At 46.2% G+C, this 123,429-nt stretch overlaps 1 protein-coding gene across 2 annotated transcripts; it reads right to left on the bottom strand.

Moving 5' to 3' along the window:
- Positions 1-7,226: 7,226 nt before the first annotated feature.
- CALN1 (calneuron 1) lies at positions 7,227-117,223 on the bottom strand. Of its 2 annotated transcripts, XM_035559178.1 has the most exons (6): positions 117,103-117,220; positions 77,941-78,084; positions 60,335-60,447; positions 12,931-13,084; positions 8,419-8,421; positions 7,227-7,354 (listed from the first exon to the last, which is right to left on the bottom strand). In XM_035559178.1, exons 1-6 carry the CDS (start codon positions 117,218-117,220, stop codon positions 7,227-7,229), a joined length of 660 nt encoding a protein of 219 aa, XP_035415071.1. The 2 variants fall into 2 exon arrangements, with proteins under 2 accessions (XP_035415071.1, XP_035415070.1); XM_035559177.1 differs by lacking the exon at positions 8,419-8,421 and having other exon boundaries at positions 117,103-117,223.
- Positions 117,224-123,429: the final 6,206 nt, after the last annotated feature.

Genomic DNA, 123,429 nt, shown 5'->3' with positions numbered 1-123,429 from the left:
AAAATATGTAAATCTATTTTCAAAGCAAAATATAAACCTCAAATGTTCATGTATCCCTCAGAAGGAAGAAGGGGTCTCTGTCCTAATATTTTATGCAAATCTAGCTTTTGCTCTTGTACTTGGGCATGAATAAATAGCAATGACTGCTTCAAAATGAGGAAAAAAAAACAAAAAACTTCATCCTTCATCAAAAGAAAAAAAACTTTATTTCTATTGCATAAATAATGGTAAAATTAAAATCTTTTTATACAGATTATATATTTACAGTAGTGTTTGGTTAGAGGAAACAGCCGATACATATGGCATTTGGTTTTCCTTTTATACACGTCTTTATACACTTGGGTAACTTGCAATAACATAGGATTTATTTAAGTTGCATGCCAAGTTAATTTATATTACTATTTACAGTGTTTTGTACAAAGTGATTATTTTTTTTTTACTATTATGCTGCTGACTTGGTGAGTTGTTGTCTTTAATTAAAATGCCATGTCTTCTGTTAACAAGCAAAAATGGTCAATTTTTAACAATGAATGGTAAATGGCTTGAAAACAGTTGGAGATGAAATGATGACAAAAATGAGATGGATGCATTAGTGAAGAATTTAATTCCTAGAGATGAATCAGGACGCATTGGTTACTCAGATCCTAGCACGGATTAAATGGCAACAGGCTGGATTCTGAGATTATTCCAGTTTAAGCCAATTAACTCCAATGAGTTACTTCTTATTTACTCTGGAGTCCAAGAGGAACTTCAGCTTTCTTCCTCCCACCACCCCAATTAAAATCTGAGAGAACACGAGCTGCTGCATGAAACTGAAATAACTTTGGCTCCTCTGACAGAGATGGTGGGAAATGTCATGCCATTCTTGAATAGCTGCAATATGAAAATATGTGCACTTCTTTGAAGATTGCTGTCAAATGGCAACCCCAGGGGCCTGATGCTGCAAACACACTGGCAGCATGCTTTGAGTTTGGTGGGACTGCTCACAGGAGAGACGACATGCCTGAGTGTTGGCAAGACTGGAGGGGTAGCTACTAGAGCAAGCTCGACAGCTTTATATGGGATGGTCAAATGTCTACTTGTTGGCCAATGCAAGCTGATAAAGGAAAGTTGCATTACGGAACTCACCTAAAGCACTGTAATATGAGTGGGTTTGAAGATGCTTATTCATGATGCTGGCAAATATTGGCCATGAACAGCTGTAGAAAAATAATTGGATGGAAAATGGAAATTTCATTTAGTAATACTCTTCAAGGCTACAAAGTATTTTGTTCTGTCTTGACAGAAAATAATAATAAATAATTAAAAAAAAGTATTTTCATGGTCAAATTGTCAAGTACTGGTCACTAGATTCAGAGGAATTCCTTTTTCTCACTTTTCCCCTCTTCTCATCCATTTTGGGGCTGAAATTCTTTACTAGTGAAGATGCCAAATTGAGGCAATTTTTCAGACTTTTGCCACTGGAACAAAAGTCTGAAAAGCTTCAGCTCTATGAAGCTCCACTTCATAGAGCTGCCTAAAACATGCTACTTGAACTGGAGAAAAACAAGATTTGTTTCTGATAATAACCAACAACATAGAGAGATTAAAATGTTTTGAGCCTTTTCTTTTTCTGTATTAAATTCCTTAGTTCCTGGGAAAGTAATAGGTTTTAAGTGATGCCAGGGAAATATAATTGCACTGTCAGAACTCAGTACAGTAAAATAATAGATTGAAAACCAGCAAATTCTGTACATCTTCATCTGTGGAATGTAAGCATGATTCAGAGCCAAGAAAAAAAAAAAAAAAAAGATGCTTTATCAGATTCTCATTTTAGAAGAGTTGGTTTTTCTTCTTTCAAATAGTCATCCATAAAGCAGAAACTAAATAATTTATTACACGGGTGGATAAAATAGGGAATTTCATTCTTAGTGATCTTAATGTATTCCTCCTACTGCTTCTCTCTTCGCAGATCCAAGTCTGACTTGGGACTGTGAACCTCTTGCTTTTGTGCGATGACAGCCCTTGGCAGCGCGACTTGCTCTGGGCACGTGCACGCTACGTGCAGGGAAAGAGAGTCTTTCATGGAAAAAAGCTGCAAAGTACCGAGCACCTCGCAAAGCAATGTGTCATCTCGAGCAGAGCCAGCACTGGACCTTGGATGGCCTTGCATGGTCCTCTGGGTGTCCCAGGAGATGCTTTGGTCTTTTGGAGCAGGCAGAAAGATGCAGTGCGTTCTTTCCATGGAATAGTGTTTGCCAGTAGGTACTTTGCTCATCCAAGTCTGTCAAAAAGATTTCATCCATCTCAAGTAGCATCCTTAGGAATGCTTCCTACCTGTTCTTGATTTACTTCCTCACTATTCTATTACTTATGGGAGAAAGACTGGCCTCAGCTTAAAACAGTGCATATATATATATATATATATCTTTTTTTTTTTTTCTCCCAGAGTTCATGGAAATCTTTTATGTAAAGCAAGTAACATCCAGCTCTAACAGTTCATCATATCCAAAGTGAGCGCCCAATAACCACCGAATAGCGTGTATGAAGTCTCTCAGCAGGTGATACCCCAATATCCAGCTCTAGTTCACCTGGGAGCGGGGGCATGTAGCCAGGTCTCCTATACCTGCTCACAGGTGACCCCTGTCCTGGGGAGGTCCGTGAGCACCTCCACCAGGACAGGGTGTCCTCTAACAGTTACCAGCACATTTGTAGGTAACCATCAAACTCAAAAATTAATTACTTCTTTCTTTTCAAGACTTTTTGTCCTTTGTCATCTCTATATGACCTCTACCAGCATGAGGACCAAATGCCCCCTTAAAGAGGGTTTCCAGTTGCCCACACTGCTTGTGGTTTTTAGTTCTCTATACTACTGCCAATACTGCATCTGATTATTAAAGCCTTCTCAGCGGTGGAGCCAGCGAGAGGGTCAGGCCCCAGTGAGGCCCTGAGGTGGTGCAGCCTGTTGTGGGCAAGTGCCTGCCCCTGAGGCCCAGCGCCGCGCTGTGCTTGGCCTGCACAGTAACGCCTCAGCTGAGGCCTTCGTGGTTGACCTGATGGTATGGCTTCGGATCTGACAGGTAATCCATGCTCCCATAGCAGCTTTTTGCTGGAATTCATTTCTCTGTGGCCTCTGAAGTGCCACATGCCTGCTGCTCCCTCGTTGGCTTCTCCAGGAGCAGATGCCTTGTGCTGCTTGAAAATCAGGCTGTGCCTTCAAAGTTAAAGACACAAATGGTTCTCAGCAAAGCAGCCCTGCACCGTGCAGGAGCAATAAGCCAAATCCTTCCCATCAGGACTGGTCCCTCCGTGACGGACGTGCCCAACAAGCCCAGGCAGCCTGTGTTGAGCAGCACGTACACTGCCTTAATTTTATTTGCTCCCAAGCCAAACCAAACCAAAGCCTCTCTCAAGCTAAAACAATCACGGCCACCTCAAATCTTTCCCTCTGTGCCAATCTGTTTAATTGCACACCTTATTTTTATATTTTGTGACTAAGCCAACAGAGTTGTCTTCAGGGTGCTCAGAATTTGCTGATAATTTGCTAATCCATGAGTTGAATGGCTGTCCCGGGCTGCTGGGAGTCATTTGTCCAGCCTCGGTGTGGCTGGGAGTGTGTTTGCAATTGCTGTGTGTCGCTCCAACTTGTGGCACACATGTCACGAACAGCGAGGGTTGCCATAGCAATATCCTTTTCATACAGAATTGCAGTGCTGAAAAGACACTTAAATGCTCATGTAACTGGCAAGAGCATAAGTTTAGTGCTTTTTCTGACAGCTCTACCTAGCCCTGCTGTAGTCTGGGTATTTTTTAAAGTATGTTAATTAGCACTTAAATAGTTTTTTCTTTTTTCTTTTTTTTTTTCTTTTTCTCTTTTTTTTTTTTAAGTATGGGATGTGTTTTTTTTTTATTTTTATTTCTTTGATTCTTCTACTTTCTTCCCCCTAAACCTTTGCCATCAGGTTCCAATCAAAATTTTACTGCTCTATTTTTACCTACTGTCTGTAAAAGCAATAAAAAGCCCCTTTTTCCACCTCTTATGTAGAAGAAGAAGAAAAAAAAAAAAAAGGAAAGAAGATTAATGGACGTTACATAAATGGAGCCAGGGAGGGAGGGAGGGAGGAGACAGAGGTCCAATGCTGCTGGCCAGGAAGGATGTGAAGGTGTAACTAGAAAGGTTGCTGGGGGTTGCTGGGAGTGGAAGGGTTGAAACGGCTTGGCCTGATCCATCCTGCATTGCCACTCACTACCAGAAGAGCCTGACAGATTAAAGAAGGGATATCTTCAACATGCCTTTAGATGAAGAAAGGCTGCTCTAGGAAGGAAGAGGAGACCTCTGGCAAGACATGGCACTGATTCATAATGGATAAATTGGGTTCCCCACAGAAAAAGCAAAACCAAAAAATCCCCAAATCCCGTACCCAGTAAAATCAGCGGGGAGTTTTGCAATGAACTCTACTGACCCCAGGCTATGGCTTTTACCAATATATTAATTATAGGTTTGGTTTTACAAATGGACCTTCAAGACAAAGAATTGTGCTGAACAATGACTGTATTTACAAAGGTTTTTTTTTTTTTTTTTTTTTATGGAACATGCATGTAGAAATTATGGAGCCTCTAGAAAGCTTGGAGGAATGGAAAAGAGTATCTTGTCTGTAAGGTAGCTGTTATAATTGGAGTCTGCCTGGTGTTAGCTGTTGGATGAGTGAGAAGAACGTGGAGAAAAGCCTGGTGTATGTTTTACTTGTCTTTCTGTGCTAAGCGAAGAGGCAATGCTCTGCCCCATGGAGCCGCTGTGCTGAGCGGGGCTGGTGGGTCAGTGCCCACCTCTGCTCCATCTCCATCTGCTCTGCTTCTCACATCCACTCCAGCACTATCCCAGGAAAAAAAAAAATCTTAGTAAGTACCACTCGGTGGCAAGTAACATTTAGACTTTTTTCTGCTGCCCCCACCAATTCATGTGCCCCTGAGACCTAAAAATGGGGATGACAGTTCCCTCAAAAAGATCTCCAAGCTCATTATCTGCAATATCCAGCACAGTGAGTGTTGGGAGCACCCCTGGTTTTCCCCAGCAGAGTGAATCCTTTGCTTGAGCTTGCCTATGATTTTCTGCTGTTGGTTTGAAGTCTGCTCCTGCCCTATAGGAAACACAAATCCCTCCATCTTCTGGGAGATGTAAAAATTTTACTGGAATGTTTTGTGGTTGACCTCTATTAGTCACAGCGGAACAGAAATACAGAAATGTGTGTTTGTGGAAGGCAGAAAAACAACTCAGCTGCTTTGGAAATGACAGCTGTCGTCTTCAGATATGTAGGGGGGCACCAGGAAAATGGCAACGTGGAAGTGGGTGACTACAACACACACCTAAAGACAAAATCCTAAGCAGTGACATGAGTTTAAAAGGGTAGTGGGAGACAGAACAATGAGAAACACGTTTTCAAATCAGGCTATGAAAAAGAAATACAGGTTAAATATTATCAATTGAACTTATAAAAAAAAAAAAAAAAAAAAAAAAGACCTGAAACAAGTCTTTGGGATGGATCCAGGCTTAAGCCAATGACTGCTGTGTAGGACGAGGGAAGCTCATGGTCCACAATCTCTCTGGGAGCCATCCTGCCCCCTCTCATGACACAGGAAACAGTCATCTATGTTCCAGGAGTAGGATCTCACTGTTCCTTGGTGTTTCTGGAGCTTGCCCAGCTGGCAGCATGAAGCCACCGCAGCTCTGATGCCTGCGTGAATGCTTCCCGCGCTGGCTCCGCACGTGCCGGCCGCAAATATCTCCCATGAGGTCAAGGAAACCAGATCTCTCCCAGGGGTGACATGCAGATGCACAGTTCATCTGAAGGTAACTGCAAGGATTTGTATCATGTTTAAAAGGAGAAACACTTTCAGATGTAATCCTGGCTCCAGGAGTGTGCAGTCCCTGCACTTTCCAAGGGATGTGTTGTGTCTCTTGTTTGCATCACTCCATCTTCTCCTTGCTGCGCATTAAAATCTCTTCCAGGAAAAATAACTAACACTTGCGGGATCTGAAAGTCTGACACACGGCATAACATATGGTGGTATGCTCAAGTTTGATTCCTTCTTCTCTTGCTGCAGCCTGCTTTCCAGCTCATCCTCTCTTGAGCCCGTCCAAGGGATGGGTGGAGTGGTGGCGGCGGTGGTGGGACGGCTCCAATGAGGGTCTGGAGCAGCTGGCTGGTCAAAACCCACATCACCACACAGGTGAATATGCAATGTCTCTCATGAGAAGGTGTTTGACATGGAGGATTCACTGCAGATTACAACCAGGGCAAATGAAATGAAATAAAAATCGGGCAGGTGAGGAGCAGGGAGAAAAGCTGAGAAAGAGCTTTCCTTTTGGTTTTGGTCTCAGATAAGGTTGTTGAAGACCAATATAGTGAGAGGGCAAGACTTCTGGAAAGAAAATGTTGTTGAATACGCAGGTGGGACCAAAGAGAAGGCTGGCGCTGGTGGTTGCAGTCAGCTGGAAGACTGTGCACAAATCTCAGGAATGCCCATGTGTGAAAGCAGGTGGTGGTTCTTAAACCCTGATTCGCGGTGGGAAAAAATGGCAAACAGACTCATGCTACCCCACAGTCTGGTGTCAAAGGCAGCATTTATGACGCAAAAATAGACATTTTGTATGATGCTGGCAAATTCTCCTCTTTTTACTTTGAAAATACTGTACAAGGATGCTCTAGCTCCCCTCTAATGCCGTAAACTCAAAGGCATGGTCATAAGGGAAAAACAAAGTGAAGCTGAAGTACATGAAATAAAATGAAAAAGACTTGCTTGTGGCAATGCTACGATCAACTTCTTGGGAATGTGGGCCCGGCGGAGAGCTATGCAAAATAGTCAATTGGCCCCTAGGTTAAAAGACAGCCCCGCTGTAATGAGTCACGAGGCTGTGCCTCCTTGAAACTGCAAAACAGACCGCTGGATGAAAGTGTCTTCCAAGTTACCATTGCTGTTTTGAAGCAATAATTCAGAACTCCTGTATATTTTTTTATTGCATTAGGAAACAAAACCTTTAAAGCATTAAGACAGCCCTTTTATGTCCCTGCCAAAAGGATGTAGTTGATTCACAAGACACGTTACGCTGCTGGCCCCAGGCTCCTTGTCGAATGGTGCGTTATCTGCCTGCCTCTGTCTCTTTGCCGTGTGAGAGTCGGTTCGGGGGAAGCTCACCCGGTGGCATGCGCATGCATGGTCAGTTTGGTTCACAGTGTCATGGCAAGAGGCTACTCCATGCCGCTCCGCAGGATCTGGTTGGCCGCAATCAACATCACACTTATAATAAAGGCCATGGCAAATGCGCAGATAAGGCTCTTCCGTACACAGGTCTGTCTGTTCTGCTTCTGGGCATGCACTGCAGGAAAGACAAGAGAAAGATCATAGCATCATAGAATCACAGGAAGGCTTGGGTTGGAAGGGAACTTAAAGACCTTCTAGTTCCAACCTCCTGCCATCGGGGGTTACTCGATAAGTTCCTCAGCCAAAGAAACATTTTTACTTTCCACTGGGATCGACTGAGCTCGGAAATCTTCCTTCTCCTCAATGTATACCCACCTTTGGCTGAACCCTCTAGCTCATACTTTGAAGATCCCCTGTGCTGGCCAAGTGTTACCTCTCCTTGGAGACCATTGGTGTGAATACTGCTGGGACATTTCCAAATAATCAACCTTACCATTCATTATTTCCATACCAATTTTCCTATTAGTCTGCCCTCTTGTACTGCAGGAATCCTTTCCTCACTCACATCGGCTTTGAAAACCTTCAAATGCCTGAAGATTTAAGTGTTTCAGTTGATCTGGGTAGGGTAGGATTTTTTTTTTAAGTTCTTTATGAAGTTCTCTATGCATTTCTTTTATTAGAAATATCGGTCTTCTGTGAATCCCCTTAGACACGTCCAGGTTTTTCCAGTTATAGGTCAAATGGGAGCAAGCAGAGATTCAAGATGTGCTCCCTGACAATGCTTAAAAAACCACTGTGATCATTCCCATGAGTATGCATAGTACATTAGTGATTTTTTGAACTGTCTTTAGGTTTTCTGTGCCTAAGCAAAATCAGACTTACTAAGAACCTTTTCAAATGAATGCTTGCAGAACAATTGTCAAAAGAGGTGAGAGCAATTTGCAGCAGTTAAAATGCAGACAAATGGGATTTTTAACATTTGACATATTTTACGTAATTATATTTTTAAGTTTAGCAACAAGTATACATGTTGTGGTCTGCTAAAGCCAGTTCATGTCTCTGCCTCAGTCTCCCTACCTAACAATACCAGAACAATATATGGTACTGGGGTTCCATGAAGATTGTTTGAAAAGGCTCTGAAGGTCCTGCAAGATGGACACAGAAAGTCACAAGATCCTCACACACATATATGGGTAGTAACGCACGGTCTTTTTTAGGTACGAGAAGGGATTTACCCACCTCCTTTTTCCCATGGATGCTTGTACTGGTGATGATGGGAGACTTTCAGATGGTTTGACAACAAGCTCAGAATTACAATAAAACCAAAATGTGACCAGAAAAAGGCTCTGAGTGCCCAAGCTGTGAAAAGTCCAGGAGGATGTTTCGAGCATACACAGAAATAAAACCTTATTTTGATCCAGGCTTGAACCTCATCACACGGAGAGAGGGGAGCACTGTATGCTGCATTTCAAACACTTATTTCATCCCTCCTTGCCTCCTCTGGCCAGGATTGAGCAGTGTCTGTGTCCTAATCCCAGCTCCCATGCGGTCCCCTGAGCATCAGCTCAGTGCTGGAGGCACAAGAAGCCCTCGTTAGGCAGCACTTTGAGTCAAAATGCCGAGGGCAGGGAAATGTTGCACAACCATTGCTCCAAGGGACTCACTATATTCTGCTCAGATAATGAAATCCCCCTTACGGCAGCCTCCTAAATTACTTGCTTTCTGCTTGCGTGGCTCTACTCCTTGATTCCTTCGTTTGCTTTTATAATGCACACAGAATCAATACTGTAGTTCCTTGGTTTTGTGCATGATGCCCCAGCACTTTGAAAAGCTTGTTAAATAACAGCTTTGGTTATTCTGGTTTTATTTTTCTGTTATTTATGCACTTTGAAAACTCTCCCAGCCAGCAAACAAAACAGTGGCATAAGCCATCACGGTCAGTGTTGCCGTTCAACACAGGGCTCTGAGGTCAGTCACTATGACTGGGGAGAGCAGTTGAAGACTGGCCATGACTTTCTGCAATGGCATTTTCCTATTCAATGGAAAAGAGTAAAGCATATTCAGTATTTCTTGCAGAATTGCTCCTGAAGCAATTTCTTCAGTCTTCTGTTATACTATCAAGTCAAAAGAGAGCTTAAAGATAGCAGGATCCAGGTAAGCCATTGGTATTGTTCTTTACCTACTGAGAAGCTGAAGTTGCAGATTTTTTTAATTGTTAACACAATTTCGTGCTGCCCTGGGAGCAGTCTATGAATTGTCCTCTTAAATATGAACACCCTCTTGCCCTCCCTGTAAATGATGAGGTTTTGCTCTCAATTCCCTCATTTCTTCAAATTCACAGATCCTTTGAGCATGGCATCTGTTCTTTTTCCTGCTGGTTTCCATAGTGGGCATCGTCACAGGTCTGGAATATTGATGTGTTTTGCATTTTGTTGCCAATAGGAGTTTTTAATACCCAAGGGACATGCAGGTGTTTGGACGTGAGTTGTTTCCTTGAACATGGTCAGAGCCAGAAGTTTCTGCTGAGATGCCCCACTTTGTTCCCAACACAACCGTTCAATGTAAAGGAAATCTCAAGAATCAAAAGCACATCAAGGCTCATCCTTCATCTTCTCAGCATGCAGAGGATACGCTGGTAGGGAGGACTTGGACAAGGGGTGACAGAGAGAGCTACCATCTGTAACTTCTCCACCTGGACGTAGGCTCAACGGGTACATCAGTCCACTTGGCTGTGACTGCCAGGCTGGTTGTGATGCCCACAGTGGGGCTGAGAAGCTCAGAGTAAGCATTGAGAACCCTCTCCCCTGCAGATTTAAGCTTGCTAATGTGATCAACTACAGTGTATTTATAGTGACTTTTGTCATTACTCTGCCAAAGGTGAGTTAGCTGAGGAGCGGATGCTCCTAACGCTTATCCGGGGAGAGCGGGGAGGGGACCTGTGGCAGCTCTTGCACATCCTGTTAATTTGAATGTCAGGGCTGAGGATGAAATACCCATGGCTGGCAGCACAGGTCACCGTAACTATTCAGCACTCTTGTTTGCCAAGAGCTTAATGTCATGAGCATTTGGATAAAGGGACCTGCCACATGAATGATTTTTGTACTACAAATTTTTGTTAGTACGATGTCATTGTAAAAGGTTGTCCTTTCCTTGTGTCTTTTCCCATAAAAACATGCACTCTTCTTGGCTCTGAGCTTTGTTGTCCTGCCCTAAGCATTAATAAAAATAGTGAGAAGGGCTGAAGATATAACTCTGCCTCCCTTCCGGTTGTGTTCTTTATTGTCAAGGCTGGTGTGGGCTGCTTGTACTGAGGAGCTGGGCATTTTCATTGCTTTGCTCTTCATCAAGTAGAAGGCTAACAAAACTCCCTAGAAATGTGTAGGAGGGAAAGTTGTAATGTGAGCCTAGATCTGACGTCTTGCAAATGACTCTCATGTTCAGAGTGAGCTGAACAAAATCCTGGACTTGTCTCTGACCATAATACAAATTTTGTACTTGGTTTTAAAATGTGCGTGTGGTTGTGTGTGTGTGTACAAGTATGAGAGAGAGAAATAACTTACATCATCCGTGTTGATATACGATAAATATTATAAAGTTTAGTTGCGAAGGTCTTACTAGGACAAGAAGCCAATATAGCAAAATTTTGAGAATTACAGAAATTTGTATTTGTACTTTTCCTGATAGTAATGTTTCTTGTCCATGGAGGAAGGTCTTGGTGATCCTTTTTGATGGCAAGAACATGCCTGGGGGTGACAGTGGGTGGAGATGCCCCATTGCAGCAACGTACTGAAAATATCTGCTGTCTCTCCTCCCTTAGGAGTCATTCCTAAATCTCAGTGAAAACCACCAGGGCTCAGCTTGGCTTCATTCCTACCCATAATTAAAGGCACTTTAGAGGGGTGGATGAAATGTACATTAAATATAGATGTGAACCTCTAAGCTAGTCCCTTTAGGCTACCTTTACAGTTGAAAGAAATAGGTGTTTTTTACAGTGCAGTTCACCTCATCCCAATGTAGTGCTTCATATAAATTAGAGGAATTGTATCCATAAAGTATCTTTTTCTCTCCACTAATTAAGTGAGCGAAGGGTGACGAACTTACATAGAGACACTTCTTAATACTAGGCTGAGATGCTGCCCAGCCTTCATGACAGCTCTCCCTTGGTGCCATCAGTCTATGCCATGAGGCCCTATCATTCCTGCTTCTGAGTCCTGTGGGGAATTTTGTGTTTGGGAAATGGGAATGCTTATGGCAGCTGTGTCTCCTCTGGCACAAGTAGGTGCTTCAAGTAATGGCATGTCCAGCCTTGAGAGCTGCGGGGACATAACCTGCTCTCAGTCTGCCTTTCCTGGGAGAAATGCTCATGTCAGAGCTGCTGTGGACCAGAACCATCCCCTTCTTCTGGGACCTGGAGCAAAACTTAGCATCTTGGTTGACAGTGTTTCGTTGATCTTTAGTCTCTGGTGGATTTGTATGTGTGTGTATGTATTTCTAACAACATCTAAAAAAAGGTCTGTTTTGCTTCTAGGTTCTGCCTAGCACCAGCAATGCCAACATCCACGAGGAAAGCTGTTCTTGCTGTACTTTTGGAAGCTGGGACTTCCAAAATGAGATGCTGAGCATTTCGGTTTTCGGACCCATTTTTTTTTGCGACTGGGATAGTTCACCCAAGTACCGACGCTGAAAGAAGCCTGCATGCCTCTCGCAGCAGTGACAGCTGGCGCATGTCTCCACTGAATCAGCAGGTCAGTGGGGACTAACAACTCCATTCATGTAAGTAAGCATCCCTTCCTCCCTGCCGCTCTCTGTGAGGAAAAAAAAATGTTGCTTGGCTTGGTTTGAAGAGTGTCGCTGCTTGCCTCCCTCCTGCAGGCTTTTTAAAATTCAGCCGTGCTCTTCTCTACATCTTTTCTGCAGTATTTAGCACAGGATGACTGTGCTGGATACAGCGTCTGAATCCCATTAATTAGCCAGGCTAAGAATTGCACTAATATGCTTATCCTTTGCTTTGTTTTGATGCTTCATTATCTCCACCTGGTGCCCTTTCAGAGGCTACTTGACCCCTCAGAGTATCAGGATTTCCCACAAATTGACGATGTAAAGTGGCATTTCAGTGGGTGGGAAAGCACCAGGGTGATGTGCAGAACCCCTGAGTTTCTCTATATATATCTCCCTGGACTTTTTGCACTTGAGATGATTTTTATGTTTGGTTGTTACAACCAGCAACAATTTGGAGCACCATGAGTTCCTCTGGCCTAGAAGCTGATTTATTTGCCAGGAGTCCATGGGTATCTGTACTGTGAATAAATGCACGGTTTGGGCTTTGTAGGTAATATTGTCTGCTGTGCTGCTACACTGAGGGGAAAAAATAGACCAGATTGGCTATGTTTGACACAAATATTCCTTTTCATTTCCTAAGAGGCACTGAAGCTGGCCTGTGAATTTCATTTTATTGTTGGCTCCAAAGTGAAACAGCCCAAGTACCACCCAGTGGCTCTGCAAACCATCAGATATAAAAGTTGCTTTGGGCATACTCCAAGGTTAGGAGACAACTGAGAAAGAAAGGGTTTTGGTATTGGCTCAAAAGCTGCGTGGTCTAGTAGTAGACTGAGCATTGATCTCAAACCTGAGAAGTCCTGAAGTAGCTCCACGTGAACTCTGTGCAACCTTGCCCATTGCATGTTGTGGCCCAGGCTGAGTTTTACAAAGGAAGCAGAAAGAAAATAATAGTACAGAAACTTTCTCTCTCACCTTCGAACTCTGTCTGACAGTTGCCAGAGTTTTCATTTAAACTCTCCTCTTCATTGATAATGATGTTCTCAATGTCCTTCATCGTTAAGTGGTCCCGGAAGGCGTGGTAGAGGATGTGTTTCAGCTCTTCTAGTGTTATCCTCTGCATGTCGAACTGTGGGAAGAGAACCGAGTTAGACGCGGCCAGCAGGAACAAGCGTGGTACTGGGAGGAAGAGAGGCATGTGGGCACATCGCAGTTCCCTACTTGTGGTTTTTTCAACCTCATTTCAACACCTCAATATAACTTTGCAAATTTTGCTCTTTTGGGTTCATTTAACACTAACAGTGTGAATAATTCAACTGGATGTAGCTAGAGCTCTTGCAGCTTACTTATTGCTGGTAGAGCTGTAGAAAAGCAAGGGGTTGTTTTCCAGGCTGGAAGTACAGCAATCCAGTATCATCCCTGGCAATCCTGGAAGAGGTAAATCCCTCAGAAATTCCCCTGGCACCTCTAACGCCTTGCCATGAGCCGCAACCTTCTCTCTGCCCTGTTTTTCCTCCTAACTGCAGTGTGGAGAGCACAAGCAGAGAACATTTCCCTTGCAGAAATGTAGATCCAGTAGGTAAATGCTGTTTCTGCATATACCAGATAAACGCTTTAAAACCAGATTATTCCTGCAGAATATGTAGAAATGAACATTTTGCAGCATAGGAACTTTGCACAGGTGTAAGGTTCATGGTATTAACATCTGCTAATGGTACACAAGAGAGTGGGTTCCCACTGTCTGACTGGCAGCCCAAGGGAGGAGACCAGCCTCTCCGAGCCATCGGTGCAGGCACTGAAGAAGGATGGAAGTGCTCTGAGCCCCCCTGTGTCTCCTCCTGTGCTGCTGCTGATAGGCAGGTGGTGAGCCTGCATCTCAGCACGTGAGCAGCACCTTGACATCTCAGCCCTTACAGCCTCAAACACAGGCTTGCCATCACCAAACAGCGAGCACTGGGGCTTGTACACCCTTATCCAAACTGCCTACCTTCAAGAAACCTCAGAAAAACCGAACAACCCTGGCTTAACACTGTGGTGGAGGAAAGGCGATGCAAACTTGTGCCCACTTCTGCAATTGAGAGTGCGGCGATAATGCATGATCAGATCACATAGCTGGCATTTCAGAAACAGTACAGCATAAACCCCCATCCTTTCCCCCAAGGTTGATAAGGACAGTACAAACCTTATCAGCTCTGAGCCGCCCGGTGTGTTATCTAAGGTTGTCTTCCCTGACCACTGCTCCACACCTCATTGCACAGATACAAAATCATTAATTCTCAAAGTGATTAACTGAGGGAAATAAGTGCACTGTGATTAAACCTGGACCTCAAAGTATTTATGTGTTTCTGTGTGCATATAAGCAGATTTGCATGCATCCATATGTATTAATCTATCTGTCCTTAGAAACACTGATTTTTACAGTTCTATTTATTTATTTCATGCAATGATTTAAAACTTGGTGCAGAAAATCTGCAGAAAAGTGAACAGCAGGGGGTACAGTGGACAGACAGTTCCTGTTTTTTTGCCCCAGATGAGTTTTCTGAAACTCTGATTTGGCTGGTATGCTTGTTTTTGTTGCTTTCCTTGTTCCTCAGGGATTTGATATTCATGCTGCCCAGCTAAAAATAGCGAGCACACAATTATCACCAGTGGTCCCCTGCCGCACAGTTCAAAGTTGGATTGCAACCCCCCCGGTATTTAGTCACATATTTCCAGCTTCCTTTATTGTGCATGAGGAAATTTCACCACCCATAATCTGTCTTCTTATATGCTAAAAGAGCAAGTAAAATCAAGCAGCTGTGTATTTCACAACTATGATTACGAAAAGCATTTCTCCTGGCAAATGAAGGTGTGGAAACTGGGGCTAATGTGTATGCTTGTCTTACAGCAGTGTCAGGAACTGTCATTAGCGGAGGTTTGCGGAGTGCCTTGAGGCTGCCCAGGGTGTGCATCCCTCCCGGCTGGCTTCCTGCAGCGCCACGGAGGTGTACTCGCGGGCAGCAGCAATGCTTTATCACCTGCCACCCAGTCCTGCTCTCCTCTGAAGTTTTTCTCTTGGCAGAGCTCAAACCTGAACTTTGGCCCTGGTGTCTTCCTAAGTCCACCCTGTGCTGAAACCCGTAATTTCACCCAGTGGTCAATTTGTATCAGCAGGAGCAGCCTGACAGCATGGGGTTAACCCACCACATCTCATCAGGGTGTAATGTTCAACCTGTGCTGGAGTTTTCTTACTGTTCTTGGCTCAGAAAAAGTTATCTGAGGCAATACAAACATTTTGTCCCCCCTGTTTTTTACGGGTTTATTTCCACTCCCCCTCCCACCCACTACCCCTTCAGGGAATGATCTTAGAAGTTGTTCAAAATTTGTGTTCACCAACATGGTCGGACGCTCAACCCCTATGAGTACTTCAAAGCCCAGAGCACTGTCTGTGTGATCTGATCTTTACTTGTGGCCTCTGAGGATTTCTGCAGTGTTGTGTTAGCCTCCTTTAGACTTAATGGAAGTGCTCAAAGACTTCATCTGGGCAGGGTAGTTGAGGACAAGGGACCTCCTGTGTATGGTGCATGCATGCTGGCCTTGTGGAGGGTAAAAGACACACGGTCCCCTGTGCTGGCATATGGTGCTCCTTTCTTTTTGCTCTTAGGAATCATTGCAGGTCTCTCTTTATACCAGCACTGCCACTAACAAGCTTTGCAGAGTCTATCTATTGCCTTGCTTCAGGCTACCTGGATTACAAACACAGACACAGGTATCTGCTGGTCTTAATATGAAAACAGTAATGACTTGTGGGTTTGGGGGTATTCCTGTACCAGTTAGGGTGTGTAACGGGACATAATTCTCTTGCCAAATACGCATCTGTTGCTGTGTCTCCAGCTCCTACTTTTAAGCTTGATGCTAATATAGGGAGAAAATATTTTATATTGTTCCATTACCATTTTGTCTTCTAGGAGGAAGAACCATCTCAGATGGGTGTCAAAATCACCATTGCTGGCTCATGCCCTGAGTGTTTGGCCTGTTTGCATGCATATGTTCATTGCTCTTGCTTTGCTCTCTGCTCCAGTACTTGCATGCAGGAGGTGTTTCCTCCATCATCAGCACAGGAGTTTGTCCAGACTGGGCTTGAGCTCAGTGCAGCCAGAGACAATAGTTTGCATCGGGTTTGGACTCCCAGGTAATTTCTTCTATCATCATTGCTCTCCAATCTGGCAGCTTCCCTGATTCACTTTTCAATTACTCTGGCTTTTTATTGTCGTAATGACAGTAACCAGGGAGCAACTCTTAACTTCTATTGGCTCCGCTGAGAGGAAAACTGTGACTGTTGCGAGCTAAAAACTTTCTATAGGATTTATAATTAGGAGAAATCAATGATGTCGTTTCTGAGTTGGTGCTTTTGGAATACACTGTAAGCAGTGCTATAGAAACAAACAGTGCCTAGTGCTGATGCTCAAATGCCCCATGTGATGCAGTGAGAACCCTGAATGAAAACCTCCACTAGTTACAGGTGTGTTTGGCTTCTTATGGAGAGCACCAGGAATTGTCCACTGCAGTTTAGTGGACTTGAGTAACTGTAACCAGCAGACACATCTCATGTTGCCCCAAGAGACACTCTGGGACATTTTGGAAAATGGACCTCATCCAACACAGTCCCTTGCTTTGAATTCCCTGCTGAGAATGAAAGCACAGTCCTGACCAGTTCCTTCAGTCTTCCTACATGCGGTTTCCAAAGTTTGCAGCTAACTGACAGCTGTCATGGCTGCAGAGCACTGCTTTCACTGCTGGTACCTTTTGCAGACACTGCTACATCATATCTGGCACATTCTCCTTCTGCTCTATGCAGGGAAGTGACCCTATGAGAAGCGCTTGGTTCTTCAAAGAGTTAAATGCTGAAATAATACTTAAGATAATTTCCTCTAATATCACCTCAGCTTTTGAAAAAGAGTGGTAGAGCTCCTTTCTTGAATCCCAAGTTGGCCTCGCTGCTGTGCAGAGTGGGCGATGTCAGGATAGCACCCTGCATGGCACAGTGAGTGGGGCTGTTCAGGTGACCCGCAACTTCTCTCAAAGCTGCATCAACAAAAATCCTCACCAAGGGGCAGGACTGGCTCCTCTGGCAGCTATGGCTTTAGCTAGGACAGTGCTTGGATACCAACTTGTCCTGAGCCTATTGGGCACAAGTTTGGCCCATGTAAGCCATCTGAGAAGGTCTTCTACCGTTGAGGACTCCATATGAGCCTTGTGCCTATTGATGTGCCAGACTGGGGTGGGAGAATGAATCAGCAGAGGGGAGAGCAGGCTCTTTCCTGGTGCTTTTGAAAACCAGGTCTGCAGTTCCAAAAGCTTCAGGTTTCATAGATTTCTCGTTTGTGGTAGCCAAACAAAAAATAATTTGTTAATAATTTCTGAACAACAAGCATAATTTAGTCTTAGTCTTTGCTCTCAGACCTACTGCATTTCAGACTATATCTGTCTTGAATACCTGCAAGGCAAATGCAAACTGGCTCTGCCCACACTCACAGCTGACTGCGACACCTGGGGATGTGACTCCCAAAATATTCTGACTCTGCACAGCAAGCAGGGCTTTGTGCTGCATTGGCCACTGCCTCTTTGTTTTTGAACACAAGCAGCGTGTTGGTGCTCACTGCAGACCGTGCAGCTGTTCCTTTAGCCAGACAGGCTTTGAGCTCATAAACTACTGGTCTGGGGCTTTTCTATAGGACCAATGTTTCATGTTGGCCATATATTAAAGTGCACGGTCCCAGAGTGCTCAACACAGAACGCAATGTATTCCCAGCTCTGCTTTGGGGCTGGATAAATGGCCATTTTGTACTGACTGTACCTCCCAGATAAGCTCAGCCACTGATATTTTATAATGCAAGGGACACAGACTCCTGGAGAAATCAGGAGTCTGGAGGGGCAGGGGGACCACACAAGAAGGGAGCGAGCTCATGCATGTGAAGCGGTGTTTGCTTGGGGTGTGTTGAGCTGTACAGGCTGGAGGTCTTGCTGCTCACACCTAAGAGGCAGCGAGTGCTGTTTCAATCCACAGCCTGTGGCAGCCCCGTGCTGTAAAAGCTTCTGGATGAAGACAATACATTTTCATATATCTATATATAGATATATCTATACGTATATATATATATAAATAAAACATATGTGGGAACCTATGAAATATTTTCTAAATGTCCAGACATACACCCCCTTCAAATCTGGAAGTTTGTCATTATATATTTTATTTATTTTTCTATAAAAGAAAATGTGCTACAGGGGTGAACATTTGGCACCCTGAAGCTTGGAGTGACTCTTGTGTTCCCCCTGGACAGAGGACAGAGCCACTTCTGAGCCTGCAACCTGCAACTGGAGTTAAAGGAGGTGACTTTTTCTGTGTTCCCCCAAATCATTGCTACCTTTAAAACAAGTCTAATTTCCTCTACCCGTCCCCTTGCTGGCCCACACATCCACAGAAGGAGGGCTGGAAGTCCTGCAGCTCCAGCAGTGAAAACACAGAAGATGCATTTTGCTCTGCTTCACACACACCCCCGTGGAGGGTGGCTGACTCCATGATGTGAGTTGAAGATGGAGGGGTCCATTTGTCTTTTCCCCCTCACTACTACTTTTTGTCCTTCCACTGCCTGCTCCATGCCAGTGCTCTTGCCACCTACAAAGGCCTGACCCAGAGCATTTATGGACTGGAACAAAGCATGCAGAGGTCCTGCAGGAATGTTCTGTGGGCTGTGGCGGGACCTGAGGCTGCCCTCACATGTGCTCAAGCCCTTTCTCTTTCTGGGGCCCATGCCTGACCATCTGTGGAGGTCTCACATTGCCCTGCTGAGAGCAGCCTTATCCCAGCTTGCTGCCCTTCTGTAGGGGGAGGAGGAGGGAGAAATGGGGCAGGGCAAAAGAGACCATGCATCTCATTGCACCCAGTGCAGTACTCACCCCCACCTCCACCCACTTTACCTGTGTGCCTCTGAAGGACAGCAGACACAAATTCATCTTTGCCAGCACCCAGCTGCCTCCACCAAATCCCCTGCAAGAGGGAGCAGAGCTCCATCCAGCTACAGGATCACCTCCTCCTCCCAGGAGATGACACTGCACAGCTCTGCTTCAGTGGAAAGACGTGGTCCCACCCTGCCAGGGCTGGAGCCCAGGACTGAACACCTCGCCTGCATCCTCAGGGTGTTTCTCCATCCCTGCTTGCCCATCACTCACAGCATGAGGCTGCACATACACACTCCCAGTGCCAGGAGCGCCCTGGCTCAAGAAGCCCAGCAGCAACCAGTGTCCCTGTAGGAACAACCTTACACACAAGGCAGCTGGGGCTGTGGGACCCCACGAGTATACATCTGCCTGCTCGAGCTGGCTCTGTGGTGCATGATGTGCCCTGGGCTACCTTGTCCTGCATCCATGCCAGCACCCAGGTGCTAGTAACAGCTTCTCCAGCCCTGCCTTGGGGTTGGGGTTGCTGTCAGCTGGGGTACCGCTCGCCTTTGGGAACAGACAGCTTCCCTGATGCTGCACCTGAGCGTCCCGCTTGCTAGGAGCAGGAGAGGGTAACAGGCTCATTTCCATAGTAACGGGCTCGTTACTGCACTGGCTGCTGCTAACGGGAGATTGCTCCATTCTTCCCGGCAGCTTTGTCAGCAGGGAATTGCTCATACATTGATAAATTATAATCAGATTTAAGTGTGTATTCTCAGCACCCTTAACCCCAAGCGCCTGGCTTAAGTTTGCACTGTGAAATGATGCAGCGTGCAAAACTAACCTGGCCTCTCGGTACCCCCTGCGTGTCCCTCCAGTCACCCCCAGAGCCCACGCGGGGCCTCTGAAGAGTACTGCTGGGATGTCCGCAGCCCTGCGAGAGGCACCAAGTCCCGCGGGTTACAAAATGTTTGGTGTGTGGGTCTGCACATGCTTCTTTATCAGCATGGCCCTTGCTCTGTCTGGGTGGACCAAGACCATGCCGAAGAGTGAGCTCTGCCGTGTACCAGAGGCATGAAGCCACCCACCTCGAGGAGGCCACCAAGGCTCACTGCAGGTGATGTGCCTGGTGAGTACGAGAAACACTGGGGTGCCCTCCCCAGGACCCTCCTGGTGAACCCACAAGGCTGCCCCCATCCCCATCCCCATCCCCATCCCCATCCCCATCCCCATCCTCATCCCTATCCCCATCCCCACCATCTCCATCCACACCACTGCACCTGGAACCGATGCACAACCAGGGACCAGTTCATGTGTTGACAACTTGGCATTTTTCCATGCGGAAAATTACATTTCATCTTAAAAACAACAACAATCAGTTCAATGCTGAATATATGAAAAAAAGGCACCTTTGGCCTTCATGGTGGAGATGGAGATGGGCTTCTCACGCCGTCCTGCTGCTTGCTGACTGCACTGATAGCTCTGAGCTGCTGGCTCAGTGCCAGCTGGTGCACCAGCTCTTTTTCTGGACACTTGCACCTGAACCACTGGAACAAGGCAACAATGCTGAAAATGATTTGCAAGGAGAAGTCCTGCAGAGCTGCACAGCACAGGGCGCCTATATGCAGCCAGGGCCTCCTGCACTCTCTCCTGCTCTCCCAGGGGAGGTCCCACTTCTCCTTTTGTCCCAATGGTCAGAATGCTTCAAATACCATTTTCTAAGTACTAGTGCTGCTACTTCTTCTTTTTTATTACCTCGCCCTTAGCGCTCTGTGTTTATTCAGACAGCATTAAGCAAAGCCCTTTTACTTGCTGCTTTCCCCCTGTGCTGTCCTGCTTTCTGCACAGCCCAAACTCTGACTGTAGCTGTTGCCAATGGCTTGGATGTCCACCCAGATGCCACTTCGGGTATCAGAGTTACTCAGCCATCTGGCACATCTGACAAGCTAATTTGACTCATTGTGCCCAAAATATAGGGTTGTCCCACCTCATATCCAAGTGTTTACTAGGGCATGCTACAGAGCAGGGGCAGGGGACACGGTATCCCTGAAGAGCCGTACGTGATCGGTGCTCACCACGTTTCCGCCTTGGTCCCCTCCAGTCCCTGGCAGAGGTGGTGTTAGCTTTGCTTGCCATGCCCCCGCAGAACCTGGTGTGGGTCTGGAGCATCCCTTAAACCTTCTGGTTACACAAAACATGATTCCTGGGACAAGGCTTAGTGCGCTGATGGTGTAGTTAAAATGACCCCATGAAGATACTGTCGTTTGGGTCGGGTGATGGAAGATGCTGCTGACAGACAGTCTGCAAAGAAATCCTCTTGTATTGTACTGGCTGTTTACGAATGAGCCATCATTGCCTCTGCTACATCCCACCGCCTGGCTAGCTTGGTGCCCTCCATCACTAGACACAGATTTTAACTCTCTGGGGTCTCTGGGGTGATGTTTTAAGCAGAGGAGTGGGTCAGTGACTTTGCTTCTGCACCGGTCTCCTCACTTCACAGCTGGGATATAATGGTTATTAAACTGGGCTAAGAGAAATTGGCTCCCTGAGAGGTTAAATTGCAGCAACACCTCCACAGAAAACACAGTAGGAATATTAATCCTGGGCCCATTCAATTAACTTTAAATAGTTTAACTAAAACACGGAGAAGTGTTTTTTTTTTTTTGTTTTGGTTTGGTTTTAAATTAGAAAGTGCTATCAGGCTGAAGTACAAATTAACGGGTTCTAATGATTTCTTTCGCCCAGTTTTACAGCTCTCTGGCCTCAATAACCAGCTCCCAGTCTGATCCCAATCAAAGTCCATACGTAAATGGGTCTGCAGCATCTTGACCTTAGATGTGAGGCCTGCAGGAGCCTCTCAGAGGAACAAACTCACAGGTTTTAATTAGGGCTAATGCTGAGAATCCCCATTTGGGAGCGAGCGCCTTCAGCCTACCCCACAAATATGGAGTTTCTACTGGATTGATGCCTCCAGTGTAAATCCATCATCTGGATGGGGCTGGAGCTTGTTCTGGGTGGGTGCCCTGTGTGTCCTGCTGTGGGCAGTCCTGTGTCCCTTCCGTTCAATCAAAAGGAGAGCAGGATGAGGGGTTTTGTGGCAGGTCACTGTGTGGGGTGTGCCAAAGAATCACTTTTTGCAAAAAAATCTTTGTCCCACAAGATGCTCCTTCACCAGTGGAAGGGCAGAGGCTCTGCCCCCTGGGGGGATGCAGTGAGTCCCTGGGGTGACAGAAACCCCTGCATCTGTCTGTGCCAGGCGCATCATATTTACATCTTCATCCTGACACAAGCTGAACAAGGACGTGAGGTGACCTTGATCAGAATTAACTCCTCCAGCGCCACTACCAGTGCCATGCCTTGTGCCAGCAGAGCAGCATCACAGTGGCAAAGCCTGGGCTGTAACTTTCTGGCAATAATGACAAACCTGACACCCAGCAAGCGTAGGATTATGGAATGAGGGAAAGGCACCATCTAGCAAAAGTAACCTGTTCTGTCTGCTTCACCAGACTGATTGAATTCGACCCACTGCTCTTCTCCCCACTTCTCACGCACTGCTGCTGACAGCATCACTGCCTGGAGGAGTGATCTGTAAGCTGCTTCTGAATTAGAGAAGAAAGCAGAAACCCGAGCAAAGCAAATGAACCAGCCAGGCAGCCCTGCTGCCGAAAGTCTCCTTTAGCCAAAGGGAACCAATTTTTCACTTAACGGTTACAAATGTTTCAAGAATGCCAGGAGAAGTGGATTAGAAGGTGAGACGTTCCTGAAATGTGTGAAGGACACTGATAATTAATAAGAGCTTTGCCAAGCAGACTGAGAGCTACTATGGGAAACTCGAGGCATCCTTAACACTGCAGATGATGGGTATCAAACAGTAACAATAACAAGGCAGCAAACAGGTCTTCCAATACTGCTATCTAGCACCAGACAAAACTAAGATAGGCTGCAGGCAGCTTCTCAGGCTGCTCTGTTGAATCAAAGTACATTTGCTTTTTATGTTGGTCCGCTTGTTCCATAGTCATCTGGGCCGTCTGGTCCCAAATGAAAGTCCAGGTCTATAAAAAAATGCTGAATTTCCAGAAATGAACAGACAATGCTGTATATGTGCAAATGCTTGATATTATTATTACTGAAGTTGTGCCATGTAGGGAAAGAAGAGAGTAAGAGCAGATCTTCGACTGGCTACACTGTGCAGGCTTGTGTACAGCAGGGGTGCTGTGGGAGGGCTGCAATGCTCGGTGTTAAGGCAGGCTCAGAATAAATGGTGCTCAATAGGTTGGGTTTGCTCTGAGGTGACAGTTGCTGCATACAAAGAGGAGACAACTGGAAAAAAAATGTCTGAGAGATACACCAGCAGCACTTCCCGCAAAGAGTTCCCCTAAAGAAAATGAAGAGCTTGGACCGTGCATAAAAGAGAAAAAACAGCTTAGTCCAACACTGAACCAACAGTAACTGCTGGGATGAAGCAGTGTGTGTTGTGTGGCAGCACACAACAAAACAGCTCAGAAAAGGACAAATTTATGCTAAGCAATCACAGAACAAATGCACAATTAGGAGGGTGGACAGGGCAGAAGGGCCAGTGCCAGCGCTGCGTTCGTGCACGGATCATGCCCCTGGGATGGGCTTTGCCCTGCAGTACTCAGCTCACCGCAGGTGTTTTGGAGGTGCTGACTTCTGCACCACTGTCAAAACTGACATGATGCTCAGAGGCACAAAGGATTTTTGTCGGGACTTGGCTGGTTTTAATTGCTTCAGTACAATTTGGGAAGTCCCACCTTTATGCCTCTCTTACCTTTATCCCGGAGTTACATCATGGATTTACATTAAGCAGAGTTGTTGTAGAGTATAAATAGCAGAACACAGGACTCTGTTTAGAAGTGTAATAGTGGTTTTGGGGACTGCACGTCCCTTGGTGTTAAATAAAGCCAGAAGAGCAGAGCAAGCAGGATCTTTCCCATCCTGCAACGTGCTTGTCTGCGAGATTCGAACCAAAATGACATTGCCTGCAAAGGCTATGTGATCAGAGAACACAAAGGAGTGAAAGAAAAAGCCAAATAAAGTCAGCAAAACCATTTCATTTTGATAATCCTGGTATAATCTTTGGGTTTTCATTTTGACTTAACTCAGGTTAAGTTTGTTCCTATCTTTTAGCTCATATTTAGAAACTGGAAGTTGCTGTGACCTCAGGACTGGGACATTCTCATTTGGAAGACATTTAACATTAAAAAAGCCATTTTTTTTCCCCAGTAAGAAATTCACATAAGGCAGGAGAAATTCATCTGTGCAGATAAAAGTTTGATTTGTGAAACTGGCACTTTCTAAGGAGAAGTAAAAGTTACAAATGAAACTGCCAGAAATCATTGACATTAACAGGGTCCTGGGGCTGACACACAGGCTGGCCACATCCAAAGATGCAGCCATCGACACCAGTCTGCCCAGCGGCACTGCCCAGTGACTTGCAGGCCCCAGGCAGCTGCACACCTGAAGAATCTGGTTTTCAGGATTTTTACAACCTCCCCACAGCTTGTAGGAACTGGAGTCCTTCTGAAGTCCATCCCCTCTGCCCTCCAAAGCCCATGGCTCACATTATCTCACATTAGCTGAGAGCATCGGTGACTGTGAGGCTCCTTTTGGTTGTCATGGATCTTTACTGACAAGTCTAAAGCCCTGAAGAAAGTTGGTGAATATTTAATTCAACCAGAGACAGAAACACATTAGCAAGCCCCCCTCCACTGTTGCACTTCAGTTTAGTAACTCAAGAGCAGAGCATATGAAAAATCAACATTTGTGAACCCAAGGCTGAAAAGATGTGAAGAAAGAATGTAAGTGATTTTAATATTTTCTGATTTGTTTCTCTCTGTCATACTGTGCTAGGATGTGGATTTGTCTTTTATTTTATTTGCATTTTAAAATAATTTTATATAACAGTTCACTTTCCACAGAATGTCCATTGTTTGAAAACAAGATTAATTCAGCTGAGAACTGTGAGGTAGAAAGTTCAATTAAAGCCTAGAGTAACTGTTGAGTTACTCTGTTGCAAGGAGTACATGATTTTTTCCTTGCCCTGGTAAAAACAAGGTGATCAATTCTGAAGTCCCCTCCAGTGATTTGCTTGGCATTTGCTAGCTCTTGCCAGCTACCAATATGCTAGAGCAGAGAAGTAAGAAAATACAAATCAGCTGTCACCACAAACAAATAAAATTCAGGAAAGTAATTTTAATGCATGACTCAGAGCAGCAGGTCTGCAGCAAGGAGGGAGGCATGGAGTGCTCACGCCTCAAAACTGGGAAAAATGAGAATCTTTGGTGGTGCTTGCTCCCAGGCTGCAGAAAAGCTCGGGAGGCCATGGGGTCTCTGGGCGTTAATGCTCATGAAACACAGTCCAGCACAGGAGGAGGCATACCCGTGTGCAGGTGAAATGGAGGAAGAGCATTGGTGATAAACTCAGGTTTGCGATGAGAAGGGACAATGCATTTTCATGGCAGCTGTATGAGCTCCACATCGGATGCCCAATGTGCTGGAAACCCTTCCAGGAACCATCTCTTCATCTGACAAGTGCCCCACCAGGGCTCTGGTCTTTACTTGGGTGGTGTAGAGGATGTGTTACTCAAAGCAGAGGGCATTCGGCATGTAACTAATTTGGCGTACATTCTTTCATTAGCTTGTCTGAACTGCTTAATTGCTAGATTTATCCATGTCATATCACAACACAGAAATGCCTTTGGATGTTTCAGGGTGTCTTTCATTGCAGCTCAGACCATGAGTCTCTTGGCAGATGGTGAAGAGCTGGGCAAGTGTGCTGGAGGCCTAATGCAGATTCTGCAAACCCTAGGCTTGCTGCAGTCTCCATGACCCGTATTTGCATGAACTGGAACCGTGGTGTACGGTGATGTAAATGGGAAACAGTCCTCAGCGATGTCTCCCCTGCACCAGCAGTGGGCGCTGATGGGGTTTTGTGTACTGCTGTTAATGGCCCTGGAAATTCAGCCAAATCCCAGCCCTGAGCTCCTGATCTTGTAAGGCGCAGTCCCAGCACAGTAACGTCACATCTGACCTAGGTCTCTGAGATCGGGCTGCTAATTGTACTTAAGTTATGCATGAATTAGAGAAATATTTAGCTCAGTGATGCTTGAGGACTCTTCTCCTGCTAAAATAAACTGTCACATGGTAGCTCAGCTCCCAGATCCAGCAAACAGCGCTTTCTGGTGTGGCTGCTGGAACTGTGCTCAATGCACTCTAGGACGTAGCAAACCCTGGGACAGGGCCTAGGCAGCAAACCATGTCCATGTCTCGGATTGAAAACCAACATTCTGAAGAAGGCTCCAGGGAGTCTTTCAGTGCAGTTTTTTAATGAATGAATGTTTTTATGTACTCTTTCAATGCACTAAGGAGGCTTGTAAGGAAGACAGAAAGACGTTTTACCAGGGTCTGTAGTGACACTACAGACTAAATGATCTTCAAGTGTCCCTTCCAACCCCAACCATTCTAGGATTCTTTGATTAACGGGGTTTGTCAGTCACCAGAATCCAAGTCCTGTCCCCAGAAATCCTTGCTAGCCGCTGGAAAGCCAGTGCCATGATAAGCTACTCTTCCGACACTTCCCCGGGCATGGGGGAATAGGTCTGCTTAAGAAGACTGTGCTTTGCTGCTGCATTTAAGTTCATCTTCATGGCTAACCCAGGAATATGGCATACAACCAGACTGTACATGTGTCAGTCTGCAAGGTGAAATGAGACCACACACTCCCAACAATGTGTGTCTCTAGGTCTGACCTCTCATGCTAAACCTTTTGATTCCATGCACTGAAACCAGGCAGTTTTCCAAAATGCTCACTCTCTTCCTCAAACCACAACGTGAAGCCTTTTGTCAGTGTTGAGAAATGCACTGAAATCAAAAGGCAGCTGATCATTCTAGCGATACAGAGCAAGGAAAACACAATCCTGTTCCACCATGGTGACAGTTACGCAGAAATATTTGGATAATTTGTTTTGGTTCAAAGCTATCTCTGACAGGATTAGGTGATTCACTAAGAAAGGGCCATTTCCTACCTAAAAAAGGTGACATCAATTTTTTTTAGGTGTACCATAAACCACCTAAAACATGGCAATCCACAAAGAAGACTCAGGGAAAAACACAGCCAGAAAAGCAGCAGCCCTGTGTACCATGCACAAGGCTGTGACGCACAGTCCTGTCCCATGACACTTTCTGTAGAGGCAATGCACATCTCACCCATGAGCAGATCATCCATCTGCACACCGTAAGGACTTTCCTCTTGGGAAAAAACTGTGCCTTTGAACAAGCCAAATAAGAAGATGCGCAAACTTACTGTGTACAAAAAAATAATGCCAAGTCTGTTGCCTGAATATCCCTGATTGTCACACATTATTTTACATGAGAAACTATAGGGAAAATCATTGAAAAACTAGCACTGGTTTCCTAACTTGGAAAAAAAAGATATATTCCCTGGGCTTTTTTGCCATCTAACTTTCAACCACTCCTCGATCTCACCAAGTCTTTGACCAAAGCAAAGTTCCCTCTGGCCAATGCACCTCACCCAAAGCCAGACCAGGAACCACAAAACAATGAAAACTCACCCAAGTCCCCATCCACCACCACCAACTCCCTGGGGGCAGAGCCACGACTGCTCCCCATGCACCCCCCATCCATGCGATACTTCATTTCCAAAGCTCAGGAACTAAAATTCATAACACTTCTGGATATGGAAAACAATGGACCCAGTAGAAGCATTCATTTTATGACACCATACAATTTTCCCCACTCACTGCTTTCTGCTGACACCAGACCATTCCCCTGTCAGTATTTCCCATCTTTCCCTTTCCCATAGGACCAAGGATGTTCTCTCTGGCCTCAGTGAAGCCTTCTTTGCTCTACAGGTACCAAACTCCATTTCCTCATCAAATTATGAAATGGATTAATATAATGAAACTGTTTCCAACCTGTGTTTCACTTGGAGTCATCAGCTCCTGTTTCATCTCTGAAGAAGGGCATATATCTTAAAAACCTTGATCATTTTTTCCCCAGCATTTGGTCTAATAGAAAATGTTACTGAGCCATGAAAACTCTGTCTCCTTTCTAAACCCTGATTTCATTAAAACTTCATCAATTGGAGGCCTACCAGTGAGAGGGAGAGATGCAGCTGGGCTTTGCTTCCAACATAGACCTGGCAGGCTGACTCATGAACTGACTGCAGCCACCCCAGGAAGAGAGTGTGAAAAATAGCATCTATTTATCTGACTGATTTAGTCCCTGGAAAAAGGGTCTGCTGTGATGGATACCAGCAACACCACAAGCTTTGGGCTCATCATTTGCTCAGAAGGGACCTTGGTTTCATTAGTCCTTGAATCTAGTTTCTTCACAAATGTTAATGTTTAATTATTTGTCCAAGAGCCTTGGCTCAATATCAGCATAATTGTCCCATTCCATCTGCTACAGAAGTGCCTTCTTTTAACAGATAACAGACTTTACAGAGAGACTAAAATCAATACTGCAGCTCTTGGTCATAGGTGCGACCAGGCTGGGACTTGTAAAGCAAAGATACCCATTTGCCTTTCTTTCAGTCCTGAATGTTTTTGCAGCTCTGTTTGCTTAGGACAACATGGCACTCAAATTCATAAGTCAAATGGGACTGCTGATGTCTCCTGGGGTATTCAGGATCCTAACATATGCTCCAAATGTGCATCTGTTTGCATGGAGGCATAGTTGCACTTGTCCTGGGATTTATCTTCAACTTTGCCCATTAGTCTTAATGAATGCTGCAAACATTGCTGCATTATGTGCTCCAGCACAATACCTCTTCAGGATTATTTGGTCAGCCCTAATGAAAACCTCAGCTTTTAGGGATGAGCCACCTCTCCGCTTGGCTGCAGAAGCACCTTTTTGAACCTCCAGCTCCCTTCCTTGCCTGGCCTCATGCTTCACCACAGGCTCCAGAAGGTCCTTTCCTCCTCTTCCCTGCTGCCATGAGCTCCACCACTGTGCTGCAGCAGTTTCCCCAACACAGCCCATGAACAGGAGCTGCCCAAAGACTGGCAGCTGTGAGAAATGATGTCTGGCGGACAGCCCTGACTGTAGAAAGGGGCTTTTGGGTGGGCAGGGAGCTGCTGCCTGCTCAGGGAGGCGCATGGAGCCCCTTTGCAGGAGCGCTTCCTGCACTGAGGGGGTGAAATGCACATTTGGTGAGAGATGAAAAAAGGAGAGAACGTTTTCACTTAGTAATGTGCCATGCTCACCTGCAATGTGGAAGATGTAGCTACATGAGCACTTCCATTCAGGCACTGGCTGAGTTAGGGGTGCGTTTATTTTCACCAAACACATTTCCAGGTTCAAAACTGTCTGTTGGATTAAAGATCTTCCTCTCTAGGCATAGTGTTTGCACTCAGTTAATTGCATCCCTTTCAAAGTCCAAATAATCAGGTTAAAGACACACCCTCTCTGAAATGCAGTTACATTGCTCTGAAAGCGCAGCATCACCTATTGCCAAAATTAGCTACATGGAAGTCAGGTTTGTTATACCACTGTAGTAGAGCTGCTCAGTGGCTTGCATCAAGCCGACTACATCAGGCTCTTAACAGCTAGAGACCAATCGATACCAAAAATATTTGCTGGTAGCTTCCAGGCATGTGTATTTCTGCACATTCAGGCTGCAGAGTTACCCTTGCTGATCTATTAGTTATTAGTCATTTGGCTGCTATGAACACCAACTAACACCACACAGAGTCCAGCAAAGAACTTTCCCACTGATTAACCTTCAGGAGCAAGCATTTATCTCACCACTGTCACAGGACCACAAACACATGTGGTTTTCTGTTGACTTGTGCCCTGCCCACCAAAGCCGGTTGCTGTCCATGTGGCCATGCTCACCTCAGGAAGCAGGACGGTGCCATCAGTCCTTCAGTAACAGACGTGCAGCCCTGCAAGGCCTGAGCTAAGAAGGAGCTAAAAAAGGGAAACGGCAACTCATTTCACAGCAGTGCCTGAATGACACTTTAGGCCTGAATGAAACCCAAGCAGCAGGGGCTTCTTTACTATAGCTGCAACCGAATTTTTTTTCCTTACTCGAGACAAGGCCAAGAACAGGCAGCTAAGGCGGGAGGATTTCACGCACATCCCTCACCTGGGTGTCTCCCAGCAGTTTTCTTTAAGCTTTCAGACTCACCGAGGGTGATATTGCTGGTCTTTTTCCTGATCAATTTTCCCTTTCTCCCCCCGTGATCTCTCCCCACTTTCCAAGAGTAAGGGCAGGAAGGGGCGTTTATAATACCAGTGTGTGAGGACCTGCTGGCTGGCTGCCGCGAGTTCATCTTGCTGCAAATCAATGCCAGGCATGTCCCTGTCATTGCTGGTGTTTATTTGCACTGCAGTAGCCCCCAGAGACAGCAATCAGGAACAGCAGCGCACGGGAGAGAAGCCTCCCCCGGCACAGCAATTCACAGACTTTACAGAGCTCCAAAACAGTCCCTGCATGCTGCCGGTTAATGGCAAGTCACAGGGACAAGGACACTAATGACCCAAGCAGGTCAAGACAGCAATGCGTGTACAGCCATCAGCACACATGGGCACTGCCACCCCTATCAGTAAAGTTCAAGCTCTCTGTACCCTTTGCTGAAGATGCTTTGATGAATTTGAAGCTTCTTCCTGCACCGGGGGCTCTTTTGCAGAGGTTGAACCCTGCTCACAACACCTAAGTGCATTGCAAATTTTTTTTGTAAAAACAGAAAATCTCCTTCATTCCAAATGCCCCGTGTTTTCCTGGTGGGAAAGTGATGCACAAGGTTCTGCATCCAAGTACCCACTGGAGAGACAGAATAAATACCGTGGAGCTGGATCCATGTGGCAGCTGTCACCAGGGGTCGTGCTGCAGGGCACCACCACCATCACCTGCAGACTGCGTCACGGCACTGTGGGCAGGACACAACTGGTGGCAGTGCCAGTGCAGGCTGCCCAGGCCTGGGCAGAGTTTGCAGAAAAACCTCTCCGTGTCACATTTCAAGTTTTTGTTTTCTCTTCTCATGAAGACACTTCAAAAAACCGGATTTTCCTGCAGGAATGCTGTCGTCCCTGGCCAGCTGTTCCAGCTGATTGACTCCTGTCAGCCTGTCAACTCTGATGCCTTTTGGAGTGCTTCATCCATGTGATATTGCTCTGAAATACCTCAGCAGAGAAAAAACCTTATCTAGCCAGATTTTGACTAGCTAATTTTTCTGACTTTATTCCTTCCTGTTTTGCAGAGCCAAAGTGAGGGGCAGGCAAAGCCATGGGTTGCTGCCTGTGGGGCATCCCCACACTACGTGCTTTGTGGTCCTGCACTAATTTCTTGGGATGACCCATTCTTTGCTGCCCTGAAACATTCATTTCGCAACAGCTGATTTCACAAAGTGTGTATAATGAAAAACAAAAGGAAATGAACAATTGAAAACATACTGAATGCAGCTGCCCTTTGGTAACTTGGGCCGTGACAGCTGTGCAGACCACTGCTGGTGGTTGTTGACCATCAGCTGGTCTTGCTGTCACTTGAGTTATGAGGCTGAAACATTTGTTCCCTATTTGAGTATGTCAAATGCACCTGGATGTTATCAGATAGGTGAGATGAAAAGACTCTGCCACGTGTCTGTAGCTTGAGCATTAAAATTGCTCAGTTTTCACTGATGTATTTTTTTTCCAGTAAAGGAAATGTGACTTCTTCAGAAAAGGTGCCCAAATTTTGCATCCCATTAATGCCACTCTGTATTTCTTCCAGGTTTTATGAACAAGCTCCTCGTGCATTAGACTAAGGCCAAAATGAACAAAAGGTCAGTCCTTCCTGGACCAAGGACCATGATTTGGGTATAGACACACTTTTTGGTAGAGATACTCTTTGTAATGCTTTTATGCAAAGGGGGACAGCAGCAGAGAGGCTGGGACCCCCTCAACCCACTTGCATCAGCCAGGGCAAACAGAATCAACTTCCTATTTGAAACAAAAGAATTGAGTTTTGTCTTCCTGACCACACAGCTGCTTCCAAAGGCCATGCTGGAGATGTAGTTATTGGAGATAATTTCAACAGTAAGGTTACATTTGGGGCTGAATATTTGTCAACACCATTCGTCCTCTTTGTGTGTGTGGGTGTGGTTGTTTACTTTTTGTTTGTTTGTTTGTTTTTTCCTTTTTTCTTTTCCTATGTGGTTGATAAAATAAAATTTACATATAAGTAATAGAAGTTCATAGCAGACTCCGCCACCTTCCTTATTAAATATTTTCTTTCCCCCTGCATGCTCTGTTTGGAGAAGTTTGATGTTTTTGTTGATTCTCCAGGGGAAAAGCTGGTAAAAGCTGCAGGGAAGTGAGCTTGGCTGAAGCTGTCTCCCCATGAGCTTGCCGGTGCAGAGGCACAGAGCTCAGTGACAAGCTGAGCCCATTGGCAACTGCATGGCCTATTGCTCTCTGTGTGCATACGGATGTACACATATACATCATAACTGAATATAATTAAAATAATTTTAAGTAGTTTGCAGTATTCATGCATAATTCTCAAATTAAGTTGGGAGGAGAAAAGCTATTAGAGTTGACACATCAACATACTACGCAGTGAGCAGGAATAAAATCCAATTTTGAATTTATACATGATGTCAGTTAGTGAAATAATGGGTATAACTGAGATGCACAGGATCTGGGAGAGCAAAGAGCCAAGAAAAAGTGCAAAGTGCCCTGGAAAAAGACAGGACAGAGCAACTCAGGAAGCGGCATTACCATTAGCTGGCCTTTATTATTGCTAACACAGACTTCCTAAAATTAACGGGGGCATGGGGAGTCCTGGTGAGTTTATGAAAATTCAGGGACTGGATCCTGTCAAGCTATATAAATTTGAGAGGCCTCCATCAACAAAATGTTATCATTCCTTAGATTGGCCCTGCAAACAGCTTAGATAAATTTCCTTGAGCTAATTGCTTTTTAATAGCTTGTTGTGTGAGTGCTAGCTCATTAGAAGTCATACCGCTTTGTGAAAACACATCTGAGAGAATCCTACAGGTGATAAATGGTTTTAGGAACAAAGGAGTTTTTAGCAGACTGTGGCTTTCCAAATCTTCTGGTAATCTAAAATGCCATGACAAGCAACATCATTGAGGCAGACCATTATGTTGCCTTAAGACGCACAGAAATAATACGTTGTGTCAGCTGTCAAGGTAGCTTTGGGCATTTTGTTGGTGGCCATGCTCTGATTTGAAAGTAATCCAACTGTTTATGTTGTTGGATGCTTTCCTTTTTTTCTTATTTCTTGCAAATTTCTCTCAAACTCCATCATTTTGGCCCAATACTAGAGTTGGTGGCAGTGATCACAATCCCAGCCTGGATTACTCCCGCAGAGATGGACAGCAAGACACACTGCAAAACGGGACCTAAGTGGTGTAGCAGAGATGCACAAAGCTGCTTTCCAAGAACACAGTGGCGGGTCCAGCTTCAGGTCATGTGTGTCTCCAGGACAGGGACATACAAGCAGCAAATGCAAGTGAATGGAAGTTCTGTTCAAACCTTCCATGCAGCCTATCAGTCCGTGTGGGTTGTGCCAAAACCACACTAACCGGCCATTTTCTTTGCTTCCCTTTCCATACTGAATTTCGGCCCACCAGAAGCTCTGCAGAAGCTGAAGCCTTTGCTGCCAGAAGACCCCAGGCAGCTTTTGGCCTGAAGGCATGCTTGCCCCTGGGTCTGGCTCCATTGTGTGCTCCCCCATGCTTTTCCCAAATCTCAGCATTTGCTGCATTGAGCATGAACTGCTTTCTCCTTGGACCCAACATGAGTCAAACAGGCGACATCTGGTGAATGTTTTCACTAGAACTTTAAGCAACTCCCACTTTTATGTTTTTTAAATCATATTCATGCTGCTAAGCTGCTGGTGACTCAGATCATAGTAAGGCCATTGAAAGCTTTTCATAGGAACCAGGTAGTGGTCTTTCTTGTTCCACGCTACACACGTACATGCTTATGTGGTGTAAAATGTACCACAGCTTCACTCCTGAAGAGCTGCTGGAAGGAGGGCGACCTTCCCATTGGCACACGACCAGTCTGTAATACATTTTTCATTCCCTCTTTTGAGTTGCCAGAGAAGAGAGAAAGAGAGAGAGAAAAGGAAGATGTCTTGACAATACAAAATTCAAGCTTCTTGAGTTTAATTATACGTATTTTAGGCTCTTCAAATGCCTCCACCTTCAGTAACAAAGCAGCCAATATTCAGGAGCTTCTGCCAAGTTACAACTGGTTGTCAACTGGTTGAGCAGTGCTGCATAGCCTGCTCTTGCATTAGGAGCCACGTCTACTGTCACCTGGAACTTCTCAGCTGAAGGCTCTCATTGTGACTGCTAAACCCTATCTCCAGTCAATAAAATACAGAGGGAAGCATGAAGGAGCTAGCTAGGCTTCTCTGAAAGCTTTCTTACTTGGAAAGAACAGAGCTCTCCGAGGAAGCCTTCACAGTCCCTATGTCCAAGGGAGCAAGAGGATGACATGAGGTCTTTGTGGTTGTCTCCAAGTAAGACTGGTGTCTGCTTACTTATAACTCCTCTGACACCCTGAAAGCTTCAGTTTAAGCAAACATAGACCTCAATGCAGCCTCAATACAGTCCAAACTAGACTTCGGACTCAAGTACTTCAGGATCACCTACAGGTCTGGGCACTGAGCTGTAGCCCTGTTCTATCAACAACATTTCTTGGCACAAACTTTTAATGTTATCTTTACTGCCAGTAGTAGGAGCCATCTCCAATCTGTTTAGCATTAAGAATGGCTGTTGGCTGTGAAATACGTGATTTGCAGTCTGCAGATGAAATTCAACCCTGAAGCCTTTTTTTTCATTTCCTTTCATTTACTGGGCAGAGCTGCATCTTACTGGGGAAAGCATCACAGGAGGAATCAGGACTATGCCTGGCTGCAGCTGTGTTGCTAGAGGTATGAGATCCCAGTCACAACGCTGACGGCGATGCCAATGGGGAAGCAAGGGATGGCTAACAAAGCTTCCTGGGCTCCTGAGCACTGCGGGCTCACCGTCCACTGGGAAATACCAACAAAACGTGTGAGAGTATGCAATGGTTAATGCAGAGCCATCACCAGGGGCTGGTTCAGCACATCCATGTTGTTCACAGGTAGCAGCACTGGGGCTGGTGCTGTGGATCCATTGCTAGCAGCAATCACAGCAACCACAGCAGGTAGCAAATCCCTCCCTTAATGCTATCCCATTTCTTTTGCTTCAGCCTTGGCTAAGACTTGTTCCCAGGTGGTGGTTTGTGGCAATTTGCTAGGACAGAATTTGCTGAACCACAGAACAACAGGAAAGGTATAAGGAATCCCAAGAAATCACTAGTCTCAATAAATTTGCAATTTATTGTATAAAAATAAAAAGCGACTGCTTAAATTAGAGTTTTCCGTTGACTCTAGGAAGATTAATTAGTTTTTCCCACATATTTAGATGCTAATGGTGAAATCTATCATGCTGGTGCCATCCTCGGTCAGTGTTGGGGTTTAAAGGTCTACAAGATATAAATTCTTTAGGGAATATTGAATACTGACATAAGAAATGATGAATACTGAAACATGAAGTATTGGCTTTCAAGGAATGTAAGTGCTCATGATCTCCACTGATGGTAATGGGAGCTATGGAGCCTGGACTGCCAAAACTCACACTAGTGGTATAGCACAGCTGTAATTTGCTTTTTTCTCATAGCACTTTACAAAAAGAAGACACAGGTATTAAAGGATTTGCTTAAAGGGAGACAGAGTAGAAATGCCAGGCTGGACTCCTCACATCAATCCACGAGCTCTGCTTTTTGTTTTATTGGTTAAAAACTGCTATCTAGTGCCGCCCTCCAATGCCAGAAGAAAGGATGGTATTGCCCCAAGAGCAAATTGCTTGCTTTTATTGCTCCCTAAACTGCCATATTAGCTTTGGGAAGAAGCTCTCCTACACGTGGAATCTATGGATGGATGTGTCTTTATGTGTGAACAGGTCAAAAGTAGATAGGCAAATACCTTACCTTTACTGCCAGATGGAAGAGAGACACTGACTGAATAATGTGCCAAGTTATTTTCTGAACTCTTGTCAACTTGTAGCACACAGAACACTTGCTATCAAGAAATTCCACAGCTTAATACCACATTTCAGGAGAAATCCTCTCCTTTTTCTTGCTCTGAAACTGCCCTTTATCCCCATTTGTGTCCTTCTCAGATCGTTATCATTCTTCAGACTTCAAACATACCCTCCCAGTAATCTGTTTTCCTGCCTGACATCGAGTTGAGGAGCCACCACCCCTGAAATTTGTAACCTTTCTCCTTGCCTTTCTCTGCAACTTCTCTGATTCCACCATCTCCCTTCTAAGATGTGTTGGAGCAGAACCCAAAGGCATCCAAGATGTGATTGCACCACTAATTCACACCAGCGTAATGACGAGCTCTGTTTCTTTCACTGTTCCTTTCTGAAATTTTCCTATCTTTCCACTTGCTGTTTTGACTGCTGCTGAGGGTTGAGCTGACATTCTCACAGATCTATCTGTTATAAATAACTTGAAGAGCTCATTCCTGAGTGGTAACAGCCAGCTTAGAGCTCCAAAGACACCCGATATGGAAAAGGTTGGGTGTCACTCAGAGTTTTCTTATTTTTGTCACAGAAGGTGGGTTCTAGATTATAAGCAACAAGAAGAGAAACTTTCTTCTACTGGCCTTGTAGAAGCCACTGAAGATCCAGCCTCTGCATGGGACTTGTACTAGTGAAGGTTCCAACTGGCACAGTGCTGATTTTCAGCCTACCACCACATGCTTTTCTTAACATTGTTCTCAAGGATCTCAAGGAAGACAGTGAAGCCATCATGATGGCAAATCTGGGACAGGAGGCACCACATGTGAAACAGGACTGCCCCCCCTTCTTCTGGCTTAATTAGCACCTTTAAGAGAAAGAACTGAGCCAAGCACCCTCCTTAATGTCTCCATACTGTCCCACATCAGCAAACTCAGGCTTGTATCCAAACGACATCATGACCAGCTTGATGATGGTGATGAGGTTGTTCGAGCTCTGCTCAGGTAGCTCAGACAGCTCATCATCCGCTGCCTCGAGTGGCCTTCACTGCCAACAATTCAACTTCTAGCTGGTTTTACCATGAAAGACCACTCAGAATACACGAAAAGAAAGGCCTAGGGTTGAGAATCACCCTTGTCAAACTGCAGGTAAATGCTGAGCAGTATGCAGTGTGTTTGCTCTATTTGCAGAGCTCAAACTGATTTCTGGTTTCACACCAGAATGGCAACAGTTGATGAAATAAAGCAGAACCAAGGGACAAGAGTTTAAACAGCTGCCAAATGCCGGGGGGAATATTAGTCTGTGTCCCCCTCTAGGAGGCCTTTGTCACCTTGGCCAATCTGCCAACTCCATGGGAGGTAAAAACATGGTGGCATCTAATGGTTCCAGGCTAGCTCCCTAAATTCCTCCAAGTTGTCTGCAAGCTCCTGAGCCAGTGCATCAAAACTTCTGTGCTGGACTTGGGATGTTGGGAGCATCCAAGCAGCCCTGAAGAAGAAATATGTCAAGACTGCAAAAAGGGCAGTAAATTGGTAAATACCCTCATACTCTCATCAGTCTCCCTGGTTCTTTGCTGCTGCTTTCAGAATGTTAAAGAAAGGTCCATGCAAACTAGAGAAGAACAGACTCTTTTCACTGCTCTGCAGATCCTGGACCAGCATTAACCACAATCCTAAACCAGACATCAGGGTGCAGGCGTCCATGTTGCCTGCTGTTTCACTCCCAAACTGAACTCCTGTATGCTACAACCACAGAGTAACAATGTTGAAAACCAAGGAAAACACAGTCCCTCACTCCAGAAAACAGCCTGGCCAGTGGCAAGAGTCTTCAGGTAGGCAAATCAGCCACCATCACCCAAGACACACTGTACTCACCAGTTTGAGGCTTCTATTGTGGAGCAAACCTGGAGGAAAACACTCTGAGCTGCCATGAAAAAGACTGCAATCCAAGTATAGGTCCAGCCTATGTTCAGCAGAAACATAAATGCTGCTATGGCAAGCCTAGGAACCCCCTTGCCCCACCCCCCAAAAAAACAAGCTCCACCGATGCCCTGCTCCCTTTCTCTGAATTACAGAATCACAGCCTGGCAGTGATGTCTAGAGGTCATCTGGTCCAGCCCCCTGCTAAAGCAGGGCCACCTACTGCAGGTTGCCCAGGACCATGGCCAGGCAGATTTAAGATATCCAAGGAGTGATGCGGTGTCTAGACATTCAGGTATTTCCCTTCCTCCAACACTTGCTTTATGATTTGAATTCTGATTCGTCAGGCTTTTTAAAACAGTACAAACATTGGTGTCCTCTACCATCTTCTGCCTCACACAGGCGAGTGTTTATTAATACTCAACACAGCATCAATGAGATTCAATACTTAAGGAAAAGCTGATGTATCTAAAGCAAATGTACCTAAAGAATCTGTAGAGCAGCCAAATGGAAGTAGGTATGGCACAAGGAAGCAATTTTAACTATGAATTAACATATGCAACCGATTAGGAGTCAGGATTCCCATCTTCCCTGGTGCATCAGCATGAGGAATAGAGGCCTCCCCTCTCTGCACAGGTGCATGGTGCACAAGAAGATCTGTTCTGAGATCACTGCTGATTTTGAGAGGACTGGGACTGGTTCCAACTTCAGCTTCTTGCAAAACTGACTGATCCCTCAGTTTGCATACTTTAATACCTACTGTACCTGATTTTGCCAAGTGCTTTTACCACAGCATTTGGATATCAACAACTCTCCTGTTGGGACTTCAGAAAGAATCCTCAAGAAGCCACGCACCATCCATGCAGAAGATAAGTCTGCTCCTGAAAAAGCAGGTCTAAGTTTGTAGCTGTTGCATGCAGGCACGCCACAACCCTTCTCACTCTGGCTGGGTGCCTGCTGTTGGAACACTGCAGAGTCATGGGGCTGCAGAGAAATTTGGGGGTCAAATCAGCATAGCAATAGCCAGGCTGCTGCAGAAATCTCAACCACCAGAGTGTATCAGCAGTCACGCAAAGCTGTGCATCATTTTGGGCAGCAATTTTCACGTGGGGAAGACTTTGATCACAGCAGATGCCAGCTGAGAGTAGCTTTTCATGTAAATGTGCTATTTAAGAAATGTGCTACCTTGACAGGCCAAGAATCCAAGCCTTGACTTTGAAAGCACATCTGGATTTCATCGAGATCTTTTCAGTACACTAAGCTACATTTTACATTTTATTTGAATCCAGGAACTGTTGAGCCAAGTAAACATTTTGGAGAACCGTGCCCTTTTCCTGCTGAGAGGAGTGAAGAGCATCTTAATAGTTAGTGGAAATTATTTTTCTTGTTGACAACTAACAGGAAAACCCAACACCACCTGCTCCTTTTAGTCTAATTATCCATAGAAATGTGGATCATTTGCCTCCTCCATGAATGGATAATACAGATCATTGATGTGAACTCTTCAGCTTGTCATGTTGCATTATTCTGTATGAGAAACCAACCCGAACCATCGCTTCAGTCAAAAGGTCTCAAAGTTTATGGGGTTCCAAAACAATTCCATTTTGAAAATGTGCTATTTCATACTTTTGACTAAAAGTCAAATTTCCCATTGAAAATGCAGGGAGGGAACCAGATTGTTTGTCAATTTTCATTTTGGTGGTGTATATCTTTGGTCAGCCAGGGGAAACATCTCACCACAAGCTTTAGTTACTGCCTCAAATTCAGTGTGGTAGGTCTGAAATTCCCTAAATGTCCCACATTAGGCTGTGATCACACTTGCATCTGAACTGACAGCTGTTTCATTGCTGAGTTTGACTGGACTGGAAATAGGCAAGGACAAAATAGGAGTGAATCGTGAAATGATTTTTTTGTTGGTGCTATGAATGTGGAAAATAGATATTATATATATAAAAGCCAAACATAAAATCATGAAATCAGGACTGAATGCTTAGCTAATAAGTTGATTTTGCATTTTCAGTATGTCTTCAAGAAAATAATAGCTAGGGATTGGGGGGGGGGGGGTTGTTTTTACAACTTCTATGATTATCTGAGACTGCTTCTCTGCTTGGCACTCCTTCTGAGAACTACTTACTTCATACGCAATTCCACATGCACACAAAAATAAACCAAAGATAGAGGAAATCTCAGCCAAAGCAGTAGCAAAAAGCACCCAAGCAGCAAAGCAAAGCAGCTAAATGCTTTGCAATGAGGACTGGAAGGGGACAGATCAAGCTTCCCCATGGGGGCCAAGGTTAAGGAAGGTGCTGTGGCAGGAAGAAAACCATGTGCCTGCATTGTTTTGGTTATCTGAAATTGCTTTCCACACATTACAACAAGGCGTTGGTCTCTGTAGGGCTGGATTTAAGGAAAATCACAAAGGCAGCACTTACCCTCAAGAGTAAGCAAGAGAAGGGAACAAAATCAAATCTGCAAATGTGGAACTTTTATTTTTTTCCCCAGAAACCAATGTTTCTTGGTTAAAAGACAGATTGGAAAAAAGAATAAATACTCTCTGGGTGTTTCACTGGGAACAAGGCAAGGTGGCAAAACCCTGCTCTGCCTCCTTGAAAATGGGCGAATGCTGGCATTGTGCTTCAAATTCTGGCCAGGGCAAAGGCTTGGCCCAGAAATCACCAGAGCATGGAAGCAGCAGAAGCTGCTTGTTTTGGTGCTTACCATGGCAGTGCTGTCTAGCAGTTGCTCTTTTTCATGTTATCACTTCTGATGACTTTAAAACGATGGCTTTTAACACTCTTTGCTGCTCACAGTGCTGTTGAGATGTACAGCCAAAAGGTTTAGACGGAGGACAATTTGCTTTTCAATAGCCAAGGCCACAACATTTAACACTGCTAGAAGAAGTCATTAATCATTAAAAATATATATACATACACACTTGCAAGAATTTCCAATTATCCACATCATGGGCAACTTGGAATAATACCTGGGGAGTGGGTGTCTGAATTCCTCTGTGTTCCTAGGGAATATCATCTCTGATTTTACTAGGATAAGATTTTTGCTCTGAAGTATTTCAGATGCAATTATAAAAACAGATGGGGAAGGAAGATGCACATGGACAGCATTAAAACACTACTGTCTGTGCTAAAAGCTCTTGATGCAAGGAAAACTGATAAGCACGTGGACACTTTGGGACATCAGCGTCTCAGTAGGAATGACCACAGACGGGCTAGCAAAGGCAGGCAGGGGTGAGGGACTGCGAAAAAAACAGGGATCCTGGGCTTGGCTGGCCCAGTGCTCTGGGAAATGGTCCTCTCTGCAGGAAGGAGTTTACTTGTGATGCTGCCAAAATGGTGACAGCTTGGGTTGTGTGCCAGAGGCACGTGAGCTATATGGCTGAGATCTGCCTCGGGGTTAAACCTGCCCAACCTCGGCACATTTTAGAGGTTATGAAGCAGTTTAAGTAGTCACCCGTGTGAATACTCCCTCTGATGCACCCCTTCTCCCCAAAGCACTCGGTCGTTCCTGTGCTCCAAAGGCTGACAGGCAAGAGCTTTTTGTATCTTTGAGGGGTGACATTTCAGAGAGGTGGCTACAGGAGTTTTTGAGCGTATGCCACCAGATCACAGAGCAGATGACCTCATTCATTAGCCACCGCAGGACCATCGCTTACATTTCCACTGCCTGCTGAGGCTGCAGCCTGTCCCTCCTGTGCCATCCCAGCTGCCCAAGGAGGCTGGGGACAAGAATCCCGGCGTCCTGCAGCATCACAAACCCGCTCAGATCTGATGCGGTTTGTTTTCAGAACTGTGAAATCTCAAGCATGTATCAAAAACACGGATCACCCTAATTTAATTAAAAATTTATCTTGCCGATCCGATCATATCCTAAAAACAACTGCTAGTTCTGCCTGTGAGATAAGATTAGTTATTGGGATTTCAGAAGTCATGCTCCCCTGATACCTTATTACACACTGAGACAGCTCTCCAGGAGCTGTTAAATTCCTGCTTGATGCAGAGACTTACAGAAATAAAATGTGTGGCACTTGGGCTGATTCCCCACATAGCCAGAGAAGAAATGGGGTGAGGGAAATAAGAGAAGCAGTGGAGCTACAAAAACACATCCGGATATGTGCTCTGCTACAGGGAACCCATGGGCCAGTCAGAAGATCCCTAAGTCCATGCTGACCAGAAAAAAAGCGTGTTTTGGTCCAATGCACAGTGCTTCCAAGTGAGAGGGAGGTGGTTTGTACCTCACTGCCATGGCTGGCTGCAAAGCCCAGCACAGTCGAGTGCTGCACGCCTTTGCAATCTGTGTAAAAAAGAGCACTGTCTCTGCAGAGCTCCTTGTGGACAATGATGGGAAGACATGAAAAGATTGCTAATTAAAACCATTAACTGATTTACTTTTCCCCTGAGCTGCACAGAAATAACTTTCCAAAGCAATAGCCCAAGCTTCAGCTTTTGCATTGCTATATTTTAGCAATTACAGCAAAGAAGCAGGCAATCTTAGCACAATTCAGCACGGGCCTTTCATCTAGCAGCAGAGCTAATTACTTAGACAGCATCTGCTCGTGGGATTATGTTACATGACGGGTGTCTTGCAGACTCACTTCTGACTGAGGGGTGCTCACCGGAATGCTTCGGCTTTCCAAATGTGGCCCCATCACCCTTAAAACTCTGCCTACCCTTGAGCAAGGGGCATTATGCACTGCTATATATATAAAAAACAAAACAAACAAAAAAAACAGATTTTCTATGTCAGAACACAAGAAATACTTTATGCTTAGGTACCCTACCCCATTCCAAAGAGAAGAGAGACATGAAACATGGAGTTTATCATATTGCAAAGAATGTGACCTTTTTATTGCCAGTGATATTTTAAGTCAAATCTGAAAGTCTGTAGCTGTCTTGTTCATACTAAAAGTGACTGAGACTTCATCATCCAGCCACCCCCAGTGACCTGTAGATTGAGATAGAATACTACTGCCTTTTGAAATTCAATTGAATTGTCATTATGGCCAAAAGATCCTCCAATTTTGTAAATATAATGCAGTTGTCTTAAAACACCTTGACAGCAAATGCCCTATTTCATTGCACTTGTAGAGTGTTTTCAATCAACATCTAAATTAATGTCGTTCTTATCATGATGATCCAGCAGTTCAAGAGATCCTGAAATCCAATATCAGATGTTAGGGCCTGAGACCATCTCCAATATTAGGGCCTTCCACTTCCACCTTCCATGTTAGTAATACTATGCTTCAAATTTATGGATCTGTTTGTGTTTGGTCCTGCTTTCTATTAGCTGTATCTTCTTCCTGCTCTTTATGTTGACATTGTTAACAAGAAATGCTTCCAGCCCCCAGAGCAGTGGAGGCTTTGAACTTCTAGCTCTAGGTTTTCAGATTACAACCCCTCTGAAACATTAAGAACTAAAGTTCTCACAATCAGATATTGTCTTTATCCCCGGTGACACAAAAGTCTTGTCAACTGACTTTCATATCACAAATTCTTTGATACTGTTTATTTCAGATGTGATTATTACACTTGCTTGGGTTTTCTATTTCACCAGAGCACCACGTTCTTTTAAATGAGCTCTCTGCACACCCACTGTGACCGCAGCAGGACCTGCTGACACACAGGAACTCTCCGGAGCTGTGTCCCGCTCCCTCCGGATGTGGTATTGGAGAGCACCATTTAACACCCACTACCTGGGGGGTTATAAATCACGTTGCTCCAAATGCATCTCCTGCCTGTGACTAACCAAGGGTGAATATGGCCAAAGTGCTGGCCTGGGATGGAGCTAAGAGAGAGCACAGAGGCTCTTGTGCATCTATGTGTCCTGCAAAACTTGAGGAAATGTTTGCACACAGCATCCAGCAAGTCAAAATCACCACGTGAGTTTTGCAGTTTAACGTTAGGAATTTACATCTTAATTTCAAGAGGAAAATATAACCCTCAGGGCTATTTGGTCGGCACCTTTAGCAGTGCTCCTAGCACGGGCTGCAGTCATGTACCTCCTCCCCTGCCTGCCCTACAGCTCTCGGCCAGCTGGGCTCATGTAGCATCTGCAGACAGAAAACAGTCACTGCATCCCAGCTGAGGGGGACTGGCCAAGCGCAAAATGAGAACAAAAGAAAGAGCAAGGTAACCAAATCCCAGCCCCACCACGGTGTCCACTGCTGGTGCTTCGGTGGGGCAGGCATGTTCAGCTCCCACCGATGACTGCTGACTGCTAAGTACCAGCGGTATTTACCAATGCAAATACGAGTCCAGACCAGACTCATAGTCAGATTTGCCACAATTGACAACTTTAGTATTGTTCTAACCACAAAGAGACACAAAAGCTCTAATTTACTTCTGGACAAGCATCAGGAAGTGTCAAGCATCATGGGAATATCAGTGTGGGCAGATGACAGCATTGCAAGCAGCAGCTACTCCAGGTTGCCCCGCTGCCATTGCGGTGCTAGAAAGGTTTGCAGAACCTTGTGCCCTGGAAACCTCTGCTCACACCTGGCCTCAGACATTACCTCCTACCCTTGGCTTTCCTGTGGGACTCCATCCAGTGCATGTCCCGTGCCCTGCTCAAAGCAGGGGCTGCTTGAACAGGTTGCCCAGGACTGTGTCCACTCAGGCTTTGAATATCACCAAGGACAGAGACTCTGACAATGCAATAATTTCTAAAAATCATCCTACAAAGCAAGAAGCAGGAGCGGTACTTACCAAGGCAGATCTTGCTGAGGTCAGCAGGAATACTGTACAAATTAGCCATATTTTGTAGGACTGACCCACGGACACTAACTAACCTTAATCATCTACAGATCAGTAACAGGTGAAATAAAAGCAGTCATGCACTTGGGGGCTGATCAGAGAAGCAAGAGTCATTGGCCAGACACTGTGCAAAAGCGGCCTGCAATCACATGCTTGAAGAGTAAATTATATTATTAGCACACAAGGATGCTGAAATATTGTCTCTGTGAGGCTGAGCCGCACTAATTCCATTTCCTGCTACCTTTCAGGTGATCAGCTTTTCAGCATTAACACAGCCTTATAACATCCAGTTGCTCTACACATACATATAGTCATACACCTAGCTGCCTGTGGCAGCGTGTGTGGAGGTATTCGTGCCCCCTTTTTATTGAAGGAATTAAGATCCAAGCATCTGAGACGTGACCTGATGAAAACCATGTCTCCAATGCATTAAAACCAGTCCAGCACTCCTCCCTGCCTGCAGCCAGCTTGGAGCCTCTGGTGTGGTGGCATCCCTGAGAAATCAGAGCCTGAGTGTCTACCCAAAGGCAGCACCCAACAGTTGCGACCCACTTTTATCAAAGACTCTAAGACCAGGATTTAATTTTGCAGGTGCTAAATTAACTGGATGGAGATTTAATTCCAGGAGCAATTTAGATGTCTATCAAATACTGCATGCGAGACAGGCCTGGAGGTTCTGAAAACAGCCCGAGCCCATGACAATAACACAAACAACCCTACGGAGGTTTTGTTGCAGGCACCGTCTCCCTGTGAGGTTCACCATGACCCTGTGTGAATCATGGCTGGGATGTTTCAGCACGCTGTGGAACAGACACATTCAGAGAAGGAAAGTTAGAAGAGCTGTCCTCAGTGGAGACTATGCTTGCTTCATGTTCAGAAAAGGAATGTATGTATAAGCAAGATGCTGCATTTGCCAGCAACTTCCAAGCTGCAATAAACCACACACCACAGGATTTCTGTAATCATCAATTCCCATTACAATTTGAATTTTAACATTATCTGCATTTCCTCTATACCCTTGGACGAGTGAGGGTGATAGATCACTTTCAGAGTGTTTCAGATTCAATGGTCTGTCTGCTATAAACCAAATTATTCCTACCTTCACTTCCCATCTGCTTCTACGGCTGCGTGTGCTCCAGGAATGAGCGTGGGTATGGCAGCGTGCTCAGGACTGGTGATGCCAGCAGCAACGTGTCTGATGCTGGGGCACTTTGTCAAGGATGATAAGTGAAGTCAGCAGCGATTATCAAACGGGCGGAAGAGAGCCGGGGTGGAAGTGGAGAGAGGATTAGATTTTTTTGATTTTTCTAGTGCATTTTAATGGACTTTAATCAGCCACTTTATGTTGATTACCATAAACCTTTCGTGTCTATGTTTCATATGCAAGTATGCATGACGGTGATTGATACGGGTTTTTAACTCACCTAATTTAATTCCTGTACAGCAATCAGCAGTCAGCTTTCTCCACAGCAATCAGACCAGCCCGTACAGGAGACGAGGAGAGTTTGGCAGTGCTAGGGTCTGTCCCCACGCCTCCCTGCCCCTGCTCCTTGCCTGGATCCTGCCATTTCACAGCCCTCCTCGTCCTTGGCCATGGCCAGAAATAACATCGGCGACACTTGTCACGGAGAGAGGGGCTGTCAGAAAAGAAAGATGCAGGCTGCCAGAGGAGAGATTATTCTTCAATACATGGATCATGATCATCTTTGCCCCATGGGAAACCAGAGGGATCTGCAGGAAGGTTGCAGAGAGAACAATTCACTGCTACAACAGAGAAAACTGCACTCAAAAAATAGTAGTGCAGCAAGATCTGCAAGTATCTGCCTCCACTCACAGAGATACCTGCCCTAAATCAGGTGCATTTCTACTGCCTTGGAAGCAAGCCAGGCTATGTGTAACGACCAAAAAGCTATGCCCAACAGTTACACTTGACAAATTACTACAAGTTTAAAAAATGGAAAAGCACACATCAAATATGTTAAAGTAATTTTCGTTTTGCCAGTTTCTAAATGGAACCATTTTCTGTTACATTCGATATAAAAGAAAATCCATTTGATTTGCTTGCTGAAAAACATACTGCAGACAAATAAGAATGCTGTGTTACTTGCAAATAAGCAAACCTTCAGAAAGCATTTAAAAACATGTTCATAAAAAATAGGCACATATTTTTCAGTAAAAACAATGCAGAAATTGTAGGAATAATGACAATTTCACAGAGTTTTTGATGAAAGTCTTACTTGAGAAATAATAAAAGGTAATTTTGTCAATAAAATTGGATTCACAAAAACGTTTTGATTATCTCAAAACATCAATATAATTTATTCTCTAAGGTATTATCCAGCTACCCTAAAACACCAATTTCAATGAGAAAGGAAGGAACATGGTACCAATAGGCAAGACCCAGCTCTTACCTTAGCTCCTAAGACCCCAGTCTTGAAAGTTTTATGTTGGTGTTTCTCTGCATGTGCCTTTATGTTCAGCACATAGCAAGAAGATTCACACCCAAGCACACATTTAAATCATCTCTGCAAACTAAGAGCAAGCCCCAAAAGCTTGGCTCTGGATAGCCCACGCACATCCCCTTCCAGCCTGTAAGGCTGCTCTGAATTGGTATTTTGGACTAACCCACTCTCCTGCCCTGTCCCACACAAGTTTGCCTGCTTCTTGTACACCTGTTATAAAGTCTCTATTCTGAGGTATGTGCAGCACAAAAATGGTGCTTTTTTTCCAAAATTGTATGATTAAATGGGACAAAAAGAGGGCCCCATCCTACACAGGAGAAAATATGAAGCTGAGAACGCCTACAGATGATGCAGAGGAAGGCAAAGCCTCAGGACCAGAGCTGAGGTCCCACTTCAGCTGCCTGGACATACACTTGTTGTAGTGGTTTCTTCTTGTTCTCTTAAACGTTTTACAAAGTTAACAAAACAACAAATATCCTGGGGAAAAGGTGTTCTTTTTCTGCAGAACTCCAGTGCTTGCCTTTCTGAACAAAACCAGCAATTCCTGGAGGATTTCATCATCATTTTATTCTACAAATATAATATATTCCACTTTTGCTCTGAAACTGCCCTTGGGATTCAAGCACTTTTGAATGTCAGTAGGAAAAGAGATACAGTCTATCGAAGGCTATTTGAATAACTACAGGAGTATTTCTGACTTCAGTGCAGTTTTCCATGTAGTCTGTAATAAAGATGGCATTAGAAAAATGCAAGGATGTGGCTGAGAGGTAGCAGAAGAAATCAGAACTGGGGAAAGGATATATTTTAACCTAGCACATGGGCCAATTTTGTGACAGCATATGCCCATGTATCAGCTAGCCATAAAATATATACTAAGCATAACTTACTAGTCTCTCGATACAATGGATACAAGCACACCCCTGCACTGGAAGCTGAGGTGCACGGGTTTATCTCCATGGAGGATCACAGTTCCTGAAAGCCCTGAAATCTGGCACCTACATGCAGCCTGTCTGCCTTCATGACAGCTCTTTTCAGATTCTGCTCCCCTAAAAAGCATCAATTTATTTCATTTGTCTTTTCATTGCTCTGTCACTTCCAAAAGTTGGAAGGAATTGAAGCCCGGTGCACGTGGGGGGGAGCTGACGGATTGACAGTGACGTCTTGTACTAATCATCCCCTGGGAAAGCAGCCTCCAGGGGAAAAACATCTAAACTAACACACTCAGCAAGAGTAGAAAGAGATTAAAAACATGCAAATCATTGTTATATGATTACTTTTTTCCCATCTCTCTTCTACACTCTTCTCCAAAAATGGGGGCATTTCCATGAGCGCTATGAACCTGTGTATCTTGATCGGTTATTGCTCAAGTCTTGTCTCTCTCTGCTCAGCATAGGAAAGTTGGAGAACTGAAGACATCTCTGAAGGGAAAACAAACATCACCCTGGCTCATTTTGAATAGAGATCTTTTCCATATGCACTAGACCTGCTTATTTCCATGAAAAGGGGATGAAAATCAGTTTCGAACACTTCCCACCAGGTTCTCACATATATTAAATATTTTCATTGGCTTTCTTGGGTTGCTCTGGACCTCTGCAACAAGCTTGGCCAGCATCTGCACCCTGATACATCTTCTTAACTGTGAGCAAATGTACTGGTTACTTAATTATTTATTTTAATTACCACTTTGTAGTGGTGTGTTACCAAACAGTAACAGTAAAAACAAATTTCCCTGTGGAACAAAAGACTACATCTAGACTACCAGCCCTACAGACCCCATGCATCTCAGAGAGTAACATTTCTTTCTTTGCCAGCACAGAAATCAAACCTCCACAGATGGTAAAACGAAGGGGAACAAAAGCGCACAAAGAAATAATTTCTCAACAAAGCGACCAATTTACTTTAGAAAAGACCTTAAGGAATTTCTCCTGAAGATCAGCATCTTTCCACCCACTTGGAAAAACTATGCTACGCCTTTGCTGGAAAACCATATTAATAAAGTCAGACTTCAGGGAAGAGGATGGGGCTATCAGAGCCTGCCTGGATCAAACAGGGTTTGAAGCAAGAGGAGCATGCTCTCATTCCCTGTGCACCACCCAGCAATCCACAAAATTCTTGCCAAACAGTAAAAAAAGAACAAAAGTGCAGCAGGCCTCTTTGCAACACTCATGTCACAAGGGCTTGGAGAAACCAAGAAAGGAGCTTGTGCAGACTGTAGGGGTAAGGGAAGGAAGGTTTGTAGCCAGGCCCTGTCCCACCTTTCACCATGCAGAGGGGTTGGCAAAACAGCAGGGAAGGAAAATGGGGTCTCAAGGCCACGAGTGTCTGTTAGACAGCCACGTTCCCACCTTCCCCCGTCCTCAGTACTGGTGGAGGACAGGAGGCAGGGGAGTATAGAGCTGGCTGCATCTGCGGCATGGCCGGAGCACCTCCATCCTGGTGGCCAGGGAAACATCTCTATCCTGATGGCCTGGGCAGCTCAAGATGGATGGTGCCTGAGGTACTGCCTGTGAGGGCCAAAATACCCTCATTCTTCTCATGTCCCTTTCTTGTGGGGGGACCTGTGCAAGGCCACAGTCAGAAGAGGGTGGGGGAAGTCAGAAGGGCAAGGCTGAGACCTTCAAATGCATAGGAGAAAGTAAGATCCCAAATTCCAACCAATTTGCCCACGACCATGAAGGTGTTGTGGGCTCCTCAGAAACACCAGTGTGGAACAGCAAGGCTGTGCCCTGTGCCAGGGAGAGGACAGCACAGAGGTGAAGGAGGTTTGGGCACTGCTACAAGGGCAGCTGGCGAACATCCTTCTCTGCAGGCAGTTCTCAGCATGCTCAGACCCAGCACAAAATGCTCCCGGTGGCTCCCGGTGGTTGCTGCAACCCGAAGGAGGCACCGAGATGCTCAAAGAGCTGCTGCTGGCCCCAGCTGGCAGCCGCTTCAGAGCTTTAACGCACGGTATTTTGTTGATGCAACTGAGAAACACAACATTTAACCCATGTGCCACTTGGGGCTCAATGGTACCAGGTAGCTTTCTGTTGGCTTCAGCTGTCAGGCTCCAGCAAACTGCACTGAAAATCCTGGGACAATCAGTTATACGCTGTGCTGTAGAAATTGCCTGGCAGCCAGGACCTAGGGGTCTTTCCTCAATGCCACAGCATCCACCGCTCATCCGGATCACACTAATGAACGTCAGATGTTGCCTGAGCAATCCGTCACCCCCATGGCCCTGCAGCAGTGTGCAAATCGGGGGTGATCAGCTGGGTCACTCTGGGATCACCCTGTCGCAGCCGATGGACAACTGGGAACTCCTGCAGTGGTTCTTTGAAGCTCTCTCTTTGCATTTTTTCAGAGATTTTTTTTTTTCTCTCTCCTTCTTTCCCTCTTTCCCTCTTTCCCTCTCCCCTTCCATCTCCCTCTCTCATTTCCTCTCTTCCACTCTTTCTTTCTTTCAATTTTATTTTTAGAAGGCTTTTTAAGCTTTTCTTTTCCATAAAAGATCATTTTTCTTTCTGAACACATTTGTTTGTTGTTAACAGTTGCCAACACTTTTGCTTTTTTGTAGTTATTGTTTGTTTGTGAGTGATGGAACATCTTTTTTCCTGTTCTTCACTCTCATTCTTCTCTTGAAAACCTCAGTGAAATATTCACAATATTTTTAATCCACTGAAAGCCACAACTTGGAGGCGGGTCACTATAAGGATTTCCATCCCAAAGCGGGGACTCTTTACAAAAAAGAAATAGAAATAGACCACCACCATGAGGTCTCTTTTAAACAGTTCCCAAGCTCTGATCTCCATGAAAATCAGACTTCACTTTCCTTATCCTCAGTTAAAACACCCCTCCACAACACAACAGCAATAAAACAGATGATTTTCTCACAAGAACACAAAGTAACCAGGCAAGCCAAAGGTAGCATCCCGCTGGTGACACCTGGGTTGCAGACCCTTACCTGTCCTTTTCTCTGTGCAAACAGGAGGGATGGATCCTGAGATCTGCTGATGGTTTAGGATTTATGAAAACTGAAACTCCCCTACATGAAACACACCTCCTTTGCTCCAACACCTTGAAGTGCCTTCAAAGGCACCAAAGTGCATTTAAAGAAAAAAGACACCCACTCCAACAAAACCAGGACCATGATTTCAAGGGGCTGAGCAGCGGGCACAGAGATGCTGGGGCCTGACCCAACTCAGAAAAAAAAAAAAAAAAGCCAGGAACTCTCTCCCCATCCCATAGTTTGGATACCCACGTACTCATCAGCCGATAATCATACGCACTTACCTTTCCCACACATCACTGCCCACATTTCTAAGCAAATCACTGAGAAAATCACAGTGCAGTTCCTATTTCATGCATCAGTCAGGAACAAAAACATCCCAGTGACACACAGAAATGCAGACTGGGTTTATATATAAGCTGACAGAAAAAAAATAACCTCTGTATTGTGAGAGCTGGCTGGTGTACATGTACGTGAATACTTCAGGGTGCGCACAAACCTGAGCCACCACCTGCCGGGACAGTTGTACGCTGTCATCCAGCAGGCAGGTGGCCTCTTGATGTAAACTGCCTGCTTTAAATATATTTTGAATGAAAGCTGTACTGTCTTTCAGAAGGCGAAATGTATAAGTAAGCTGTCTGAAGCTACAAAACAGTCTGACAACAAAGTCTTGCTTTTCTCCTGCTATTGGTACCGATCCTGCTTTGGTTCACAATCGCCTTCAAAATTTGGATTATTTCCAGTGCCTCCAGTTTTGAGCTCTATATTTGACTCAAGAGAACCTGATTTTGTTACAGGGAAAAAATATGTATTAGTGAAAACAAGGTCCCTTCACAGCAATAGATTTAAAATGAGGCTCCCCAAACATTATCGCTCATTCATGACCTCTGGCAACCTCATACACTGCAAAGTGGGTAGAAGGATGTGACACTCTCACCGCAGCACCACCACCATGATCCAGGCCGTGAGCATCCCCAGTATTCATGTCTATACTTGTAGCTGTCACGGCACTTCTGTGCTTGATCCTCAGACTAAGAACAAAGAGAAGTCTCTTGTTGACAAATTCATCACCTGCAAGTGTTCAGCTTTCACTGTATTGTGACAACAACCACTGAGTGCAATGTACTCAGTGGGAACATCTTTGTCAACAAAAGGAGAGTTAATAAGGCAGCCAGAACTGGTCTCCTTCTACTGATAACAGCCTCATCACTGGCAGAGCTGGCTTCCTGCACATTAATCAAAAAAGGCACTTGAAACCCTTGGCAGGGCTCATTTAGCTGTCCCCAGTACACAAATCTCCATCTGAGCCACTTTTTTAGACTTGATACCAAATGGAGAAAAATTGGCACTTCTGAAGTGTGATGTATCTCTTCCTGAGGTGGATGTCTGAAGCAGATCCCTGAATTGCACCCTAAAAGTGTCTATTTCTCTCTGTTAACTTTAAAGGGAGTCTAAAAAATGCAGATGTCCCAGGTTAGCTGAGATGAACTGAGCACTATCCGTACTGGTTAGTCACCCTGCTCATTGCTGTGATGCAGTCATCCGCATACAAAGGGAATTTTCACAACATTTGAAGACTGGATATAAGGACACAAAATACCAAATCTAAAATGCAGGATCAGACATTACAGGGCACATTTAATTTTGGAAACTAAGCACAGCCAGGATGCTGAACCTAACAGCGCAGCAGGTCAGCTTAATAACTCCAGGTGAGCAGGACCCAGTATTACCTGTCACAGGAAAGGTGGCAGCTTAATGCTTGGGGATGCTTGGGTACCAAGAAAAATTGCAGTGGTTCCTGTGGAAGAGGCAACGCCAACGTTTTCAACCAGTCCTTCAGTTTGATGGTATCCAGCATGGGAAACCCAAGATTGGGCAGATCTTTAAGAAGTTCAGCACTTCTTTTCTATGGAATGACTCTTCTTCAAGATATTGAAGGTTCAACAACCAAAAAGCAGGCACCCACATTGCTGTTGACATTAAAAATATTGGCGGTGAGTGGAGGCTTTTGTTTGCTGGAAGAGGACTCTATTGAGGCGTGCTCTTTGGGGTGAAGGTACATGCGTGGTGCAATGATACGGCCCCAGTTAACCTTCATTGACCCCCAACCATCATGTTTTGGCACCCAAACTTTCAGCTGCAGAGTTTTCTGATTCAAATCTCAAAGGAGTTAATAAGAGGGAGGCCACTTGCACGGTGGTAGGTCTGCATATACCATCAAACTGTCTTTCCTCCCCAGATCTCATCTTTTTTTCTTAGTCTAAACTACATGCAACTTAGCCCAGCTGTGACGTTTGCCCTCCCAGAGCCACCACTGACCCTGAGCATCTCCCAGTACTCTGAACTGCAAAAACTAACTCTGTGGTTTTAAACAGAGGCAGAGCAAAGTCTGGTTGGACTCAAAGAAGTCAATTTGAGATGACTCTTTGAAAGGCTGAAATAGCAGCAACTGAAATCCTGAAATCTGGGGGTACTTGCAGCAAGGCAGCTCATGACCAGCAAACACTAACAGTGCAAGATGTAAAATGCCCCTGGTTTAGCAGCATCCCAGAATTGTGCAGAAGGGCTGCACTGGCTGAGGAAGAGGAGGAAGGCAAGAAGGGGAGGCCACACGCTCCCTGTGCCCAAGGGGTGTTATTTTGGCAGTGCTGTGGTCTGTGCTGATGGAGGGTGGTTGGATCTGTTACCATGTGAGATTGCACATAGAGACACAAACACTTCCTCTGCAACTTCGGCAAGGCTGATTTGCCATCATCTAATTGACTCCTTTGTGGAGAGAAGTGGAGAAACTTCATGTATAGGGAGAAATTGTGTTAGATTTATCTACTGTACTTCATATGAAAAAATCTTTCTCTAAGCAAAACCATTTTTGCAGAGAGCCAAACAACAGCCAGAGGCACGCTCCACTCACTCTGACACAGCCTCGTCCCCTGCCTTGCCTCCCATGCCATCACACGCCAAGTATCTCCATACCCTGCCCTGTGCCTCCGAGGTTCCCACACATTTTCTCCTTCATTTCACTCTATTAAAGCACTAATTGATTGACCAGATCACAAGAGCCCAGATCTCTCCCCCGGGATGCTGTTGCATTTGCAGTGATAACTGAAAACAGATTATGGATGGGCAGTTTTGCACAGCAACTCATTAAAGCATCAGCAGCCGTGCTGCGAGGATGAGATCTCCATGCCCTGTCCCAGCACGTCCCTCTGCTCTACTGTGTTCACAGCGACTCTGAGCCCCCCTCACCTCCCTGCGCCCCCTCCCCGGCCAGTGCACTGCAGGACGTGCTCCTTATTCTATTTTTGCTGCATTCAGGAAATAAAATGCCCTGTCTGGAGCAAGTGCTCTGCTACCTCTGGGCTGTCCCTGTCTACCTGTCCTTCCTTGTATGGGGGGATCTAGCTTTGGCTGACCCCGCTCATCCATCAAAGCTCATAAAAAACAATGTATTCCTCTCCCTGAGGAAAAGTATAGGGAGGCCTGGGGAAATGAAAAGGTTTTACCAAGCCCAGAACACACGAGGAGCTGCAGAGCTGCTCTGCCCGCAGGACAGTCTGCTCCTCCAGCTGTCCCCCCGAAAGCTGCAGAGACACCGCTCTGGTGGAAAAACGGGCAGATCCCCAAGCAGCATCTCCCACCACAAACACCATGTTGGTATTCCGGTCTTCCTGCTCCTGAAAAGCAGCCTTATTTATCCAAAACCATCCAGCCTCCTCCTGAAAGCCAGTAAATTATACTGGGCGATATCGAATGCGACAAGCGGGCACCATGTCTGAGCAGATGATACAGTGCCGGCCCCTCTTGCAAGACAAAGCTTCTGGATATCCTTGCTCGGTTGGTATATTAGTGCTGGCTGAAATGATGTTCCCTGTAGCTTCCATGTGCATGCAGTAAAGAGAAAGGGAAAAAAAAGCAGGCAGCAGTTCGCCTCTCAAACGATCCCCATGCAAAGTATTGACTTTATAATCTCATCAGCACTGCTGGGTACAGCATTTATTCTGCATCCAATGCAGATACAAACCTCTTGTTTAACCATTCAAATTTGTTTTGACTTCAAAAAGCATTTTAGCCAAGACAGAGAGGTATATTTTAATTAAAAGCCTATAATTCAAGATAATTATTGCTCCTGTTCCTGTTGCTTACCCCCAGAGACTGGAGATTCCCTACGCTATGTCCTGTGCAAAGTATTTAACACTTGCTCCCAGAGGTCTTTGCACTTAGAAAAAATCTGAGAAAAAATTGTTAATGAGTACAAATGCCCAGTTCCTCCCCTCTCTTTTTTTTTTATCCCTCTCCCTCTCTGAGAATGGCAGGGCACAGTGGATAGATTTGGATTTTATTTGCCAAAACAAGGAGCTAATATTTACCAGTAGTGATGTTTGGCTTTTCTGTAATGCTCTTGATCTAAAGTGCTTTGCAGACCTGAATGGCCATGCACTGGGAAGGCCTCTAAACCTGTTTGTACAAACCACAGTCCTCTGAGCGCTCAGCTGGAACTGCACTTGTATTCCCTGAGCTCTGGAAAAAAAAATTCTCATGCCTGAAAATTAATCAAATAGCATCTCTCTGATCATGCAATGGCAACCAAATCACTGCAAACCACTGCTTGAAGCATTAAAGACAACCAGCTTCAAGGCACTAAGTGTGAACTCCAGCAGGAGCAGCTCTGAGATGGTGGCAAGGCAGGGGATGGTCAACCACTCTTCAAAAATACAGAGGGGAAAAGATGGAGAAGCAAGAGGGCAGGCACTCTGCAAAGGGCTAACACACCTGCATGGGGCCAGGCTCACCTTCTCCTATCAGCTTCCAAAACAGGGCTCATTAGGTACTCCAAAAATCTCATCTATGGTCATTTTTCACAGAACCACAGACTGCTTGAAGTTGGCAGGGACCTCTGGGTTCATCTGATCTAACCTTTTTTCAGCAGGGCCACCCAGAGCAGGGTACCCAGGACCACCTCCCGGTGGCTTTTGAAGATCCCCAAGGAGGAGACTCCAGCACCTCTCTGGGCAGCCTGTGCCAGTGCTCGGTCACTGCACAGCACACAAGTGCTGCCTGGTGCTCAGAGGGAGCCTCCTGTGCCTGTTTGTGCCCACTGCCTCTGGTCCTGGCACTGGGCACCACTGAAAGGAGCCTGGCTCTGTCCTCTTTGCACCTTCCTATGAGGTATTTATGGATATTGATGAGGTCCCCCTGAGCCTGCTCTTCTCCAGGCTGAGCAGCCCCAGCTCTCTCAGCCTCTTCTCACAGCAGAGGGGCTCCAGGCCCTCCTGCATCTCTGTGGCCCTTTGTTGGACTCTCTCCAGTAGCTCCAGGTCTCTCTCCCACTGGGGAGCCCAGCACTGGACACAGTTCTCCAGGTGTGGCCTCACCAACGCTGAGTGGAGGGGAAGGATCACCTCCCTCCACCTGCTGGCAGCACTTTGGCTAATGCAGCCCAGGACACCACCAGCCTTCTTTGCCCAAGGGCACGCTGCTGGCTTGCGGTCAGCTTGGTGCCCACCAGGACCCCCCAGGCCTTCTCTGCCAGGCTGCTTTCCAGCTGGGTGCCCCAGCCTGTCCTGGGGTCTGGGCTTGTTCCTCCCCAGGGCAGGACTCTGCACTTCTTGCTGAACTGCAGGTGGTTCCTGTCACCCATTTCTCCAGCCTGACCAGGTCCCTCTGGGTGGCAGCACACCCCCCTGGTGTAAGCACTGCTCCTCCCTGTTTGGTGTCACCTGCAGACTTGCTGAGGGTACGCTGACCCGTCATCCAGATCATTGGTGTTAAACAGGACCGGGCCCAGTATTGACCCCTGGGGTACACCACTAGTTTTTTCTTTACTTTTTTTTTTTCTGCCACAAACCAGGAAGAGCAGGGCTTCGCTGGCTGCTTCCAGCCTTCAGACTCCTCCTGCCTGCGGTCCCGCGTCCCAAGGAGTGGCTGCCAGTTACAGGGCAGCTCTGCGTTTTGGAAAATATGTTTTCAGTGACAGTTCAAGATGTTTGTGCATGGGTACATCTTACTTCCATTTGCAAACAGTCAGTATGAGGATAAGAAAATGATTTTGAAGCAGAGCAGGAGGCACCTGGGGATGGTCTCTGCAAAATGGAGCATCTCGCTCAGGAAAGACAGACATTCAGAGATAGGGGAAAGTCAATGTTTCCTCAGCAATCCTGATATCATTGGTCTATATTGACTTGGCCTGAAATAGTATTTGCAGGGATGATTTTTCCCTCCCTCCTCCTAACTAGCTCCTGACCAGGTTGAGGGACCTGGGAGAGCCATTGTAACTGGAGCAGAACTGATCGCCGCTACCTGAGAAAGCAGGAGTCAGCTGCCTTTAACACACTCCGATACGACTCAATTTAGAGCCCACATGGGAAATCGAGGAGGGAAAATACATGTGAGAGACCCTCCATGTCTCTAACACCTGCCAACACACAGGTCTCAGCCAAATCCTGCTTCTCCTGGACTGACCATCACACTGTGGGCAACACATGCAATAGGACGGATGAACCGTTCCCCTATTATTATTGCAAGCAAGTCTTTTCTTTTCCATGCATGATCTCTCTTTCTCCTTCTTAGTCTTCCACCACTTCTACCCCCTCCTTGTCTCCTGCAGCCCCACTGCTGTTGTTGTGAGATCCTTCCCCTCCGCGGCTTCTGCCATCTGGAGCCGCCTTCCTGTGTCCCACCAACTCGCTCCCAGCTTTGTGTGCAGACACACCGCCAGGCCCTCGCCTGTTCCTCTGAATCCCTCTCTCCTTCTGCTGCTGTTTATTATTTAACTCTGTCGTTACATTATTTAAAACATTATTAAAGTGTGCTTGGAATACAGTCCTCACAGAAGTGGCACTGCCAGAAGCTGGACCCTCGGCAGAAGTACCCTGGGAGCCAAAATCACCCCAGTTGGAGGGGAGCTCTTTGGATGGAGAAGAGGAAAGCACTTTCTGGATGCCAACATGGATTTTCTCCCCTGGAACTGATGTAAAGAGCCTCAAGATGCCATTTGCTGCCCGCAGCTTTGGGGTGAGTTTTCTCACTAGCACTGCCTGGCCAGCTGGCACCATGGTGGAGTTGTCCCTCCTCATGCCACCCTGCTGCCCTTGTCTCCCAGGGCCACTCACAGCCACAGGCCTGTAGGCACCATTCCCTCCTCGAAATCACTCTTTGGGATCCCTGCAGGGGTGAAGTGCTCTAGCATCAGCCTGAACTCATCCTCTCTCCAAGCTGTTGCTTTCCCAGCAAATGTGAAAAATGCATGTAGAAGGGATATGGGGAACCAGCCAGGCCCTGGATCTAAAAAGGGCTTTGTTTCAAATCAGATGTATCCCATTGGAAATGATGCAGGTATGTCACTGCTTTGCTTAAAGACAAGGTAAAACCCCACAGATGGCTTGGGTAAAGCCAGGTAGGAAGGGGCAAAGGGAGTTTGTTCCTTGAACAGTTGTTCCCTACATATTTTTGGGGAGGAAATTGGGAAAAAATACTGTATTTGCCGTGAGTTCTCCTACCCCGGGAGCAGCAAAATGTGAGAAGAAGGCTTCTCTTCACGTGCTTTGAAATCCAGGAGTGTGCTAGGTAAAGAGATGTATTTTTACCTTTACAAGTAAAAGACCATAAACAACTTTTTGGAGGCCTTGGAGCACTCGTGCAATTCAGTCAAAGCTTTGTTGCCTGCAGACAACCCCAGGGCTGTCCCCCTACCATGGGACCAGTTACCTGGGGTCTCCACACTGTTCACTCATCCCACCACAGCCTGGAGTGCACAAGGGCCATGCTCGCTGCTGCATGAAAAAGCAAGGCAAATCTGAGCCCAGGAGTCCTGCTGCTCAAAATCCAGAGCGCACATCCTCTATTCCTTGCAGACCCCTAAGCAAAGACACCATAAGCATTTCCAAAGGGCTGAAGGATTGCTAAATGGCATGGTTAACCTGGGAACTGAATTTTAGGGTGGGCTGCCAACCTCTTGTCTTACCCATGAAAGAGTTCAGCTCATGAACATGATTTTCCCAAGGGGTATCTGTGCTTCATGAATGGCTGCAGGAAGCCAGTCTCACCATTGGCCTCCACTGCACCACTGGCTTGGTGGGACTGGTTAGTGTTTCCTCCTCTCCATGTTGTTCACATGGTGGGATGGGGCAACAAAACATCCATGATTGCCCCAATCCTGCCCTTCGTAAAATGAGTTTTGCCCTTGCATCCCCCTAGATATATTACAAACCACTGCAGCTTCACCAACGCCAAACTCTTGCTTTGAAAATGGAATACTGGAATCCAGACCCAGATTTCCAGGGTTATTTATATCACATGCTGGGAGACCAGGAAAAAGTTTTAAAGGACTTTAAAATTTAGACATTTACAAAACTCCACCCAGTTCAGCCTGAACAGTGCTGGAGGGCAGTAACAAGACAGAAATGTTCATATTCAGGTTTGACTCTTTTGACTCACATAAACTTGGTAACAGCCCAAGTTTATTAGCAAGCAAAGGCTGTTGGGTGATCAATGAAATGAGCAGTAATCTCACAGGAAACCACACATTCAATCCATTGGCAAGAAATGTGCAGCATTGTGGTTTGGGAGATTTTTAATACTTGCCATAACAGCCTGGACTGTCCTTGCTTTTCCAGAAAGGTCTAATCCTGTTTAAAAATCACAATGCACGACAGATGCACTGCAGCTCCCACTGCCAAGCCTGCCTCCCCCTCTGATGCTCAAAACCATCAGGACCAAATCACCCCAGAGCAGCAGCAAGGGCAAACCTTGCATTGGGACAAAATAGACCCATCATCAACCTCAGACATGAATCCTCAGTCTTTGTCCTCAATTCACTGCAGAAGCATCGATCTAAGACGACCTGCACAGAAAACCTCACTCTGCTTGAAACCTCCTTCCACCCCAGCCAAGGGATGGTGAACAGCAGCACACTTCTGCGAGCAGAGCACAGGTTTGAGGTTCCTAACTCAAAAGACGCATGGAGCAAAATGTTTTTCTCTTCCAAAAAGTAATTCCAAAATGCCCGAAGATGTGTTGCGCAAATAACTTGGTTTTTTGTTGTGTTCAACTACAGCTCATTTGCAGTATGTACTCACCCTTCCTCCATCATAGGGCTCAGATGAGAGTGGGCCGCTCCAGCAACATGGGCTGATGGTACTCAGCAGACAGTGAGAGGAACCTGAATACCCTTTATACAAGCATTCACCCTTACAAAACATTTTGTGCTCCCCAACAAATCACTTCTGGAAGCTACTGATAGTTGGCTAAAGTTGCATTTAAAGGAATTATCACTTACCTGCCAGAATATGCTGTCTATTGTATTTCCCAGAAAGCCATCTCTGCCTTCTGATGATACCAGCTTAGGTCCCAGAATGGTCATAAATTCATCAAAATCAACCTGGCCATCCCCTGGAATGAAAGAAAATATCAATATTTTTACTGAAGTACCACTTAGTGCCAACGTCTGATAGGCCACCCTGGACCTGCAGCACATTGTGAAGCCATACACACATGATGGCACCTGCTACATCAACTTCACGGTATGTACAGACCCTAATTTGCTGTAATCCCGATGGATGGCCCGTGTTGTAGCATATCCGCACGTGAAGACAAGATCAGGTGATGCACAAATAGAGATGAACTGACTGTTCCCCAGCCCCAGAGAGTTTATAGGCAAGTCACTTCTCAAAAAAACAATTTTGGCAGGAGGACAGCTGCCATTAGCACTGCCAGCGCTCTTCCTCTATTAAGAGACGCTAAAGAGCCAGGTCTCTGCAAAGCTTTTACAAGGCCAACCCCATCCTCCAGAGGAAGGGAGTACACGCAGAGGGAAGAGCCAGACTATTACGAATCCACCAGGCATTTCATTTCAGTTTTCCATCAGCATCCGTCTCTTAAAAGCTCTGTGTGCTCAGCATGCAGAGCAGGCGGTGTAGACACAGCTTCAGTGCCATTAGCAGGAAGGGGAGACTGTTCCTACCATTAATGAACTGAGCCTATAGTCCCAAGCCCCTGTAGTATATTGTATGTTTTGTAAATGAGGCATGTGGCTGTTTGAAGTATATCCAAGTATTATATCTAATATAACTCTTCCCTTGGAGAACTTCTGTGATGCTTAATGAAAATGGCAAAAAAAAAAAGGAAATTCATGCCTGTTGAAGGATCTTAAAAATACCTGCTTCTCTGAACAGGGTAGTTCAATGTTTGTATACCTCTCCTTTCTTTATTTGTCCATAAACATATCCTCCCACTTGCTACCAGACCAGTTGATACGGGCCGATATATTAGCCCTCCTTCAAGTCTGGAAACAGAATCACAAACTGTATGACTTTTCAGTGTGTTTTTTTATTAGTATTTAAATTCAGCTGGAACTGACTGGATGCACCCCTCCACGCAGTTGCTGTTCTAAATTATCAGGTGTGAAAAGTGTCTAAAACCATCAGACCAAAGCAGATCAATGCAAGGGCTACTATTAAAATGTCACTATTGACTGCAGTACCTGCAGCAACCCCCTGTGACAGCTTTGCCACGTGCACTGCATGTTGCTGCTCTTTGTCCTTCTTATTATATTTCATATGCTTGATCTGAGCATATGCACCACTGATTGAAATCTCTTTGTGTCCTTATCTTCACAGAAACACAATATGAAAATAAGCAGAGTCAAAGTGCTCCTTTGCCAGAATAGTGATATCTACTCACTGAAGGGCTCTGCCCGTAATTTTGTGAAGACAAGAGTGAATATTCTGGGGATGAGCCAGCAATGGAAGCTCTGAAAAGAAAACCCAGCAGGGATTCATAACAGCTTTCATCCTTTAACATGCAAGTAAAGACCCCATTCGACTGCTAAAGTTGCTCAGACCTTCAGCTTTCAGCATGTGCTGAAGGGTTTTGCAGGCCTGGAGTGGGCTGAGCACTTGCAGGATGGAGCTTATTTCTGGGACAGGTTATTAAGCAGAAAAGGAAAGGAGTGGGGACCCCATCACTTGGAAAGCCGTTCTTTAAAATATTCATGGGCTATGAGAAAAGGTGTTCCTTTTGCTTCCCCATGGGAGACATCATTTTATGACATCAAGTCGGATTGTATCGGTCACAGCATGTTGGATCATGTTGGGGAAGGTAATGCAAGGTGACAGTGGGTTCGGGGCAATTTGCATTGCAGTACATCACTTCAAGGCAAAGGCAGTAAGAAAAACACACACTATGATGCAAATTGGGTTAAAGAAATTAGCCAGATTAGCAAGAAAACAATTTGCATTTTAAAGAGATTCTAGTACCTGCCCGTGCATATATTTGGTCTATCCATATCTGACCTCAAAACACTGAGTTATTCAATTTGAGTTTTCTACAATGTCATTCCATCCACGGAGGAAAGAAAGGACTTAGTCCTATGCATGACTCATGAGAAAGCAGGTGCCAGGGCTCCTGGGCTCTGCATCTGACTCAGAACAAGACTCTGGGCAAACCCTTGCTCATGACTTCCCTGTGCCTTCGCCAGGGATCATAACTAACTTCATGGGGTTTAATTATCAGCTAATTATAGCACTTTCCATAACCTCAGAGAAGAAAGATGCCATTACAAATGCATTATCCCCTTACAGACTGCTTTTTCAATTTACACTGTTAACTAGCAAGGAAACCAAATCCCAAACACTTTGCTTGGTAGAAATATCCCTTTAACATTCATTTTAAGCTGCAGAAAGCGCACGTTCCTGCCATCAGGATCTCAGGAGACCACAGCATCAGAATATCAAGGAAGAGAACTCACAGTTTTGGCTGAAAATTCCTTTTACAATATTCAACAGCCAGGAGAAAAATATTGTAAAAACCATCAGATAGGCTCCAACTCTGCACCACTGCAAGGTTGCTCTCCACAACCATGGCACAACTAGGCAATGCCCAATACCCATAACTCTGGTAGGATCTACAGGCATTCAGGACACCCACCAGCTCCTGGGTGCATGCAGCTTGAAATTCGTTATGGTGTACAGTCAATTGATGTTTTCCTCCTCCTCCGTGCCATAATCATGTACACATCATGGTACATGCTGATGTGCGATGCACAAAGCGAGCATCTGTTCCGGAATCTGCACTGGAGGCAAATCAAACACCGCGCACATCCCCGCGTTTGGCTTTGCTGTGCCTACAGATGTCGTTTTGATTCAGAGTAGGTGATGTGCAGTTTGTTCAGAAATGAACTTTTGCTCGGGCTTAAGGGATGAGAAGAAGGGAGAAGGATGCCAGGCTGGAGTGTGTGTGCTCCTACGCTGCTCTCACCTTTCCTTGCTCCCTTCCATGACCTATGTGGCAAGCTCCAAATAACACCACCATCAGAGGCGATCCCACAGTCCCAAGCCCTCTGTGCAGGTGCCACCTGATCCCCAAACTACCACCCATTGGCTAACTAACAGTCATTGCAAGATTGATTTTAGCAAAACACCTGAGCTTAGCTTCACCTTCCTTTTTAAACCACCTAAACCATTTCTTTATTTACTTACAGTTATGCCCTAACATTTTTCTTCTGCATAATACTTCCTCTTAATCCTGGCATTAATGTCACAGTGCAAGAAGGGGGTTAGCAATCATGTGGCTGAACCTTGCATGACTAAAAATATGACTCAGAACATCGCTGGCCACATCGTCAGAGATGAATTAGATCTGCTTAGCATTACAAGTCTGTTAACATCGGCAGGGCACTAAGTGTTTCCAGATACCCACAAAGGTTTACTCCCTGCGAGGCACTGTCTCAGTTCCAACAAAAAACAGACAAATGTGATAATAGAAAGGAATAGCAACTAGCTGCACTGCCGACAACCCTGGGAACAAACATGTGAGCACGGCTAATTGCTCCAAGGGATGCCTGGCGGTACACAGCAACATCCTTGGGTCCACTAGGACCCCTTTCACCATAACCATGCATGGACAGCACGGGGCCTTGGACCTGCTGCCTGCTCAGCACTTGGACCAAAGCTGCAACGCATAATGCTGGCTCACTGGGTGCAGAAAAACCTTGGGAATAATTTCATTCAGAAGTGCCCTCACATCTAGGGGTCATCCTGAGGTCCAACATCCACCCTCCACCAAGTGCAGCCATGGAGTGGCAGCAAAGAGCAGCATGAAGCTGGGAAATCCAGCTCATTCCCAGCTATCCCAGACACTGCAGCTTTGGACCTGACTGCCCCAAGGAAGTGTTGTCTGCACCTCTGAGAAATGGGCATTAGCTCTTCTAAATTCCTTGCCTTCAAACCCAATTCATTCCTATTGGTGTGGTGCTTTCAGATCCCCAGGCCAACGAGAGTTTAAGGTGCTAGCATTTGCTCTTACTGGAGATGCTGAGCTTCTCTGGAGTATCAGAGCTGAACATAGAAAATCACAACCCTCTCGCTCTAAGCTGATGGGTTTTCAGCTCCAAGGATTTCACAGAACCACAGAATGGCTGAGGTTGGAAGGGACCTTTGAAGACCATCCAGTCCAACCCCCCTGCCAAGCAGGACCACCTAGAGCACATTGTGCAGGATGGCATCCAGGTGGGTTTTGAGTATCTCCAGAGAAGGAGACTCCACAACCTCTCTGGGCAACCTGTCCCAGTCCTCTGTCACCCTCCCAGTAAAGAAGTGCCCCCTCATATTGAGCCAGAACCTCCTGTGGTTCAGTTTGTGCCCGTTGCCTCTCGTTCTGTCACTGGGCACAACTGAAAAGAGACCAGCTCCATCCTCTTGACACCCTCCCCTCAGATATTTATACACATTGATGAGGTCTCCTCGCAGTCTCCTCTTCTCCAGGCTAAACAGGCCCAGTTCTCTCAGCCTGTCCTGTGTGACAGGTGCTCCAGTCCTCTAATCATCTTCGTAGCCCTCCTCTGGACTCGCTCCGGTAGTTCTATGTCCCTCTGGTACTGGGGAGCCCAGAGCTGGGCACTATACTCCATCTGTGGCCTCACCAGGGCTGAATAGAGGGCGGGAAATCACCTCCCATGACCTGCTGGCAACACTCTTCCAAATGCAGCCCAGCATCCCCGTGGCCTTCTTGGCCACAAGGGCACACTGCTGGCTCATAGTTAACTTGTTGTCCACCACGACCCCCAGGTCCCTCTCTGCAGAGCTGCTCTCCAGAAGGTCAGCCCCAGCCTGTACTGGTGCTTGGGGTTATTCCTCCCTAGGTGCAGGGCCCTGCACTTGCCTTTGTTGAACTTCAGGAGGTTCCTCTCGGCCCAACCCTCCAGCCTGTCGAGGTTCCTCTGAATGGCAGCACAGCCTCTGGGGTATGAGCCACTCCTCTCAGCTTTGTGTCATCTGCAAACCTGCTGAGGGTGCGCTCTGTTCCTTCGTCCAGGTCGCTGATGAACAAGCTGAACAACACTGGACCCAGTACTGACCCCTGGAGGACACCGCTAGCCACAGGCCTCCAACTAGACCACACCACAACCCTCTGAGCTCTGTCATCCAGCCAAATGCCAAACCACCTGACCATCCATTCATCTAGACCACACTTCCTGAGCTTGTCTATGGGGATGTTATGGGAGACACTGTCAAAAGCCTTGCTGAAGTCAAGGTAGACTACATTCAACGTTCTTCCCTCATCTACCCAGCTAGTCATCTCATCATAGAAGGATATCAGATTGTTCAAACATGACTTCCTCTTGGTGAATCCATGCTGACTATTCCTGATCACCTTCTTATCCTCCACATGCTTGGAGATGACCTGCAGGACGAGCTGTTCCATCGCCTTTCCAGGGATGGAGGTGAGGATGACTGGCCTGTAGTTGCCTGGGTCCTCTTTCTTGCCCTTTTTGAAGACTGGTGGGATATTGGCTCTCTTCCAGTCCTCAGGCACCTTTCCTGTTCTCCATGACCTTTCGAAGATGATGGAGAGTGGTCTAGCAATAACATCAGCTAGCGCTCTCAGCACCCGTGGGTGCATTCCATCGGGGCCCATGGATTTGTGGATGTCAAGTTTGCTTAGATGATCTCTGACCCGATCCTCTTCGACCAAGGGAAAGTCCTCCTTTCTCTGGACTTCCTCTCTTGTCTCCAGGGTCTGAGATTCCTGAGGGCTGATCTCAGCAGTAAAGACTGAAGCAAAAAAGGCATTCAACAACTCTGCCTTCTCCATATCCTTTGTCACCAGGGCACCCGCCCCATTCAGCAACAGGCCAACATTTTCCCGAGTCTTCCTTTTCCTACTGATGTATTTGAAGAAGCCCTTCCTTTGTCCTTGACATCCCTTGACAAATTTAATTCCAAATGGGCCTTGGCCTTCCTTGTCGCATCCCTGCATACTCTGGCAATGTCTGGCAAAACTCCTCCCAAGTGGCCTGTCCCTTTTTCCACATGCTGTAAACTTCCTTCTTCTGTCTGAGCTTCACCAGGAGCTCCTTGCTCACCCATGCAGGTCTCCTGCCCTCTTTGCTTGCCTTCTTGCTCATAGGGATGCACCGATCTTGAGCTTCGAGGAAGTGATACTTGAATACTGACCAGCTGTCTTGGACTCCTCTTCCTTCCAGGGCCCTAACCTATGGGATCCTTCCAGGTAGATCCCTGAAGAGGCCAAAGTTTGCTCTCCTGAAGTCCAGGGTTGCAATCCTACATTTTGACCTGCTTCCTCTTCACAAGATCCTGAACTCCACCATATCATGGTCACTGCAGCCAAGGCTGCCCCTGACCCTCACATCTCCAACTAGTCCATCTTCATTCGTTAGTACAAGGTCCAGCAGCACACCTTTCCTTGTTGACTTCTCCACCACCTGTGTCAAAAAGTTGTCAAAGCAGGAACCTCCTGGACTGTTTGTGCCTAGCTGTGTGGTGTTCCCAGCAGATATCAGGGTGGTTGAAGTCCCCCGTGCGAACCAGGGCTGGTGACTGAGAAGGCTACTTGAAGCTGCCTGAAGAAGGCTTCATCTACCTCCTCTTCCTGATCGGGTGGCCTGCAGCAAACACCCACAACAGCGTCAGCCATGGTAGCCTACCCTTTAATCCTTACTCCTAAGTTCTCAACTCACTCTTCTTTCACCCCTGCGCAGAGCTCCACGCATTCCAGTTGCTCTCTCACATAAAGAGCAACTGCGCCACCTCACCTTCCTGGCTGGTCTTTTCTAAAAAGGATGTAGCCTTCCATGACAGCATTCCAGTCATGCAAGCTATCCTACAATGCCTCTGTAATTGCAATGAGATCGTAGCCTTGAGACCACACACAGATGTCCAGTTCTTCCTGTTTGTTTCCCATACTATGTACTTTAGTGTACAAGCATTGCAGGGAGCTGAAATGCTTCTCTCTCATGCTGTGTGTGTATGTATAGAAACACTTCAGATGTCTGTCATTCAACTCAGCCCCTCATGGGGCAGACTGAAGGGCCTCCCCAGCATGCAGTTCCTCAAAAATTGGAGTGCAGTCCCATCACTTATCACTGGTGGGCCTGTTTTTGTCCCTTTCCCCCTTCAAATCTAGTTTAAAGCCCTGTCAATCAGCCCTGTTAACTCCTGGGCAAAAAATCCTTTTCCCCCTCATAGAAAGGTGCTCCCCATCAGGAATCAGTAGGCTCAGTGTCATGTAGACCTTCCCATGACCAAGAAACCTAAAACTGTGTCGGTGGCACCAGCTTCGAAGCCACGTATTGATCTGCTGGGTTTTCCTGTTCCTTTCAATATTGATCCCCACAACCGTAAGGATGGAGGAAAACACTACCTGTGCACCTGATCCTTCAACCAATTTCATCTTCCCTAAGCTCCCTTCAGTTGAACGAAGGGGAGAAAGGATGGTTACCTTTGTTGAAGGAGGTTTAGCAGAAAATGTGCAGGTGTTTGCCAGCAGGCAGAGCCTTGCAGCCAGTCAACCAAGGAGGGCAACCACAGCACAAAACACCCCCAGCTGCAACCTTGCACCAATCCAAACTACCCCCATGTAGCCTGAGCCCCATCCTTTGTTTCTCCTGATGCATTTGTCCTGGATCTTACAGGATCTACCATCAGCAACAATCCTGGTCTGGATCTGGAAGAGGAGAAGGGAAACAGGCTGAGCAAATCCCCATGTCCCTGGTAGCAGCAGGCTGCATGTGGGCTCTTGCAAACTGCCCTGCCAGAGCTCTCTAGCTTTGAAGATATAATTAAATGCTGAGTGGAGCAGCATCATGAACCCATGCGCCCTCCATCCCGTGGGAGAGCCTGACCCTCAGCCTTCAGTCAACCTCTGTCTGTCCAAAAGCCTCCAGTTGGAGCAGCTCCCTTGGAGGACATAATTAAATATTCATCAGGCTGGGAGAATGACAGAGTGGGAGAAGGAACAAAAAGAGAGAGGAAAAATGCGCATGGATTGCATTGCCCATACCTAAGGGCAGAATAGAAACTTGCACCAGCTTTCAGTGCCTTCTGCATTAAACTGGGACCCTGCACAATCCCACCTGACTTCTTCCTAAGTAAGTCTTTTTCCTCGCCAATCTCAAGACAATCTTGTTCTTCCTCCTCCTGAAAAGTTTTCTGCCATGGCACTGAAGTGATGCACACATTTAAATGGAGATGAGGATCTGCTGTGTGTAGACTGTTAAGTATTCCCACATTTTTTTCTTGAGTTTGACCTCCAGAGTGCAGCTAGGTGATATATTTAAAGTTAATGAGCTAGTTGCTTGCAGCTCGGGTCCCAGGCGCACACAACACTCCTGTTTATTTTTATTCTCATAATAGCTAGCTGCAGTGACTCTCTGTCCCGCTCTGTGTCATTGCATGCGTCCATAAAGTAACCTGGGCAATGATAACACAATCTGGTGGAGGATGTTGCTGCTGTGTCTTGAACTGATGCAGAGATGTGCACAGACTAGCTCCATCCACAGGATATTTCTCAGGTGAGTATTTCAGTTTCAGAGATGTTAAGGTCAGAGGAGAACAGCCCGACCACCAGCATGACCCAGAGAATTCCTCCCTAATTACAGCCCCAATCCACAACTTCTATCAAAGCTGGGGAAAGTCCTTCATAAAACTTGTGACTTCAAAAACAGTTTTAATAAAATAAATCCATGAACTTGGCTGAGAAGAACAGATAAAGCTCCTCTCCAGTGACCATACAGTTGTTTTGCAGTGGGGAAACTGAGTCACAGAGCATCACCTGGCCAAATGTTACCAGAGAGGAGACACTGGCAGAGCTAGGTGCTTGACCTCCCTCAACTGACAACGCAGTGATCCACGGGCACGGACCGTGCCACCAGTCCCCTGAACAGAGAAGGATGACAATGAGCATCCCCTATCTCCAAAGAGGCCTGTTTGCATTCCCTGGGAGGTCTGTCCCCCAAAGCCGCCTGCAGAGGGTCTCCGATATCCCTGAACAAGGCACACATAGAAGCTACCATTTCTAGTGTCTCTTGCTCCTTGGAGACGGTGGGGGCATACTGATTGGCCACTCTTTTACTGTTCACCAGCTTTGTTCCTCATCCCCACAGCTTTATTGAGTCGTTTTTGGAGCCAGAGCTGAAGGAAGGGGTGAAACATCTCCACTGGGGCTCACTCTATCCCTTAAGGGCACCTCCAAGTCCCACAGTATTAGGAGCAGCTGAGCAGGGCTGGCTGCGTGGTTCAATTCTGACTACATATAGAAGATTAGCAAACTCTTCAGACAGTTTCCCAGAGAAGAAAATTTGCATGGGGTCTTAAAGGCCTGAAGAGAGCCCAGGAAGATGGAGCTGGGGGTGCATCCCTCACTGCCCTGAGAAAAGGACCTTGAGAGTTGTTCAGTCTGACAGCCCCTTGGCTTCTCTGGCAGGGAAGGGGAAACAGCTGCAGAGAGCTTGTTTACTTCCTCACTAAAACCAAAAATCTATTAAGTTAAGTGCCCACATTTGCCCAAGGAGAGCCTGTCCAGGAGAGACAGTGACCGAGGAGGATGGAGGTGTGCGCTGTTCCTGCTCCACTGCAAGCACCAGAACAAAGAGGATGCTAGAAGAAATGTCCAACAAAACCAATGACTTTGACTGCAGTAAAAAAAAAAAATTCCATCAGGCACCATGTGAGCAACCTGCCAGCTTCATGTGACCCCAGGAAGCCACAGGCTGACCCAGTTACTGACCCTGCATAAGTTGTCCTGCAGGGGAAGGCAGCGCGGGTCTGCTACCTGTGGCTTGCCCTGCTGTGTCCCCCACCCTGCTCTTTCCCCCTCCAGGACCTTCTCCCCATGAAAAGGCACACCGAAGTAGGGCCACAAGGGCTCCCTTCTCAGGTCTTTGCAGAACTGCAAAGGCTCCTGCATCCTGCAAGCTGTAACCAGTCAATCCCTTTGCCAAGTGGATCAAGAGGAGCAAAATCACATCCTGTCTACACCAGACTTTAATTAGTTTTGCTCACCAGGCGATCTCTGCGTGCATCACGGCAGCTATCAGACAGCTCCGCACAACTTCAAGACGGCCGGTAACGAATCACAGGCTTGTTAAAACAGAGGAACGCGTGTGCTCCTTGTAGCATACGCATGCACTGCGTCGAAGACAGATTTTGATATTACTTATGAACCTCTTCCCGGTACTGAGCTGCAAATCTGACTAGCTTCACCAGCAACAATAATTTCTCTTCATTCTTTGCAGTGAGAACACATAATGTGATAATCTCCATTTTACAAATCAGAGCAGACATGGAGAAAGTGGCCTCTGTAAATAAAGATAAGTCTCATCAAATACATCTCACCCACCAAGTCTCCCAGCTCAGCAGCACACATTAAAGGACGAGCACACAGAAAGGCTGCTAGATCATTTCTCATCCACAAAAATCACAGGCTTCTGAGTACAGAGGACAAGCCCAAAGTCTGCAACAACCTGTCCATTCTTTCTCTATTAATTTTGCATCTTAAACATGGAAATTGTTTCTGGTTTACCACAAACAGCCTGAGTCGTTCTCCAGTTTCACACTGAAATGTTTAAACACAATGAATTATCCATGGCAAGAAAATGGGGGGCTAGAAGGGGAAGAGGAGAGGAAGACGTAAAAGAAAGAGAGAGAAGAATGTTTTTAGCCTTTGCAGCTTGAGCATGCCATCATTGTCCCACACAGGGCAGTGCTAGCTGATCTTCCAGACAAGCAAACATTTGTCCACATAACATCAAAAAGCAAACCATCACCCCTCCTGCAGGCTGCAGGGGAAAGTTCAGCATTCATTTAAAAATGAAGAGAGATTTGTTTTCTCTCCAGTTCTCCCTGTTCAGGCCCTTCAGTTGTCCCCACCCCTGCATCACCATCCAGCGCGTGGAGCTGAGGGAGCACCCAGTCTTGTTGTCCCTTCCCTGGCACAGAGAAGCGAGGGCAGCCAAACCAGAGCAACAGTGACACAACAGCTCGGAGAACTTTTAGGGAGGTTGCTAGTATTCTGACACCATCCCTTGATGCCTCCCAGTTAGGTTGGTGTAGTTTATTCCCTTCCCAAAGGGGATGACGGCAAGTGTCAGCATGCACCGCAGCAGCAGGCAAAGCACAGGAGAGCAACAAAATTGCAGCTCCCACTGCAGCCACGGGGCTGCCCAAAGCTGGCTGCAGCTCAGACCTGCCATCCAGGAGAGCTGCCTTCCTTCGGAAACTGCTTTGCCAGGGTCACCATGTATAGCTTTTTTATCTTTTTCCCCCCTCTAGAATTTCTTGGTCCACAAAGAGCCTTCAAAAAGCAGCTTGGGAATATTCAGAATTTGAATTTGGGATTTCTTTTCATTTTAATTGCTCGGTAGGATGCCACAAGGAGTGCTGTATTGTCACTGTTACTGCTGATGTGTCACATATTGTGATGAAGAGGTAACAGGTAGCTTGCTTGTACACTGATGGAGCCAGCTTGTCTTTTGCTTGATCAAAGTATTTCCTGTTTGTACAATAACAAACAATTTGACACACTGGATTTTTTTTTTTCCAGTCGTGTGTTAGCCTGAAGTTATTTTTCCAGGACACTGAAAACCAGCTGCTCCTCTAATTAGTACGTTGAGTGCTTATTTTATTCCTCAGATAAAAGTGTCTGATGTTGTAACGAAACAGTTTGACACTTAAGTCACACATTAATCTATTTTATTGCTAATGTCTGCTTAAAGAGTAGGCATCCCGGATAAGGCAACACATTTAATGTGCCATTTCTCTGCATTTTTATTAGCATTACTGCCAATTGGAAGAATTTACAAAAAAAAAAAATTCCTTTGCCAGCAAATAAATATATAAAATATTTTACTTTCCACAAACTGACAGATCATTTCAGGTCATTCTCCAGATTGCAGACAGAAATATATGCACCTCTCATAGTCTGCAATGTTTACATTCATGTAATACCTAATTATGTCTAAGGATGAAGCAAATCAAGGGTATAAACTAAGGTAAAATCTGGCCTCTATTTCCAGACAAAAAAAGCAGACAATATGTCCCCATAAGGCACAACATGCTGGAGAGGTGCCCACCTATACTGAACAACCTTCTGCTGGCAAACAGTCATGCACCACCTCTTCTAAGATGTAAGCAAAGCTTTGGTCTAACATGAATCATGCTCGGAGCGATGGAAACACTATTCCTCCCCTTCCTTCCCAAACAGAGGCATTTTTGCATTAAAAAACTCTTTGCCTTCTTTTCTATTTTGGTACTTAATCTCCCCCATCACAGCAATGCCACAGCCTCTTCCAGTAGTTCACAGAAGGGTATTTCTGATGATTTATAAGCTTTCTCTAGAGACCTTGAAATATTCCAAGTATATTCTCATTTTTCTCCCTAATTCAGTTTTTATGCCAGCTATACTATTTTCCCCAGTGGCAGCTGCCGTCCTCTCCAGCTGCCTGAAGCACACCTTGCAGAACACCACGGGGAGTTGGAAAATAGGGTGGAGAAGGCGTTTTTAGGAAATGCATTGCATACTCTGGCCTCTGGTGCCTGCCTTCCTCCAGTGAGGCTGGTCAAGAATTAGATATTCAGTAGCAATACGGAAGCTGTGCTGCGAGGCCAGATGCAGCTGGGAGGCTGAGCCTTTGCAGGCCAAGGGCTTGCCCCATGCTGCCGCAGGCTCCTACTGCTCATCACCTGCTGCAGCGCACGGATGAAACATCTCCTGCCCCAGCAGCACAAACTTACCCCGGCTATTGGGGTAAAAAAAGCCAAGTTGGTGTGCATCCATGTAGTTAGCCTCTTGGGAATATTCAACCACCATCCCTGCTGTTTCTTATCATAGGATTTGCTGTGAGTTTGTAATTGCACGCACATGGGAAAATGCATATTGTTTTTTTTTTTGCCAGCCCCAACCCACAGTAACACCCATCCTATGGTTTCTTGGCTGAACTTCTCTCCCTCTCCCCCAGCCCTGTGGCAGCCTTGCTGTGCCATGGCATCGAACCCAACCTTCTCCATAGGCCAACCCTCATCCCCATAATCCCGATGGGCAGGAGTCCCCTCCTGCTGCTCTGGGCCCTGGGGGACATTTGAAAGCTCTTGAGCATCATTAGCATCACCCCACTGACATTCCCCGTGGGCAAATCCACTCATTACTATCATTTCCACCATGTCACTGCCAGGGCTGAGACACAGCCCGGCATGTCTGCAACATCACCACATCCGTGTTTAATGGAACCTGCAATATTTGAAATTAAATTATCCCTTGGGATTTGACGTGGCTCTTAAAATTTTCCTGGGGAAAGAGAGGATGCTCCCACCTGTCCCCCACTCAAAGCTGAGAAGAAAAGGGAGGAGCAGAAGAAGAAGGAAACAAAAGGCTTATTTTCCATCTGAAGAATACAGTGAGTATAGTAGGGATGTAGCCAATCATAATGAAACAAAATACAATTTAGAAAAAGATATCTTTAAGTGGTGGCCAAAGTGAATAATTCATGACACAAAGACAAAGGGCTGGTAATCAGAGGCCTGACAAACTTCCCTTTTGGTTTCAGCTGCTGTCAGGAGGCTTCTGGGGGAACATGGTTTGTGCTTTGCTGCACGTATCACTGCACGGAGAGCAGGATTTGCTCCCTTGAGGAAAGACAGATCTGGCTTGGTCAGGACATAAAACAAGAAACCTCTAGGGAGAATAACAGACTGAAGGGGAACACTGCAAGCAGCGCCTTGGCATCAAGGCAACCTGTGAAGGCGATCCCTCCATGCCAGTAACACAGTGGTGCCCTGGTGAGAGGCAGAGTGAGAGGCTGCTGGGGTGACATCTGTGATGGGAAGGTTACAGCAGTGCTCGTCACCTTCATGGAGGCATTAAAAGCCCTGAGACATCTCTGAAGGCATTCTTAGCAAGATCCAAGCAGAGCAATTGCCATTTTCACTCAGGTTCAAGCAGCATTTCCTAACCAACCAAATTTTGCCTTCAAATGCAATGAATTATGAAATGCACCTTCATTTCTGCTCTGATCTGAGCTTCTCTGTGCGCTACTGAAGAGCTGCGCGCTGCAGCCCCAGAAGCTGCTGTCGTTGGGCAGCTCTGGAACTCAGCCCTGCATTATTTATCGAGCTCAGTGAGATCCTTTCTGGCTGGTGACATACAGATGCCGAATGTTCATGTCATATTAGCTTATGCACAACCACAAAAGCACTCCAGCATACAGTGCAACACGTTTGGTCCAGCCCAGTGAGGCCATGCAGCTCCTGCACCTTGATGGTCTGATGGTCACCCCGCAGCCTGACCCAGATGTCTGAGCCTCCCTCCTTATCCCCACAGAAAACAGTAAGCAATGAAAACCAAATTCAGGCCAGCTCCAATTGCTCATTATTAGAAGCCCATCAGTTAAATAAGCCACAGCAGATACTCTGCCATCCTGCAACGCGAATGTACTCCCAAGGTAATTTCTGACGAAAACCATATGTTTGCACTAGGTCTGTTCAGGCTGGTTCAGATTAAATACAAACCACTGCCAATTGTATTACCTCATTATTAGCAGACACTGGCAGCAGCCTTGTGTGGGGAAGCGTCTGTCTGGCCACGCTACCTGCCGTAACATCAGCATTTATGTCAGGTGCATGAGGATGTGCAGGAGGATCACCGCCTCTCCCCTGGCTTTCCTGGCCTTGGGGACTCATCCTTGAGTGGGGCCTTTCATCCAGCCGATCTCCCCACCCACCCAGTGCTGTGCCAAAGCCTTGGAAAAATTCAGCAGCCCCCAGGAGGAGTATACAGGACGCGGGGTAAGGCTGTCCCTGGGAGTGCAGGGCACGCATGACACCCCCCGGAGCTCACTGGATCCAAGCCCTGCTACTGAATGATGTTCACACACAGTGGGAGGGGAAGGAGGAAGCTATTGCTGATTCTCACTGTGTATTTCAAGCTAAAACATGGAAAAAAAAGTCTGGATATGACAAGACAACATTCCGAGACAATCCATTGGAGAAGTAGCCATAAGCTACGTAATACTAATTCAAGCTGTATAGCATTAATTCAATTTGCAGGCAAGGTAAATCTTGCACATAATATTCCCCTATTTGCTCAGTGCCTAAGGAATTTCCCATTACCCAGTCTTGTTTTAGTGTCTGGCCCATTTGACCTCCACATTTCACAGACTTGGTCCCATCCCCAAATGTCCTGCCCAAATCACTGCAACAGCAGGCAGCTGAGACACGGGACCCAGAACAGGACCCAGCACCCCTGGACTGAACCTTTGGAGCTGTAGTAACCGTTGAGCTGGAAGATGGAAGATCACTCCCCATCTTGGCAGAAAACACACTGAGCTTTCTGAAAGACCTCCAACAGTAATTTAACACCTTCCATCTGCAGCCCCTTTCTCTACATTTTAACTCCACCTCTCGGCTTACAGGTCCCTGCACACTAGGAGTGTACAAGGAGGAGTGCCAAAGTCTCAAGTCTGTGAGACCGAGAGTCGGGGAATAACTGGAGATGAATCAGAACTGGCAGCCAACTCCACAGCACTCTTTCCAAAAAAGCACAGAGTTTTAGTAAAAGACCCCATGAATTGGCACCACACCGAGTCTGGCCTTTGCAAAGTCTAAAGAGAAATCACCTGGTCTGCTAGGAAAGGCCAGAACATAACAAGGTGCAAACAATAATTTCTGGAGAAAATGCTTTTAAAAGTGATGGATTTTTTTTTTGGTCTTTTCTTTCAGGAATGAGATCACTTCAACAACTGATCATCTCCATCCGCCAGGTTGTGCATTATTTGCTCTCCCTGCCTAGGAGATCCTCTAAACACCCTCGAGGAGGTTGTCACCCTTCCTCTGCCTGATGAATACAGTTGTACCCTGCATCTCACAGGGGTATTCAATTTGGATGTCTCCAGGGAGGTTGGAGCTGACACCACCTCCCATGGGCTCTGCTCTTCAGCGGTCTCCTGAGGATGCCAGTGTCACATCAGCATGCCGCACATTACCCCTCAGACCAGGTCTGCATCCAGCGTGCCTTCCTTTGGCATTATTTCATTTACCTTTCCTCAGTGTTTCCACCCTGCTACATCTGCCTGTAGAAGGGAGGGAGGAGGCTGGATTTGCAGCCCAGCCTCCTTGCACCAGGAAGGCTTTCCTTTCTGCTCTGACCAAGGACATTTTAAAGACAGCCCGCTCATTGCGATCAGCTCTGACTGTAGCTTTGCAGCAGTTAAAAAGTCCCCCCCGGCTCCAGCGTCCTGATGCTGCATTTCTCAGCTCCTGTTAATGGTGGGTTCTGTTTCTTTTATTACCTCTTAGTAATCGTTTGAGGAGCTCTCACAGCAGGACTTTGTTCAAAATTATTCCACCCTTCTAAACTTCTCTTTCAAAACCCAGCAACACTTCATTATGACACAGCACAGCTCCCATCCACAGCATCTTTTACTTGCAAGAAGCAGTGAGGCCACAGGACCGTGCTGCTTGGTTGGGTGCCCAGGTCATATCCCAGGAAGCATCACTGGGCCAGGTGCTGCCCAGGAACAAGCACAGAAAGTTTGCAATGGTCTTGCAAAAGAACATTTGCAACTTCGCAGAGAAAGGTTGGCAAAGCTGCTTTTTCTTCTTCTAACTAAGAGCCAGGTCCTGCACTTTGGCCACAACAACCTCATGCAACGCTACAGGCTTGGGGCAGAGTGGCTGGAAAGCTGTGCAGAGAATCCGGGGGTGCTGGTTGATGTTTGCCTGAACAAGAGCCTGCAGTGTGCCCAGGTGGCCAAGAAGGCCAACAGCATCCTGGCTTGTATCAGGACTGGTACAGGCAGCAGGACCAGGGAGGTGATCGTCCCCCTGTACTCTGTGCTGGTGAGGCCGCACCTTGAGTACTGTGTTCAGCTTTGGGCCCCTCACTACAAGGACATCGAGGCCCTGGAGCATGTCCAGAGAAAGGCTACGAAGCTGGTGAAGGGTCTAGAACACAAGTCCTGTGAGGAATGGCTGAGGGAACTGGGGTTGTTTAGTCTGGGGAAGAGGAGGCTCAGGGGAGGTCTCATTGCACTCTGCAACTGCCTGAAAGGAAGGTGTGGGGAGCTGGGGGTCGGCCTCTTCTCGCAGATACCTAGTGATAGGACTAGAGGGAATGGCCTCAATTTGCACCAGGGGAGGTTCAGGTTGGAAATGAGGAGACATTTCTTCTCAGAAAGAGCAGTCAGGTGTTGAATGGGTTGCTCAGAGAGGTGGTGGAGTCACCGTCCCTGGGGGTGTTCAAGGAAAGGTTGGACATGGCGCATAGGGACGTGGTTTTTTAGTGGGTGACATTGGTGGTAGGGTGATGGTTGGATGAGATGATCTTGGAGGTCTTTTCCAACCCCAATGATTCTATGACTCCATGATTCTATCTCCCCTGCATGGGTTGCCTGAGAGGCAAGTGTATGTATGGGAGGTGGATGGCTCGTGCTCATCTTTCCTTTACTTGCTGTAGTGAACTGCAACACCTCACCATGCATCCACCCAAGACCTTCCTTGGTGACCATGAGCTCTTTGAGCCCCACACATGGGCTGCAATGCACTGGGAAAGCCACCCCATGCTTGTAACAGAGAAGAACAAAGAGTGAGGACTCACCGTCCATGTCGAGGCGCTGCATGATAATCGCCAGCTCCACCTCACTGGGCATATATCCCAACGAGCGCATCGCCATGCCCAGCTCCTGCTTGGATATAAAGCCATTCCCATCCCTGTCCAGCACCCGGAAAGCTTCACGGATTTCTGCAATGGAGAGGGAAGAAGAGTTAGTATGGTGGAGGACTTCCTGGTCAATGTACCTGTGCATAGGGGGCAAAGCAGCAGCATATATTGCCTTTTCCAATGTTAATGTGGCATATTTGAAAATTTTGAGTCAATGTAATCATATGTTCATGAGTGCATACACTGACATTGTATGCAGATAGATATATACAACAGCATCAACACTCACACTACCTGTTTTCTGGGCAAAATTATGTATTAATTCCACGTTGATCTCCTTTCCTTTCTGCAGCATCTGCCCCCAGAGCCATCCTGCTCTGCAGGAAAGCCCCCCTGCACACCCCAGCCCCAGGGGCTTCTCCAGCAGCCCTTCTCCAAGCCCCTCAGCATACCTGCAAGACAGAATTACTGTATGTCACACCAGGCTCTGACATTTCGTACAAAACTAAGTGCACAGCAGCAGTTGGGTGCCAACCGCCTCCCCTGCGAGGTGCAGGGCTCTGCAGCTAGAGTCCTCCTTTGCCCCAAAAATGCAGGTGTACATCTTTTAAAGTGTACTGGGGCGTTCTCCATCTCTCCCTCCTCTTCATAGCTCCTCTCTAATTTACAACTGTTTCAGCAATAAACAGCCTCAGATCAATAAAATGCTGACAGTGTCAAAGGAATCACTTCCATCATTCTTCCTCAGCCTGGCTCAGCTTCTGACATCTGACTTTGTTTTGATTCCTAATTCTGGTGTGTCCCCCCCCAGCATTTAATATCTGCTCTCCCCTTGCACACCCTTGTGAAGGACCCCACAAGCCTGCCACCTCAACAGCTCCGCGCCTTTCCCACTCCTCACAGGTCTCTTAACTTGAAGACCACCACTGAGCTCCCCATATAAAGTGGCTTTGACTTGCAAATGCCAAGCAGAGCACTTTTAACACTTTGGCCAGCTGGGAGCATGTTTACTTGAGAGGATTTGGCTGGAGGTGGGGAGGAAAAAAGGCACTGATTTGTTAGTTTTGGTTAAATGGTCTCTGCATCATGCTGTGGAGAGGAAAACACAAGATGCCTTATTATTATATCCTTTGAGAAGAAAGTCAACAAATTAATTGGTTTGGCAACCACATGTCAGTCAGCCCTTCATGACCTTTGCTGTGATATATTTATTATTAGTTATTTAAGGTATTGTCCGCCTACCTATCGCAGGTGCTGCCTGCAAAAAAGAGCAGCTCATCAGTGCAGAGCAGCCACCGCCACAACTCCTCCCACCAATAAAACCTGCACAGCCCTGGGGCAAACACGAGTGAACTCTCATGGATGCTGGAACAAATTATCACCTGGAGATGTCCTCACCCCCTCCACAGACTGTGCCTCCCAGGTGGGATGCACAGCCCCTGTCCCATGCTAAGACAGAGGCTGTGGAAATCCCACTGCTGGAGAGCGTATTGGGAGAGATGAAGGGTGGTCAAGAGGCAGCAGAGAATGAGGATCTGTGGGAAACCACCATGTGGGGCTCTCTGCAGCTTTGCTCAGAGGAGCTTAGCATTTACGTGAAAGCATCTCATTGGAGAAGTAGGAAGGAAACCTTAGCAGGTTTTGCAGGAGAATAAAACTAAAAAATAATGTATTCTTTACCAGAAAACAGATTGGATGAAAAATGCCTGACCAGCTCCGGGTAGGTCAGGCATTAAGCCTCAGAGACAAGAAAACATTCTTGATCCTGCCACGGAGTCCACCACATAACCTCCCTCTGTTTCCCAGGGATAACGGAGGGATGCTCTTTGGTCTTCCTGGGAAAAAGCTGGAAGCTTCCTAGAGCACCAGGAAATTGCTTCAGTGACGTGTTTGCTAACACCTTATTTAAAACTTTACAATCCAAAGGCTGCTTCTAAATCACCTCCCATCAGTGTTCACCATCTCCCTTGAAGACTCCAGTGCCTTAGCAAAGTCTATGCCAATTCACGTGAGCTCCTCTCTGTTACGTGCAATGCCCTGGTGATGTGCCATGGCCAGGGCACCTCTGCGACGTCCTGCTAAATCTTCATCATAGCTGTGGTTATCAGGATGAGATATGATCAATTGTTAATCCAGCCAAAGAGCCCACTGATGCACAAAGGGTAAATCCTATTACTTTCAGTGCATATTGCACCAGATCCGCAATATCTACACTTTGGGTGCAGGTATGCATCAGCTGTGGCTCCCTTAAACTTAAACGTTTGCCTGGATCTACTTTGTCTCCCTGCCAGCCCAAGCAGTGTAAGCTCAGAGATATGAAAAGGTGGTGAGGCTGCTCAAAGCAGGCTCGGCTGGAAGTATCGGTACATAATGCAGAGAACCTTTGGAGTAGGAACAAATCCCATTAGACACTGCCAGCTGTAGTGAAATCTATTTTCATATGATGTGCTGAAAGCTAAAGTGCAGTAAATATTACATTGAAATCAATTAATTTTAAAATAAACTTCTGACAGCTGAAGATGAAAACTAAAAATACTGCAGGGAGCTGAGAAAGTGTTTTAGAAAATAAAATATGAGTCTACCTTCAGAAAAGTTTACACACAAGTTAGACTGATCCAAATTATATGAATAAATTACATCTGTACAGGAGCTTCTCAGTAGGATATCTGAGTTTCAGTTTAGCAAGCATTCTCTCCAGATACACTGATTTCAGAAGTTGCATTTAACAGCACAACAAAATTTGAACATTGTTTGGAGGAAAAAAACAAACAAACAAAAAACCACATTAGAGTTCTAGCTCTGCTCCATGCCTTCCAGAAATGTGAACTCTTGACGAAGCCTGAAACATCCTTCACACACCAACTCCTGACCCCAAATGGAGCTTTTTTTTTTTTTTTTTCCACACAGTCTATAAATACCACTTGTGCAGAGGTATATTTGAAGAGCTATTTATAGGTTGAACACACTGTACACGAAGCAGCTACGACCTCACAGTGCCTCCTCTTTATCTTTACATGTACCACCACCTCCTTATCAGCTTTTCTTTATAGTGATTCCTGCTCCTCCGACATACTCGCAGGCACTGCCCTGAACCGCATTCACCACATGAGCCACGGGGTTGAACATCCTCCTCAAACACAGCCCTGCCAGTGCTGCTGAAAAGCCGTCCCAAACCACGGTCCATGAACCTGCGGCACCCTGGCTGGTCCTCACCTTTATTTCCAGCTGTTAAATTTCATTACCCAAAGCTAAAAATACATCAGCACTTTCCCCATACGACTTTTCCAAATAAGTCACCATAGCAACTGATGCTCCTGGCTCAGAACTGGGCGCGGATGTGGTCCATGGAGTAAATCTCTCAGCAAAGATGCTGCCTGGGCTTGGGAGAAAGTTTGAGACCTCTGCCATTTCTGCTGCCAGCTGCTCTGCATGAGGATGCTTTACTCTGATCAGGAAAAACAAAGCCCTGTTTTGTCTTTTAAAGGAAGAGTAAAGACAAGAGGGGAAGGGGGATGGGGTGCCATAGTGATGCTGCTCCAGCAGCCCAGCCTGGATGGCAGCAGCCCTGAGCACGTACACCTGGATTACTCCTCCCTTGGGGCATTAGTAAATACCTATTCCCCACTCCACTATAGAGTATCTCCTTCTACTCTTGTATATAGGAAGTTGACACAGAACTATCTTAATGGGTAAAGAGAAAAAAAAAAAGAGAGAAAATATAGAAAGAATTAGAAAACAGAAAGCACAGTTTCCTGCCTGACCCCAGGTATCATTACTTCTCAAGGAGCCCAGCCTAGCCCCTGAGTGCTCTTCTCCATGCCTCAGTTTCTCCGGCTCCTGGGAACAGCAATACTGCTCTTCAGTACAAGGTGATTTCAATATAAAAATGCTTGGACAACAGGAAACAACCATTAGGAGCACAAAACCATCTCCCTCCCAGAATTAAATCTAACACCACCAGCGAATGACACTACTGCTGAGACACAGACTGTCTGATGGACCGTGTGTGATGTATAATGCTGAGCAGTGTTCAGGTGAACAAGGGAGAGAAGGGATCAGCATCAGCTTCATCCTGATTAATTTCTTCATTAATGATCTCAGAGAGGGGGTGGACACAACATTAATTCAATTTCCAGGTGTCAAGAGGCTGGAAAGAGTTGCCAGGACAATAAGCCCAGCAAGGACACAGTGCTGTGTGAGCTGGGAGCAGAAGGGCACCCACCTGGGAGTCAACAGGGCAAAGGCAGGGATGGCGTGCCACCACTGTAGGGAGCACTGGTGGGACCTGTGCTGGTTGTCCACTGATGGAGATCAGTCCCTTGTAAGGCTCCTTTCCAGCTTCTTTAGGGACTAAAGAAGGAAACATTTCCATTTCCTGGCTGCTTCAAGGAAAATGAGCAAATCCAGCCAAAATAGCCTGCAAAGAAAGCCTGGCTCCATAACCTCCGGTAGCTTTTGGAGGACTCAGGTGCCTGGTTCACCTCCTGTGAGTTGGGTTTGCAGGCATGGTTCTCAGAGAACTTCAGCCCAGTGTTTCTCTTCAGGCAGCTGGAAGAGCAGCACTCGTTTCCCAGTTATTTGAGCATTCAAAAGCTGTGCGTCAAGGGGTTGCTTTGGACTAATACCCCTTCTTTCATTCCATTTAGCAGCTGCACCTTCAAGCACCCCTATTATGGGGAATTCAGTTACCCCCCCACTCATCTAGGATGAAAGAAGGGAAGAATCGGGGGAAAAGAAGATTTTTTTTTCTAATTACCTTTATGAAGGGCATGAAGGAAGACCACCGTTGTAGTCGGACCTGACACCCAGTCTAGCAAGTCATTAACTCTCTTCATCTGCATCCAGCAAGACCCAAAGACAACATCCTCATCCACCCACTCTTTCCAGCACACTGCCCTTCAAAACAGCTTTCCACAATCACAGCAGCTTTGGGTGTGCAAGAGGTGACCTTGCGCTCTCCCTCCAACCTCCCCAGCTCATCCCTTCTTGAAGTTCAGTAGCAGCTTTATTTACTGATGATTTCCCTGCGACTGGTAACTAGAGGCAACCATCATTATTTTTTGTTTTGCTTCCTGAATGAGAATGAATCACGATGCTCCAGGAGATAAATTCAGCCTGAGCCATCGGTGTCCACCAGCCACCCTCGGGCGCTGCAGATGGTTTCAGTTTACTTCACTGGGTATAAATACCACCCTAATAAATTTTGTAATTACACTGTAACTACCACACCCTAAGTGCACGGTAATTACAATCAGAGTCCTATATGGTTATTTTCATTAGTATGATAGGAGAAGAAATACCACCACCCTAAATCTTGCGAGTCATCTCATTCTCTTAATTGCAGGTTTGGGCACCAAAGTACAAACTGAATGATCTAAAAGCTGCAAATAGCACATCCTTGAGTGAAGTGTTAAGTGAGCCTTGTAACTACTATGCCTGTTTAAAAAAATGGAAATTTCCATCCCTCCATCTGCTATTCTTACACTTGTATTTCGCCACAAATTGCAACGAAGTGCCAAAATAACTAAATTTTTCATCTAATGGTAATGCTCCCTGCCCCCTTTCCCCCCAAAAAAATTCTAATTTAAAGTGTCAAAATATTTCATTTGGTTATCTCCAATCTCAGTAAAACAGTTCAGCAACCCAAAAAAGTTTCGCTGCAATCTGGGGCTACATCAATCTGAACCACTGCAGTGTTGCACTGAAGCTCAGGATCTAAGTGCTGTCGGTGTGGGTCCACTCAGCATCACCAAAAACATGCACAGACCAAGGCTGCAGCTGGAAATGGGGTATAAATGCCTGGTCTTAAAAGTAGCCCCAAAGCTATGGCAGCTTGGATAGAGGCAGTTATGTCAAAAAGACAAAGCAAACTGGTGCTAATCAACTTGATGAAGTATCTCAGCTCAGAAAAGTCTGCCTCAAAACTAAGTGCCCTGTTTTATTTTTCCTTAGAGGGACAGGGCTGTTTCATACATAACTTGGCAGGATTTTTTTTTTCCTTTCATGGTAAAATATGATTTGTGGAAATGACATTTCCTGTGGTTATGTTCCCAAACATATTTAACACTTGCCAAATAACCTGCAGGAACACCCCATTACCTTGTAAATGCACAACATGAAGGCTATCTGCTGATACTAGATATTGGAAGCTTTTAGTACAAGCAATAGAAGCTGGATTGGGAATATCTGAGGATATTTACTCTGAGGACAGGCCAGTGTGGACAGCAGCAGTCACACTCCTTTGCATGAGGATGCTCTGCAAATGTGGCTTCATCCCTTCTGTGGACAGCGCGTGCTGAGCTGTTTGTAACTGCTTGAGTCCTGCAGTGTTGCACGGAGCCAGCAGGGAAGTGCTGTGCTGAAAGCCAGCTGTCAGAAGAACTTGGCAAAATAGCAGCTTCCATTCTCCCTTATAAATTTCCCTAATGTGGCCAGAGACAAGCAGGGCTCCTGCTCAGCTCCATCCCAGAAGGATGCATAAGGTCAGAGACAGCATGCTTTGGCCCTTGACCATTAAGTGATGCAAAATAATTGAATTTCCAGTGCCTAGGAAAGGCACAGGCTGGTCCTAAGGAGGGAGGGTTGAATTCAGAGTGAAAAAAATGCAAAGGAGGTTGGAGATGATGGAAATGGCAAGAGAAGAGCAGGGCTCAGCTTGCAGAGGCACTTTGATTTCCATCTGCAGTGCACTGAGGAGAGGAAGGAGACATCCTGGGGACAGAGAAAAGCTATTTGAGGTGAAGAGCAATATTGGTCCAAGAACAAATGGATATGTGCAAATTTAGCCTGGCAATTAGAAAAAAAGTTTCAGAATGCAGGGAGCAGATGCACACAGGAGAAACAACTGCAGCATTTCAAAATGTGGCTTCATCCATTCTGGACATCTTTGGTTTCTCTGACCGAGTCACCTCCAGCAGGAGAAACCGGCTTCATCTCTTCCAGCCCATGCCCCTCCTCCTCAGCATGCTAAGAAAAGTATTTTAGACTATAAATGTTTGCTCCAAGTATATCAGCACACACTTCAGTGGTCACAAAAACAAAACAAAACAAAAAGCAATTCTGTGTTAATTCTTCATATGTTAACGTGCTGAAATGTATCATCTGTCTATCACTGTTAGATAACTTTGCCCACATCTCTGGTCCTCTTGATGTATTGCTGCATCCTTGGCTTTGTGGTTCCACTCTCTCAACCAAACGTCTCACAATGTAGCCCTTTTTGAGCATCCACAATCCAACAAGTCATTATAAATAGCAGCATTAGGATGGGTGTTGGCTGCATAAGCAAATGTCTCATTTCTATTCATTGGATGGAGAGCATCTTTTTAAAGGTCTCAGCATTTTATGCAAGACTCTACCATGTATCACTGTCACTCTGCAGGAGATGGATTTGCAGCCAGCACTGCCCATAATGCCCTTTCCAGTGGGGCATTTTGATCTCCTGGCACAGCCCATGGGACCCTGTATGCCTACAGGCACGCTGGCTGGGGTGTTTGGTGCAACCATCAGGAGATGTCCTTCTTCTGTGTTCCGCTCACAGCTGATGGGAGGAGAGGGCTGTATACCTCCAGACACATAGACACATAGGGCAAAATATGTAAATCCAGAGAGTTCTACAAGACCCTCACATTCTGCTCTTGTTCTTTGTTCTTCTCCTTTCATGGAAAAGGTCCTGGAAAACGCCATGCATTCAGCTCCAGAGGCCCACTTCTGTCTGTCTCCAGGCAGGCGCAGCTCAGCCAGTGTGTGCTGCCCGTGCTGGTTGGGCTTCAGGTCCCTTCCAGCTAAGGTCTCTGTGATGGGACTGTTAACGAGGTGGGCAGTCAGACTCAGAGCTTTTGTGAGGCTTTTTGGAAGTGTTGTAACCCAGGATGTTCTAAGTAGAGTAATAATGCATTACTCATCCTTCATTTAGAAACAACAAACCCAAACCAACTCCTAAAAATGAAAGATCACCAGTATGAAAACAGATAAATTTAGCATGCATTATACAGCTTCTGTTTACAATTACTGAACCTACTACTAAATAGGTGAATAAGGAGAGCCCTGATTTCCACTGTTTTTCAAAAAAATGTCGATCTTCTCTTTCACTACCTCTTCATAATAAGAAACCATCTCTATGCTCCCTGCTCCCCTCATATATATATATATTATATAGCACAACAACACATTTTCCCTGTGATGACACTGCCCCACTTCAGGGAACCTCATGCACAGTACATATTCTCCTGGGAATAACTGAGCCATGTAGAGAATTGTTCAACTTCAAAACATTTTTTATTGTTTTTTGTTTGTTTGTTTATTTGTTTTAAGCTGGCTAGAAGTAAACCTGTAATATCTGTGAGCTGCTGATTTAGTTCATTGACATCAATATTCAATTTATCATCAGAAATGAAACATTTGCTGGACATAAATAGGTAATGAGCTTAAGACCGTACTCTGCAGCATCTCAGAGAACGAGAGTGATTTGATTCAATATTGCCTATGAATGGCTCAAATTAATGTTGAAGAGATAATAGCTGCCCATATATATACATATTTAATATATATAATTTGCATCCCATACTGATGCACTGCTAGAACAGTCTTCATACATTTCTAACGAAAATGAGAGTTTTAGTCTGCAGTCTTGGCTGGCAATAACTGCTTAGGAAATACAACCTCTGCCATCACTTGCAGCTCTTTCTGTAGACTTTGCAAAGGAGGCTTAATTAGAGCTTGAGCACTCTCTGTTGGAAATTTACTGCCCAATATTCAAATGTAGGTACCTGCCATTTAGAATAATGTCCTCAGAACAGCTATGCAGAGACCCATTTGTTACCAGCAGCTCAAACACCCAGGGCGTTGGCTCTGACAATGATGATAAGTTGGCATCCTTCTGTCTTTCCCAAAACGACCTCACCTCAGGACAGGCAATACCTCGGGCAAGTTTTACTGGAGTTCAGTTGCTTTCTCAGTCACTCTGCCTTTAATTAAACTTCTACATGGCTACCCAGCAGCACATTAAATCCAACTTAATATGGACTTTCTACGGTTATGCTAAGGACTGGGGAAGCATCTCAGTCCTTGGCAGTGGCTGCTCTGGACTATTGAGATAGACCCACACACCTGTGATATTCACTGCAGTGAAATATTACTCACTGCTCTTCCACCGACTCTTCCAGGTGGAACTGGAGACACAGCTGCAGCCATTCCCCTATTCCCTTTCCCATCATCACATTTTTCCCCAGGTCTTGGGATTTATTTCCACTACTTGTTTCTCCAGTATTGCCACCTAAGGTGAGAGACTGTCTCTCGGAAGGACCACACTACACCTATGATTTAATGATTTTCAGTTCAGAGTTGCCTGTCCCTGTGAATTTTCTGCTCCCCGAGTCCCACAATCTACTCCATCCTGTAACAAGACAGATTTTCTTCTTAAAAGCCAAAGCGATTATAACACATAAATTGAATTACTGGGAGCATTTCTTGTGCATAGGAGCTTGGCAAACCAAATCTGACTTTAATGCACCCTCTCCAGCTCTCCCTCTTTACTGTTTCGAGGCTCAGGAATATGAGCTTCTGCCTATGAACAAACAAGTCCAGCCCAATTGGAGGAAGAATGCAGAGTGAGCTCCACTTTGCAAGGAAACTTTCTGTGAAGTATTCAATAACACCAGAAACATTGTCTTGGTCATAGTGCCAGAGACAAATTGAAATTTCTGCTATTTATTCACATAAAATCAAGTTCTAATGAAGGGAATTTAATTCTTATTTTTTCTCTGTCTTTACAGTCCCTTCCAACCCAAACCATTCTGATTCCCTTGCTTTGGGCCAACTTTTTTTTTTTTTTTCCTTATTTTCACTTCTAATTGCACAGTCAAAAATGGGCACCTCTGGATCTTTTCTGGCTGACAGTCACTACAGCCTCCAAACTCCGTGAGCACTTTTGCATCAAGATGATCTTCAGACATGCACAAATCTCTGAGAAACTTGAAACAAACTGTCAGCAGAGCTGGGCTGCACACCTCTCTCCTCATCACCCACACCATCAGTGCTCCATCGCCTCCATTGACACCTATTAATTACACTAGAAATTCCCTTAATTACCCAAACAGCTTCAGAACTGCCAATAACACCCAGATAAAGAAGGATCCTCTGCAAAGACCAGATAAAACCAAAGGCTGCAAGCTCGGTAACGCAGACAGTTGTGAGAACTCATTGCAGAAGCAGGGAAAAGGAGGATGGAGATGGAGCAGCTCTGGATGCAGCGGAGGCACTGCCCGAAACAGTAGCTCTTCCGGCTGGGATATTACAATCCTGTGCTTGGCTGAGTTTTGGGCAGCTCAGCTCTGCACTGCCTCTTCCCCAGCCTTGCAGTGGCCGTGATCAAGCCACGATGGATGAAAAGGGTTAATTTCAAATATTCTGGCTGAATATTGCACTGATCTGCCTGTCTGTTTGCTTTTCTTCGGGTGTCTTTACAGTGTAACAAAACCAAAGCTCATCTGTCACTCCTGTTCAGGAGCTGTTTCCAGAAAAGGCTTCACTGCAGTGAAGTCCCAATGTTTCATGGCCGCATTTTTTAATATTTTAAAAAATGAAATTGTAAATTCAAAATGAAATATTGCAGCATTACTGAAAATGAAGCTCTTTTATTATTTTCAGTTGAAAAGGCCATTGTCAACAGGGAATGCAATCACATCTGCATTTTTCTGATGGAAAATGGTTCCACTGGAAGAATTACAATCAGCTGGAGCTCCCCAGCTCCCTCTATACTGTTTGGTCCAAGTTTACTGCTTTACAAAGTATAAAGCAATTTTATAGAGCTTTTCCCACCCCAACTGCAAAGCATTGCTACCACACACACATTTAGGGACAGGAAGCACTGAAATACACCGCAACAACACTTCCAGACCCTATGCAAAACTGATAAAGCTTTAGCATTTTTTAGCAATTCCATAGCATCCCTTTATGCAGATAGCAGCAAACTCATTGCAAATCACTACAAAATAGAATTTTGCTCTGGACTCTGTTACCTGAGATTTTCATTCTGTCTGGCTGAAGGTCCATCGATAACAGCAAAAGTTGTTTCTATGCTGTATTAAGAGCTATTGGAGGGGAATGGAAATTGCTGTGGTCTTTATCTCTGGGCAGCATCCAGCCACATGTCCTGGCATACGGGATATGTTCTATCATTCTGCATCTGCTAACTCCAACCTGTTGTCTTGCTGATACGTTATTGTGCTAGACCAGGGCTCCCAGGCTGCTATACACAAACCATGAGGGGAGATCTGCCTATTCAGTTTGCCCAAAGATGCTCCTCAAACAGCAGAAAATTTGCGGCTGAGCAGGGTTGCAACCTTATGCAAAGTCAGGGGAGTTGTTGCAGGGGTCAGGGTGGGACTCAATAAATCCTTTCCTAAATCCCAGAGGTGTCCTTCAGGTTGCACTCCGCTGGGGTAGGTTACGGACTGAGAGGATGCAGCCAGGAGGAAAACGGAAGGGATTTTCAGAGTATTTATTGCTAAATTAACTTCAAAATGCCTGGTTTGCATCCACACAAACCTATCCCTGGACTTGCTGGCTAAGGAAAAGGCCACCCCCCCCAGTCCCAGGGTTTTCCTGAACCAAGCATTGCCCAGACAGATTACTAGCCAAAGAAACCAGACAGGGATGCTATAAAATCTGTTTAAAACATCCATAGCTGGAAATGTAAATGGATAATTGAAAGGTGTTCCCTGATAAAATTTATTCCAGTGATCAGAATATTTGCATTTTGCAGGAGTTTAAGTGAAGCATACCAGGTCACTGAGCTATGGACCCTCACAATGTGAAAGGCTGCACCTGCGTATCCAGAGACAGCTTTTCCTTAAAGTGCTTAATAGTAGGTGTAGGAGAGACTTTTCAGGTTTCAGATAAACTGTGTTTATCTTTTGCAGAAAACAGGAAAAATACTGTATTGAAAACTTGCATCTTCCAAACATTTTCAGCAGAGTGATTGAAATATTTGTTCCTGTTCTGGTTCTTTGAACAAAACTACAGTTTCTACATATCAAAGGCACATAACAATAAAGCATTCTTAAGAACAAATCTCTGTACTTTTTCTATGTTGCGTACCTGAAAGCACGCTTTGAGAATTCAATTTTAAAATACGTGTTGGAGGCAGGCATGGTCAACCCAGCTGAAGAGCTGGAGAGGGATTTCTTTACCCATGAGCTTTAAAGACAACTTAAATAATGTTGAAATATTTGTTTCCCTTTCATTTTCTACTTTTCAGTAACATTTTTGTCCCTTCTTTTCCTGTCCCAAAACCAGGAATGAGTTTGGCAACTCTTCCTCTGGTGAAAAATGAAGAGAAATACTGCTGGCACAATGGAAGAGACGTGAGATTTGGGCCCTTTGCTAGTAGTGACTGCTTGCAGTGGGACACAGAAGAAGACAGCTAGCAACCTTGCTCTCCACAGATCAACAGATCTGTTCGAATGAGGACACTGGCTAGCAGAGTAACCTCGCTCGGGCTCTCCAAGGTTTAACACTCTCCAAAGCCATTTCCATGGGGGTAGATGAATGTTAAACGCTTGCCAGGACATGATTCTTTACTAACCAAATCCTGGGAGCAGCCCAACCAGACCCTCAGTGATACATAAAAGGTAAGACAAGGGGAACCTGAAGGCTTCCACCTCTGGTCAAGAGGAAGCTGGTTCTCTCTTTGCAGGGATGATCTTTGGGGAAAACGTACCAAAGATCACACATCAGACCCAAGAGCAATGCTCCCAGGACACAGCCAGGTCTGTGCACCTCCCGACCTCACCTCTGACAGCGGTACGCATGTGATGATGGAGTTAGCAGTATGCTCCCTCCATAGCACCTGCTCTAAGCCTGGGAGTATTTAAGCTTTGAAAAAGCCAGCGACAACAGGTAATAAAGCCCCAGTAACTGTTTGACTCCTGCAGGCCACAGGACTGAAACATATTAAAAACATGCATTTTTTAGGGCTAAAACATCCATTTTACACTGCAGAGCAGGCTCAGTGTTTGGTGCAGGAGGATGGATTTTCTGCAAGGGATCCAGACTTTCCCAGCCACTTCAATCATCCAGCTCAGGCAGCCTCTCCTCACTACAGGAAAGGCTACAAGGACTCTCAGCAGATACCTCCTCCCTCCTTGTGTTCATGAAAATATGCCATACTTTTTCCAGCCAGTGTTCACTGGCTGTATTGTGGCATGTTTGTATTGTGGTCAAGCCTTCTCCTCGTGGCTGGCACTTTGGTACCCAGGTGCAAAAACCCAGCTCTTCCAACAGCTATTAGGCTGTACCCACCATACACACCACAGGGGCATCCCACATTTGGGTAACGACACCCAAAAAGGCTGACTTAGATGAGGAACAGCCTTTATTTTCCAACTTCAGGAGTAAACTCAGTACTTCACACCACCGTGTTTCAGCCTCGCCCCCGTCTTCTTAAGGGCAATCAGTCTGTGCACTGAACACTAAAACTGCACATCAGGGAAAGAAAGGCCTGGAGACTTGGAGATGTCTTCATCTCCTCTGGGCCATGGTTCTTCCCCCAGTGGCCTTCATTCACCCACAGCCTATGGGTCACCATCAGTGACCTAGACCACAATGAACTGGTAAAAGAGAGAGAGGAGATCTTCCCTCCCTCATCCACTCTCTCACCTGGCAGGGTGAGCTCACTGTCCAAGACAGAGCTCCTTCAACCCGTGACACAGCCCCTCATCACTAAGTAACTGCTTGCACTGTCTCCACCTTCACCAGCCTATGAATTGTGTCCTGTGGCATATGTGGAAGGAAAACAGTGATAACACACTGAAGGCAAATGCCTTCAGGAGAAACAAAAACTACAGTGGGATTCATGTCTCATGGATCAACAAAAATTTGGATGGAGAGAAGCCACCCATATGACTGATGGCAGAAGCATGCAGTATATGGGATGACATATGGCCCTCCTCTTCCTTCCACCACCTTTGGTGTAAATGAACCTGGCTTACACCAGTCAAACAAGACAAGGATTTGGCCGTAGCTCGTTTCCTATGTGCTGGTTCCCATCCAAATTAATGCCAACATGAGAGCTAAACACGAGAGCTGCCTTCAGAGTTTTTTGTTCCTGAGAACGAAAAAGCAAAGCTGAAAATACAGTAAGTCTCTTCAGAGAGGATGGTTTAATTAGCTGGCATGATATCAAACCTGAATGACTTCTGACATACAATTATAGTGCATTGTTTAAGCTTGAAAAAAAAAAGGTGTAACTTGCCTTTGTCATCATTTCAATCTATATTCACTTGATACTTCAAAAATCTATCACATGTTCACATCTCAGTGGCCATTTCTACATCTCCCTTGGATGGTCCTTGGAGCAAACGAACATTTCTAAAAATAACATAAAGTCTCCTAACCTGAACACATAATCAAGTGCATAGGCTGCAATTGCTTTTCAGAGATGATATTAAAATTCAAATGTGTTCCTTCCAACCACGCATAAGTCCAGCTTAAGCTCTACTTGGGCGGAAATAATTTATGCCTGGCCATCCATCTCTGCCTGGGGTACAGAACAACACCTGAAGTGGGGGAGCAGCCTTCCCCAGCACTGCAAGCCAGAGTGCAAACACAGCTATACCTTATCTATGTGACTTAAGGTGCTAGTGCCCTGCTGAATCCCTAGGAAAGACACCATCAGAACACATGTTATGGCTAGAAAATCCTCAGGCAGATTCTAAGCCTCCTCTCACCCATCCTCCCTAGATCACTGTCCTCACATGCATCCCGGCTGCGCTCCTGGCATGCTCTTCCTTTGCTGGGCTGCTTCACTCCCCTCCTCTCCTTTCCCTCGCACTCACTACGCAAGTGTAATCCTTCTCCCCCAGCGACCTGGTGCCATCTCCTCCCACCCTCTGTCTTTGAATCATTTCTAATTTATTCTCCTTCTCTCACATCAGCTTCATGCTGCCCATTTCAGCTTTCTCCAGTTCCCTCTTTTCTTCTTAACTGCCTCTTATGCACGGCAGGAGAGAGTGCCTAGCTGATTTCTGGCTGCCATTCAAAGCCATCCCTTGCCATTCAGGAGCTCCAACACTTCTCGAGACCAAAACACATTAGGGATGATTGCGAGCAGACACACCTCCCCCCCTTCTCTGCACCCACCAGTTCGGGGTGGGAATTAGGATGAGAGAGACAGCCCATTAGAGAGGTGGTAATACAGCCTGCAGCCATACTGCTCCGAGTGTGCAATGCCAGGGTTAGTATGCGGATGGGGGAGCAAATCGGCCAGAAAGGTAAATAGGTGGCTGTCCTGCCTGAGCCACTGCGGAGCCTGGTGTTTCTGGGCACTACGAGGTCCTGCTCTGCAAAGAGGCACAACGATGCTCCAAGACGCGCAGGGCAGACAGGTACTATCTGCTGTTAACATAAAGCCCGTATAACTAAAGTACACCTGGCTAAATAGCTTAAGCATAAAGGAAATTTATTAATACATCAGACTTGAATGTAGGCATAAGTAAAACCTCACACTGGATGCAGAGCGATTTATACACATAAGCAAAATAGATCAGTCTCACATTTCTAGAAAAGGACACCAGATGTCTTTGACGTCATCCAAATTATCTCTATTTTTAAAAGTTACTCTTTTCCATTTGCTGCCAACTCAAAAAGTCCAATTTGCCAAGATAATATATCTAGTGTGGATGAAGATTTCCAAACTTGAAGTATCAGTCTCTTAGCAACCGTAGTACTCTTTGTATTAAAACTGAGTGAATTGAGTGTATTAAAACTGACAGTGAAACTGTCATCTTCTGCAGCCTTTTATGCACCTAATCAGTGAATTCCCATTAAACACACATTATTGGAAAAATGGCATTTAGGATTCTAGAGGCATACAGAACGTATGTATATACATATATCCTGTATTTTCTCTTCACAGAAGGACAGAGTATATATTTATAGTAGGTAGACATGTCAGGGAAATATGTGCCATATCTTATTCATGCAACAAACTAGATAAAAAATGAGAAGCTGAATGTAACAAAAGGTGCAGCAAGAGCTGATTAAAAAAAAAAAAAAAAGAAAGAAAAGAAAAAAGAAAAAGAAAAAGAAAAAGAAAAAGAAAGAAATCCTGAAAAGAACTTTCTCTTCCATCTAGGTCTGATTCAAGGGGTGGCCTTTAGGCAGTGGGCAGGGATGAGATAAAAGAAAGCCTCCCTCTTCTTGTCTGCTACGCTTCCAGCCCAGTGCTGGAAGAGCCATTTGATGCCTCCCTTTCTCCAAGCCTACAAGAGTTCTGGAAAGGGCTTCCACTCCCACGTTCACATCTGCTTCTTCCAGCCCTGCACAGAAGCTCAGGCTCCTGGTAAGCTTTCCTTGGGAAAGTAACACTTCAAGATCCTCTGCAGGTGTTACAAAAGTCTGTGAAACCCTTTTGACTGCAGAAGGGGTCACACAAACCCACACTTGTCTCTGGGTCCCCTGTCCTTGAGCTTGTGTGCCACCTTTCCAGGGATTCTGGGCATTTTCCCCCACAAATATGAAGAAAACTTCAGGAAACAAAATGGAAATATCTCCTGAGAGTAGTTCAGTCTAAAGTTGGTTCCTTACCTCCCTGCAGCCCTGCAGGGCTCCAGTCTCAGCTGAAGACCAAGCTGTGCCTTCATGCTCTTCCCTTCAGGGCCAAGCTTGAAGGTGGCTTTACATCAGTGAAATCCCCATCCTTCCAACTGCAACATGAACAGAACCAGAGCCCCAGGGTTTGCACATATGAGGACCAGGAGACAGGACCAGCTTGGGAGATTAGGCACTGGGTACATCCCTCTGCTGCAGGCTTTTAAGATTAGGAACCCAAGTTTAGGATAGGATAGGATAGGATAGGATTCTGTTGGAAAGGACCTTCAGAGATCATTCAGTTGAACTCCCCCACCACCTCAGGGCTAACCAAAAATCAAAGCGTGTTAATGAGGGCATTGCCCAAATGCCTCTTGAATGCCAGCAGGAATGAGACATCAGCCACCTCCCTAGGAAGCCTGTTCCAGCTTTGGCACCCTCCCAGGACAGGAACTTTGTCTCATGCCCAGGCTGTCCCTCCCCTGGCGCAGCTCCGTGCCGTCCCCACACCTCCTGCCCTCGGTCCCCGGAGAGCAGAGGCCAGCGCCTGCCTCTGCGCTTCCCCTCCCCAGGGAGCTGCAGGGAGCAGCGTGGCTGCCCCTTGGTCTCCTCTCCTCCAGGCTGGGGAGCCCAGGCGTCCTCAGCCTCTCCTCTCAGGACGTGCCCTCCAGCCCCTTCACCAGCTTCACTGCCCTCCTCTGGACGTGCTCAAGCACCTCAGGGACCTTTTTATATCGGGGAGCCCAGAACCGCACGCGATGCTCAAGGTGAGGCTGCAGCAGCAAGAAATGCAGCAGGAGAATCCCCTCTGGGGCTGGCTGGCTGCGCTGTGCTTCGTGTGCCCCAACGTGCGGTTTGCCCCCCTGGCTGCCAGGGTTCCTGCTGGGCTGCTGCCACCAGCCCCTCCAGCCCCTTCCCGCTGAGCTGCCCCGCAGCCATGCCTGTACCTGACCCTGCTCTGTCCCAGGGGCAGCGCCTGGCGTTCCCTGTGTTCAGCTTCATGCCGCTGCTATTGTCCAGTGCTCTGACCTATCTGCATCCCTCCGCAAGGCCTCTCAAAGTTAACGGCACTTTCCAGTTTAATGCCATCATCAAACTCGCTGAGGATGCGCTCCAGTCCTGCATCCAGATCATTGATAGAAATGTTGAACAGGACTGGCCCTAGATTTGAGCCCCAGGGAGCACCGCCAGAGGCTGTCCACCAGCCAGACGTAGGCCCGTTCACTACCCCCTGGAAGGGCCCCTTTGAGCTCTGCCACTGAGCCACTTCATCACCAGCGCAGCATGAAGCTGTTCATCTCACAGCTGGACAATCTGTCCAGAAGGATGCTGTCAGGGATGGTATCAAAGGCCTTACAAAAATCCAGAAAGATTACAACTGCTGCCTTCCCTTCATCCACCAAGCGGGTGACCTTATCATAGAAGTAGATCAAATTATTAAGGCAGGACTTTCCCTTGATGAACCCACGTTGATTATGCCTGATAATTGCTTTGTTCTTCAACTGACTTTCAGTAACCCCCAGGATAATCTTCTCCATAACTTTTCCAAAGACTTAAGTTAGATGGAAACTTTGGATTGAAAGGAGAGGATGGAAGCAAAAGCCTCAGAAGCAGCCGGCATGCAGGTGCCTGCCACTCCACCACCACACAGATGGGCACAGAAAACTCCTTGAAGCTTTTACATACATAGTGGGACTTGTTTTCTTTTCCTTCTCTCCTGACAGATAAAAGGAAAAGGAAATCAATTCAACCCCTACTCTATTTCAGCGCTGATCTCAGCTCCTCCAAGTATTGGTGGCCTTATTTTTACAGCACTCACAATAGCAGCGCTCACATAATTCCATTATATCGCTGCGCTTGTTATTTATGTCATGATGATTACATTGCACTCAAGGGCAAAGGGAAGAGATGGTGAGGTCAGCTTGGATTTACAAGACTGAGTAGCTTCGCCGTTTTCAACCAGCTGTATTATTCACCATGGTTTTGCTTACTGGCACATGAAAAATGATTGTGAAATGATCTAGAGCTGACTATACAGCACTTGATTTCAAATGCACTTTAAGCAATCAATCTGACAGTGGGCTTCGAGGAGTGCCACGCAGGTCCGCACTCTGCATACTTTATTTGCTGTCTCAGGCTGCTGGGGAGGGGAAATCTTGCTTCTGAAATAAACACCGCGGCTAAAGTTTTAATAAAGCAGGCACTGACGTATCTGCAGCACTCACGTTGGTCGTCCTTACTGGCTGCTGTCATTACATGGCTCACCTGTGAGTACCGCATGTCTTGCTTTTAACTGCGTAACACAGTGAAGAGAGGATTTTATTCATTAGCACTATTAACTAATTAACTGCAAATAAAAGACATCTACATAGACACTTAGGGGTAATATGTGCAGTTGCAGCCGCAGGCTCAACATAGCATTAAAATATACACATACAACATATATTATACATGTACAACATACATTATACATGTACAATATATATTATACACGAACAACATATGCCACAGACATGGTACCCACACAGCGTCTATCGCTAAAATTTGTAGCCTAGCTAGACTGCAAAGCTGAACTAGTCCCAGATTAAAATTGCATTGAATTTCCCATGGCACTAATGAAGTTTTTTGATAAAATTACTCTGGAAGTATTTCTTGCAAATATTAATCTATTTAGATTCATAAGAAATATACTGAAGAAAAGAAAAGAAAAAAAACTCCTGACAGTTCTCGGCAGCTTTGCCATTAAATACATAATTAAATTCAAAGTAAAGCTAGTCCCTTGTCTAAATCCCATCACGAAGAAATAAATTACAGGAAGAAAAAGACTCCAGTACCACCCCCTTTCTTAAGGCAACCATGGCACAAGTTCCTAAATCAAGCAAGGGGACAGGCTCAGCAACATGCCCTGCAGGTTGCCTGTTCTGGCCTCTTCCAAAGGTGTGCATTTCTCTCCCATGGGAGGGGACAGCTTAAGGATCCCACCGCAGCATCTGCACAGCACAGTTCAGAAGCTTGCTATGAAACCACCTTAGAAGAAAGATGGCCAGAAGAACATCTTGCTAAGAAACCAGTGAAAATGAAAGGGGGCAATTTTTCTAAGTCAATTCAATGAAAACAAAGTTTTTAGAAGTTATGGGGGGAAAAAAAACAAGAAGCTGCGGAAGCATTTGAGTTTTGCAGTCCAGTTTGCTCAGCCACATAAAGAGAACAAAAAAACACCCAGGAGAGAAGGAAAATGACTTGCCATTGCCCTGGGTGCTCCTTTCACCCCATCAGCGTGCACAGCAAGGCTGGGCCAGTGCTCCCCTCTGCCCTGCTGCCCCCTCCTCTCCCAGCACCCCCCGGCCACTTCCTGACATCGGCAGGGCACCAGGCGGGATGGCTGCTACATATCCACCCCTCTCCCATGAAAGCAGCTTCTCTCTCAGAATGAGAACCACATTGCTGGTTTGTGTCCCAAGCCACGATGCAACTTCTGCTTGCAGAGTCTCTTTACTTCCCTCTCCAGCTGAGCCCGCTGTGCTGGACAAAATCTGCTGGTTATCTTGGAGACATTACTGCACTAAAACAACATCACCGGAGCTATTAGGAAAGCTGCTGCAAGTTATGCAGGTTGCCAGTAGCTCCAGGGGATTTCACAGTGGCCAAGGAAAACAAGGAGGAGGGAAATCCCAGCTGTGCTCCTTCCATTGCCTGTATCCTGCCTGCCAGCTGCCTGTAGAGGGGACTGTGCCCCAGCAGGAGTGCACAGCAGGATCCTGGGCACAGGGTCTTTGCTCTGTGGCCACGGAGCAGCCTTGCGTCTACACAGTGCGGCCCGGGACATAGAGGAAGAATAAAGTCTAATACTAGTTTTTCACCCCATCTGACATTCCCTTCTAGCATACTTGATTAACAGTGCAAAACAGCAAGCGAAGGAAAATGCCACGCAGGTCAGCTAGTTGATTGCCACAGCACACCAACTGCTTTCCCTCTTCGGCTCCTTACTGTTTGGTCCAACACAACTGCAGCATTACACAAATCCCAGCGAGGGTCTGGAAGGGCTCTCAAGAGAACTCATATCCCTTACGGTCACCCAAAGCCTGGATGAAGCTCACCCTGGGCGGCGTTGGTCAAACTGAGTTCACATCCTCCCAAGGAACGGCACTGAGTTGGACTGGAAATGCTCAGAGCAGCCGCGGGACAACCAAATATCTCCAGCTGCCAGCAGCAGTTGCCTGCCCATGCCTACAAGTGGTGATACCAGCGCAGAGCAGCTCAGCTTCAAACAGTCCCAAGACTTTTCTTCCAGGAATGTTCCCAGTTCCTCTCATGATTGCATTTTGTTAGCCCTGTGGCAAGGGGATCCATGGTTTAACCATGCAATATGTGACAATCCACCTTAGCTTCTTGTGAAACACCTCCTCCAACTTCCATCTTACATATTCCAGCTCCTGTTCTGGAACAGACAACAAATAACTGTTCCCTGTTCTTGTTCCCCACATTGTTACCACATCTTCAGCCATGTCCAGGCTGAGAAGTCTTTGTCTAGCAAGCACAAAACCTGCTTCATCTAATCTGTCCTTCTAACTTGGCCCATTCAACCACTGCTAAACACTCAGCTGACATCAGAAGTGCTGGGCTTCCACCAAGCCCTTCAGAAGATCACTCTTCTATGCAGCATTGGTTTGTTGCTAAGTTATTTTCAGTAGAAGAAAATAAAGAAACCTCCAGGTCCTTAAAACCAACTCCTTAATATTCAAGGCAGAAATCCTATGCCACCCCACTGCAGCCACAAGCAGTACTGGAGCAGCTTCCACAAGGACAGGAGCTTCCCCAAGGTCGCTGTGAGCAGCAGCAGCCATCAGAGGGACAGGCCAGTGAGGTCCACTGGGAGAGACTGGGAACTCCTACTCTGCTTTCCTTGAGGAAGTCCATATCTCCCCATCAAGGTACTTCTACAGCCCTATTAACATAGCATCTCAACACCAACATTACATGCATTTATGCACCAAAGATGTGATGGGAATGGCCATTACCCCGACTCCATCACCAGCCCAGGCCCAGGGAGCGACAGAGAGCAACACTTGGCATCCTAAAGTAGACACACAATGGGCTGCCAGCAGTCGCTCACCTTGGCCACCTCCAGTGGGAACCCACCGAGGCCGTTCCCACCAGTTCCACGGAGGCAGAAGCAGCAGTTTGGTCTGCGGTGCCTCCGATACTGCTCAAATCAGCCGATAACGGGGACGTTTGCAGAATGGCCCCATTACAGAGATGAGCATGCGAGCAGAGGATGGAGAGTGAACAGTAATTGGCAGGGTCTGCCCCTTTCCTGCCTTGCTCTCCCTGGTTTAATGGAAAAGCTGCAGAAACATTCACAGTTCATTATACAAAATGCTATACATGGGTCCAGCTGCAGGGCCAAGCCAATGTATATTGCTTCAAAAAGACATCATTGCATAATTTCTGTCAAGTAATTAGTGTGCTCCGCAGCACACCAAACCGAGAGTTTTACTAGCACTAAACAAGGTTAGCAGATTTGTAAACAGCTTGCTATGGAGTAATATTTTTCTGCTCATATCGTCTAAAAATATCTTGGGAGAATTTGCTCCAGTACAAATGGCTCTGCTTGAAAGGGTTTAAAACAACAAAAAAGCTTATGATAATTCAGAGCAGGTTTCCACTTTGTTTGCCTGCCTGTCGCTTGCTGTTCGGTTTCTAGCTTCAAACTGTTTCACAGCCCAGAGCCTGGCTTTACTAAAACACCCTGTTTCACCAGAAATGAAATAAAAACTCTGCTAACACCTACCTCCATCCCTTCCACACTTTCTGCAAAAGCATATGCACGGACAAATCATAGCTGCTTCTTTATTTTGCTACAGGTCCAAGAGAACCAGGGGATGTCCACCTGGTAAGTGCCATTCCACCAGGTGGGAAGGCAGAGCCTCTGCCCTGAGGAGCTGTGGGAGGAGAAGGCACTTGGGAGCAGTCCAGAGAAAGCCCGCAGAGAGCTCCATGGCTTCCTAAGTCCTGCATGAAAGATTTAACTCTTCCTAAGACCTTGCATGTGGCATCCGCACCCAGGCGAATGGCACCCTTCTGCTGAAGGCAGGAGGATGCCAAGGCACCCTCCAGGAACTGAGGTTTGCTGCTTCCCAGCAGCTTGCAGATTGCCTGCTCTCAGCTGAGAAGCAACAAGAGTTTTTACTTCATCTGTTAATGCTCCTGGCTCCCCAAGGGATTCCCCAGGTCCTTTCGTCTCACCCTCCGGTGCTGGAAAGAAGCTTGTTTCATGCGCTGTCATTCCAGGTGAGCTCACCACCATTGCAGGGAGGACTGAAGGTGACAGAAGGGATTCAAGGAGCTCATGCTACGTCACCAGGAGGGGATCCTGATGCCTTGGTGGGGCTGGATCCTCAGCTCCTGACGAGGGTTATAAGGGACACACAGCAGCTATAATGCCAAATACTCCAAGGAAGCAAAGATGCTGAAAAGAAGGTGCAGGGAAATGAACTGTCAAGTCTCTACCTGTCTCATAAAATCAGGGTAATACAGAAACCCAAAAAGGCTTTAAATAAATTCATATTTGTGACAAGTGACCATGTCCCAGTCTACGGCCTCCCAGAGCTCCTCGGCACAGCCATGGTCTGGTGGGACAGCACTTCTTTTGGTGGGACCAAAGACCTCATAGGGCCACAGTCAAACGAACAAAACTCTGTAATTTCAGCACCTGTATGAGTGTCAGTTTTCCACTACACTTGCGCCAGGTTTGGCCACTTTAGCAGTTAACTCTGTTGGCTTATTTGGGAAAAAGCAGACCATCGACAGGCTTGTTATTCCATCCACGCTTATCGTTAGGAGGCTGCTAATGAATCCACATGAATCCACGGAGACCTCCTGATGCCCGGGAATGGCAGAAAGAGGAGTACAAAGTAGCACACTTTTTTACACTTCATTGGGAAGCTTTATAAATTAATTGGAGTACAAAGTCAGGTCTAATTGATGTTTGTATTGATTGAACTGCTCCAAGTCTTAATTTTGGTTGTAAAACTCACTTTAAAATAAAGCCATTTATAATTAAGACAGATCTGTAATTAATGGAGTTTTATACTCATAAAACTGCCTTTCTCATCAGTCTAAATTAAACTCCACATGAAAGTTTTTGCAAATTAAATACAGTAGGTGCCAAAACTACTTTCTCCACACTCTTCACTATTTTTATTGATGCCAAAATTTAAGTGATTTGGAGATGTGGAAAAGTGATGAAAATTCCTATTAGAAGACGTGATTATATTCTCATCTTGTGAGAACAGGGAAGTCATGAGCCATTTCCTGCACCCCAGTCAGAAAATTAATATATGGTGCCTCCTGTGGTAAACTGTGTCACATTGTAACACAGACTTGCTTTTAAAAATATTTTGCTCCAAAAGGGTCGCACCAGGCCACCAAGCACAACAGGGGAAAGGGCCCTCTAGCCTTCACGTGCCAGTGGTTTCTTAAAACCAAGGCAGTGAGCGTGTGGCTGTGTCCCCAAAGCCTCCTCAGCTGCTTGAACCATTCTCCAGTTCTGGTGACTGTGGTTGACCATACAACTCCTTCCAACTTGATCTCATCGGAAATCTTTACAGCCATCAACCACAACATTTACAAAGCACAGAGAATTTTGGGTTTGTGGCAAGAAAATAAATCATCTTGGACGTACGTACATAGATAAAAGTTCCCCAATAAATCTGTTTTCTACGTGCAAGAGTCTGCCTCATCTTTATCTAGGTAATTAGCTACTCACTTCTTTAAGGGCTCCCATTTAATTGAGGTTGCTGTTCTTAGTGGAATATGATTTCCTCTTCCCAAAAGGGCTACTACTATTTTTGTAACATTTTTTTCCGGCTGCCACATTCTGGTTTTCCTACTAAAATTAAAAAGTCACTACAGCACTCACCAAGTATTTATGGCTTGACGATTCCTACACATATCCCTGAGCCGGCACCCATGAAAGCTTGTCACAGCTGTCCAGCATTTCCCCACATAACTTCAAACTTGGCTTGAGGCTCAGTGTCTCTCGATAGCCACTGGAAGGAGCTACAGAAGCTGACTCACTCCCTGGTAGCTCCCGAGCATCATCCTCTGGAAATGCCTTTCCCCATGGACAGCAGAAGATCAGAGGTCGGAGATGACTCACTGAGCTCTGTGAGCAAGGGGATGAATTGTGGCCCATGTCCACAGGTGTAAATGACACCAGGGTTTCTCCCTCCCTTTAGGATAAGCTGTGTTAGTCCCCTGGCTGCCCAGAGCTGGTCCTGCTCCCACCGAGGTCATGGGGTGACTGCAATCACCCTCAAATGCAGCAGAACAGAGGCCAAGGCAAAGGAACAGACAGTGCCTCTCATCATGGGCAGAGTGAAAATGTCTAGGCTGGCACTGAAGCACATTGTTTAATCCCTTTTGGAGCAAAACCAGACAGATCCATAGCCCTCTTACCCCAGCTTTTTTTTAGTACGTCATTTTAATTTGCTTTGCTCCCAACCCATCAAAGCCTCACGAACTAGAGGCAAGTGGGACTGGAGAAGGTTGGCTGATTACTAATGAACCACATACATTATCATACTGGTAGTTACCCAAAGGGCTAAGGTTCAAAAGAGACTGTTTCTTCTCCATCATCTATTCTCAGTCTAAATACCCCCACCAGCCTTGGGCCGGCCTGCTGACACAGACAGGCTTGCTCAGGTGCATCACAAGCAGGGATGGGACTGGTTTCCTCCCATTCCACCCGGCTTATCCTAACCAGCCGACAGAGAGAGCGCACAGCACTACTCGTGTTCATGCACACACGGACACAGGCAGCTGTGCCCCAGAAAGTGTCCCACACCAGGTGTGATGTTCAGACCTTTACCACTAAGTTAGGGTTGTGGAAACTCAGGCTGTGGGGATGAAACTTCCTCTAGGAGCCAGTACCAAAAAGCTTTCAATTACAAAGAGAAAGAGACACTAAGGAGATTAACAAGTTATCCGATTTCTTCAGCTACAGACAGTGAAAGCCCAGCTCTGTCAATGGAAATTTTGCTCCTCATATCAACGGGATCAGAGTTTCACATCTACAAAATAAGCACGTTTCACTTTGAAGACAAGTCCCTTCCCAAGCTGAAAGCAGCTTTTCTGTTGGCGAGGCAAGGAGGAGGACATCGAGCCTTCTGCCTCTTGAGAAGCACCTCATGGGAGGCATCTCCCACGTGGCCAGGCAGGTTAGGAAATGCAGGGATGTGCAACATTTGGGGTTAAACATTGTTCTGGTGGAGACGCACAGAGTGCAACGTCAATGAATTATCAGAAGAGCTTTTTATTTGCTGGACTTAACACTGTGATTCCAAACCTGAATTTGTTGGGTGCTGCAAAGTGGCCTGGAAAGTGTTAGAAAGCACAGTAACTGCACAAATTACCAGCAAACAGCAGCTTCAGGCTTCTGTTATTGCAAATAAACACCACCGGAGACATCACCCTGTGCATTACCGAGTCAGCACTTTCCCACAGCAGAACTCCTTTTGTGCCATAGCAACACGCGCAAGGTGTCCATCGGGCACACATAATCCAGCCAAAAGCCTTGACTCTCTGCACTGTTGCACAGAAGACAAACTTAACCTGCCAAAAAAATTCCTCCAATCACCTGCTCAAAAAACAAACCGTCCAAAAACCCAGAAGAGCTGGTGATAAATAGCTTAAGTGAGAAGCTGCTTGTCTAATCCAATATCCTTCTGCATTTTTATTACGTGATCTTCCCCCCTAAATGGGACAAATAAGCCTTGCCCTTATCGATACTGCTTGCAGAAACCAAAGCACACCTCCTCTTTACTATCACCACTGCAAAACAAAGGCAAGCAGAAAATGTCGGACCCCAGCGGAGGAGAGCAGAAAGCCTCCAGTCAGCCAAAACCTCCCTCCAGAACCCTGCATTTAACTGGGCTCTTTATTTGCTTTGCTTCCATTTCCTCTGTTCATATATTCCGGCCTTTATTGTGAAAAATGAGAGAGAGAAAAAAAAATGAGGAGTATAGCAAAATAAGCTATTGAGAAACAAGCCTGGAAGGCAACTGGAATGAACTCTGAAGAAGTCATCAGCTACCTAGTCCTTTAAAAAAGCCCCAAAATGGGGAGGAGGGGATGGTGGTGGTGAAAGAGTGTTTTCTTTTTGCAACTCAATCCAAACCAAAGCTTATACAGTTTTAGTGCTCAGCAGCACTGCTGGGCATTGCCAGCAGAGTAGGCCGGGCTCATGGGAGCTCTTCAACAAAGCAATTTAAGCCCCCGAGAGGCCACTTGCTGGATGGCCACAGCAGGGGAGTGAGACCCTGTGGGCACAGCCCCAGCTGCATTGATGGGCAGAAGGCTTTCGACAGAGGCAGGGGATAAACGCACGTGTTTGGTGTGACAGTACGTGACATTTGCAGGTTGCACATCTCAAGGGGATCTCAAATGGGAGCCACGATGCCACCAGCTTGGGGGGTGCCCTGCACCTCAGCTGGACGGGAGGAATCACTGCGGGTCTCTGCCCAAGCCTCCCTTCTCATCCCACCAAGGCACCTTACCTTGGCTGGGGGAGACCACAACATCACAAGGCAATTGGTCTCCTAAGTGCTTACACCAAAAATACAGATTCAGCCTCTCTGAAACACTTCATCAGCTCACAGCAGCTGCATGAACTGCATGTCTAGGCTCCCACCAACATAAAACCCTCTGTTTTGGTTCTCTGCTAGAAGCACATGACTTGGTGAGCCAAAATTTATGAGTTCGTCACACCTTCAGAACAGAAGTAAGTTAAAAAGCTCAAACTCTAAATGAAACACTTTGTTTTGGAACGGAGCAGATTTTTCCCAGCTTCCGATTCATGGCAAATAAAAATGCAGAAATAAAAATGGGCTGATTTGGCTCAAACTGAAATGGACCCTCCTACATTTATTATTATTATTGTTGTAACTGCTGGTGAACAAAAAAAAAAGAATCAAAAAACATATTTGCACAGGTGAGTCTGGGAGGCACTGCATATCCTAACACCCAGAGGTACTCACTCGATGCCTGCAGCCCGCACAGCCCAGAGCAGCACTACCCCTGGTGCTTTACAGGGGAAAGCTGAGCCCATCACGCATCCACCTTCCCAAGCGGAGAGGCAAGGAGAGAACATTGTTTCAGCAATATCCTACAACTCTCTATTTTCTCACTTTTCCTTCTGCAACGCTGAAATCAAATTTACAAAGCAGTGACAAGCAACATTTAAGTGTTTGTGATGGACATTTCATCCAGCAGACACTGGGAAACATGGTTTCACACTCCAGAGGCAGAAATGACTGTGTCCCTGCAAAGGCCAATTTACTCCTTATGTGCAAACATGAAGAACTGCTGAGAAAAAAATGCTTCAAATCTTTTTTACCTTCAGGAAGTAATAGCAATTACCATCAGTTACACAGCCATATTTCTTTGCCCTCCCCATCCAAACCTATTCACAAAATCTCATGCCCTGGATTAGATTTAGTTGAAAGAAAAGTAATGAGATTTGTGTTTCCTAGCGAATTAAATAGGAATTGCTCAACAGAATAATCCTAAAATACAAAATACTGCCTCATCCCACACGCTACTATTAGGTTTGTGTTCTAATGACTTATTTAGAAAGAGGGACTTTTCTTAAATGACATCCTAATGATGTGCATTCAAGAACATGAGAATATCTTTTCACTACCAAGGCTTTGGTTTTTTTTTTCATTTTTGTTACAGAATTCTTTAAAAAAAAATAAAGGAAACATTTGACAAAGGTCTTGTGCTGCTCTGCAGTAACTGAAAATTGAAAATACTAAATGCCAACACCTCTGAAAGTTGTATTTCTTGCTCTTGCTTATCTCATGGTAGCTCCTGCAGAAGGTTGCAGGGCTGCTGCGGTGTCTGAGATCCAGGAAGGATGCGGCATGGGACTGAGCAACTCCCTACCTGTCAAAGCTACCCAAATTCCAGACATCTTTGATCCTATCTACTTTTCCCTCTGTTCAGTGGTGCCAGGACTTTGCATACCAGGTCCCATGGACATCGTGGACTGCAATTTTGTGCGAGGACTAATTTAGGGCATAGCCTACTTCATTCAATGCTCACATAGATCCTGCTGGTCCTGGCAGCACTGCCCAACCCTTCTCTTTCAGTCCTCTTGCCCAGACCCAGTGCTTGTCAGTCATTCAGTGTGGATGGGAACTGGAGACCATGGCAGCCACTATCCTCTACAAACGCACACGGTGCAAGGACCATGGTGTCCCCGGCTCAGACCCTGCTGCTGCTCTGGCAGTGCAGGACCCACATGTAGCAGCATCACCCAGGGATGAGGTTCGTGCAGGACCTTCAGCTAACCTCAGTCTGCAAAACCCCCACAATTTTAACTCATTTCCTTCAGAGAGTGAATAATCTGAGCCAGATTGGCATCAGCCTTAGAACTGCAGTGATTTCAGCCCGTGCATCCACCACTGCAGTGGCTGCTCTGGCACTGAGGGCTCACAAAGCATTTTATGAACTACTCCTCTCTACTTGGCTCTGGAGGGCTTTGCTGCACACCATGTGCTCCTGGAAACATCCCCAGCATCCAGTGTCAGAGCAGAGAAGTGAAGGTGGCTGAGATCTTGCTCCACCTGCATGGCCTTTGCTACTGAAGCTCACCAGGGTCCTGCATCCACCTCCTCCAGGCACCACGGTCACCCTGCGAGATTGACACTCTTCATTTTCCAAGGCAGGCAGGAATTAAGACTGACTTCAAAGGGTTTGTGCTGATCCTCTTTGAAGTCACTAAAGCCGGTCAAGCCTAAGAAAGCCATGCTCCCCCGCGGGGCTCCTCCTCCTTCCCCCAGAACCCAGCTGGCTGCTGACCGCAGTGCTGGGTCCTACAAAAGCTGTCAGTGGCTGCATGGGGTGCTGGCCGCCTGCTCATTTTGCTCAGGGAAGAGCAGGTCCAGCTCTGGATGCGCACACACACAAACACACACACACACACACACACATCACCTGCCCCTCCTGCCTTCCCCTGCTCTGAATTTTCAGGAAACTGCCCAGTGCAAACCTGGGGAGAGAGGGAGAAGCAACAAACAGCCCTCACTTCCTTTCCCTGACATTTGCACCTTTCTCTCCTCTCAAACTGGGCTGAGATGATCTCAGGACCCACAGTCAGGCAACAGAAACCCAGAAAAAAAGAAAAAAAAAAAACAACACAAAACTTCCAGCAGCAGCAGCTTCCCCCCATGGCAGCCAGAGAGCCAGAGGAATAGGGCTGGGGGGCAGCTAGGGCTGTGTAACTCCTGGTGTCAGTTCGGTCTGCCACTCATCTGGACTTGCACCTCACTGAGTGACTTCTCGCTCTGCCAAGCCACTGGCCTGCTCTTCAGGAAGATAAATGCAGCTTCTCGTAAGCAGGGCAAGAGGATGGGGGCCGCAGCAGGTGAGGGCAGGGATGCTGCCTGGTACCACCAAGCAGGTGCCCCAGCAGCAGAACCAGGGGTGGAATTGCTCACCTTGACATGGTATTGCTTTGAGCTGCATTTGAAATAAATACATCTCCATCTGTTTATGTCAAGCCAGCATGTGCAAAAGAGCCAGGTGAAATACCCTCTGGATCATTGAGTTTTTCTCCCTGCTATTCTTAGTGTTATGGCAAGTCAGCATTCCCCTATGCCAGTGCCCCCCGATTACCAACACGCCCAGCTGTGACCACAGGCACCAGAACATAGGGAATGGTGCTCAAAGCAAAGCCAATGCTCACAGTGAGCGAGAGCCACGGATGGTGTTTGATCAGAGGTCTTGCAGTACCCGAAGCAGCGGCAGATACATCGCTCTCCTCTCCCTACGTGAGTACCACTGCTGCTAGGTAAACTGAGGCACAAAACATCAGCGATGGCCAAAGCATCCCAGTGAAGAACTAGAAATAGATGTCTGTCAGTCCAGGTATCTAACTCCTAAAACTCATTATTTAGTGGGCAAACCTACTTTTGAATGTTCGTCTCCAGAAAGCACTTGAACGCAGTGCAGAACAGATGCTTTTTGCAGACATTCGTGGTTTGGTGAGGCGGCCGCCTCCACTGAGGCAAGGGAATTGATTCAAGATTTGCTTGCAGTTTGCTACAATTTGATTAAATGTAACATGCTCAAAGACACAGTGAACCAGCACAGCCAGGCTGAAATATCAACCTCTGCAAATTAAAGGGGCACCTGATACTCTACAGCCTCATGCCACAGAAAGGGCACATGGACCACGTGCAGATCATCACGTTAGCCTCCAAATCCTTAAGTATCATGGTAATTGAAGGAAGAACACATGAAGCCTCACTATAAGACATGGTCTGTGTGAGCAGAGACCCAGCAGTGCTCACGAGATCCTCAGGTCCAGCATTTCCCATGGCTCCATCCTGCACTTGGCACCATCAGCACCAGCACTCAGGTCCTCTTGCTCAGGTTGGTGCTGCGGGGATTCACCGGCACGCTGAGCCGTTCGTCTTCCAAATCAGCCTCACGGCACCTTGTCTGGTCCCTCATAGAGCCACGCATCAGCCCCTGAGTCCAGTGCTGATAAGGAAGGCCCAGAAAATGAAATAAACACTGAGCCACAGACAGGATGTTTAATGCAGCATAAAGCCAGGACAGAGGCTGGGTTCGTGCCTCTGTGCAGTTACTTTCACGAGCCATTTCTTCCTGTTTAATTTGCAGATGGGGACCAATTGCTTTGACTCTCCAGAGCTTCTGTGGCTTCTGCAGATCTGAGGTTTCCCCGTGCTCAGGAAGAAGCCAGACAGTCAAGATGCTCAGATGCTCAGGTCAATAAAGCATCATCATCACTCCCATTTCCACGATGGAAAAGCCATTCCCAGAGAGCTTCAACCAGAAAGCTCTGCTCATGTAGCACTGCCAGCCCTATTCAGTCCCAAAAGCCACCGAGATGAACCAGAAAGAAGAGCTGGCGCAGGAAGGAGAGGTGAGTGTCTGATGGGGTGTGCAGACAGGGCACAGCTGGCAAACAGGGAGAAGATAGTATTTGTTCTCCTTTTCTTCCTGGTCCTATCTATGTGGCATCCCCGCAGAGGTCTGGGATGCCATGACCCTACCCTGGTCCCCGTCCTCCCATTGACAGCTAGAAGCCACTGCCTAGGGAGTACGTTTCTGAAACAATACGCTAACAGGTAAGGATAAGATCCCTGAGTCCACAAAACAACACTTACTGATACAAAAGTGACTTGCCAAAGCCAGGAGTTTAAGGCAAAGGAGTGAAGGAACCTGAAAAATTAATGATCTGGCTGAGAAGCCTGCATGAAAAATTAAAAAAATCCATATTAAAATTTGTATAAACGTGTCAGAGCAAGATTTAAATGCATTTTAAAGCATGCTTAGCTCTGGATCTGAATCTGCTCTGTTTCCGTGGCCCGGGGCAACGCAGGCAGCGAACGTTTTCTTACTGCATCGAGTGGCCTGTGCGCACGTGAGCACAAACGTCTGAGGCAGCCTGAGCAGCGCCAGCCCAGCACAAGCCGCAGGAGCCAAACCAGCGGATTTGGAAGGGGATGGATGAAGACGCAGCCTGCAGCCCCCTTCCCAAAACCATCTTCATCCAGCTTAAAGAGACTCCTCTGCTACAATAAACCAGAAACCCCCGAGTCCAAACCAAGCGTATCTGAGCCTCCGCCACTAATAACTTGCTCGCCAGACGGTTCCTATAACTATGTCAGCATAGTTGGAGTTCAAACAGTCTCTTTAATTGTTGTCCAGATGGCATCCCTGTAATTCTAATTTGTTGGCAGCCAACCTCGTTTTATTTATACTCCCTTGCTTTAAGGACTCGTCCCTTGGAGATAATGCTGATGCCTGGTCCTGTATTTTGGGGGCAGGGTGACCAGGTGGAACATCTCCCCTTTTGGCCACGTGGTCCTGGTGTCCCAGGCAGACGGGACATGGGATGGGGACAACAGAGCCTCTGCAAGCCCTTCCCAAAAGGTACACCCAAAACACTTTTGTCCCACCAGGTAATCCACCTGCCAAGGTACTGGCAACCTGGGTAGGGCTTGGGCTGTAAAGTGTTGGAGAAATACTTTCTGTTCTGGAGTTTTGCCCCAATCCATAGCTTTCTGCCACCTCCCCGCTGAAGATTTCAGTCTTGCTGAGGTGCTGGAGAAAACTCAGTTTGCTGGCCTGCAAGCCCTGATGGTCCCTAAGGCAACGCAGCAGGTAAAACTCACAAGAGAGGTTCTTCTGTGAAACCCTGAGCCAGACCTCCCTGGGCTCAGCCACTCTGGGTGTCCAAGCACCCTGCTGGCTGTTTGGGGTGGGAACTGCCACTCATTTTAGCTGAAGAAACTTTCCTTGAGTCCAGTAGGAGAGGTTGGTGACTCTGGGGCTGGCTGGATAGACACCTGTCTGTCTGGGACATGCACGACATGCTGCCACGTTGTGCAAAGTGGGGGAAAAAACTTCACAAGGGCAGCACAGGGGAACTCTTGTGCATCACCCACCCATTATGGGTATAAATCTCTCCTTTTGTGAACTCCCTTGAAGCTCACCAAGGGTAAGCCAGCACACAGCCTGGGGCATTTACTCCATCAGCAGCTCTGCTCCTCCTCTGGACACACACAGTCTGGAGCAAATATGCACCTTGCAGTGAAACAATACTAAGCAGAATATTAATACTGCACCAGTTTTTATGATTTTTTAAATGCAGGCTGCTTCATACCTGAAACTACAGAGTCCCAAAGAAACCCCACACTGTAACTAAAATACATAACTGGAAAACCAGCAGAAGGAGCTCAGCAGAAGTCAGAGATAAAGCTGCTTCTGTCCACAGAAGAATCTGCATAGTGATGCTGCAGTTTTATATTCAGAGACACGAAACACTATTAAAGCCCAATATAAACCATAAATTATTCCATTTCCAGCCATGATCACTCACAACGGAGACACTGTGGATAAGCCTCTTTTTTAAAACAGAACTCTGCGAAAGAGAAAATAAGCTTTATACAGTTTCATCCACTTAATTAACAGGCTGCTCGCAGAGCTTACACTGAAGCGGGGTCTCAGAGAACCTGTACCCATGTGCAAATCCATGGCTTATAGCGCATCACAGCGTGGCTCCCCCTCACTATTTTCCCTATGCCAGCGTAGTCCTTGCATCTTCGGCCTCACTACCAGTATGCTCATCCCCCCTATTCCTCTCTTTCCACTCTCCCAAGTGGTTTTTTTCCATGGGCAAAAAGCCAAGCAGAGCAGACGCAGCCTTGTTGCCGCTACATGAGTCAGTCAAGTGACTAATGCCTGTCCCTTTGGGTTTCCCTCCTCGAGCACACTGCTGCTCCCAACCACCTTTGATCTCACCTGGGACACCAAAGCTGATCAGTGCCCCTCTGCCACACAGCAGCCAGCTGGCTGCCAGGCTGGAGGGGCCCTGGCTGCCCCTCTACCTCCTGTGCCCAGCAGTGGGATTGAAATCCCTGCTCGCAAACAGGCAGCCCTGGAAAAAATTGACAGCTGGAGAGAGAGATGAGGAGTTGCAGGGCAGGCCGGACTCTCCAGCATGCATGAGACTGTTTGCTGAGCTGTCCTGAAAATATGGGAGTGAAAGAGGATCTGGATCAGCCACAGTCATCGTGGTTTATAGGGTTTCTACTAAACAACCCCCAAGTGAGACCAGAAGGTAACAGCGCTCTGCAGCATCAGGGTCCCTCTCTTTTCCGACTTGTATCATCCAAGGACCATCATATCAGACATCACAAGAAGGTAAACACCCCTGGTTTTGGCCTTATTTTCAGCTGCAGTGGCAACGTGTGACTGTTTTGCCCGGTGTGCCACCAGCCCTGTGACCAACCACCTCGCTGTGCTGCTGGGACTCCAGAAACGGCTGCAGCCCCAGCACACCTTCAGCCACTTGTCATTGCCTGCCTTATTGGCATGCGGGAGCCAACTGCTAATTTAAAATCCATATGGGCATCATTTAGCCGTGCCCTTTAATTATTTCAAGAGCCATTTTCCAATGTACTCTGCAGCCACTCTCTGTTGACTTCTACGCAGAAGCCCAGGAAACAGCGACCCAGTTGGCACCTTCTGCAGGTGGCAGAACAGGGGTGCAGGAAAGAGGCAGAAACCAGGTAAAGCACATCCTGCAATGTGGTGTATAAACTATAATGATATCAAAGTCCCTAGATTCTTGCCTTGAAGCTTACTGCACCCCAGGCTCATGAAGTTTTGTCCCCACCTCATGGGATGCTCTGCTGACATTTTAGATCTCCAGTTTAGACAGGCAAAGCCATGCACTGGCATTTCCACTCAGGGTGTCAACCTTAAGGACTGCATCAGGCTGGTCAGCCTGATGTCTACAACCAAAAAAAATAATCTCCCAACCTAGAAAAAGCCTTGAAGGTACCACAGACCCCACCTGGGGTGGTTCCTACATGGTCTAAGGCACCAGATGCCAATAATTTCCCTGCTGACGCACAGCAAGGTTCCTCTCTGCATGGGCACTGCTGATTTCAGAAAAATCTGGGTCATGCAAGGATTTGTCATGATGTCTTTCTGGACAAATAACTGCTGCTGTGGTCCACATTTGGGTTTCCTCTGCAAAGCGCTCTGACTATAATGCATTTCACAGACACTTTCTGCAAAGACTACTTATAATGCATGTGCCTTCCTTCAGGTGATATTTGTCAGATTCCTACTATGGAAATGTTTTTACCTCCTGACAATACCCTTTAGATAGTGCCTATGGAGGTGGATGACTCAAGCTTGACATGATGATTTCCATCCACCATTTTTTATTAAAAATACTCCTAGCAGTTTGCAACATGAAGACAGAAGCTGGACTTAAAAGCAATGTGGAAACCACAGAGTATGCACAAACTGTGCCACAATTTTATGTCAACCAACAACAGCCTGAAAAGCTACATGCAAAACAGTTCCTCCCAGCCCTAATTTGTAATCTCCTGCCCAGAAATCGCTAAGCATATGGCAACAATATTCATCTGAGATCCCACCACACTCCATGGTCCCTAAGAGACAGGTTATGGATGGCCTGCCACTTTCAACTTCGTCATTTACTTGGTGTTACAAAGTTAAGTATCGCCTAATATAGCTTTCTGTGAGTTAATTCCCTTTGTGACGGTGACAGCTTCTAAAAACCCTCACGCTACTACAGCACCGCAAATAGCAAACACCACTGCTAGGAATAGACAAGCCATCAGCAGAGTGACCTGCCATCTCTCCAGCTTCTTTCCTTGCTGCCAGCATAGTATTTAAAGCATGATGGAAAAAAACAGAGCAGAGTTGAAGCCGACAGATGGCTGATGCAAGTCGGGAAAGTTTTCATAGGAGGAAAATAACCAGTAGGAGAAGCAGCAGAGCAGCACCCTAGGCACACTGCTCTGAACTGCGAGTGTTCAACCAAAAAACCTGGGCTCCTTCCCCATTACATTGCTTGAGGTCAGAAATCTTTTTCATTTCATGATCTCCATATTATCTTTCATGCCTCACCCGCAGGCTGCAAACACGTGGCATTTGTCAGTATGCATTGCAGGGATGCGCAGCGGCAGCAACGCTGTGTCCCAGCTGGGCTGCGCAGCACCTTTGCCCTGCAGCAGCCCAAAGCTCACGATTACAGAAATCCTTCATAAAGCAAACAGCGCTGAGATGTGCAACGCTAGATGCAAAAGAAATAAAAATAAAAAAAAAATACCAGGCTGGAAAAAAAAAAGACACTTGTTGGAGCCTCAAGTGCACAGGAGCATAATAGAAAATTCCTATTGACTTCCCCAGGAAGAGAGTCAAACCTTTAATGCTTTAATGTGTGTGCCTGGAATTTGTCAATAGGCTGGGACTCCCTTGGGATCAAAATCTCATTGAAAAAGAAACCACAGGGAATTTGGCACCTCTTTCCCAGCCTATGTGATTAAATGCAAATATGTTATTGGCATAGAGCTATCACAGCTTAATATATCCACAAAGCTCCCATACAGTGACATTAACTTCTCAAGGAAGAACATTTTGTTACTCACCCTGAGATAATTCATGCTCAAAGACAGGAAGGCTATTTCTGTTTTGGGGTTGGACAGTGAGCAGTGCTACCTTCAGCACAGCTGGGCACTAATCTGGTACTAGTGACAAATCCCAGTAAGATAGCGACTGCCAACCTAATATTACATATGATTTCCAGTGGGTAGGCTGTGCTCTGCTAGCTAGCACAGAGAAAAACATCTCCAGCATCTTATGCCGCTCTGGCTTTAGCGGATGTGAATCAATTCAGTGCCACTTCTGCATTCACAGGTGGAAAAAAATGGCGTGAGGTTGAGCTCTTCTCTGCTAAGCTAAGAACTGGGGCATATCTTCATGGCAAAGATATAAAGCCCTTGAAAATAGGTGTTTGTAAAGCAAAAGGCTGTCAGAAAAAATATAACTAAATTCTAACAAGGAGCCTGTGCTTAACAGCCAGAGAATAAACGGATGATTAGTTAAAGAGCTCTAACCATTCTCCTGAAGAACAAGGGGGATACTCTTTGTGAGCAGACATGAATAAAATCTGCTGCTCTCCAATTCAATAGCACAGTTATAATAGGGCACAGACCAAATTAAATGGATGCAGCACTCGCATTAGCAGCAACTTGGTCACTGCTTTCTCAAAAGACAGCTCCTCTATGCCTAATTCACTTCATTTGCTGTTAATTAACGGTGATGACCCACAGTGTCTCGAGTGCTGGTTTCTCCTCAGGGAAGGCAGGTTCCCACACCGCTGCTCCCACCCTGGAGCTGCCAGTGGGACGGTGATGATGAGTGGGCTGCTGAGGCTTGCAAACCACCCAACATGGCTTGGGGAGACAGCAGAGAGACATAGGAAGGATGGGAATGGGGCTGAGCTTCTGTGTGCGACCTTTCTTCCCACATCCAGCCGCAGACCATTTCTGTGCAAACAGAAAAAATCAAAGAGGAGCTTCCCTCTCGCAACAGGATCACCGCAAGTGTGGGCTACAGCCCTGATGCCACTTAAATCAGCTCTTGAAATCTGTCTACAAATCTCAAAGGCAGTTATAGCAGAAGTGCTCTGATCAGGTAGGCATAGCAGAGAAACCTTTGTTCTCTGAATTTAAAATAAAGCACAAGACCTTGTCCAATGTCCTCCTGTCTGTGCGCAGCCAACCCCTCTCATCCTGAACAGGGACAACAGCTAAGCTTCGCCTTGCAACACAATTTGTCATCTACAGAATACACAGAAGCAGAGCCAGTTCACTTCTGTTAGAAAACTCAAACCTTCAAGCAAAGCTCCAGTAACCCGGGAGAAGTGCCCAGAAGATGTCCCTGCAACCCTTGTTTGCCTGGGGTCCCAGCTTGGCTGCACTCAAAGTGGTTTCTCACACGACTCATCTCACCTGAACTGCTTCCTGCACATACACATTGGGAAGAACAGAGGCAGTGACAAATACTCAGAGCATTCTGTTTCTACATCAGGTAAGTTAATACAAAGTTTGCAAAACCAAAGCTGAAGGTTCAGAGTTGAAAAAACTTGAAAACTGAAGTCTGATTCACCAAGTGCAGGTGAAATGGGGGAGGGAGGGCAGAAATGCTGGCTTTCTGTTTTGCCAAAACGCCCCCAACCTGTCCTGGAAGGGCCGTTTCCACCTTGCACCATCCCCTTGCTCATTTACTCATCAAGTTCTCCACTGAGAATACTGGTTATGATCGTGGCTTGTACCAAATGTCCACTGGGAAGCAAACCAAGGGCTTCAAATTGTTCCACAGCCCTCAAAGACCAGCTGTCCACAACATTAACTTTTGCTTAGAAATGACCCTAGTGAGCCACAAATTGTCTAGAATAGGAGACCTTCCCGCCACGAACCAGACTGGGAGTCTACCTGGCCTCACATCCCGTCTGCAGGGCAGAAGGGACAAGCAACCACCAGCTTCCAGAGGGGGAATTGTGGAGATCCTACAGCCAGCAGATGTGGATGACTTTCCTGATAGCCTTTGCCAGTCTGAGGCTGGTCTATGCTCCAAATCACTGACCTGGAAAGGGGAATTTTAAATCTCTTTCCAGCTTCCTAAGCCACAAGCCACCTCTGCGCATCTTGTCACACTGTGAAACAGAGAGAAGCCTCCCTTTTGAAAGGGCACAAAGCAAATGAGAAGACTTGCTCAGGAAGAGATTCAGCTCTGCAGGTTCCTGGGGAAAGGCTGAAGACATCTTAATAGAAACATATTAGTTCCACTTTTTCTCTTACCAATTTTGCCAATAAAAAGCAGCCTTACTCTTTCAAAAGCTGCTTTATTTCTAGGCAGAAGGACAAAGTCAGAGTTTAAAAACAGCCCCCAGCTCCAAACATAACTGTGATTGGGGACTGTTTTTTGTCCCAGGTCTGCTGACCATCTCACTTCCCACTTGCCTTTTGCTCCTTGCTTCGAGGGGAGAGCACCTTTCAGGTTATTGCATGGCAATGCTACCGAGAAGGTGAAAACAAGCAGTTCCAGTTCTGAGCCCCCCTGGAAAAATGCAATGACATTGCTCACCATCCAGTTCCTCCACAGAGATATTTGCTAGCTGTTCACTGTCGCTGCCAGCGGAGAGCGATCGGTTCAGGTAGTTGCCTTTGTACAACAAGCCAGCTGTTACATGGTGGAATGGCATCTTCTCCCTGGGCACAAGAGAAAAGGGAAGAGAAAGGCTTATTTTAATTATTTCTCATTGCTTTCTCCAAACAGTGCAATAGCCTGCCTTGAAAGAGCAGCCGGACCAAAGTCTTCTGAATTCTACACCAGGGAACATGCACCGAAGTCGGGTGCATGACTGATGGATTGCCGATTTTATTTAGGTCTGAAACAGGAGCTAAACAATCAGGGGGGAAAAATCAGCAGCTTCTTTATGCAGGGCAAGAGTTAGCAGAGACTGAGCAGTGGTGCCTTAGGAAAATATGAGTCTCTAACAGTCATATTGCAGCTTTCAGCAGAGAGATATAGTATTTGATAATAATTATATAGTGCGTAGGGGCCTACACTGACATGCAATTAAAAAGCCACAGGCTCTAGCAGCATGACTTCCAGAGCCATGAAGGGTCTGGACACCAGCATCCGACCCCACTCTGGAGCGCTGGGACCCCTTGGATGGATCAACCCCTGAGCGAGACACATGTTGCAGCAGTGCCTCTGATCCAGACTTCAGTGGCCCTTCCTGAAAGAAGAAAATTCACATTCAAGCAGGGCCCAACAAAGAACATTTTCATCTCACAAATATGACAGCTAAGAAAAAATACTGCTCGTTGGGAGACTGTAGCAGGAAAGTGTTTGCAAACTTAGCAGGTATAAACACCGCAGCCTAGTGAAGGGCAGCCATCTGCACAGACAAAAGTGGAAATTACTGTCAGCAGCACTTACACATTGATTTAGGATACACAAGAAAGAGGCAAGTTTGCCAAAGTCAATTGAAATATTAAGAGGAAGATTTGTCATACCCTTGGCTGGTTTCAATCAGCGCAGCCCCATCATGGGCCTATTGCTTTTTATACCGTAGGGTTCCTGCAGCTCTATATCAGAGAAGCCAACAGAGCCACCCAGGCACCACCAGGGATCTAGCTGTGGGTCTCCACTGAGGCTGGAGCGTGGCCAGGCCATCCTGGGCTGCACGGTTTGGGGCAGACCACAAATATATGCTTACACGGCAACTTTGGCAGAGCACATTCCTTCACACCTGCGGGCGATGTGGCCCCTTCAGAAACAAGCTCCAAGGACATCCGCATTCCAGCCATGCCAGGACACCAGGTTTCTTGGCCATAAAGAGGTAAGTACCACCTACTGCAGCACTCCCCAGCCAACACTACAATTACAAAGATGATCTGGCTCTTCCACAGCCTTATGTTCCCACCACAGTCAATAAAACAGATATATATATATACACACATCTAATATATACACACACATCTACATACCACTTCTGCAACAAATGACTTGTTGCTTCACTGAGTTAGTAAAAGCTTTAATAGACTCACCAAGAGCAAACTAACCTCGAGACAGCAGAGAGGGAAGAAAAGCCATGAGGTTTCTTTCGCATTGCTTAGCACGTCCCTAAAATCTCTCTCACAGTAATTATGTAAATAAATCCTAATCGTAATTTTAAGTATTTTTATTTGGGAGCCAGTTTCTTCAGCAGCACATTAGAAACCGTAAACAAGGTTTTCTTTTTCATTAAGCATATCTGTAATTTCCCAGCACTTGCCAATTAATGTATTTCATTCTGATAGTTGCTCATTCTGACATATTGCTCTGCACAAAGACAGGGATTTTTCCTTCCCACAGAACGACATGCGGCCGATGTCAGCTTTGGTGCTGCTCTGGATCCCAACAAACAGGGCTGGAGAGACACTTCCAGCACTTTGCGCCACCTTCATTACCTTCCAGCCCCACCATAAAGCATTCAGACAGAAAACGATCCAGGCTTTCTCTCCATAATCACAAGCCCAATGTAAAAGCAATTACACTGCTTTTCAAAACCCTTCCAAATTAAAGAGAGATTTAAATCTATCGCCTGCAGCAGACCAGGCGGAGCCGCATGCAATGAGCCCATGGGCTGCGGCCGGCTGCGACGCAGCGGCAGCACCGGCACCCACGCGGCACTCACCCATGGCCAGAGGAAGGGCACGGTGTGCATTTCAGGGCACTAAAGCATTCCTGAAATTGCTCTTGCTTCTATAAGCATTAAAAAAAAAAAAAACAAACCACGACAATGCATCTCCCCTGAGGGCTGAAGTGCTTAAAAGCAGCCCCCACCTGGGATCTAGTAATGCATTTTAATACCATGTGGGACCCATGATATCCCAGAGTGAGAAATTTTGGATTTAATTCAACCAACTAGGTATAATATTTTTTCAAAAGCACCAACATTATTCAACAGAAACTCTGCAGAGCTGCTGGAATTCAGCAGCTCTCAGCCTGCCTCCAGCTTTAAGAAGAGATGCTCCAAGCCAGCCCAGCAGCAGCTCCGGAGCCAGACATCCACACGAGGACATGCAGTCGCCCTTCAGGAGCATGACGGGTCCTGTGGATGGGACCCGTCTGTCAGCACAGAGCTTGCACAGGGGGAGAAAATGGCAGAAAGGGGCATTGTAAGGTGTGGGCCATGGGAGAACTCATAAAGCACAGCATCGTGTTTTGCAAAGCACCATGTGTTGAAATACGTAAAAAGCTTAATGGAAATATGTAGGTGCCCAATGTCTGTGTGGGAACAAAAGGTCTGTGCTAGCACAGCCTGCTTGGTCCAAATTACTTCTGGATTTAGCCAGAAGGCCTGTGTTAGAAATACAGGAACTTTAAGCTAGCCTGCGGCTGCCCTGTCCAATGCCAACTGAGATCCCGGGCAAACTCAAACCGTAAACAAACTGGTGATGGTGGGACTGCTCTGCACCATGGTGCTGCCCATCCCAGGTGCTTGGCTGGCAGTGATGCCGATCTTCAGGGTGCTGAGCGCTTCCTCCTACTTCAGTGTGTTAAATTTGCAACAACGTACACCCGCATCCTCTGGATGGGTGCAGGGAAGATGCCCCAGCTCTTGCCCCATTTTACAGAGCTGTACATGCCCTTGAGGACACTGGTAAGCAGCATTGTTTGCTCCATGTCTCCAACAGACACATTTCCCACCAAGCACATTGCAAACTGAAAGAGGTTTCAAAGGCATAGTGGGATTTCAAAGCAACAAAATCTCCTTGAATAATAGCATGAAAACATTGACATTTAACCAAAAAAAAATCAAAGAACCCATAAACGTGTGTATGGAAATGTTACCATGGTACCTTGCCAAGGTTTCAGTCTCTGCGCCAAGCTCACCAGCAGGTTACATCCCCCGTAACGCCCGGCAGCAGCACCGCCAGCCTTTCCTTTCAGCACAACTACATTTGTGAAATTTATAAGATGTTCGTAAGCAATTTGCCATCAGAAAAAAAAAAAAAAAAAAGGCAGTTACACGATGCTCACATGTCTACGCTCGCTCCGGTTTGCATTCTTCCCCAGCTCTTGTGATATGTTTTTTAAAAAGGCTTTCACACTCAATTGAAAATCTGCACAGCTATTAAACTGGAAGGTTTAGCTTAAGCACCAGTGAACGAGATGGAATCGGGATCAATTTGTATCGATCCTGGATGTCCCTTGGTAGTTACCAATTTGGAAAAGATTTCTTGCTAACCTCTTTCCCACCTCTTCCTATGTGCAGCACAAAGTGATGCCCAGAGGTTGATCCTGGTTTTACAGTCTCAGGCTCACGACATACATCGCTTGCACTGCCTGGCCTGGACCATGTGTTTGCCTTCTGTATTCAGATGTAATTTGGTGGGTCCGGGCTGCTGCCCGGGGGTTGTATGGCACCTGGGCTAACAGGTCCCATCCTGGATGCTGACCAGCCCCACAACCACTGGCCTGCAGGTGTCAAATGGACCAGGCAGAAACTATGCTGGTGAGGACTGGTGGGAATGTGATAAGACTGAGGTCTCCATCTCTCCCATAAATCTGGCTGAAGCTGAGCAGAGGATTCAAGTTGATGGTATGGGAAAACACACACAAGGGTGGGCAAGCACACCCACGCAGTACAATAGTGTAAAATTCATTTTCATAGGGATAAAAAATATAGGAATCCACAGAAAACCCATGAAGCAACTGGATGGTAGGGAAACCAAAACAGTAGTTGTAAAGTCCTCCAGCTCTGCTCTAAAATCCTTTTGAAAGTCATCAATTGAAGTAATGGCAGTAAAGATGCTTCTCCCTGGACAGAGCAACGTTATAATGTCTAAAGCAAATAAGAGTGGTGACTTCCAAAAATGTCCCTCCTTTTCCCCAGAGCTGAACGACTGCCATTATCTTTCCAGGCAGGCTGTGTACTAACTCACACTTTCCAGCTGGATCCAAAAGGAAAAGCAAATAGAGTCCTATGTACCGCCTGGGAAATTCCTTGGCAATTTGATCCTCTGTGCTCCGGGCATAACACATCAGATAGGGAACAATCTTTCCAAAGAGTCTTCATTGCTATTCTGATCTGTTTTCCTTTCCCTGCTGCCCATGCAAGAGTCCCTTGCCTCTCACCCAGGCAGGCAGCAACAGCTGAGGGATGCAGTCAGCCCCTGCTCTCTGGCATGGGAGCGACAGCACTGGACTAAATCCATACGTCTCTGCTTGTAGCCAATATATTTAAAGGAAAGCAAGTCAAGCGTTTTGTTGCAGACACGTGGCTTTGGCAAAATCCTTCTGCTAGGAAGAGCACTAAGTCACTCTGTCCCTTATCACCTGCGTTTGCTGTTGCTAACAATAGGCTCAGAGAGAAGGTTTTTTTATTATTTTGTGCAAAAACTTGGCACCTCCAGTGCAATATGAGCCCGAACTACCAAAGGAAAGCCTGAAGGGCGCGAAGAATCTCGTTTTGGCGCGGGGAGAAGCTCTGAGGATGTGGGAAAGGGGAGCACATCAAGAGCTCTGTAATGAGGTGTGGGGATTTAAGCTCCCACAATAAAATGCAGAAGTCTTATTTAATCAGTCTCAACTCAGGTGTGTAAAGAGACGCAGGAATGAAAAGCGTGCTCAGGCAGATGGCTTTTTCTGTAGCTACAAAATCAATATGAGTGGGTCTTGGAAGGGCGCCTTGGGATTGAGAAAAATAAGATCTGGTGCAAGGGAGCCTCAAAAGGAAAGCCCTAAAATAGATCCTTCCAGGGAGGAAAGTCTTTGAGGAAGTTTGTATTTTCTGGCTAATGATACCAATAAAGTAAAATTCCCCCAAAACACATGGAAAGGAATATTTGGGCTATATACAAGCAGATCTATTGCAGGAAGAGAAAGACAAGAACTTCCCCACTCCTGGTCTGCTGCTGCAGCCTGCACAGAGCAATAAACACACCGGGACATTTTGGAAAGCCAAATTTCCTCAGACTGTAATGCAAAGTCATTGGGCTGTGAGTGCAAATGAGCCCTAAAGCTTCCTCTGAAAGGGTTTTGTTTCTAGTTCTGGCAAACAGGACTAATCCCACTTTCTGGGAGCAGGGTTGCTAATCAGAAGCTAGACATTGTATTTACACTCTGTGCTATGTAATATTTTCATACAGCAAATCCATCCAGTTTCATTCCACACCTTTTACCAGGATATAAAGACTGCAAACATGAGACCCTAACCCACAGCACGCACGCACGCGAGCTGCACCATGCATTTGCTGGTGGTGATGCAGGTACAGGCTAAAGCTGGCTCCCAGGGACCACTTTCAGCTCTGGCCACGTGTCCCCATCCTAGCCACACAATACGTGGCATTTGTGCTGGATGAGATTATTTATTGGCATTAGCCTAAGAAAATATTCCTGTTTCAGAAAATGACCAAGAAAATAAAGATCTTCCCTTTGCTGGCTGATATTGGGTTGGGACACTAGCAATAAAGTTCCCCATGGTGATCAGTGGGTAAAAGGACTTTACAAACCTTGGGCCACTTTCAGCATTTAAGGATGTAACTGTGGAAAAAGTCCTCTGAAATGAAGAAAACAAGCTCTGAGTGACAAGCCTAATGGATGTAGTGCCACAGAGGCACTTCACGAGCCACAAACTTCCAGGTTTGACAACTACAAAGTGGTAGGCACTTCAGATGGTTTTGCACTGTTTTATTCTCCACCTTCTCCAGAATATCTGACAATTAAGAAGAAGAGGAAGGTCACTTTTAAAAACATCACATTGCTAAACAACTGAAGCTGCACAGCTGCCTTTGAATCCTGCATGGCAGAAAGGAAGAGCTGAGGATGACAGGTCAAGTATAAAATAATGCACGTTTCTTTCTGAACGCTGAACATGTGAGAACACAGTGGGACAGCTCTAAATCACAGTTGTTG

Source organism: Cygnus atratus, chromosome 20, assembly GCF_013377495.2.
Source record: "Cygnus atratus isolate AKBS03 ecotype Queensland, Australia chromosome 20, CAtr_DNAZoo_HiC_assembly, whole genome shotgun sequence".
Lineage (NCBI taxonomy): Eukaryota > Metazoa > Chordata > Aves > Anseriformes > Anatidae > Cygnus > Cygnus atratus.
The sequence above is the reverse complement of the archived record's forward strand: the minus strand, read 5'-3'. Positions and strand labels throughout refer to the sequence as shown.

Excerpts from the sequence above, each read along its gene's own strand:
- CALN1 (XM_035559178.1), bottom strand. The coding sequence starts at position 117,220 with ATGCCATTCCACCATGTAACAGCTGGCTTGTTGTACAAAGGCAACTAC. Across the intron at positions 78,085-117,102 it reads CTCTGTGGAGGAACTGGATG|AAATCCGTGAAGCTTTCCGG; the intron begins GTGAGCAATGTC and ends TCTCCATTGCAG. Across the intron at positions 60,448-77,940 it reads GCAGCGCCTCGACATGGACG|GGGATGGCCAGGTTGATTTT; the intron begins GTGAGTCCTCAC and ends CTTTCATTCCAG.